The sequence below is a fragment of the Plecotus auritus genome (genome assembly GCF_963455305.1).
Source record: "Plecotus auritus genome assembly, chromosome: 3".
Taxonomy (NCBI): Eukaryota; Metazoa; Chordata; class Mammalia; order Chiroptera; family Vespertilionidae; genus Plecotus; species Plecotus auritus.
In genome coordinates, this window is record NC_137772.1 from 223,963,289 (window position 1) to 224,101,427 (window position 138,139).

General features: G+C 50.6%; 1 protein-coding gene and 3 pseudogenes across 9 annotated transcripts; 1 reads left to right on the forward strand and 3 right to left on the reverse strand.

The window, feature by feature from the left end:
- Positions 1-2,634: 2,634 nt before the first annotated feature.
- PACSIN2 (protein kinase C and casein kinase substrate in neurons 2) lies at positions 2,635-118,976 on the reverse strand. Of its 6 annotated transcripts, none has more exons than XM_080662033.1 (12): positions 118,783-118,960; positions 67,544-67,652; positions 26,236-26,355; positions 19,474-19,630; positions 17,439-17,674; positions 15,570-15,725; positions 12,853-13,028; positions 10,638-10,758; positions 8,162-8,283; positions 6,084-6,206; positions 5,434-5,630; positions 2,635-4,295 (listed from the first exon to the last, which is right to left on the reverse strand). In XM_080662033.1, the coding sequence occupies exons 3-12, from the start codon at positions 26,293-26,295 to the stop codon at positions 4,183-4,185; spliced, it is 1,461 nt and encodes a 486-aa protein (XP_080518159.1). In that variant the 5' UTR covers positions 26,296-26,355; positions 67,544-67,652; positions 118,783-118,960; the 3' UTR covers positions 2,635-4,182. The 6 variants fall into 6 exon arrangements, with proteins under 6 accessions (XP_080518159.1, XP_080518160.1, XP_080518162.1 ...); XM_080662034.1 differs by lacking the exon at positions 118,783-118,960 and adding an exon at positions 70,207-70,339; XM_080662036.1 differs by lacking the exon at positions 6,084-6,206 and having other exon boundaries at positions 118,783-118,976.
- Positions 45,432-50,749, forward strand: LOC308244342 (keratin, type I cytoskeletal 18-like; annotated as a pseudogene). Its single transcript has 2 exons — positions 45,432-45,491; positions 49,553-50,749. The product of its transcript is annotated as a keratin, type I cytoskeletal 18-like (transcript).
- LOC308244343 (40S ribosomal protein S3a-like) lies at positions 61,387-62,926 on the reverse strand (annotated as a pseudogene). Its single transcript has 3 exons — positions 62,841-62,926; positions 62,373-62,441; positions 61,387-61,933 (listed from the first exon to the last, which is right to left on the reverse strand). The product of its transcript is annotated as a 40S ribosomal protein S3a-like (transcript).
- LOC308244344 (palmitoyltransferase ZDHHC4-like) lies at positions 63,255-64,935 on the reverse strand (annotated as a pseudogene). Its single transcript has 3 exons — positions 64,716-64,935; positions 64,034-64,303; positions 63,255-63,768 (listed from the first exon to the last, which is right to left on the reverse strand). The product of its transcript is annotated as a palmitoyltransferase ZDHHC4-like (transcript).
- Positions 118,977-138,139: the final 19,163 nt, after the last annotated feature.

Here is a 138,139-nt window from a genome sequence, read left to right on the forward strand (position 1 = left end):
CTGCGGCTCGCGAGCCACACGCGGCTCTTTGGCCCCTTGAGTGTGGCTCTTCCACAAAATACCATGGCCTGGGCGAGTCTATTTTGAAGAAGTGGCGTTAGAAGAAGTTTAAGTTTAAAAAATTCGGCTCTCAAAAGAAATTTCAATCGTTGTACTGTTGATATTTGGCTCTGTTGACTAATGAGTTTGCCGACCACTGGTCTAGTTCATGGGACTGCTGTGAGGATTGAACAAGTTAATAAATGTTAGAGTTTAGAACAGGGCCTGCCACCAAGTGAAATACAAATGCTTACTACTATTATTCCCATTTTATAGATGAGCAAACCAAGGCTTAGAGAAATTAAGCTACTTAAGGTCACACAGCTACTTAAGGTCACACAGTTGGAGCCAAGTTCAAGTGAAGGAAATATGACCTCACAGCCCATGCTCTTAATTATTGACTTCATTTTTATGCCTTTGTAAGACAGCCATTAAGTTTCAGTGAAGAAACAAAATGTTTTGTCAGATTTTGGTGTGGAAAATCCAGCCTTCTTACATACAGTTTCATACATGGCTGCGTCTATGGCTTGGAAGCATTCATGCCCAGTTACTGGTTGGGGAAGAAGTGGCCTCTCCACCTGGGTCTGCACACTTTGGTTATTATCAGCGTGAGTTGGGATGGTGTTAAGGCGACCTTCATAACAAGCACTTTCATACCCTTGACCTCATGTGGTCATGAACAAGGGGAGACAGGAATCATTTTCCAGATGAGGAAACAAGGTCAGGGAGATGAAGGGACTTGCCTGAGTGCAGGCATCTCATCAGTGACACAAGGTGCCCCCCTGATCCTGGTGGGACACCTCTCTGTAGCTGCCACCTAACTCTCCCTGGTCCTCTGAACAAATCAAGGAGCACATAGATTGCTGGCACCTCTGACTTGCTATTTGGATCAGTGGTTCTCCAAGCGTGGTCCTAGGTCAACATCTCCTGGGGACTTGTTAGATTTGCAAACTCTGGGCCCCACTGCAACCTAGTGACTCAGAGACTCTGGGATTCGGCCTAGCAAGCGGGGTTGTAACAGGCCCTCCAGGTGTTTGAGAGCCAGTGGTTTAGACAACAGCACCTGAGGTTCGGAGCTGGGCACCAGAGTTCAAACCCCCACCGCCCGGTCTTGCGGGGAGGCCTGATGCAGGTCACTCAGTCCCTCTGGTTTGTTTCCTGCTAATGCCTGGAGGGCAAGCAAGGGTGGTGTAGACACAGCCATGATCCAGGGGGAGAGGGGCCAGCTTGGCCCAGGCTGTGGCTGTAGGGAGGGAAAGGACTGAGTGGGGAAGAGGACTTGGTGGCCCTGTATGGAGGGTGGCCCAGGGTGCCAGAGTCCTGGCGGGGAAGGGGAGAGTGGGGTGTCACTCACTCACAACCACACTAAGTTACCACCTCCCGAGTTCCTGTGGCCTTTCCTTCCTTACTCTAACCCTCCCATTGGGAAGGCAGGCCCCACTCTTTCCTGGGGAAACTGAGGCCCAGAGGGGGGAGTTCAGGGCCAGGACAGGAGTGGGGAGGTGGGCAGTGAGGGCCCTTCAGAATTCCTTGCACGGGCTCTGGAAATGACAGGAGGCTGAGAAAAGGCCTCGCTGAGCAGAGGTTGTTCCGTCCGACTTTTGAGGGTTCCTCCGCTCGCCCCCTTGCTCTATCAGTCAGTGGGGGGACCCGGGAAGGGCTGCCCTAAAGAATCCTGCAGATGCGGGTTTGAGTTAGTGCCGTCCGGGGACGGTGGGCAATTACTGAGCTCGAGTTCCCGGACCTTGTGTCCCCCCACCTCCCCACAGGCTGGCGTACAGTGCATGAGCTCACCAGGTGTCCTGCACCCTGGGCCCTCCCTGCACCCTGTCCTCCGTCTCTCCGTGGCAGCAGGCAGTTCCAGGGGCTCCCACTCCTCCTCAGAAGTGGAGAGCAGGAGCCCCATCACCCATCAGACCAGGCGGCTAGGTGACAAGATTCACCATGAGCCGGGCACTGACACTGCAGCGGCAGCTGCTACCCACTCCTGGCTCCCCGAGCGCCGGGGGCCCAGGTGGGTGCTTTTCCGGCAGCTTCCCCAGGTCTCCTGATTGTGGCTGCTGCAGCCGTCTCATCTTTCTCATCTCACTCAGGCCTTTCTCCTCCTTCACCCACGTGAGCGTGGAGGGTTCCGAGGGGATGACTCGGGGTACACTCTGCTGGGCCTCCTCAGGTGAGTCTGGCCCTTGGAGCCTGTTCCTTGCTGTGTCAAAGGGAAATGGGGAGACTCACCCGCTCCCAGGTGTTGGGAGACGGGCACGCTCTGAGAGATGGTGTCAGAGCAGACAGGGCCCAGCGTGCGGCAGGTGCTCAGGAAACGGGCCCAGGGAAGCCGCTCCAGGAGCGGACTCCGGTCTGGTCCACACTGGGGAAGCCCAGGCCACGCCGTGGCAGGTTTTAGGGAAAGAGAAACCCCAAGGGGATCGGGCCTCAAATCCCACCGCCTCTGACGTAGCAGGGGCAGTGGGACGGGGACGCGGCCCTTGGGCAGCGGCCTGCGTAGGCTCCCCCCCGGCCCCGAAGCTGTAAGTGCGACAGACACGCGCACGTGCTGCCGTGAGCATGAGGCACACGCACGCACAGAGACCATCACACTCACGAGATCAATGGTTTATTGATTCTTTTCCCTAAAATACTATACATTTAAAGAAACTTCTGAACTGAAAAGACGTGACAATTTTTGGTAATCTGTAGCAAAGGAATGAGGATTTCTGCTGGTAAGTCTTCAAGATAAACACGTACACACATCCACTTCCAAGCAAGACAGTCGCGCTCACTGGAACATGAGTAAATGCATAGCTTATATGGCGGCAGCCATTTCTCCAATGTCTGATACACAAAATAAAAGCTTTCCCCCCCTCCCCACCTGATTACAGTGTAGCGTCTTGCCGCGGCACGTCTGCTCCCTGATGACCGAGGACGCTCCGAAGAGACCCTGGTGCTATGGGTGAGGCCCCGCCTCCGTGGGCTCAGGAGGGACACGGTGACGGGAACCCGCAGCTGCTGCGAGGCCTGGAGCTTACAGTGCTCTGCTCCGGAGGGACGAAGGCGGACCTGCAGCTGGCCTGTGGCACGTACTTCCCTCCGGCAGTGCCCACCTCCAGGGCCCGAGGCCCCTGGCCCACGTCCCAGCCCACCAGCCAGGCCTGGGCCCGAAGGCCACGGTCTTCAGTTTACAAATTAAATCCACTGTCAAGAGCCTTTAAAATCTCATGGAAACAGTAGACAAGCTCTTTAGATTCTCTGACTATCAAATAATATATATAGATACACCAGGACAAGACAGTCCAACATAAAGTGTCTTGATCTACAGGTGCCTGTGCCTGAAAAGCTAGTCTTTTCAGGTTCGCCTTCCACAACACTGACAGAATTATTCATTTGCAAGAGTAAAGTTTTAAGCACGAAGAGAGTGGAAGTAGTTTTTAAATATGGAGACTCGCGGAGTTCTACAGGTTATTCCCGACACCCGTGTTCACAGGAGGAACGTGACCATACGTGCGCCCAGCTCTACTGTGACCTCCTGCCTCACACGCCCCATCTGAACGGGCCAGGCGGCCCCGGGCAGTGGTGGGCAAGGAACAGCACAACACGGTAGCAGAGGACGCACTGCTCATGCCTGGTATACGGCAATCTGTGCCATAACGTAAGCCTAAGGAATGGATGAACAGTACAACAAAGGACAACTGTACACAGCCTTAAATTAGAGGCCTCAGAAAACGGCATCTTGTTCATTTAAGTTGCAAGTGAGAAGCGCATCAGAGAAAGAAGTTGGTGGAACAAGAATCAGGTAACCCACCAGACGCGGAGGAGAGGCGGAAAGACAGGCTGGGAATATTCAGATCCATGATAAGCCACATGCACACTGAGCAGGGAGCGGGTGCGGCAAGGGCGGGGTGTCGTGTACTGCGTCTTCCGGTCTCAGATCCCTCCGTCTGCACTGTGGAAAGGCTGCCAAGTCCCAGGTGAAATGACCGGCTCGTCTGTCTTCAAGAGACACCATGAAGCCAAAGCAATGGAACCATCATCTTCTGCAGGAAAAGGAGTGGACGCCACGGCCGGCTGGAGCTGCCGGAGTGCTGCCCAGGCCGATGGCTAACGGAGTTCCTGGGACCGCACCCCTCCGCCAGCCAGCCCACTGGGCTGTCACTGGATCGCTTCCACATAATTTGCTGGGTACAGGCCAACCTGTCCATTGTCCAAGCGCCCCTTGCACCAGCCCTGCTCATCCTCGTCCTCTATCTTGGTCAGCTCATCCCCTGCAAGACAAAGACGGAGGCGTCTTGGTGAGCAGGCATGTGACACACTGACCACCGGGTCAGTCTCCCTCATACCTTAGCCCCCACTCTGGGCCCAACTCACATGCGGAATCTAATTAACAAAACAAACCAATGAAGGGAGTGGTCCAGAGACACGGGAGCAGGGGACAGCATGCAGAATCTCGGAGGGGAGGTGGGGCGGGGGGGTGTGGGTGGGAGGTAATCAACCAAAGCCCTCGTATGCATATATGCATAACCCATGGACCCAGACAGTGGGGTGGTGAGGGCTTGGGTGGGGGTGGTGGGGCTGGAGGGAGCCGATAAGGGGGGAAAGGGGACATATGTAATACTTTCAACAATAAAGATTTAAAAAAACAATGAAAATGAAAGAGAGAAGAAAAAAGACACAGGCTAGAAAATGCACGCAGGGCCCTGAGGTCAGGATGCAGGCTGTGCCGTAAAACCGAGGTTTCGGCTCCTCGCAACAGAGCTGTGTTGGTGATAAACTGAACACAGCATGGCTACAGGGCGAGTGTGAGAGGTGCCACCCCTAAGGCAAGCCTCTGCTGCCCAGGGCACACCAAATGCCACTCAGGTCCGGGCCAGGCGGCACCACCAGTGGGCCCGTGGAGAAAGGCTTTTCCTCAGGGACCTCCAGGCCGGTGCGCGAGATGTGTGGGGCCGGGTGGTCCTGGCGACCAGCATCTCCTGCTCCGGGGCCCTGTGGTGCTGGGCCTCGCCCAGCGAGAGGCACCATCTTAGGCAAAGGCACAGGCACCTCACTACCTGCTAAGCTCTGGCACTGGGCATCTGCTGCATTTAAAAATATATGTTTTTATTGATTTCAGAGAAAGAAAGGGAGAGGGAGAGAGAGAGAAACATCAGTGATGAGAGAGAACCACTGACCGGCTGCCTCCTGCACGGCCCTACTGGGGATCAAGCCCGCAACCCGAGCACCTGACCAGGAATCAAACTGTGACCTCCTGGGTTCACAGATCAGTGCTCAACCACTGAGCCACACCAGCCGGGCAAGATCTGCTACTCTGGCAACTAGCAGGGGTGTAGCAGCCCTGAAGTAAAACAAGCCTCCCCGGCAGGTTGGCAGCATTCTCCCAGAAGCCCACGGGGAGCCACCTACCAGCCTTGAAGCTCAGCTCGTCATGCTCCTGCCCCTCATAGTCGTAAAGGGCCCGGACCCGCACTTCCGTCCCCGAGGTGGCATCCTCGTCAAATGGATTGGAGTCCCCGTTGGCATCCGTGGAGGAGAACGGGTTGTTAGACTCGTCGTCGGACCAGTCAGTGGGGTAGCTCTGCGTCTTCTCGTAGCTGCTCACGCTGCAAGAAAGGGGGGAGCCGGGGCCCTGAGCATGGGGCTGCCAGAGGCAGGAGGCCCTGGCTGGGCTGGGGACTCCTTCCGCAGGAGCACGGCCCTCAGCTTCATGGCCCCTCAGCATCACAGCGCGGCAGGCTCCCTGCCGGACCCGCACCAGCTCCTGGCAGAGCAGGGCCGGCGGCTCCAGCAGCGCCACCCCGCGGCCTGTCTTCCTGTGCAGAGGCTTTGACTACGGTTAATGGAGGACAGAGGAAAGCAACCACAGGTTGTTAATTGGTGCCCCCCTCCCTGCGAAATTGAAAAGCCAGAGGCTGTCCACAGCGGGCTGCGGGCCGCCGCCTGCGCGCCTCATGCATTGCTTTCAGAGGCAGGGGGCCAGGCCCCGGACAGGGAGGAGGAGGAAGACAGAGCGAGCGAGCGAGGTGAAGACCAGAGGGAGACGTCTGTTCACCAACTTTTTGGCCTTAGTGTCCTCCTTCTCACTGACGGTGCTCCCCGTGTCGTCCTCATCCTCGAAGGGGTTGTAGCTGGACAGGGACTGCGCTGACCGTGTGGGGACGCTCGGGACACTAAGGTCGCTATGGGGAGAGAGAGAGCTTTCAGGGGACCCCAGCTTGGCAGCCCCTGAGGTCCTGGGCGCTCCCAGCTGCAGGGTCACAGGGCCCGGGGCTAAAGGCACACTCAGATGGGAGGAATATGTTGTATGAGCAGAAAGTTGTTTCAGCAAAATACTTGGCAATACTTTGGCTGTAAACACACAACGTGTCTAAGAGGACAGACTTGCATTTCCATCTGTGGATCGGAGCCCTGGGGGAGTCCATGGGGGTTCTGTCCAGTCCGCTCCATCCTGTGCGCTGGCCGGCCAGACAGCCATGGGCTCAGCCTGTGGGGCCCAGAGCCCGCTGAGGAGAGGAGGGAGCTCCCAGAGCTCTTTGGGCCGCACAGCACAGCGCACCCCCCTGGGGCTTCTGAAGGGTCTTCTGGGCCTGGGGCTTCCAAAGGCAGCACGGGAGCCACCCAACAGCCCTGTCTAGGAAGGAAGACCCCTTTTGTGCTGCGAGAGAGAAAGCCCATCGGTACAACTACGTCAACTGCCTACTGTGTGCCCGGCCTGGGAGGACCAGAGAGAAACTAGACCCAAGCCTGGCCTGAGGGCTGACAGCCAGGGCGACGGGGTGCAGGGACTGCAGGTGCTGAGCGCAGGACAGACGGTAGAGAGATAGGCCCCGAGAGCCCGACACCCCATGTAACTCTGCGCTGATGGGCCAGACACCGAGTCCCAGGGCAGGCTCCGGCGGCCAGCACCACCTCTCGCCAAGTCCAGGCTGCGTGGAGCAGACACTCAAAGTTCTGGGTGGACGGCTCAGAGACAGAGAGGGGAGGGAAGAAATGCTTCAAATGCCACCGGCGTGACCCATGACCTCACCGACTTCAGGCCTGGGGAAGAGCACTGGACCCCAGCCTGCCCGCTGCCTACACCTGGGCCACATGTCTGAGACCACCAGGCCCTCCTCCCTCCTCGGCACCTTTTTCTGACTTTCTGAAAGGGGACTGGTCCTGGGCAGCTGAATTTGTACAGCAGCCAAGGCAGTCTTGACCCAGGCACCCCCCGGGGTTATAGCCCATCCTCCCCACCCCACCCCCATCACACAGGTGCTGGCATGATCCTGGGATGGTGCTTACTGCTCTGCTCACTTAACCAAGCCCACCTGCCCAGATGGTGACAGAGCAGCTGAAAGATGACAGGCCATGGCTGCCTGGGGCGGGGGTGGGGGGGGCCCTTCGGACGGGCGCTTCAGTGTCTGGGGCTACAGAAAGGCCCTGGAACTTGTGCTGACCCTTCCTCGGAAGCCACGATCATGTAATGCATCATCACCACGCGACGCATCATCCCTCGGCGTGATGGAGGCCTCAGCCAGCCGGGCACGGCTCCCAGGGAGGGCCGCCTGCAGCCAGCTCTGCAGAGGGACAGTGCTTATCTGATGGGAACTCTGGGTGAGGACAGGTCTTGTCTAGCACGCACTATCCAAGAGGACCTAGTGACCTCAGGGCCACCTCTTCCATCCGAACAACGAGAAATAACCAAGGCTCTCAGCAAAGAGGTGATATCAGAAAGGGGACACCTGACAACGCTCCCCCCGCCCCCGCCCTGTACCCGCATACAGCCTGGGGGAAGTGCAAACCTGGCCAGGGTACCGGAATCAGCCCGAAGGAAACTGACAGTGACCTCCACCTGCCTGTGTGCACCACTGGGGACACATGTGACCAGCACCGGATCAGCTTCTCCCTTCACTTGGGGCCCAAAGCGTGTTGTGGCAAAGGCTCCCTCTCTGGATCTTTCTGCAGCTCCGGCACCGGTGGACAGATGATCCTCCCAGGGATGCCCTGAGGCCCCGCCCACAGAACTCACAGAACTCCGATGCCCATGGGAGCCCCTGTGAGGCCCCCCTGGGGACACGCCCCGGTGTCCAGGCTGCGGGTGGCGTCCCGGCCCATCGCAGAGGGCCCAGGGATGGAGGCTGCCCACACCCACCTGCTGGGCTTGTTCTGCAGAGCCTGGTCGCCCGTCTGGTTGATGCCGGTCAGGGTGACGCCGTCAGCGGGCTTCTTCTTCTCTCTCCGGCTGAGCGTTCGATTCATGTCTGCAGACCACTCCTGGTTCCCAGGCACCGAAGGAGAGAAGTCAGAAGTTCACTTGTGTGAGGCCACATCAGCCTAAAGCCTGGGCAGGGGCTTGGCCCTCAGAGCTGACTGTGCCCTAAACTGGCCCTGAGCAAGTCTGCAATGGGGAAACCAAACCCTGGGTGCAAACAACATCAGGGCTGGGGCCCCGCATCACCAAAGATCAGCTAACTGACCACTCAAGCCTCCGAGGAGTGGCACCCTGCCCTGGAGCGCTGTGCTATTCCCATTCCATGCATCCATCTCCCAAAGGTCCGCTCTTTCCCAGCAAGTGGCCAGTTTTACCAAGTCCCTGGAAAACACCGAGCAGGAGAGGAGGAAGGGGCTGTAGCAGGATTTTCCAGAAACGCACGTGCACATGGCTGATGGGGTTTCCCTCCCTCCCGACAGCGCCCAGCACTTGGTGCCACCGAGTCCCCGCTGTGCTCACGTGTAGTTACAGGATCTTAAGGTTCAATGCCATCTGAGCAATCCCAAGTCTAACAATCGCTCAGAGGAGGAAACCGAGACCCAGAAAGAAAAAGTTACTTCCACAGAGATAGCGGGAGCTCAGGTCAGCCACTTGCCTATTACTTCTCAAGGGAAATGACACGGCTGAGAACTCAGCTGGAACCTGAGTGCCCTCGGTGACCTTTGGAATGTAAACCTGTCCTGCCTGGTGACCTGCGGGCCCATGTGCTCAAGCGCAGCCTGACGGACAGGAAGGGCCAGCACCCGTTTCCAGAACCAGGCTGTGGACCCACCAGACCCAGGGGCTGCACACACTGCAGGAGGTTTGGGATTCAATAAGTTAGCCATAAATAGTAACTTACTTCATCCTTGTGGCATGGAAAACAAAACAAATCATTTCATTAGAGAAAGACAAGCACGATCCGCCCCATGTGGGCGCAGGTCCCGGATCCGCAGAGAGAGGGGCCACCCAGGGGCTCTCACCCAGACACCCACCCCAGGAGACAGCCTGTCAAGTCTTCCTTGCCAGGCCATTCTGCCGTTTGGGTACTGCCGACTGACAGGCCACCCCAAGGAGAGGGGGGAGGGTGTGGTGGGTGCTGTGTGCACAAGACACGTCTTCAACCCGCTTCTTCCCACTGAGTCATCGTGGGGTGGGAGGGAGGCTGGGCGCCTTCTCCAGGTCCACTTCCACTCAGAAGGGCCCCGGGCCTGTTCTGTCCCCGGGCCTGTGGCAGGGGCACAGCCTGCTCTGGGCTTCCTGTTGGGAAATGTCCTAACAATGGTGCGGGCGGGGTGCTCAGCTGCAGCGGCCCACACTGTCATCTGAAGCAGCTTTCTGGAGAAGCTCCAGAGAACACAGGCACACATGTGCGGACTTCGCAACTGCAGGCTAAGATGGGGCCAAGCGGCTTCTGTGTGGTCGGCCCGTGGCCAAAACGCAGGCTGGCCCAGGTCCCTGAACCCGACACCCGAGGAGACAGCTACTGTCCGCACATTTCAGACCTGGGGAAACTGAGTCACCAAGAGGGCAAATGACTTGCTCATCCCCCACAGCTGGTAAGTGGTGAGGCGGGACCTCACCGCGCCTGGGCTCTCGCTGCACTGAATCGGGGGCAGCCACTCGGCCTGAGTCCACGGCAGAGTCGCTTCCAACATCCTCCCGGGAGAGGCCTGCTCCACCGCGAGGAGGGAGAATCCCCGCCCTCGGAGAAAGGGAGCAGGACTGGTGCCCACGGCCTTTCTGCTACCATCCAGGTGGGGCAGGCGGGGCGGGGGCCTGGCGACCCAATCCTAGGGCCGGAAGAGCCGGAGATCCCCAGGCATTTTGCATGTAAAGACATTGGAAGGCTCAGACCCATGAAAATGGGACAAGAGGAGCGTTAACCCTGAACCCGAATTCACTGTCTGAAATACGGACAGTGTGAAGGGGAAGGAGAGCTACACTGAGGCCCGCTCCCCTTCAGGCTGGACCAGAGGCAGCTGGGCTGGTGCCGTGGCCCGCAGGCTGGTGTGCACTCTGGCCGCTCCCTCCCGGACACCCCAGGTGGGGCAGGGAACTGGGGATCGGGGGGCCTGCATGCCCTGCAGCTCCTGGGACTCGCCCTGAGGAAATGCCAATAGTTAACAGGTGACCAAAGTTCTTAACGAGAAAGGACATGATTGCACCCTCCCTAGAGATTCAGGCCCTTCAGTAATGCCGGAAGCCCCACAAAATTAGACATCCGCTTGTCTGCGAGCGTAGCTGGAGGTAACAGCTGCCTCATGAACAGGGCAAAGGCCAACGTGGAGTTGGAACGAGAAAGACAGTGCATGACTCGACCCGTGGGCCCAGCCCTGGCCGGGCCAAGGGGGTCCCGGGTGCAGCCTCCTCCTACCTCAAACTGCGGCCAGTTCATGGACATGCCCGGCCCGTGGTTGGCTCTGAACCACCTCAGGTCCTCCACCGCGTCGGCAGCTTTGAGGCTCTGCTCCAGTTCACGGTAAATGTTTTTGTAGCTAAATCAGAAAGAAGCGTGACGCTTGGAAGGCAGGGACGGCCACACTCACCCCAGCCCGGTGCCTGCACAACGGGCACCGAGGTCTGCAGCCGACCACAGCGGGCTTCACACGGGGACCAGGACTCCCGCCCTGGCTCGGCCGGTGGTCACCTGGCCTCAACGTGCACAGATGACCACCAACAATGGCGTGGAAGCCACAGCTCTGGCTTCTAACAAGCCAGCTTTCAATCACCAGGGGGCACCGTGGCTTTGTTCTGTACCAGGTCATACAGAAACCACCGGCATCCGGGCCACACAGGCCACCAATCCGGGGGGTCCCACTTAACCAGCTCCAGAGCCCAGTGTCGGGAAAGTCCTCCTCATCCCTTCAGCAGTGGGGACGCCTCCTGCTGGACAGCTCGCTTCCCTAAGAGGCTGACCACGTCGAACAGGAGTATGTGTCACTACGGGTCATTGTATTTTTCACTCCAACCTTGATGGCTGGAAGTCATTTACCCTCCCTAGGCCTCAGTCTCCTCCTCCGTGGAGTGGGCACAATACCATCTATTACGGGTTGAATCCAAAAGATGTTGAAGTCCGAACCCCCAGCACCTCAGAGTGTTACCTTCTTTGGACACAGGGTCTTTACAGAGGAAATCAAGTTAAAGTTAGGTCATTAGGGTGGGCCCTAATCTATGGACATCTTTTTATAAAACGGGGGGGATTTGGACATAGGCACGGAGAGAGAAGACGGTGTGAAGCCACCGAGAGAGAAGACGCCATGTGACTGAGGTGATGGTCTATAGCAGGGGTGGGCAAACTTTTTGACTCGAGGGCCACAATGGGTTCTTAAACTGGACCGGAGGGCCGGAACAAAAGCATGGATGGAGTGTTTGTGTGAACTAATATAAATTCAAAGTAAAGGAGCGGAGGGGAGAGCAAGAGAACCGGATAGAACAGCCGGATCCGGCCCGCGGGCCGTAGTTTGCCCAAGGCTGGTCTATAGCCTAGGAAGGCCGAGGGGTGACAGCAGACACCACAAGCTGGAATCGGCAGGAAGACCTCCGCTAGAACGGCTGAGGGAGCATGCCCTGCCGACACCTGGGCTGCAGACTTCAGCTCTGGGAGAGAGATCAGACTTGTGGTGAGGGAAGCACCCAGTTTGTGTATTTGGTTACAGCAGCCCTCAGACACTACTACACCATCTACTGGCCAGAGGGGCTTGGAGGGCTGAGCAAGGCCAGACTGCTGACCGAGGACAAGCACTCACAATGTGGGAGCTATTCCACACAGAGAGGAGCCCAGCCCTGCCCCAGCCAGCTGTGTGGCCTCAGGCAAGTCACCGAGCCTCACCCAGCCTCAGCCGCCTCATCAAAAGACAATGCCACCTACTTTATAGACAGTCATAAAGATGAATTAAATGGTGGCAGGGGAGCTGTGCAGAAATTGTTGCTTTTGTTATTTTCTACAGAAGGAGACATAGGGGATGTATTTCCTGGTACCAAGCCCTGCTCTGTGGATGGCAGAAGTCTATGTCCCGGGTTGCCCAGACCTCTGCCCTGAACAAAGGCATCATGGGACCAGAGACAGAGAAGGGCAGAAAAAGCTTCCCAGTCTCCCAGCACAATTCAGACCTGAGTCTCCGAGGGTCTGTGCTGCCCGGCCTGGGACTACTGAGAAGTCTAGGACCAAGCTGGCAGCCAGCTAGTCTGGACAGAGAGGACTCATAAGGGGCCGAAAGGTCAGACCGTCATGGGGCAGGGCATGCCAGCCCGGAAATGCTGTACTTGCACCGGGATGACTTCAAATCCACCAACTGTAGCCAGTCCGAGCCGCAGCCCTCCCCGTGCGTAGACCCAGTGCTGCACACAGAGCTGGTAGAGCAGGCCCTTAGCGTGCGGAACGGGGCCATGGGCTCAGGCCAGGGACCAGCTGCTGCGAGCAGCGGCGACAGGCTCAGAGAGGGGCTCGCCCTGGGCAGGGGAACTTCACCACCACGAGAAGACCTGACCAACACTGCCACCCCAAATGGAGACCAGTGACTGAGCCTCGCTCAAAAGCAACCTTCCGCTGCCTTCCCTGTGACGTGCTCTGTGGCTAGAAGGACACCTACCTGGACACATTGGACAGGTCTAGGTGCTTCTGAACCTCGAGCAGAACTTCCCGGAAGAAGCGCAGGCGCTTCTCCTCAAACTGCTGGCACTGCTCGAACACCTGCTCCATGTTCTCCATGTACTGGGGGGTGCTCTGGTCCAGCTCCTTCAGGGACTTCTCGTACTTCTCTTTGGTCTACAAGAAACGCAGACACCACAGAGGCAGGGTCACCACCAAGAGTAGGCGAGCCAGGCTCTGTGCCACGCGGGCCCTCATGGCCTGAATCCCTTTCCACCACTTCTGAATTCAGCAGCAGCTGGACTTACTGATCAAGTGGCAATATTACAGCAGCCGCTTTGGGTGACTTTTATAAGGAACTAGAGGCCCGGTGCATGAAATTTGTGCGGGGGTGGGGGGGTCCTCAGCCCAGCCTGCACCCTCTCCAATCTGGGACTCCTCGAGGGATGTCCGACTGCCCATTTAGGCCCAATCCTACCGGGATCTATTTCCTTTGCACCCCTACTGGGATCGGGCCTAAATGGGCTGTCGGACATCCCTCTCACAATCCAGGACTGCTGGCTCCCAACTGCTCGCCTGCCTGCCTTCCTGATTGCCCCTAACCGCTTCTGCCTGCCAGCCTGATCACTCCCTAACCACTCCCCTGCCAGCCTGATTGATGCCTAACTGCTCCCCTGCCAGCCTGTTTTCCCCTAACTGCCCTCCCCTGCAGGCCTGGTCACCCCTAAAAGCCACCCCCTGCAGGCCTGGTCACCCCTAACTGCCCTCCCCTGCAGGCCTGGTACCCCCCAACTGCTCCCCCCTGCAGGCCTGGGTTCCCCCCAACTGTCCTTCCCTGCAGGCCTGGGTTCCCCTCAACTGCCCTTCCCTGCAGGCCCAGTTGCCCCCAACTTCCCTCTCCTGCAGGCCTGGTCACCCCTAACTGCCCTCCCCTGCAGGCCTGGTCACCCCTAACTGCCCTCCCCTGCAGGCCTGGTCCCCCCCCCAACTGCTCTCCCCTGCAGGCCTGGGTCCCCCCAACTGCCCTTCCCTCCTCTGCTGGCCTGGTCACCCCTAACTGCCCTCCCCTGCAGGCTTGATCGCCCCCAACTGCCCTCCCTTGCAGGCCTGGTCCCTCCCAACTGCCCTCCCCTGCTGGCCTGATCGCCCACAACTGCCCTCCCTTGCAGACCTGGTCCTTCCCAACTGCCCTCCCCTGCTGGCCATCTTGTGGCGGCCATCTTGTGTCCACATGGGGTCAGTCATCTTTGACCACATGGGGGCAGCCATCTTGTGTGTGTTGGAGTGACGGTCAATTTGCCTATTATTCTTTTATTAGATAGGAGGATTAGATAGGATAGAGGCCTGGTGCACGGGTGGGGGCCGGCTGGTTTGCCCTGAAGGGTGTCCCGGATCAGGGTGGGGGCTCCCTTGGGGCTTGGGGCGGCCTGGGCGAGGGGCCTCTGGTGGTTTGCAGGCCGGCCACGCCCCCCGGCAACCCAAGCGGAGGCCCTGGTATCTGGGATTTATTTATCTTCTATAATTGAAACTTTGTAGCCTTAAGCAGAGGCCAAGGCAGGCCAGGGCAGGCGGAAAGCTTGGCTTCCTCCATTGCCAGGGAGACCCAAGCCTCCTGCTCTCTCCGTGGCCGTAGCCATCTTGGTTGGGTTGATTTGCATACCCACTCCTGACTGGCTGGTGGGCGTGGCTTGTGGGTATAGCAGAGGTATAGTCAATTTGCATATTACTCTTTTATTAGATAGGATGAGCACAGTGAGGAGCAGTGACCTGCATCTAAGAAGCACCCCGATCTATTTCCTTTGCACCCCTCAAGTCCCTTGGTAGTAGCAGCCTCTCTCTCTCTCCCCCAGAGCAAAGCAGATGGAGGGGCTGGAAGCTGGAGGCCAGGCACAGGCCCAGCCCACTTCCTGGGAACTATTCAATCACAAGTTGCTGGCTCGTGTTTAAGTCCTGTGATCCAGACCTCCCAGGCAGAAGGCCACCTGCATCTGAGGAGCCCTTCATAAACATCCTGTTTGATCTTCTCCCTAATCCACTGCAGGGGGAGGGGCGGGGGACCCCCCTTCACAGTGGAAGACACAGATGGCCCAGAAGCCACACTACCTGCTCACAGTCTCTTCTTGACTGAGAGCGCCTGTCCCACCACCCGAGCTCCTGCCGCTCTGCCCACACCCCTTTGGGGCCCTCATGGCTGAGGCTGCCAGAAAAACCCTCCTGCTCCAGGCCCTCGGGCGCCTTGCGGCCCAGTGCACCAGCCTCCACCCTCCATGGGACTCGCTTCCACATCAGAGCAATCGCTCTAGACCTCCTGGTCTGCCACACCTCTGCCCTCCCTTCTTGCAGTGGTTCCGTCAGCAGCATCTCAAGCGCCTTACTTTGCCTGACTCTCAAGGCCATTGGCAATTTGGTCCTCAAAACCCTCCGTATCAGCTCATACATCAGCTCCCCCTGGGACATTCACACCTCCGTGTCCTGCACAAGCATTCTTTCCCCCTCTCTGCCCACAGCCACCCCAGCTGCCCAGCACCTTACCCCCGGGCATGGGAATCTGGGGCGGGCACAGTGGGCTCTGGAGAGGCCCTGAGGGCAGGAATGCATGTGACTGTGTATCCCTCTCTCCACCCAGGCAGCCAAGCTGTGGCAGACGCTCCCATGTGCCAGATACACAAGCGGGAGAGGCAGGTGCACTCACCACGGGGATAGACGTGCGTGATTTACCTTAAGAACATCCTGCTTGCACTTTTCTACTTTGTCTTGCAATTTCTTAAGCTGTTCAGGGTTCAGGGATGGGTCCACTTTGCTATTGCTTTCTCGTGATATCGCCAACTTCTCCTCTTTGCACGCTGCGTGGTAGGCTTTCTTTGCTGCTTCTACCTGCAGGGAGAAGGAGTTCCTGAACCTCGGGATTTTAAAAGGTCAAAATCCTCACCCGACGCTACAGAGACCCTGGGAAGTGCTTGTGCTCTCAAGAGGCGATGAAAGCGCAGGAACAGAGCTGTGTGTTCAGTATAACTACACGCGGTTATGACAGAGGGCCCCATTCAACAGACATCGACGGGTGTCTGCTGTGAGCCAGGCGCTGTCCTAGGCACCAGAATGAGGTATGGCACCAACGAAGGACCTGGGCATTCATGGGGCTTACAGTCTAGCTGGGAAGGCAACTATAAGAAATAGTTCAAGTTCAGGGTAAATAAGAAGTGAAAGCCCTGACTGGTTTGGCTCAGTGGATAGAGCGTCGGCCTGCGGACTGAAGGGTCTCAGGTTCGATTCCGGTCAAGGGCATGTACCTTGGTTGTGGGCACATCCCCAGTAAGGGGTGTGCAGGAGGCAGCTGATGGATGTTTCTCTCTCATCGATGTTTCTAACTCTCTATCCCTCTCCCTTCCTCTCTGTAAAAAAATCAATAAAATATTAAAATATATTTAAAAAAAGTGATAAGTGTCAAGGAGGAGAAGAAAGCAAGGAAGAGAGATGGGAAGCCGGTGGTGGAGCTGGGCCTGGAGAAAGCCACCCAGATGACATGGAGCAAGAATTACAGGGAGGCGGGGGGACGGGGGGGGGGGGGGGGGGGGCGCCACCTGAGGGCAGAGCATGCCCAGCAGCGAAAACAGCAAACGCAGAGAAAGCTTCACAAGAGAAGCCTAACACAAGAGAAGTGATACCGGAAGGCGGGGTCACAGGCCACACTTTCCACTGGCCATTTAGCCACACACACGCATACAGGTACTGACGTACGTATAATTTACTTAACGGAAGCTTCCTTACTTGAGCCAGCCATGGATTTCATTTGAGAGCTGAGCTTGTAACCATGGCCACATGAGGGGGACAGTGTCATTACAAATGAGGCCAGGGACGAAGAGGAAGCGACAAAAGCCAAGCCAAGACGCAGAGGAAAGAAGGAAAGACGGCAGTTCCCACCAGAGGCCAGGTGTGGGGAGTGAATCTGAGGAGGCGGGTGCAGCTCCTAGAAGAGCCAGGGGAGCGGGAGGAGAGGAAATGGCACCTCTACCCCGGAGGAAGGGGTTGGCCAGGGTGCAGGTGGGGCCGCAAGTGCTGAGGGCGGGGAGGGGCGTGTGTCTGTCTGAAAGCCTCCAGCAAGCCAAGGCTGGACAAGACTCAGTGGCTTCGGTTGCTCCTTTCAGAAAAACAAATCTCAGTATCATTTGCAAATGAGAGAAAAACACATATAAGAGAAAAATAAGTTTTAAACTAACCCTTTCTCCTAGTCCTAAGGGACTTTTAAATCTCTCTAGCAGACAATTCCCAGGCTGGGGAAGTACTGCTGGTGGATAAGAGTTTGGGTTTGAGCTCTATCACCGGTATCTGACCCTCAGTGTCCTGACTGTAAAATGGGCTGATAAGGATTACATTACAATGGAGGAACTTGGCTAAATGTTAGCCATAAGGGCTTATGGCCTGAGGGGTGGCCCTCTATTTCTGATGCGAACAAATGCAGGAATTCCTGAGAGTGTGGGGGAGCACTGCTGGTAGGGAGGACTAGGGCCACAGGTCCCCAGCCAGGAGCACAGGTCTGCAGGGGGCGGGGAAGGGACCTGCAGGAGGGAAGGGACCTGTGGGAGGGTGCACCTCTTTCAGCTTCTTGGCCCAGGGCTTCTGTGCCTTCCGAAAGCCGTCCTCGGCTTCTTTGGTCTCCTTAAAGCCCCCCATCATCTGCTTGTGAAAGGCCTCCTTCTGCCAGTTCTTGATCTTCTCGAAGTCCTCGTTCATCAGGGAGGCCTTCACCTCCAGGTGCAGCTCGCTCACCTTCTCCGCCTCGGACATGACGGCCATCCAGGCCTTCTCCACCGTCCCGTACTGAGGCCCTGCACAGGAGAGAGAGAAGCTGGCTGTCACTTGTCCCTGTGGGGCGGACAGGCTCTCCAGGGGACTTCCTGTCAGTCTCTCCCCGCTGCCGGGGAGTTGGGGCCAGCAGCCTGGCTGTCTGGCCAGGAGGTTCCCTTGTGGTTGTTTCAGATACTTTCCTCTCAGCGGCTGTTCCTTTTTCAGTTCCTGGGATGATGAAAAGAATAAGGAACTGAAGCTGAATCAGCTCGGCCATTCTTTTGCTAGAACTTGAGAGATTAAATAAATTTCCTTTTTTGAAGTCACTGGGCTCTTTAAAAACTCAAATTTCTCCGTTTTAATTTGTGTAAGGCTGGCTGTTGGGGGGTGGGGGGGCCTTGGAAGAGCTGACTGCTCTCCCAGGACACTTCCCTCTGGGGGGGCTCCTCAGCACCGTGGCCCCCGTCTCCTGGGCCACACGCTCCCTCCCAGGGATGAGGCCAGGCCCTGTCATTCACTCCCAGGAAGAGCCCGGCCGAGCCCGGCTCGAGAGCTGCCTGTGGAAGGGAGGGCTGTGCCCTCAGCAGAGCAAAAGCTCTGTCTTGGGGGAGCAAAGAGTTGGAGGCAGGAACCTGCTCTGGGCCAGACGGAAATCTGTAGATAGTGGGGTGGGGTGCCCGAGTCACCTCACTCACTGTTCTCAGGAAGGAAACTCACAACCGGCCTGTCATTTTGAGGATGTGGGGTGGCATGAGGTGAGGGAGGGAGAAAGGCAGAGCTGGGGATGAGCATGGAAGCCCCAGGTCCTGTCTTCAAGGCACTCTCAGGGGACAATTACTGTTTGAGCTGGGTGATGACACAGAGGCACTGGGGGAGGGGAGCGGTGAGCCCCTCTGAACCTCTCATCCCGGGCGTCTATGAAACCTGCAGCTCCCTGTCCTGCCTAGATCCGCAACGCCGGGGCAGGATCCACAAGGTGAGGGGCAAGTGCTCTGTGACGCTCAAGCTCTGAATGGACAGAAGGGATTGTGTCAACAGCTGGATCCTGAGAGGCAAAAACAAACGACAACAGCTACCATTTACCGAGGGATTGGGCCCATCCCTGGCTACTCCCCATCCATGAACAGCCGCTCCGCTGGTCCGGACCCTGGGAGCCCTGCCCTCCAGAACCCCTGGCCCTCCAGGACCCTGACCAGGTCCCCTGGTTGGCACCTTCGAGGACAGCGGTCAGGTAGAAGAACCCGAGAAACACGCTGAGAAACTCCTACCAACCCGCTCTGTCCTAGGACACCCAGAACCCGTCAAGTGCCCCCTCCACTGCTGGGAAGTGCGTCGAGCACGATCCATGTCCACAGCAGCCTTCTGTCTCTAAGCTCCAGAATCTTCTATTGGGCTAGGGGGGGAGAGAGGCAAACCTGTTATTCCATTAAAATTCAAAGCGGAAGCCCTGCTGGATGTCACTATCCAGTCCCGCTGACTCGCTACATGGCCGAGCTCACACCTTAACGGCTCTCAGGGCCAGAACCTCGGTGCTGCGTGGCCAGGCCTCTGCTCGGATGGGAGCTTTCTCACGTGTGGGCCCTGGGCGCTGTTCTGCGTTAAACTGGCAGGCATAGCATCCGTGGGAGACTCAGATGCTATCCCCAGAGCAGTCCTGCCATGAGGAGAGGAAATCTCACGCAGCCTGTGCTGCTGGGTGACAGCACCCTGCTGCTCTCCCAAACGAATCACGGCCCCAGAACTGCAAGACGCACTCCTGCCCACTTCCTTATGAGAGAGGAAACTGGCACAGAGAGGTCACCGGTTTGCCCAGAGCTGTCCTGGGCAGGGGCCTCCCTACCCTTCTCCACGAGCTGCCTCCAGCGCCGGGCCCACTCGGTGAGCTGCTGTGCATACGCCTTCTCGATGCGTGCCCGCTCGTGCAGGCAGTTCATGAGGTCGCTGCACAGGCGGTGGCCATCGTCGATTCGCTTCACGGTCCGCTTGTAGTTCCCGACCTAGGAGACAGAAGCGTGCTGGGGCTGGGAGGCTTGGGGCTCTGGGCAGCAGCCCACCTGCCAGACCCCCGGGAGTAGGACAGCCTGACCCTCACTGCGTTCCAACAGCCTCCATGCCGACGAGGCTCCCGAAGGCTCATCCCTCTCCCATTTGAAAGGCATCCCACATCATTAGATGACAAGCTCCCGCTTTCACTTAGCCAGCAGGAACATACTAAACAGCCATTCGAAGCTTCTCAGTGTCCACCTGGCCAGTGTCCATGCTCTGGCCTGTGGGTCAGGGAGGGAGACAGACAAGCTCAGGGATGGCTACGGTGGAGGGAAGTGAGGAGCTTAGGGCACCCAGGGGGGCATCTCACACAGACTGAGGGGCCAGGGACAGCTTTCCAGAGGAGGTGATGCCTAACTAGAGAGATTTAAAATAAAAATAATAATAATAATAATAATAATGATGATGATGATGATGTTTCAGTAACTCATATTAAAACGATCTTACATTACAGACTTTTGGCTAAAGGCCTTTGATCATCATGGGTATAAACAGGTGTCTTCTGCCTTGAAGTCATCACTTGCCGGATTATTATTGCCTCCCAATCATAGCAATCAACACTATTTCCCACTTACTGAGCACCTACTGTGTGCTAAACACCACAATAGGTGTATTACACCTCCAAATAACTGCCACCACCGTAACAAGCAGGAGTAACTGTCCCCGCTTTAAGATGAAGAGGCCAAGGCTTAGAGAAGTCACGTAGTTTACAGTTGCAGACCCTTCTCTGCTTTGACAAGGACTAAGGTGAGTTTTGGCCACTTTTTCTCATATATGAAAGGAGGGACTAGCTCATCTAAATTGTGAATAATAAACGGATAATTGAGAAGATTCTAGCGGCTAATTTGGAGGGATAATCAAGTGTTCAATGTTTCATTCTTTGAGCTGCTGACCTGAAAGGACGCCGCGTAGCTCATCCTGGACACCAGAAATACCTGGTTCCCGGAGGAAATGGGGCAGGAAAGCCATCTATTGTATTCTCAACCCCTTTCTCCCTGTCTTCAAAAACCCGGCCAACCTTTTGCCAGTTCTACCGTTTCTAAGTCTCTGCCTGGCTGAGCATGCTTCACGCCTGCTGAGAGTGAAGCTGGAAGCTCCTGGAGAACAGGGTCCCACTCCTGCAGAAAAGGGCACGGTCCTCAGGCTGCGGCCAACGGCACTGCTGTTGACTTCTGATTTACGCACAGTGCAGCTAGCCGAGTCTCTCCTACCCTGAGCCTGGCTAACCGGGTGAAGGAGGGGTTCTAAGGAGTGGGGGGAGGAGCCGGGGAGGGCACCGAAGGCGGGCCTGCATGGAGATGGGTTATCGAGGGAGGGACTGAGATGTCGCGCTCCCATGGGGACATTGGAAGCCCTGGAAGTCAGGTGGCCTGGCAGCCTTCCCCAGAGGCCACTGGGATTTGCAGCAGCTTGCTGAAGTTCACGAACACCAGCACTTGTATTATTATTTATTATTGTATTATTTTCCCTCCACAGTCCCCCAGCCCAGGCCTGGCCTAGCTGTTAGCCCCCAGTCAGGGAAGCAGGTGAGCAGCTCACCAACACACACCGGCTGAACCCGAGCTTTCAGTCCTACCCTTCAGCAGTCCCTTTTTAGGAAGGCGAAAGCGAGCATGTCACAACCAGTTGGAAGTGACATCACATGCTCACTTCCCATTTAAAATAGGGCCTTGCTGTCGTTTTGAAATTTACAGCAAGATGAAAAAAATCACCAACAAAACCCAAGTCAGGCCCTATCTGGTTTGGCTCAGTGGATAGAGCGTCAGCCTGCGGACTGAGGGGTCCCAGGTTCGATTCTGGCCAGGGGCACATGCCTGGGTTGTGGGCTCGGTCCCCGGTAGAAAGCATGCAAGAGGCAGCCAATCAATGATTCTCTCTCATCATTGATGTTTCTATATCTCTCTCCCTCTCTCCCTCTCTAAAACCATTAAAACTTATTTAAAAACAAAAGAAAACAACAAAAAAAACCCAAGTCAGTGTCGCTGAGCTGGTGGCCAGGAGAGCTGAGATCACCACGGCCCATGCATACCTGACAGTCCCCAGACAGCCACCACGTGAGCTGGCTTTCATCCCAGTCACCAACAATATTCAAACTGGTAATCCACATCAAAACATGTTGGCTCATGTTGGTACAACCCATCAGCACATACAAGGTGAGCAAAAGTAGGTTTACAGTTGTGAGTATGTGAAATACAGCTTATTCTTGAATTATTATTTATTATTGTATTATTTTCCATTCAAACAACTGTAAACCTACTTTTGCCCCACTTACATTTAAATAACTACTCTTGAGATCTGAAAAGCAGCAAGGAGTACAGAAGGATGTTTCCAGAAGCACGTGTTGTACATTTAAGTGCCGGCACTGTGACCATGCTGGGCCACGGGGAGACAGGAGTGCTCAAGGTGACAGGCACCGCAAAGCCATCTACGTCCCTAACGTCATCTACATTCAGGCTCACCCCTCAGACGGCAAGACGCTAAAAACAAGTGCTCAACACGCGTGTGCCTGGGCACAGGACCACGACGCTCATCCTCTCCCTTCAGGTCTGCCTGGCTGAGGGAGGGGCGGGGTGGGGAGGTAGACTGAAGGCAACATCCGAGCTGAACTTTCCAGGACTTTCAAGGAGGCTGGCCACATTAGTGGAGAGGTGAGGGAAAGGATTCCAGGCAGAGAACAGTGCTGGCAAAGTGAAGAAGCTGTGACAGCATGGAGACCTGGGGGCACTGTGAGACGCCCACCAGGAATGGAACACAGAACACAGAACGCAGGGCAATGAGCAGAGACTTGGCCAGGGGTCAGGTGCAGCGGGTGGGGCGGGACGTGGGGTCAGACAGTGGGAAATCTCAAGGGCGGGCCTTCCCCCCGCAGGGTGCTGTGTGCAGGGCCTGGTGGGCCTTGGGAGGTGACGCTCCTGGGGGACGGTGTGCGAGTGCCTCCTGAGACTGGGGCCCCGCTGTGAGAGGAGACCGAACACAAGGATAACGTCAGAAAGGGGAGGGGACTGAGCGTCAAAGGCAGGGGGAGAAGAGGGGAGCAGACAGGTGTTGATGAAGTGTCCCATCCTACCTGCCCCAGTTTCTCCTCTCTAAGGCTCAGCTCGGCTTCCCCAGGGCAGCTTCCCTGCCACCTGCCGCCCGAGCCGGACCACCAGTGCGGAGCACCTGGATCGCCTGCACTTGAACACAGGCGAGACCAATTCCCCACCCAGGACTCCTGCTGGCTGGTCCACCCGGGGGCCACGAGGGCCCTTCCGAACACTGCCCCCATGCCCCGCAGTCGCAGCTGGTCCCGCACAGGCAACGATCGTGCATGTTAGCTCCCTGCCCGTGCTGGGCTGCAGGCCTCCTGGCAGCAGGTGCCACACGGTCTTCCCCGCAGCAGCATCATAATAGAGCATGTGTACACTGGGCCAGGTGGTGTGCTGACAGCTCCCCATGTGCCACATCATCGAGTCCGTCACAATCCCAGGCAGTGGGTGCTGCTATGTTTCCATTTTACAGAAAAGGAAACTGGGGTTTGAAGAAGCGAAGTCCCCCATGATCATGCAGCCAGGAGGCAGAGCCCACCTTACAGAGCGTTCCTCAGGCCACGAACAGAGAAGGCATAGAGCCAAGATTTAACGGGTTGGTATCAGGTGACGTGTGTGCTTCCGACGGATTCAGGGAAGGCCACAGAGGTCAGGACTGTCAGGTAGCATGCAGGCCCTGGGTCTGACCCCGCCATGTGCTGGCGAGGCTATCAGGAACCCCAAACCTGAAAACTACTAAAACCGCTTGCTCAAGATGACCTTTATTTTACCCTCAGAATACTCATGCCCTTTAACCTGCAACCCTGAGGCCTAAGCATACTGCTCCCTCCACACCTGGAGGCACGTTCAAGGGCAAGCCAGAGCGGAGTGGACAGAGCCTGCCTAGACAATAAACCCATTTGTCTTTGCTTTCTTCAGGCAAAAGCAGATGGTCTTGTCTACCGACAGTATGACAGCTAAGAATTTAGATGGGAGCCTAAGAGCTTAAATCAATGGCTTGTTAAAGCTACTTGGTTTAATATATGCTGATAACATATTCTGGCAACTATCACCTTTTTTTTTAACCAAGCAGCTGCAGACTTCTGTAAGAGCACTACATTTAGCTACCTCATTTTCCCAGGCGGCTTCTGTCATCAACTGGGTCATTACAGGGAGCTGCCAAACGCGGCCTGCAGGAACAAGTATTCCGTGTGTGCTGAGACCGCACCGCCACAGCAGAGGGCCAGGGCTCCCAGCCAGAACCTGTCCCGACACCTTACACCACTTTACATGTTCTCATTCCCTTAACCCTCACATATGCTAGGATGTGGGTATCAGCATCACTCCCACTCTACAGATTGGGAAATTGAGGCAAAGACAAATTAGCAACTTGCCAAAAGCCACACACATGTGAAGTGACAAGCCTGGGAGTCGAACCCTGGTCACCTGGCTCCATAGCACGCATCTGAACCTGCCCCACTGCTGTGTCGGTCTATCTCTTAAAGGCCTCTGTGTGCTCCATCCCCTCCGCATTGCCACCTAGCTCAGGGCAGGTACTGATTAATACCAGATGCAATGTCCCTGCATTAGGAAAAAAACTTTCCCCAAGACTCTAAAGGCTTCTGCCTACGGTTTGGCTCAGTGGTGAGAATCACGAGGACCTGCGTTTCTAAGGGCCAGCCCCCAGCAGCCCCCAGGAAGTCTGCACAGCCACCGCTGGCTCCTAAGTGTCCTTCAAAGCTGCACAGCCTTCCTGGGGCCAGCAAGCGGGGCCTGCCTGTGCGCACTGGGGGCAGGGGGACAGTCTGAATTCCAGCACCAGTTCTAACACAGCTCCATCCAGTTTCACCACCAACATTCCCCTACGCAGTGGGAGTGCACCTGACAATGCCAGGACGCCGCTGCTGCCCACAGACCGGGACATGCCCCTGACTCTCTCGCTGCCCCTGTCACTCTTGCTGCCTTCTAAGAAATGTTCCCTCAGACAGCGTGCCTCTCTGGCTACTGAAATTTGAGCTCCGGCCCAGATACCCACCAGGAAGGTGCTACCAGCCAAGGGGCAGGGGCAGAAGGCACTGGCACCCCCTGTGCTATTTCATTTACTCTGATCCCACGGAAGCCAGCTCCCCGCCTTGAGGGTAGGGACTCAGACTGCCACTTTCCTCGGTGGAGCCTCACAGGGCCTACCACACAGGAGGTGATCAGCAAACACATACTTTTACTAAAATGAAGTATTCAGCTGAAAGTTAATATTGGGCTTTTCCCCAATACATAGGACAGAAAAGTGTGGACAGAAGTTTCAGCTCCTGGCCCATCTTTTCTAAACTTGGCCACCTGTGATCACTTATCTATTAGTCTGTAATATCAGATGGTATTTGATGTCAGACAAAATTATACACTCAATTATTCTAAGTTAATCCAACTCCTTTGTGCTCATCCCCAGTGAGACCCAGGCCATCATCCTCACCTTCTGTACCACTAGAGCCTCCAGGGTCAGGAAAGCACCCGCGTGGGAGCCAATGTCTGTGTTCTCACTTCATCCTGGTTGCCTCCCTCAAAGGCCAGTATCACCCCCTCTTTACAGATGAAAAGCCTGCGGCTCTTCTCAGTCAAGCAACTTGCCCAAGGTCACACAGCTAGAAAGGGCACAGCTGGGATCAGAACCTAGATCTTTTTTTTTTAAATATATACTTTTTAAATATATTTTGATTGATTTCAGAAAGGAAGGGAGAGGGAGAGACAGAGAGAAACATCAATGATGAGAGAGAATCATTGATCGGCTGCCTCCTGCACATCCCCCTACTGGGGATTGAGCCCACAACCCAGGCATGTGCCCTTGACCGGGATCGAACCTGGGACCGTTCAGTCCGCAGGCAGACGCTCTATCCACTGAGCCACACCAGCCAGGGCAGAACCTAGATCTTTTCAACAGCAAAGCCAGTGCTCTTTCCATGAAACCCATGGCTACTGGGAAAGTTACAGGGGTTTTACCACGAGAATAAAATTTGATAAAAAGGACTTTCCTTTAACCAGCAGGCAGGAAACGTGGGGCTCAGGAAGAATGACTACCCAAACCACAAAGTAATCTAATCAGGAAGGGAGTTCCTCACAGGCTCAGACAGACAGGAAGATGCTCCAAGCAGCTCCAGGGCAGTGCGTTCAGCCCTCTGGCCATTTGCCTGCACTGGCCAGCATATCACATCACCGCCATCTGTTTTTCTACACAAAACTGCCTTTCAGGCTAAGCCCAGCGATTTGTATATTTCACTCTAAGTCATACAGGGTTGAACAGGAAAAGGAAGATCAGAGAATGGACATGGACAAACTGACAAGACCTCTAAAGCACCTCTAAACTGTTACGTACCTGACTTTTCTAGCAAGGCAGCTTCACTGACAGCTAAGCCATCCTGTTGCCATCCAGATCTGACCCACAAATGCCTGGCTGTTTTGGGGGTGTGTTCACCCCACCCCCACCCCCATCCCCACACAGTCCTGGCAGGCAGGCATCAGCCTGATCTCTGTATCATGGGGAAAAGCCTGGGCATTACCTCCCAGAAGCTGTCGCTGGACACTTCTACTCCAACGGAATCATCGTAAGTGACAGACATCTCTCCGAAGGATGGGGGAGCAGCAGGTCAGCTGCAGACACTCCAAATCCAAAGACAAACCTACAAGAAAACGTATCATTGTGATTTTGAGTTCCCAAGGTAAAAGCAAGCCATCCCCATTGACGATGTCCACTTCCATCATTGCCTGTGTACAAAACAGTCTAAAACGTTTTCTTTAGTTGGGAGAAGGTCAATGAACTCTAAACATGACACATACACGCATGTTATATGCATACACATGTGTATTTCACATTAACAAGTAAACCTCCTCACCATGCTGCCGAAGAGCTAGAAGAGCTTTCAGAACAGTCTGTGTTCTGAGATCAGCAGATCGATGCCTTCACTGAACACTCCTGCCCATCCCTTGGAGAACGAGACACAGACCACGTGAGGAGAGCGGCAAATGAAGGCAGAGCCCTCGCACCTCCGGGCTCACTCTGTCCCAGCCTGTCCTAGCCATCCAGCAGCGAGAGGATCGGGGGGGGGGGAGTGTGAGTGGGAATAATCCCACCTTTGACACGACTCTCCACTCTCCACAGGGTTCCAGCACATTCTGACTGTGCCGGGCACTGTCCTCCCCGACCCATGGCTGACTCATCTCAGCCACTGAAACCCCAAATTCAGACCAGTTTATTTGGACACCATTGGTGTGACGGTCAGCTACACAGCGTAAAGACGAACACGCGAAAGTGACTGTTTTTGAGTGCAGATGCAGTATTCACAATCCAGCAAAGGTCGAGGGGCAATTGCTCCCCCGCTGGAGGGAGGAAGTTGAAGCACATTCGGAAGCACAGATCACTGTGATGGAATGAGCTGTCCACAGGGATGAAGACTCCACCCTCCTTTCCATCAGCCTGGGTTCAGATCACACAGCCAGATCCAAACCTCTCCTAACTACAGTCAGGGTTCAAAGCCTCAGCTTAGTGCCAGCAGGGAGCAGCTGGGGTGGGCAGGCAGAACGACCTACTGCTATACCTGCAGGTGACAGGCGTGGTTTGTTCTAGGTCCTTTTCTCATGTTATCACATCTAATCCTCAGGATTCCCTGTAAGACTATCTAGAGCAGCCGTGGGCAAACTACGGCCCGCGGGCCGGATCCGGCTGTTCTATCCGGTTCTCTTGCTCTCCCCTCCGCTCCTTTACTTTGAATTTATATTAGTTCACACAAACACTCCATCCATGCTTTTGTTCCAGCCCTCCGGTCCAGTTTAAGAACCCATTGTGGCCCTCGAGTCAAAAAGTTTGCCCACCCCTGATCTAGAGCCATAGTAAGGAATACAGGCTCTAGAGCCAGGCTTCCCGGGCTCAATCCTAAATCCATTACTCACTGTCTGGGCAACAGAGGGCAAGTTACCTGACCTCTCTATGCCTCAATGGCTTTCTCTGTAAAAGACAGCAGTAAGTAAATCAGAATTGCTGAGGGTCAAATGAGGCAATACATACAGGGGCTTAGAACAATACATGGCCCACAGTAAGTGCTATGGACATAGTGAATAAGGTAATTATTATTAGACTAGAGGCCCAGTGCAAGAATTCGTGCACGGATGGGGTCCAGCCGGTGGGGAGGAGGGGACACGGGAGGTTGCCAGCCAGCCCCGCCCCTGATCGGGTGGGGGTGAGGGGGTGATCAGGGGCGGGGCAGGCCAGGGGGAGGGGCCGAGGGCGGTTGGCCAGCAGGCCCTGCCCCTTGGTCAAACTCCCGGTCAGGGGACAATTTGCATATTAGCCTTTTATCATACAGAATAGTAACTATTATTAGTATTACTAGCATTACTTTGGTCTATATAATTGAGAAAACTGATGCTTGGAGAAGTAACTTGCCCAAGGTTCGCCCAAGTAATGAATGGTAGAGACCAGCATTTGACACCAACTCTGCCTGTTTGCTAAGGTAACATCATGTCTCCAATTTAAATAAGATCCATAACCTCAGATCTACTTGCTGGTTAAGAGGTTTAATCTGGTGGAGCTTCCAAAGGTAAACACGGCGCTGTGTGCCCAATGCATTCAAAGTAAAGACAGACCTGGCACCCCAAAGCCCAGCTCTAACGCACCCCAAAGCCCAGCTCTAACGCACCCCAAAGCCCAGCTCTAACGCACGCAAGTATAACCAGGCAGTCGCATGGGTGCCACCCACACACTCGTCCTGACAGCACGCTGACTAACCCTCTGCTCCATTGTCACAGGGGCGTGTGTCCTTGACCACAGAGCTAGCACAAAGGCCTGACAGGCCATCGGCTGGGCCCTCGTACCGCCCTGTTTCACAGCAGCCCCTTTTCCACAGAACCCTGTGCTCCGAGTCAGGGCCTCCCAGAAGCACCCAGCCTGCCTCTGCAGCCACCAGTAGACCTGGTTCCTGCTCCAGGCTCCTCAGGGGATATCTGGGCGTTGGGCTCAGGCGAGTCTCAAAGTGGTCCAATCAAGTGGCTGGCTGGCTGCCGGGCCAGCTCCAGGGAGCAGTTACCGGGAGGAAGGGCACCTGCTCTGGATGGAGAAAAGCTCAGGCAGAGGAATTCCTTTCTGCCTGGGTTCAGCCATGGTTTAGACACTAATGGAAGGTCAGTTCCGCACAAGATTTATTAAGCATCCTTTGAAGCACAATGTTAGCTATATTCTACAATCTCATTTATTTTTCATTAACAGTCCCATGAGGTAGGTATTTTTATTTCCTTTCCACAGATGAGAAACTGGAGATCAAGTAACTTGCTTAAGATTATAAATGGTGAGATCAAGAATCAAAACCACATTCTGTGTTTCTAACATTCAAATTTTTCCTATTAGACTACATTGCAGATAATTAAATAAAATTTATAGGTATAATGAATAAAATGCTGTGAAAATATCAAGAGAGCAAGAGTGAATCCTTTCATGAACAGGGCGTGGGAAAAGCTGGAGTGAGACTTACAGGGCGATGTACTCTGTTTAAGTGCACAAGAGAGGGGTCTCCTATCTGTAAGGGGAGGAGGAGGTCAAGATGGGTCAAAGGGAGGCCAAGAAACCTCATCTGCCCCTGGAAATTCATGGTTGGTGATTTTACAAAAGTAAGAGAATCAGGTGTCAGCCCTCAGGGCTCAAACAAAAATGTTCTCCACGATGTCTAGTTAGATCTGTTCAGTTATGGCCAGGATTTGACTGACACCACTGACTCCCTATGGCACAATGATCAACCACTATTCCTGGGCCCATAAGACTTGAGTCACACCAGCCTGGGTTCAGAGACTGTCAGGAAGGGACTGGAAGGAAAGAACCCATGAAACATCATGTGACTCAGTGACACAATGGTCTTGTGTCAACAAAAATTGGGAAGAGAGGAAGACCTGCCATTATCAGCCGCACTTGGTGAGCCTCATTCATTAAAGATCTAAGTTTCCAGAACTGCCATAGTGCTGGGAATACACACAGACCATGGGCTAGGCCTCAGGTTCTTTTAAATAAAACTGAAAAACAAAGAAACTGGACTAGATTAGTGGGAATCAGGAAGTCCCAAATGTTAACTTTGTCAAGTACAAACAGAAAAAATATTCTCTGCCCTTTTAATACTGTGCATAAAATGAAATTGATGTGAAAATACTTGATGACAATCAAATTAAGACCTCAGAATGCCTGCTCTACATAAGGCAAGAAAAATGGCAATATCCAATGTTAAGGTCTTAATGTACCAAATTGGGCATTCTTTTTTTTTTTTTTAATGTATTTGTAACCTAGAAAATTGTAACCTAAAAAATCTATTTTCCATAGAGAACTCAAAGAGAGTTTGGCAGAGAAAGGAAGGACAGGAAGAAGGATGGATCATCCATGGTCCTATCACGGGAAGACAACACAATGTATGTTCCTCCCTCACAGCTGTTTTCAGACATCATCTATTCCCTCCTTAAAGCAGGGGGCAGGGCGAGGTGGACACGTGTGACTTGGGGGCCTAGAGCTGCAGGCAAATAACTCTCAGGTAAGAGGAGAGGGCACAGCACACAGCCTCCACAGAGAAAATGAACTCCTTCTACAAAGCCCCTGAAGGCCAAACACCGGCACTCTGTTCTCATGTATGGGCACTCACCTGAGTGTGGCCACCGAGGGGGAACCAGCTGCAGACCAGGCCACACCCAGGAGCCATGCTCAGTCCCACAGAGAAACCAAGAAGGTTCTCGGCCGAAGTTGTCCGTGTTTGTGTCAAATCAAGAATGCCTGCTTCACCCTAACCAGTTTGGCTCAGTGGATAGATAAGAGTGTCAAGCCTGCAGACTGAAGGGTCCCAGGTTCGATTCTGGTCAAGGGCATGTGGCAGCTGATCAATGTTTCTCTCTCATCAATGTTTCTAACTATCCCTCTCCCTTCCTCTTTGTAAAAAATTAATAAAATATGTTTTTTAAAAAGAAAAAAGAATGCCTGCTTCAACCACACATGGTTCTGCTGTTCCACCTGGGAACCCAGGGTGGGAATAAAGCCACATCAAAGCAGCCCCCATGTACCAAGCACCTCTTATCACCAATAGGTGGTCTAGGTGAGCTTTAAATATATTATTTTTGTTCCTTAAAACCCCTGTAAAAAATGTATTATTGTCCCCATTTTACAGGGAGGCAATCAAATCAAGAGCTCACAGCTCATCTATAATAATAAAAGCTTAATATGTTAATTAGCCTGGACGTCCTTCTGGACAAAGCAGGGGCTGTGAGGGAAGCCCGGGTCCCGGGTGCTAGAGGGAAGCCGGTGCTGGCAGTCGGAGAAGGAAGGGGTACTCTTGCACGAATTTTGTGCATCGAGCCTCTAGTAAATGCTAAGCTGGGATTCAACCCAGGCGGCTGGCTCCATGCTGCCGACTCCAGCAGGACACTGCATGGCCAGCCCCAAGTCATTCCCAGACCTGGGAACCCTGCTGGCCGGGAGGCTGCTCCCACAGGCAAGGGGCTGGGTTCTCGGGGCTGTCTTACTCACATCGCTGCCCAAACATCCCAAGGCCCTGGGCCTGACAGGGAATATTACTCAGAATTTTCCCATGCAGACATGTGAACTTGGCTTTAGTTCCCACTGATAAGGTTGGGGAAACCAAGGCTTCTGAGGGGAGCACGAGAGAACCTTCAGGTCCATTCCTTCAAAAGGAGATCTGGCCGGGTCAACTTCCTGGTCCTGCTTCCCTCGCTCCGCTAGCGTCTGAGCCAAACCCACCCCTCACCAAGGCTGTGCCCAGGCTGTGAAACTAGCTGGCTGTACTGCCAAATGGCACTGAGTGTTCCTGAGATGTGGTTATCAAAGCCAACCCCATAAATGTGCGTTTAATAATTAACGAGGTACTGCTCCACAGGAGGTGAAGTTCCTGGGAAGACAGTGTGGCATCTGGGCTCCACCCCTGTGCACTCAGCCATCCTGGGAGCCTGTCCTCGGTGAGGCAAGGTCATCAGCGGCACTCCCTCCCTCCTGAGCTATGAACGCCTCAGGGATGACAGGGGACAGGTGAGTCAGTACTGCTCTTCCGCGGACAGGACAGAGGGGCACTTCAGTGTATTTCAGACTGTCCACTACCTGGCAGTTGACTGGTTGCTTCTTCCTAGAGAAACTGAAACCCAATACTCACATAGAATGCTGAGTGAGTTCCATGAACTCTAATGCTACACATAAGTGAACGCTCCTGTCGGAGACTCCTGCGCATGCCAGTCCCCTTGGAGACCTTAAATTCAGTTGCTTGAGGGACAGGGACAAGGTGCTTCCGTCTGAACCTTGTCTGCCCATCAGCGGTGGCAGAAGCAGCAAGCTTGACAGCGAGACAATCCAAGTACAAGGATGTACAAATCACCACCTCTCGCCTCCCACTCCTGAAAACGCACCGGCGGTCCTCCACGTGATCCTGGCACATAGCAGGCCCTCCATCGATGTCTGCTGGATACACATTCTAAGAGGTAGGAGACACGGGTCCAGCTCTCTGGATGCCACTGACTTCTGCCACTGACGTATATAAACACTGGTGAGTCAGAGCCACTCCTAAAATGATTCACTGAGTCTCAGAGGTTAACGGAGGGTGCCGAGGGTGCCGAGGGTGCCCTTGGCCCAGGCTGGAGCGGCAGAACCTCCTTCCTCCCCTCTGGGCCTGATAACAGGTATCCGGTAAACAAAAGGTACAAATTACATAAGTACATCGAGCTCCCTCTGAATGCCCTTTATTTGTTCCAAAAAGAAAAACAACGGAACAGGCTGTTGGGCCAAAAGGCTATTACTATAAAGCAAGGACATTCTGAGCGAAGGCACCCGATGCTCGCGCCGCCCCCCCCGCCCCCCCCCCCCCCCCCCCCCCGGCCAGCCTCCGGAGAAAGCCCTCTCTGGTCCTGTCACCGCAGAGGCAGCGCGTCAGGAAGGTGTCCTCGAAGCTGCCCCACACACAACGCTGCCAGCTCCGTGCTGCCCTGCAGGACTCGGAGCAAGCACACACGCCACCTAAGGTTTGTTTCTTCAAACTCACTATCCAGGCTGGAAAATTCTTTTATTTAATTTTTAACAAGTTGAAGGGCTTTTTTCTTTCAATTACAGTTGACATTCAATTTCATATTAATTTCAGGTGTACAGCACAGTGGTTAGACATTTATGTAACTTACAAACTGATCCCCGATAAGTCTAGTACCCACCTGAAATCACATAGTTATTATAATATTATTGGCTATTAGGGTGGAAAATTCATCACTAATTGGGAAATGACTATAATTCCTTCTAAGTCACTGTTTGGCCCAGAGTTAGGGGAGGATCATTCCTTAAGTAAGGACAAATTTACCCATTCATTCTACAAACACATGTTTGAGTACCTACTATGTGCTGGGTACTTCTCTAAGTCACTAACAACACAGACAAGGTCCCTGCCCACCTGGGGCTGACATCCTCATAGGCAGACTGACACGAAATAGTGGGAGAACGGAAGGGGGGGCTTGTGGACCCCAGGTGGATGGCAAGTGGGCATAGGGGCAACAGCCAAGGTCCCAGAGGAGTGTTGGGCCTGTCCTGAGGTGGCCCTGAAGTCTCCAGGCTCAAAGGGTCTGGCACCATTGGTAAGCTGCATGGTAACTCAGATTCCTTTATCTGTGCCACCAGGTGAAAAATTCAAGCCTCAAGTGCTTATAAGATATGCTGTTGGCCCTGGCCAGGTGGCTCAGTTGGTTGGAGTGTCGTCCCATACATCAAAAAGCTGCCGGTCCATTCCTGGTCAGGACGCATACCTAGGTCACGGGTTTGATCCCTGGTCGGGCATATACAAGAGGCAACTGATCAATGTTTCTCTCTCACATCAATTCTCCTCTCTCTCTCTCTCTCTCTCTCTCTCTCTCTCTCTCTCTCTCTCGTCAATAAATATCCTTGGGTGAGGATTAACAAAATAAAAATGAGAACTGCCAGCCCACCTGTGGAGAGGAGCGCAGCAGCGGAGGAGGGGTGGGCAGGACTGGGCACAGACAAGAGAAGATGTTCCCACACTCCAGATGAAAACTGGGGTGGAGCAGCAGACACGGTCTGATCCCACCGGTATACAAAACAACTGGGCACCCACAGCGCCTGCCCATCAGAACAACTCGTAAGGGAAGTATGAAATGAGGGTGTGCACATGTGGCTGGTTTTCAACAGCATATCTTATATGCGCTTGAGGCTTGAATTTTTCATCCAGTAGCACAGTGGGTCTCGGACTTGCTCTGGGGAGTGCTATGGGGGTGGGCAGGGGACTTTAGCATTTTTTAAAAAATATTTTTATTGATTTTTTTACAGAGAGGAAGGGAGGGGAATAGAGAGTTAAAAACATCGATGAGAGAGAAACATCGATCAGCTGCCTCCTGCACACCTCCCACTGGGGATGTGCCCGCAACCAAGGTACATGCCCTTGACCGGAATCGAACCCGGGACCCTTCAGTCCGCAGGCCGACGCTCTATCCACTGAGCCAAACCGGTCAGGGCAGACTTTAGCATTTCACCTCATAACTTTCTCATCTATTTGAAAATTGTGACTATAGGCAGGCAAGTAATATTTTTAGAATACAAAAACTAGTTAACAAAAGACTCCACTTTGTTTCATTAATGGCCTGTACTGAAATGAAGGGAGGGTGCCTCTGCACCGCATGACCACAGCACAGCTTCGAGAAAGGACATCTGCCCACACACATTTCAAGGACTGACGGTCAGGAACCCCACCTGCTCTGCCTGCCAGAGGTGTCCGATCCACCCTCGCCTCTCCCCTGGGTGGCTGCAGTTGTCTCCTATCAGCTGTCCCAGCTTCCTCGTCCCTTCGGTCTATTCTCAACATAGTGACCCTCTGAAAACATGGCAGACCACGTCTCCCCGCTTAAGCAGAGCAAAAGCCCCCGAGTGCTGCGCAGAGTGCAGCCGCCTGCTCACCCCCACCGGTGACCTCTCAGCCTCATTCCCGTGCCACTCTCCCCACTGCCCCAGCTCCAGCCTAAGGCCTCTGCTGCTGGTGGCACTCCAGGCACAGCCACACTCGCTCTTCTGCTCCAGGTCCTCCTCCAGGGAGCCCACAGCAGGAGGCAGGCTGCCCGGCCCCTCAGGCCTGCATCAGCCCAGCGCAGGCAGGTCTTCTCCAACCCACCCCCCTCGGGGCACCCCAGGCCCCTTCCCTGCTTTTGCTTTCTCTCCGAAGCACACGCTTCCTTCCAACAAGCTACACTGTTTACTTAGCTGTGCTGCTCACTGACTGCCCCTCACTGAACACAAGCCCTGGGAGGGCAGGGTTTTGTCTGTTATGCTCACTGCTCTGGTCCCCATCCCGTGTCTGACATGTGGCAGTCACTTGAGAAAGACCTGGATGGATTCAGGATGAGAGAAGCTGAACTGAAGAGTCTGGGTCAGTTTTATTTATACAGACTGGTTCCACAGATGAAAAATAATTGGAGCATTTATGTGAAGATGTTTTAATGTGGTTAGAATTCTTTTATAAACGCTACTGCACACGTTAAACTAAACCACAAATGGGGTCAGCAACCACAGTGGGGATGTGTGGCCCAGGCCCCAGCTGTCTGTCACCAGCCACACAGGGAGTCTCTCTGCCGCTCAGCCTCAGCCGGGGCAGCCCATCAGCACCCAGGAGAAAGGGCGGGTCCCTGCTTCTCCCCAGCCTCCAGCCGCCTTCCCCATGCTGGGTGCTCAGGGAGTAAGGCCGGAGGTAATACACCGCTTTGCACCATTAGCAAAGCAGGAACACTTTTTCTACTGGCTCCAATATCGGGCACAGCCTATTCTGTTTCCAGCGATTTCATCTGGAAAAGTGAACATTCCTCAAAGGAAGAGATAGAGATCAGCAAATCAAGTGACTTGTATCTCTGGAAAATTACGTAGTGCTTTGACAACCGCAAACAGGTTGTTCACTGCAAAGTGCTTGATTGTTTGTTTTGTTTTGTTTTTCCTGATGAGTGATTCTTCTTTGTTTTACTTTCAATTAGTTTACAATAAATATTATTTAGTATTAGTTTCAGGTGCTCAGGGCTCAGTTGTTTTTAAAACCTTACCTGAGGATGTGCTCATTGATTTTAGAGAGAGAGGAAAGGAGGGAGGGAGAGGGGAAGGAAGAGAGAGAGAGAGAGAGAGAGAGAGGGAGGGAGGGAGGGGGAGGAGAGAGAGAGAGAGAGAGAGAGAGAGAGAGAGAGAGAGAGAGAACATTGATCAGTTGCCTCCCATACATGCCCCGATTGCGGATCAAACTGGCAACCTACTTTTTTTCATCTGTGGAATCAGTCTGTATGTGCCTTGACCAGGAATCGAACCCACAACCTTTCGGTGCACAGGATTCGGTGCTGGGTTTTAAAGGCTGTCTCCTCAGGGAAGCCCTCGGAGGCCTGGGGAAGGTCCTCGAGCAGCACCCATCAGGATGGGCAGTGGGCACACTCAAGTGCTTCCAGAGACAAAAACAGTCAGCATCTCTGGACAGAAAGAGCTTGGGGTTGCCGTGGAAACCATCTCCCGAAACTACCAGTTTCAGTAATTCCAAGCACTTGATGGCACAGAACTACCTGCTGCAAACTGAAGGAGGAGCTGGTGAGAGGAGACTTTAGGAACTCTATTAGGACACAACCATTTCAATGAGAACAAACATGGCTCGGGCTTTTGAACATGACAGAAAGAAAGAAAAGAGAAAGAGTGGGGGAAAGAATATCTGATTTTATTAGTCAACTAGAGGCCCAGTGCACAAATTCGTGCACAGGTGGGGGCTGGCTGGCCCGGCCCCAATTGAGGCCCAATCAGGGCTGGGCTGGCTGTGGGAGGGGCTGTGGGCAGTGGGCCAGCCGGTCCCGCCCCCAATTGGTATGGGGGGACAGATCGAGCACGGGGCCAGCCATGGGGAGGAGCTGTGGGTGGTGGGCCAGTCGGCCCTGCCCCCACTTGGTATGGGGGAAGGGGCAATTGGGGGCGGGCCCACCAGGGGGAGGGGCCACGGGAAGTTGCCTGCTGCCCCACCCCCCGATCGGCCAGTACGTTGGCTGCAGTGGGCGTCACAGCAACCAGTCGTTCTGTTTGTTACAGCTGGCTTTTTATACATATAGATAGCACAGAGCAACCCTCTTCCTCCTGCAGGAAAAACAATTGTGTTGGGGAAGGTTAAAGAAAAACAAATTCTTCTCAACAGACCAACCCAGAGAAGCCGCTCCACAGTATCACACCCGGCAACACCGGGGTTCAGCACAGCATCAGTTCTGAAGCAGGCGCGTTCCCGCTCACGGTGACACCTCGCTTCCTCAGCTTCACTCCTTCAACTCATGACAGTTCAAGTCCAAATGTCTACACTTTTGGGTCACAAGGGCTGTCAAAACCAACGAGGGTTCTGTCCCACCAACCTGCGTTCTCATTACCCACCCTTTCTTCTCCTGCCATGTCCAGTCTGTCCTTACAGCAAACAAGCCAGCTGGGGTCTGCTTTTTCCAATTGCATAAGCAGTTCCCCTTTGTCCCATCTTCCTGTCACTTCTAATGGCCGTAAAACATCAAGACTGGGCCAGGCCCTCAGGGGTCAGGGTCTTTCCCAGTCACAGTCATGCCACGGCTCACACAGCGTCCCAATTTCTGTCCTGCCACTTCGCTGGGGGCTCTAGGCACATGCATTCTAAAGACAGTTTGTGAATCTCTCAGACGGTTTAAAAAGCAAGATTTTGAACTGACATTCTCAATCGCACTTAAGGGGCAGGTTACACACCCATGAGAAAGGATGAATATACCCTATGAGGTGTGGGAGGAAAAAATGACCCCAAAAACACGTAGGCAGAAAAATGTTGCTGTCTTTGGGGGTCCTGTTTGTTTCACATGATGAGTCAGAACATTTCAGGAGGTGGAATAGCACGTGCCAGATTACACAGGAACAAGAAATGGGCAGAAAAGGGGAAAGCAAGGAATGAGGTCCCATGGAAAGGAGACCGGGGCTGTAGTGGAGACAGTGCGCCTCACCATAGCTTCCAATGTCTCCCTTGGAAGGTACAGAAATCAGGTGGGCTGCTTTGTTTGTTTGTTTTTAAGAAACTTCACGTGAATAAACACTTATAATTTTTTAAATATAAAATTCCTTTAATGTGCAAGTTTTCAGAGTATTCAGACTCAATCCATTCAACCCTACCTTGACACTAGTTATCCACACATGGCCATTCTGGTGGACGAATGTCCTTTAAACTTCCTGGGATGGTGTGGTTGTCTAAACACAATTAATTCCCCCCAAGAGGCAAGAATGGTGGTAGTTAACCAGTCTGGCTTAGGGAACCACTGGGTATTCCCTGCAGGGAATACAATTAAAAAACAAAACAAAACAAAACACAAAAAACAGACATTCACACACCACAAACAAACAAACAAAATCAGTAAAGCTACAGGGAACAAACTTTCATTTTTGATAATCCAGAAGTCAGTTTTCACTCTATAAGGGGCTCTCAGGGCCACAATTTGGAAGCTGGTCCCAAATTTGCCTTTAAAGAGCTATGGGACCTTGGCATCATTCCAGCACCCTGCTATCTTTACTTGAAAATAGTGTGGGATTAAACAAACTCTTAGATTTCTGAGTTTTAAATGTTTTAAAAGAGCCTCCTACTGGCAAGAGATTATGGGAGAACTGAGTGGGTTACAGCCACGTCATTATAAGCGTTGTGCACTGGCAGTGACCTTCAGGGCTGCAAAGTGCTTTCCTCCTCTATCCGTTCTGAGCCCCACAGCCACCCTGCGAGGACGTCCTGGCCAGGACCCCAAAGTCCAAGCGTGACCTCACTCCCAGAGGCCCACTGTGAAGCAAGCCCCTGCTTCTGAGCACATCCACACCCCAGAAATTATGTCCAATGCTGGTGACACAGGATGTCACCTGGGGTACAAGTCCTGCACATACAAATCCCAAGGCTTAAAGGGAAAGTCGACAGCAATTAACATGTACATTTTATAAAACGAGTAAAAAGGAACATGACTGTCGGTAACCACAGCCTCATGTGTTCTGACCCTGGGTCCCAGGGCTTCTCACTGAAGGACACTCCTCCCCCCACTCCTTTTTTTTATTTTTAAATATATTTTATTGATTTTTTACAGAGAGGAAGAGAGAGGGATAGAGAGTTAGGAACATCGATGAGAGAGAGACATTGATCAGCTGCCTCCTGCACACCCCCTACTGGGGATGTGCTCACAACCCAGGTACATGCCCTTGACCAGAATCGAACCTGGGACCCTTCAGTCCACAGGCCGACGCTCCATGCACTGAGCCAAACCGGTTAGGGCCCTCCTTTTTTTTTTTTGTTAATCCTCACCCGAGGATATTTTTTCCATTGATTTTTAGAGAGAGTGAAGGGAGGGCGAGAGACAGAAACATTGATGTGAGAGACACATCGATTGGTTGCCTCCCACACACGCCCCAACTGGCATGGGGAATTGAGCCTGCAACCAAGATATGTGCCCTTGACCAGAATCAAAGCCACAATCTTTCAGTAAAAGGGCCGACACTCTACCAACTCAACAAAACCAGCTAGGGCTGAGGACCCCCTCTTAATGGCTGCTGGGAGGTCAGGCATGGTGACAACACTGGGGTGCAGTGAGCTGTGACCTATCAGGTGAGAGCAGTGCACCTGCAAATGGCTGAGTCCTGCCTCCAAAGAGTGGGCTGATTATCTCTGAACCCCACAAATGATCCCTCCAAGTTCTTTCTCAGGGGTAGTTTGTCCACCAGGGTGCTGAGCAAGCCTGGAGGGACGCCCAGCACAGGCAGCTTCCCAGCCAGGACACCAGGCTGACTCCTGAGGAACCGATGGGGATCAGGCAGGTGTAGAAGGGTGCAGGGCATCCCAGAAAGAAGAACCTTTAGGGAAGAGTGGGTGAGGGGTGTGAACGTGGGGTCAGAGAGGGGCACAGGCCAGTGTCAGCGGGACCACGCAGGATTCAGAGGCCTACACAGCAGGGCTGGGTGCCACCCTAAAACAGGAACAGTGAGGAAGAAAGGAGGAACTGGTGCCCTATTTCTGCACAGAAACCCCCATGAGGTTTAAACTTGATGAATTTCTCATACTTGTCATCGTCAGCTGCTGGCTAGGCTGAGATCTACGGCGCACACTATGATTAGGTATATTTTAACTGACAGGGCCACGCAGAGATCTTTTGTTACTATTGTTATTAATAAGCAGTGTATTTATTTAAACATACAATACCTCTCTTCCAAAAGAGCCCAGGGAACTTCAGAGCATCCCAGGTCCCCAGGGGTGCAGGTGGTATTAATAACTCTAAAACTTCAAAGCTAAAAGGTCAAAAGTTCGCTTAAAAAAAAAAATCCCAATGTTAGGTAGAACAGAAAACGCACCCTCACTTCCGATTTCTGGTCTCCACAGGGCAACCTTTTTCAATACTTAAATTGTGTCACTTTCCTGCTCCAACCCCCGGCACTCAGAGTTAAGCCCTAACTCCTGCCCTTTGCTGCAAGTCCCACCATGACTGGCCCCCGGTTGCCCCCTTCCAATCTTCCTCACCGGCTGGCCCTGATCTGCTCCAGCCACAATGGTCCCCCCACTGTTTCTGGAACACACTAAACTCGTTTCTGCCTCAGGATTTTTGCGCATGCTGCTTCTTCTCCCTGGAAGGCTCTGCTCTGAGGTAAATGCATGGCCAGCTCCCTGCCGGCATCTGGCCCACCGCCAAGAGGTCTTCAGAGAAGCCTCTGACCATCCTCTTGCATCCAGCTCCTCCTCTCAACCTCCCCCTCTACCCTGCTACTTTCTATTCTCTTTGTCTATTTCTTTAAAACATACATGGCGCCGAAACCGGTTTGGCTCAGTGGATAGAGCGTCGGCCTGCGGACTGAAGGGTCCCGGGTTCGATTCCGGTCAAGGGCATGTACCTTGGTTGCGGGCACATCCCCAGTGGGAGGTGTGCAGGAGGCAGCTGATCGATGTTTCTCTCTCATCGATGTTTCTAGCTTTCTATCCCTCTCCTTTCCTCTCTGTAAAATACCAATAAAATATATTTAAAAAAAAAAAAAAAACATACATGGCTACCTGAATTTTTTTACCCAAGTAATTTGCTCCCCCCTCTAGAAAGTAAATTCCACTGGGGTATCTCACCCATAATAGGTCCTCTTTAACTTGTTGAAAGTGACAAATACATGTTGAGATCTTTATAAATGAAATGATGGCGAAGAAAAGCAATGACTTTACAGTAATGTTTTGTTAGCAACTGTACTTAGGAAGCCGCATACTGACATCTCCTGGATTACCCAGGAAAGAAAAAAGACGACTCAGATGAGAGCAAAAATAATTTTTCAGTGACTCTTAAAAAGTCAAGTCTCCTACAATGGTCAGCTTCTGCAGTCACTGTCGGAAGACATTCCCACCTGGGGCCTCCTGGGCAGCCTCCAGAGCACCCAGAACCACCTTTTATTTTGTTTTTGTTGAGGGGGTCCTGTTAGTAGAAGCAACTGTCAGTAGACAAAAGGTCCAGTCAGTTACACCATCCTTTAAATTCTAAAGCATCAGCAACTGCTCTATCACTGCTCACTCAGCGTTTATATTTATAGGGGAATTTGAAAATGTTTGGCCAACACGAGTCCCCTGTGGTAAGCCCCAAGCACACACCCAGACTCTAGTCTGATATTACATTTATGTGTCAGAGGAGAAGCCAGTTACCCCTGAAAAATGGAAGAGGTCAACATAAGACATTGGAAACAAACTATGTCTGTGAGTCCATATTGCTCTGGGACTTTCTTTAAGTCCTGAACAATCCTTTAAGACACACACATTTCTCAAAGCAACAAAAGGCAGAAAAATACCTCCTTGAAAGTCCGAATGCCAGGAGAGGGCAAGGCAGCTTCACCCGTGCCCGCCAGGACTGGGACTGCTTTGCTTTTCACTGCAGATTCTTGAAACAAGAGACCGCCCCAAAGTGGAAGTCTCAGTCAAGCCCAAAAATAAATGAATAAATAAATAAGAGCGAGAACAAAACCGTGGACACACGAGACAACCAAGAACCCAGGGTCTGTGGATGTCTGGACCAAAACGCCTAACGCCAGCACTTCCCAAGCAAATGTGGCAGCCCGCCCACCTGCGCCTTCAACTGTGGCATCTAAAGGGGAAGCGGCTCCACACAGGTGACACTAGTCTTCGTAAGACCTCCGAGGAGAGCCCCCGAATAGCCCCACCACCCCACTCACTGCATACGTCCTTCACAGAGCCAAACGCCCTCTTCTCAGCATCTACAGTGGGAAAAGCAACTAACTTCTGGAGAAAACGCATTTTGGAGAAAATGCTATTGCAGCTGGAAAAACATTCTTGGATATCATGAATAAGATATTCTGACTCGAAGGAATTGTAAAGTTGATGCTGGAGTGTGTGAAAGTATGAATAAGCAGATTTGAGGAAATATTATGGAGCCATGGTAACAGAAACTATGGAAGAAACTCCAGTTGCACAGAACTGTTTAAAAATAAACCGGATACTAAAATACCAGCAAAAAGCTACAATGACTCACACTGTTCTCCTCAAATACTTATGAGAACAGCAAGTTCTTTGACAGTCTTCCAGGCTTTTTCCCTATCGGAGAAACGTGAGACCAAGAAAGTAAAAGGAAGGAAAAGATGCTTTGAAAATTTTCTCTAATTTTACCAGCAACCTGATATGAATAAGACCTGGTATGCTTTAGAGTTTGATGGAAGTATGGAAACATACACTCATGCAACAAGAATTGTTTTGAGACTTTTCATAAAAACCTTTTAAGGCATTTTGTAGGTACGTGACCATCTTTTCCCTTCGTTCACTCGAGTACGCCCCACCACCCTCCCTGGAACCTTGTCTCCACTGCATGTCCTCTAACTACACTTACAGAAGACCCTTAACCCACAGGTTTCAGCCCTGGGGCCCCCCTCTGGCCTGCCCTACCTGCCTAGCCAGCCTCAGCCTCCTACCAGGCCCTAAACAACCACACATGCTGCGTGCTACTACCAGAGACTGCCCTTCCTTGTCAACTCCTACCCATCCTGCAAGGCCCATCCTGCAAGGCCCATCCTGCAAGGCCCAGTTTAAGTGTCACCTCCTCCGAGGAGCCTCCCTACCCCCCACCATGCTAGTGACCCTCTGCCCACCACTGTCTCCTTATAGTTCCTCTATGGTGCCGTATTTCCCCAACGAAGCTGTTAGCTCCTGGGAAACCCTGGTGCCTATCACAGCACCTGCAGCTGCTCCGTGACAGCTGCTGAAGGAAGAAATGGAGCCAGGGAATGAATTTCTCAGGAAACCTCCAAGTCCCGGGGCATCCTCATCAGAGTAGGACGTGCCTCCTCCCTGTTCCCCTTCCCCTGCCCTGCTCACTGTATCTCTTCTCTCCTCCTCCCTGTAATAATATCCTCCTGTGCAAATGGCCGCTCTTCCGCATGCCCAAGACTTGTTTTGGACATACTACATCCTCACCTACAGGTCTGTCTGGAGGCAGAGCATCAGGAAAACTTGTTTGCGAAAAAGCTTTGCTGGCAGTTGAACAGTTTCGACAAAGTGATGATACTTAAGCGGCCCCTTAAAATTTACTCTGTGAGGCCCAACTTTTTCATCTTTTGCAACATAAATTATTCAAATCCCATAATCACCGAGAACTCAATTTGGTTTGTTACCCAAAGCCCAGGAGAATCCCTCAAGTACACAGTGATGTTGGGCAGGGGAAAGTGTTGCCCACGCAGGCAAAGGTCAACCCCGAGAAGGGACTCACGGCAGAAAAATTCGAACATGGGGGGCCTGACCAGCAGCATCTTCCAAAAACACAGAGCCAGGCCGGCGTGGCTCAGCGGTTGGGCACTGACCTATGAACCAGGAGGTCACAGTTCGATTCCCTTCCCGGTCAGGGCACATGCCCGAGTTGTGGGCTCCACCCCCAGTGTGGGGCATGCAGGAGTCAATGATTCTCTCTCATCATTGATGTTTCTATCTCTCTCTTTCCCCCTTCCTTCCTCTTTGAAATCAATAAATAAATACTTTAAAACACAAGACCTGGAAGCCTGCCGCAGACACCCCTACCATGTGGAGGAGGAGATTCCCATGTAGCTGGGAGGGGCTGCACGGTGTTCCGGCAAGGAACGGAACCCAATGGGACTGACTGAGCACTTGGGTCTTACAAGCCCTGTGCCCAAGCAAACCCCATCACTGCTCCGAGCCTCTGGTTTCCCCTCATCAAACAGGAAGATGGTGCCCACCGGAAGACCGCTTAAGGAGGATGAGCTTAGCTGACGCATGGAGGCCTGCCCCACGTAGGGAACATTAAACGCTGGGTCCCTCCCCGGCTCTGGTGTGACTCTAATGAGAGGGAGCAGGAAGACCTGGGGCTGAGCACGCGACCCCTGGGCCTTAGGTGTGCTTGTTCATAAAAGGAAGTGATCCCTAAGCTCTACTTAGACTCCAACACGCTAATGAGACTGGGCGTGTGACTAAGGATGGACAGGGCTGGCTGTGCCCATCCCCAATTCCAAGTTCTCAGTAAACACGCACATTGTACGTTTTGTGTCAAAACAAAAAAGAAAGATGGTTTCATAAATAAATCAAGGCAACAATCAAAAGAGGGTTTTCTCTTTCATGAAACTGGCCTCTGTCCATTGGGAGGGCCGTGATCACCCACCCACTACTGCTTGTTTTCCATTCCTTCAGCACCTGAGTGCTGGGGACCACTGGGTCACACGATGTGCTCGTGCTGGAGAACCGAATGGCACAGAACAGACAACACCCTGCCTCACGGAGTCTGTGCTCAGCGCAGGTGACTGACAGAGCAACGCAATCACACAGCAGCTGCTCTGCAGAGAAATGAAGAAGGAAAGGGGTGAGGTGGAGGAAGAAAGGAGACTGCACGTGTAAACAGAGGGGCTGCAGAAGGCCACACAGAAGGGGATAGGTGACACCCGAAGGAGAGGGAAGGAGTGAGCCAGGAGGCCTCCAGGGAAAGGTACCCCACAAAAGGAGAGCAGGGATGACAGACTACAGTGCTTCCAGGGAGAGATGATGCTGAGACCAGGCAGAGAGGAGTAGAAATGAAGATGTGTGCGCTTTGAAAAAACGCTGAGGATAACACAAAATGACCTCATTCTCTCAACTTCTATCCCACCACATTGTCCATCCCCGACTCAGACTCGGTTTCCTGGCTCCACCATTTAACAAGCATGTGCTCAGAGTCCACCAGCGTCCTAAATGTAGATGTATGGTCCCTGTCCTCAAAGAAGAGTTCTGTACAGGCACGTAAACCAACACATCCAGTGCTGTTACTTCCCACCCCCGTCATCCTACTCTGAGAATGCACCCCCTCGCCTATATACAGGCCTGTATTTCCCCCTGAACTCAGCTCTCCCAGACCCAGACTTGCCCAAGGCCCCCTGTGGTTAAGGAGCAGGGATGGAGAGCATGACCCCTGTCCACTGAGCCCATGTAGCTCCAAGAAGCAGACACGCCCAGCACCCCAGGGGACCACGCTGCCTGGGGACCAGCTGCGCAGATATGGAGCCCGAAAGTCCTCCTCCTTCATCAAGTGGTCCGCGACCATCTCCAGAAGGCTCAGTCTTCCACTCAGTAGCTTCAGAGTGAGGCGATCAGGTGAGAGGCCTGCGTGCGGACTTTTCCCAGCTCACTCCTTACCACCCCTTGGCACACTTGCACAGGGTCAAACAGATCCGTTTTGCTAAATGCTGGGTTTGAGCTGACAACCCTAAGAGCTAATGCCGTTTAAAAAGAGCAGAACAGAAGATGGGTTTGAAACAAGCCAGCAGTCACTTCAGGTAAGTTTGGGGAGGGTCTTTTAAAAATTCTCTCTATCTGCACCAGCGGTTTCATTTCCAAATTAGAAAGTAACTGACTTAGTTCATACTTCATAATTGTGTGTGAATAGTGAATGCTCAGCAATGAATTCCTTTGGCCTGAGAAGGAAAATGAAATGGTTCTGAAGATCTAGAGAAAGGTGGGTCAATTTACTTCATTCTGAAAATTGGCCGGAAGAAGAAAGGAAAGCTGCAGATGCAGAAAACGCTTAAGGGCTCGCTGGGTACGCACTGGGCCAAGGACCACGATAGCAGAGGGCGCACGAACAGGCCCCCTGGCAATCCCTGTGTCCTTTAGGACAGCCTGGCGACTCAGCACTCCCGCCACGTGCCATCCATACAGGCTCACAGAGGGCCTCTCCTACTCCACCTGAACCCCATGGGCAAGGTCTCTGCCCTTTTAATCCACATGTAACCCAAAGCAGGTGCTCAAGAAATGAGACAGAACCACAAGGCAAAGGGGCGAGCAGGAGGGAGAGGGGGTGCTGTCTCAGCTGGATCCTGCAGGTTAGAGAAAGTGACGCTTTCCATGGGAGAAATTAGCATTTTAAAAAAAGCCAGGTCTGGAGTCGTGTAGTAACCCTGAAATGACTAGGTTTGCCCTAGTGTCTTCTACATCTGAAGAGCTCACAGGAAACAGGTCATGGCAGGCCCCCGTCATCTTCCGGTGGCTTCCCCCGTTCTGGGCAGTAATTGTCTCGGCAGCAGAGGAAGGACGAGACCCACAGTCACCGGGTCCCAGGCCAGCTTGTCAGCTCCTTACCCACAGGTTTCCTCCAGGAGCTGGAGCAAACAGCCTTCACTCATGTGCCCCACTCACATTTCTCACATAATAGAAACGTGTCAGCTGACAGCTCCGTGTCTTGGACTGATTTTCACAGCGATACTTTCTTAGACCTCTGGTTGGCAAGCACCCTGGGAACGTGGGGACTCGGGCTGAAGATTTCCCTGAGCTAAATATTGACTTGATGCTCCACAGGTTTAAAAATAGAGGAAGTTACTTTAAAAGGGACAACCACGACACACTTTCCAAACTGATGTTCATGTGAGAATGCAAACAACGATGCAAGAAAATGTATAGGAAGAGTTCCAAGATTGGAAAGAAAACTGAGAGTAGGCAGGCCTAACCAAGCCAGAAAACAAGTAGCCTAAAAACTCTAGTTATTCCCTGTCCCCAAAGCCCTTAAGAGGGGGCAACCCCACAGTGCGAACGGAACATGCTCCACAGGGCAGTCGTTTCACGAGAAATATGACCACATTTGTTTTCAAGGTTGCGGGGGGACGCTGGAGCCAGGAGACTTGGATTCTAGTGCTGCCTCTGCACAAGCCACTTCCTCACCTGCCTCGGCCTCCTCACCTCCTAAAAGAGAGACATTCCCCTAAATCGCTGTACAAACAGTATCACTGCATCTCGTGGTCGGTCCCTCTAGTCATTCACTTATTCACTAAGTCGCGCACCTGAACACCTACCACGGTGCAGGTGTGGAAGACCACAGTGAACAGATAAAGTGCCAACTTCTAGAACCTGCATTTTAGGGGTCTGCACATATCCGGCCTTCCATAAGCTGCTGAATGCGGGAACACTCTCCTTAGCACCCAACACAATGACCAGATTACTCAAATTGGATCTTTCCTGGCCCAGTCTGAAGACCAGCCTGGAGTACAGCCTGCTGCAGGGAAGGTGATGATGGTGACACTCAAGTAGGACGGTGCTGTGACCAGCCTAACAAATGTCACCTGTTATTATTATTACATAGTCAGCCATTAAAGAATGGAAATGGAAACAAAATGGAAAGAAATAGCACTGGCATAAAAACTCTATTTCCTTCTTTACTCAGTAATTAGGACAGCATTTTCTTCCAAAAATAGATCTGTCTATTCTATGCAATGAGAGGAAAGACATACGCTTCAGAGTAAGTTACTAGCCTGCGCACTGCTCAAGAGCAAGCTCACATCCTCTTCATATCAGAATCTCAGAGCTGCACACAGGCAGCTGCACACAGGAGCACCCGTTTGCTGACCGAGTGACATCGGCTACTGGTGGCTGCCACACCTACACCCAGGGGCCGGCCATGCACAGGAGCCTCCCACACTCCTCTTTAATATCCACTCCCCCTTGTACGCATGTGCGAGGGGAGGAGAAAAGAACCCAGTCACCGAGGTCAGCGAGTTAGGCAGTGGCGCCCCTGCACTGGGCACAGGGAGGCTAGCATGGCCTGGAGATGGGCACCTGCCAGTCCCTGGACTTCCCAATTCTCACTCAGTTCCTTCCCTTCAAGCTGGCAGCCCTCCACTGCCTACGCCTCCTCCAACTTCCCATTCTGTAGCTGTCTTTCTACTTTCTTGATATTATCCTTTGAAGTATTAATTTTTATAAAGTCCAACTTATCCATTGATTGATTGATTGATTGATTTTTGTTAATCCTCATCTGAGACATGCTGGGGGGAGAGGGGAAGAAAAACATTGATGTGAGAAACACTGATCAGTTGTTTTCCGTTCATGCCCTGACCAGGATCAAACCCGAAACCAAGGTATGTGCCCTGACCGGGAATCAACTGGCAATCTTTCAGCGCACAGGACATAGCCTCAAAGCAACTGAGCCACTCGGCCAAGTCTCTTCTTTTCTTTTGTTGTTTGTTTTGGTGTCATAGCTAAGAAACCATTGCCTAATCCAAGGTACTGAACATTTATGTCTGTTTTCCTCTAAAAATCTTATAGATTTAGCTCTTACACTTAGTCTCTGATTCATTTAGAGCTCAGTTTATATTCATTTAGAGCTCCATCCTAAAGGTCCATATTCATTCTTCTACATGTAGATATCAGGTAGTCCCAGCACTAATTGTTCAAAACACTATTCTTTATCCTTTAGCTTGACACTCTTGTCAAAAATCAATTGACCATAAATGTTAGGGATTCATTCTGTTCTCTTGGTTCTATCCTCATACCAATACCAGTCTTGAACACTTATAAACCTTTTTGAAATTGGAAAGTGTGAGTTCTGCTTTTTCCAAACTGTTTTGACTATTCTGGATGGACACTTTGCATTTCCATATGAATTTTAGAATCAGCTTGTTGACTTCTACAAAAGAAGTCGCTGGGCTTTTGGTAGGGGTGGCGCTGAATCTGTATATCAATTTAGGGAATACTGCCAACCTGACAATGTTAAGTCTTCCCATGCATGGATGTGGGATATCTTTCCATTTATTGAGGTTACCTGTAATTTCTTTCAACAATGTTTTGTAGTTTTCAGTGTACAAGTCTTGTATTTCAAATTTATTCCTATATATTTTATTATTTTTCATGCTATTATACGGAATTGTTTTCTAAATTTTATTTTTGGATTACCCATTGTTAGTCTACAGAAATACCATATTGTTTATATATTGATCTTGTATTCTGAAACTTGCCGAACTCGTATATTCGTTCTAATAGTTTTTTAGTGGATTCCTTAGGGTTGTTACATATAAGATCACATCATCTGTGAACTGAGACAGTTTCACGTCTTGCTTTCTGATCTGTATGCCTTTCACTTACCTTTCTTGCCTCACCGCCCTGGCTAGCGGCTGCAGTGCGCTGAGCAGCAGTGTGAGAGCGGACACCCTGTCCGCAGTCCTCTTCACCAGCTCTGAGTGTCATCAGGCCCTCTATCAGGCTGAGGACGTTCCTACCTTGAGGAGTGTTTGCATCACGCAGGGGTGTTGCACTGAAGGGATGTGCTCAGGTTTTTCACGTTGTTTTTCATGTTACAGAACAAACATATCACCAAAAACCTACGTTAACTTAGATTAAAACCCCTTGACATTACATTATATATTTGGATTAGTTTAAAGTGTCAGATGGAGCCACATAAAAGTCTATTTTAAGCAACTCAAAGAAAATAGTTTATTCCCTGGCTCTGGGAACAAGATAAATTGTGAGACTAAAGAAACCAAAGAGACTGCTGGAACCAGAATCTTGGCCTCTGGCCTTTCTCCCTGAACAACACGAGCTTCAGCACCCGCTCTGGCATCTTTCTCCACAGACTGCCGAACCCCGGGCTCCGCGGTCTCCCAGCCACGGAGCCCAACCTGCCAGTAGCACAGCCAGCGTTTACACAGATGCTGGGGGCTCAGGCTCCTGGATCTCCATATCCTGCTCCACCAGCGTCCAGGTGGCTGGGGCCCGGGGGCCTGACTGTGAGGATGGTTGGGGGTCTGGCACCCTATGGGGGCATCCGGAGTAAGAAGCAGATTAAGCCATGCCTGAATGACCACCTGGCCTCCTACTTGGAGAGGGTGAGGAGCCTGAAGGCTGATACTCGGGAGACTGGAGAGCATAATCCGTAAACACGTGGAGAAGGGACCCCAGGTCAGAGACTGGGGGCATTATTTCAAGACCATGGAAGACCAGAGGGCTCAGATCTTCTCAAGTTCTGTGGACAATGCCAGCATCATTCTGCAGATGGACAATGCATGTCCTGCTGCTGATGACTTCAGAGTCAAGTATGAGACAGGGTCGGCCATGCACCGACCTCAGAGTGACATCACTGGGCTCCGAAAGTGTCCCTTGGCTGCAGCTGGAGACGGAGATCAAAGCTCTCGAGGAGCAGCTGCTCTTCATGAAGAACCACAAGGAGGAAGCAGATGGCCTACAGAACCAGAGTGCCAACTCTGGGTTGGCTGTGGAGATGGATGCTCCCAACCCCAGGCCCTCAGCAAGGTTCTGGCAGACAGGGGCCTCGTATGACACGCTGGCGCCGAAGAACCGAGAAGAGTTAGACAAGTACTGGTCCCACCAGACTGAGGGAGCACCACGGTGGTCACCTCACAGACCGCTAAGATGGGAGCTTCTGAGATGACACTCCTGGAGCTAAGACAAATGGTTCGGTCCTTGGAGATCGACCTGGACTTGGTGAGACATCTGAAGACCAGCTTGGAGAACAGCCAGCAGGAGGCGGAGACACGCTATGCCAGGCAGATGGAACAGCAGGCGGGGTCCTGCTCTACCTGGAGGCAGAGCTGGCCCAGACCTGGGCAGAGGGGGAGTACAAGGCCCTGCTGAACATCAAGGTCAAGACAGAGGCTGAGATCACCACCTGCCGCTGCCTGCTGGAAGCAGGGGAGGACTTCGGTTTTGGTGACGCCCTGGACAACAGCAACTCCATCCTAAAGACCACCACTGCAGGATGTCTAGCAAGGTGGTGTCTGAGGTCAGTGACACCAAAGTTCTGAGGTGTTAAGAAGGCAGCAGTGCCAAAACCGGTTTGGCTCAGTGGATAGAGCGTCGGCCTGCGGACTGAAGGGTCCCGGGTTCGATTCCGGTCAAGGGCATGTACCTTGGTTGCGGGCACATCCCCAGTGGGAGGTGTGCAGGAGGCAGCTGATCGATGTTTCTCTCTCATCGATGTTTCTAGCTCTCTATCCCTCTCCCTTCCTCTCTCTGTAAAATACCAATAAAATATATTAAAAAAAAAAAAAAGAAGGCAGCAGAAGTGGAGTGCCCCTTGGGGGGCAGGAGGCCAATAAAAAGTCCAGAGATCATTGGGGGTAAAAAAAAAAATACCAGAGAAAAAGATGGATGTCTCCAAAACGTATGTAATTATTTAAACCTTTGCATAATAAGATGTCATGTGGAAAGCAAATAAAGAAAAATGGATTCAACACAACTGACAAAATCTTATTACCTAAACCAGGCATCCTCAAACTACAGCCCGCGGGCCACATGCGGCCCGCCAAGGACATTTATCCGGCCCACCGGCTCGTCCTGGGCCTGCAGTGCGCATAGGAATTTGTTCATAGTTTGTTTGTTTTTTTTAAACTATAGTCGGGCCCTCCAACGGTCTGAGGGACAGTGAACTGGCCCCCTGTTTAAAAAGTTTGAGGACCCCTGATAAACTATATTCAGGGCTGAGATGAAGACTGCCGCAGGTGAGCATACTGAAGAAAGGCAGCTGGGGCGCAGGCAGGAAGGCTCCCTGAAGTTCCACCTGCTAAGCCAGGCCACGTAACCAGAGAAGAGCTTCGCCCAGTCCTGGCCCTCTCCTCTCTGCCGGCACCCACCGAGAAGCATCCCACTGCCGCTGCAGGACAGAGGTCTCCTCAACCAGCCTGGCCCTGGAGCAGCTGTGGGGAACTACCCCAGTGACAGGCACAGTGAGTAAGAAAGATATTTTTGTGATCTTAAGCCTCTGAGATTTGGGGCTCGCTTATGACTGCAACATAACCTAGCCAAGACTAACAGAGCAAATTTCCGTGCGAGGAAAATAGCTTAACCCCCTTTAAAAATGGAAATAACTTGCCCTAGCCAATTTGGCTCAATGGATAGAGTGTCAGCCTACGGACCCAAGGGTCCCGGGTTTGATTCCTATCAAGGGCACATACCTGGTTGCAGGCTCCTCCCTGGCCCGGGCCCTGGTCGGGGCACATGCAGGAGGCAACCAATCGATGTGTTTCTCTCACATTGATGTTTCTCTCTGTCTTTCCCTCTCTCTTCCACTCTCCCTAAAAATCAATGGAAAAATATCCTAAGGTGAAGATTAACAACAACAAAAAAAAACAGTAACTTAAAAATAAGAAAAATTAAAATGACAATGCCAGTTTTAGTGGGGCTATCGGAAAATAGGAATGTATTCTAACACTGCTAATAGGCTTCATGGAAAAATCTGGAAATACAGAACAAGGCTGATAATAGTTACCGACCTCTGACCTGGCAGTCCCACTTTGGGAAATATGCCTCAAGCAAATAAAATAAACTCAAAGAAAAATAGCCTGAACAAAATGTTCATCTCAGTAATATTTATAACAGCAAAGACTGGAGACAAGTCAAATGTTCGTGAACTGAGAAAACATGGTGGGTTGACAGAATGGACGCCACCCGGCCATTACAAAGGACAAGCAGGTGAACCGTTTTATATGCGGAACTGGGTGTAAGCAAAGAAAAGCAGATTGTAACAGTACATAGACATTCATCTCACAAACTTTAAAGGCAAGGACTGTGTATTTTCATTTTTGTAGCCCAGTGAGGTAGATGCTCAAATATTTGCTAAGTGACTGAACGTCTGAACCAACAAATGACCAACTGTGTGTGTGAGTGGGGGAGGGAGGCATACAAGGGATGGAGAAGACCGTGGTGATGCAGGGAGTCTCCTTAGCCTCATTTCTGTAAAGTGGTGTCAGTGGTCCATTTTAAGATGCATATATATTTGCACGAGGGAAAGGGAAATCGTACTTTTTCTTCACATAACAAAGCTGGATTCACGTTCAAGGGAATGGGTCATGCATGACTTTACACAAAGGAAAACTCACTAAACTCGAAGCTCTCCAATACTAGGAAGGAGTCCTCAGCAGGTGGTGCCCCTGAAGTTCAAGGAGAGGCTGGCAGGCCACCTGTCAGTGTTAGGCAGAGACGGAAGTGGGATCAGGCCCCCACGAGGTCGTGCCAAAGTGCCAGAAGAGTGGTGGACACACAAAGAAGATTCATCATTCAGACACCTGGACACTTTCCCAATGGACTCCTATCTGTAACCACAGAACCTCCTTCCATAACTATAAACACCACGTGTCTTCCTTTGGACTAGTAGTTACATTAATGGGAAAACTTCACCAGAAATTGAAAGAGTAGTCATACTAAGTTGTCTTTCACCAGACACTACGCCACCTTTTTTTAAAATATATTTTTTTATTGATTTCAGAGAGGAAGGGAGAGAGAGATAGAAACCTCAATGATGAGAGAGAATCACCGATCGGCTGCCTCCCACACATCCCCCACTGGGGACTGAGCCCCAAACCCGGGCATGTGCCCTTGACCGGAATCGAATCCGGGACCCTTCAGTCCACAGGCCAATGCTCTATCCACTGAGCCAAACCAGCCAGGGCTAAGCCACCTTTGAGTAACTCACCCCAGGTTTCATCACATGAATGGGGAGGGGGCTGGAGTCATTCTTAGATCTGTTCCTACCCGCACCCTCCTGATACTCAGTTCCCCTTCTCCACAATGTGAGGAGTAGGCTAGATAAAGAGGGTCTTTGCAGTTCTGATTTCTACCACTCTAAGTATGGAAAAGGATATGACCTCTGGTCACTAAAATCTAAAGAGTATGTATGAGCCACAATTAAACACATTCAACAGATGTGGCTTCTTCTGCCCCACATACGCAAGCATTCTACGCTGACTGCCCAGGCACATTGAAAAAGTCACATTCAACAAAGACTCACTTTATGGCTCTAAAGAACAAATGTACATTGATTTGCCACCATGTCAACCCAGGAGGAGTCCCAACACGTAAAGCTGCCTGCCAAGGACAGAAGGGGTGTTATTCCAACATGATTTTAGAATCCCTTCATACAGGCAGCATTATACACATTCTCATTCTCTCTCTCTCTCTCTCTCTCTCTCTCTCTCTCTCTCTCTCTCTCTCTCGGAGTTGGTGGTCAGGGTTGGAGAGCACATGAGGACTGTCAGCTCATCACCACTACCTCCCCCGTTCCCTTCAGGGTGTCCTGCATCCTATCCACAGGGCCTAGCCAGTGAGCACCGATGGCCACAGACACGACAGAGTATATGATGAAGTTGCGGGGAACTGGGCTGTCGATTCGGCACCTTCATTTCATCTTTACTCCCGGAGCTCTTGGTGCAGCTCCACCATCGCCAGCTATTGAGCTACATCAAACACTTCCCGAGGACTCCTTCTCTCAGGCACAAGCACTTGCCCAGTGGGATCTTCTTCCTTGAGCTGCAAGTTTTCCAACTTAAGACACACACTTAAAGCCTAAAAAGGAGAAGTCACGTAGCCCCAGATGAGACAGAAAGATTCTCTGGCAAAAGCAGAAGGAAAACTGTAGAATGGATCGGGAGGCTGTCCTTTGTTCAGGCGAGAAAATGGGGGCATTCACCAGGACAGATGTGACAGGAGAAATGCCGACCCTGAGAGCTGGCGGTTGGAGGCCACTGCCGAGGTTTGCGAAGCAGGTTCCCAAGATTCACAAAGGGCATTATTAACAACAGCATGAGTCAGAGTGGCCTCAGGTCAACCACTTCGGCTGCTTCCAGCCCCTCCACTTTGAGGCAGTCCTTCCAGACGCAGGACTTCCTGTCACACAAAGGGCCTCTGTGGGCAGTTCCGCTGCCTCTTTTCCTGCAGAGCGAGGCACTCCCGAGGTTCTTCCCTCCTTCGGAGTCTTTCTGAGCGCACCTCCCTGCTGAATCCTTGAGAAAGGACTGCAGGCCTGCGAGTGCCCCACCTGAGAGCTAGAGGCAGCAAGAGAGAGTAATACCAAAGAACACGGCGCTCCTGGTAAGTCTAGGAGGTCTCTGAAACGTGCATCTGTGACTCTTTAACAAGACATGCTGGTGTGCCTGCTGAATGGCCCAGTCACCTCACGCAAACTACTTAAGAGGTCTGTGATTGATACTGCTTATCTGTAAAATGGAATCCAATCTGCCTCAGAGGTTCTGAGGATCCAATGGCATCTATCTGAGGCCTGGCACAGTGCCGTGTGGGGCCTTCAACAATCGGTCACAGTGCCAGGCTGATGGTGGTGACCACGGGCCAGACTCCGTCAAACAAGCCAGGCACACACACTGAGCATCCCCTTCCCATGGGGATGACAGACACGGACACAACCTTCTTTAAACAAGAGAGTGCAAGTACTCGAAGAGAATTCTGCACTAAATGCTAGAGGAACAGACAGGAGGGTCCAGAAAGGGTGCACGGGACTGACATTTCCGTGGGAACTCATGAGCTGGAGGGACAGGCACCTCAGGTAGAGGACCCTGCATGGCCAAGAGAAGGAGGTACACACCAGCTCAGTGCAGGGTCACACAGGTCCTTGAGGCAGGTCCTAGGAAGTGGCTCTGGCTTCTCAGCAAAGGGGAGAGAGCATTTACACAGGGCAGGGTGCCCATGGGCACATCGCTGGTTGCCAGCCTGAGTCGCTCATTACACTACAAGAAGAGAGACCTCTGCTCCGTCTACTACCAGCACGTCCGACCTGCCACCCACCACAAGAAGGCTAGGAAACCACTGATGAGAACTCACCCATCAGAGCTCTGTCAGGAAGTGAAGTGCTGTGAATATGTGCCTTTGAGTTAAAAAAAAGTCATACAAACCACAAAAGGATTTGGTTTCTAAGTAGGTCTCGGTGCACTCAACTATGATGCTACTTCCTCAAGAAACTATTCCATTTCATTCAAATGTACAAGCTGGAGCCAATGTCTTGTTTTAAAGAAGGACATAGGCCAGTTTGCACCTGGTGTGACAAACTGACAACTAGTTCTAACCTGACAGTGACTTTACTTTTTAAAAAGGTCATATAACATGAAGATCTATCCAATAATTTGAAAAAATAAACAGGGCATCTACTTATCGAGCAACGATCTAAAACTGATGAGCTAAAACCAAGCATGATATAGCAAAAGTTTCCCTGAAAGAAGAATAGAGAGAGCCCATGCTCTGAACTCGCTGTGACAGCTACAAGTTTTAACTTGTCAGCCTCATTCTTCTCATCTATAAAACGGGGATAACCATGGCTGACTTACTTCTCAGGGAAGTTATAAGTAATTTAAATGGCACATTATATGTAAATGCCTAAACACACGAGGCACTCAGCAAATGTCCCCATTACACTCCTCTCAGTCTCTCTGGCCATGACTCATCCCATAGGGCACATGTCACTTCAGCAAACAAGACTTACATGCTCATTTCTCAGTTGTGCCACTGAAAACTCCAGGAATACAAAACAAACGCCTGCAATGTAAACGCCTGCAATGTTAAGCCTCCTATATATTTTTTCATTATGCTACCTGCCTAATATACATTTCCAGTTACCAGGTGACAAAGGAGAAAAAGTTATGCTTTTTCTATTTATGATACAACTAGGGACCCAGTGCATGAATTTGTGCACCTTGAAAGGAACTGTGGGCTGCGAGGCTGTGGTGGGCACAGGGGCAGGTCTCGGCCATCCTCTGTGCCCCTGCCCAACCCCTCCTGCTGCGGCGCCCAGTCTCCTGTCTGCCAGCAGCCACACAATCCCCGCCACCACTCCCACTCGCTGACGGCGCTGACCCCACTTGCACCCGCTGACGGTAAAGGAATTCAAGAGTGGTGCGAGTAGCAGCTGCTGCCACGATCACCCCTCAGGAGCAGGGGGAGGTGGAGAAGCCCTCAGGGGCAGTCAGGGCTGGCGGCTGCTACTTGCACCCACTGACGGCACCAAGCAATCTGGACCGGCTGTGGGTGAGAGCAGGGCTGTCACCGGCAGCAAGTGAGAGAGGCAGCTGCCAGCCCCATTTGCCCCTCAGGAGCAGGGGGAGGTGGAGAAGTCCTGAGGGGTGATTGGGGCCGGCAGCTGCCGCTTGCACCCGCTGACAGCGCCAAGCAATAGGTGCCAGCAGCGGGTGCGAGTGGCGGCTCCAGTGCCAGCAGCGGGTGCAAATGCCAGGCGGGACCACAGTGCGTGAGAGCAAAGAATTTTCAGTAACCACCAGAGGCTCACCCCAATGACAATGACCGGCACCCCGCCTTGGTCTGGTGTCCCCACTCACCTCCTCCACCATCCTGCCGCGGCCGATGCCCACCATGGTCTGCACGCGTGCCCCCTGGTGGTCAGCGCACGTCATAGCAACTGGTTGTTCGGTTGTTCCGCCATTCAGTCTATTTGCATGTTAGGGTTTTATATATATAGATGCCCAACTGGCATAAATATTACCTGAGAAGCCCTGAAAATGGCTTGGTTACTATCTTAACTTCAATTATAATACCAAACACGGACATAAATGTACATATCACATACAAGTACATGTACAGACACCCCCATGCTTTCCACACCCTCTCTCTCTCTCTCTCTCCCTCCTTATACACATCCCCCTCTTTTTCTTGCTCTCTTTCACACACACACACACACACACACACACACACACACACACACAGCCTTTCCTTAATAAAACAGTTGTCAATTTGGCTGTCTTATTTAAGAAATAGCCTGTGTCCCAAATTTTTAAACATTTCCAATAAAATATATAATTTATTCTGAAAAACTGGGTAAAATGCTAAGTCAAAACAATGTTTTATCATTTTATGTATATTTTCCCCAATATTCTAAAAACATTTACTTTCTGAGCGCCAGAAACCTTTCTAAGAGCTGGGAGATGGGAGTGAAATAAATCCATAATAAGACAGAGCTCTGCAGTCCATGAGCGCACAGTATAGCAGCAGGAAAGATAAGTCAAGGTCACATGTGACTAGGCTGGGAGGGAGGGAGCAAGGGAGGGAGGGAGGAGAAGCCTGCTGCCTGCCGCCCAGTGAGCTGGGTTTGAGGTGCTCCTGCTGGAAAGACAGACTGAGTGCAGACACCCTGCAGTACCTAAACACCAAACACTTCAGCTTCATTAAAAATGCATGTTTAAGAGTGGTGCCGGCCCAGAAAAGAAGTCTGGAAGGCGCAGCCAAAACGTGTGAATTCTTTCACTCAACAAAATGTAATGGAGGCGTGTGATACGCCAGGCACAAGGGTACAGGGGTGAAGGAGTGGGAAAGGCCCTGCTGACAGTCAGGCCCAGGAGACCTGCAGACAGACCAGTACGGAATGCAGTGGCAGGTGGGGTGAGGGCTGGGGCACATAGTGGCAGGAAGGTTTTCCTGAGGAGGGGACATCTGAGCAAATACTTGAATAAATGTTAACATTTTCCCCTTCTCTGGATGGTGGAATATGTGAGTTTTGGGTTTTTCTTTGTGCATCCCTGTATTTCTTATTTTTCTACCCTAAGAATATATTAATGAAGTGTTTTTTTTAAATATATTTTTATTGATTTCAGAGAGGAAGGGAAAGGGAGAGAGAGAAAGAAACATCAATGATGAAAGAGAATCATTGATCGGCTGCCTCCTGCACACCCCACACTGGATATCGAGCCCGCAACCCAGGCATGTGCCCTGACTGGGAATCGAACTGTGACCTCCTGGTTCATAGGTCGACGTTCAACCATTGAGCCACGCCAGCCAGGCCTAGTTGAGTTACTTTTGAAAATCTAAAAGGAAAATACGGCACCACTAGGCACCTTCCACGATTTCCAAAGCATGAAATTCAAGCTTTTCCGGTAAAGGAATTCAAGTTCCTAACTTTAAGTCACAGATAACTGGCTTGGGTAGCACTTACATTCACTCAGTCCCAGTGCCCACATGCCTTTCAGTCTGTCCTGCAAAGTCCCCAGCAACACCTTCACGGCTGTGTGAGAACTAGTAGGGCCCAGGGCTCCGAGGTACGCACACCGGTTTCCTAGGCGATTCCCTTCTTCCCTGACTTTACTTCTCCGGTACAGACCTCTCCCTGGAGCTCGACTCCCACACAACCCAGCCACTGGCTCAGGACCCACTCCTGGGCATTTGAGAGACCTCCCAGAGCCACTGCCCAACATTCACCTTCTGTTCCCCCACCCATCCACTCATGGGCTCCTCCCCTAATCTTTGTCCTTCAGTAAACAGCTCCATCATCTGCACAGCTGCCCAGGACTCTGCCCTGGCATCACCCCTGACTCCTCTCCTTCCCTCATACCCCGCATGCCATCAGCTCCACCTTGAAACAGGGCCAGAGTGTGGCCACCTCACACTACCTCTGTTCAGCTACCTGGTTCAAGCCACCACATTCAAAACTTGCCAAGAGCTGTCTGTCATACTTACCTACCCTTCCCTCTCTAACCTACTAGATCCCATGCTATCTGGCCCCAGCTTCCAACTTCAGTCTCAGCTCCTTCCAATTCTGGCTCCTGACTCCTCCAGCTACTGTGACCTTCCTGTGGGTCACCAAATGCACCAGGCTTAGCCCCAACTTTGCATTGGCTACCCCTGTGCCAGGAACACCCTTCCCTGAACGTCTGCAGGCTGTGCTGCCTTACATCACCAGACATCTGCTTACACATCACCTTCTTCTGAAGAAAGCCTCCCCTAATCCATCCCCATTCCTCCGACACTCAGCCTAACTCTGCTTCATCTTCTTAATAACACTTAGCCCCACAGGCGAACTTACATACCCTTTCCACTCACCAGAATGCAAGCTCCTGAAAAACCAAGTCCTTGTTCAACTTGTATCCTTAGGATTGATGTATAACAGGCATACAATAAACATGTCTGGAATGAATGAGTCGAGAAATGTGCTAGGCTCTGGAGCAAACACCCAGTGTGACAGAACAGACTTCTGTTTTCAGCAGCAAGGAAAAGGAAGTATCTTAATGACTGTCCTGCTGCAAAATTTAAACAGCTGAACAAAATATATTTACATCACTGAGTTGGCATAAAATAAAGAGAGATAAAGACACTAAAAACACAAATCTAAAGAAGCAACCATAGAATAAAAGTAGATAAATCAGATTTCTTTCTAAAATAACAAGAAAGAAAATATAAAAGAAAAATTAATAGACTTGGAGAAAAAGTGAAATCCTAACTTACATCTAATGAAGTTACAGAAGAAGATAACATTAAGAATGGGGAAGAAGCAATATCTAAAGATAATTTTTCAGACTAAACCACAAATCAAGGAAGCCCAATGAATTCAAGCAAGATTTTAAAGAGAGAGATCAATACCACCACAATTAAAGCGAAACTGTAAAACCTCAAAGTTATAGAACAGATCACAAAAGCAGTCAGCAGAAAGATCACAAAGAATGGCAACTGAACTAAGAGCAAAAGTGAAAGCCAGGAGACAATGGAAAAATATATACCAGTGTTCGGCAAACTGCGGCTCGCAAGCCGCATTTTGCCGCTCTGTTGACTAATGAGTTTGCCGACCACTGATATATACTATATGCTGAGTAACAATGACTGCCAACTATGAATTCCATACCCAGCAAAACTAGTTTTTAAGAACAAAGAATTAGTCATTTTAAGACAGATAATATATATACCACACCAAAAAACCTTCACAGAAAAGGAAATTTTAAAGAATAGACTTTAGGAAAATGAAATAATCTGAGGTGGAAAGCTTGAAGCACAAGAAAGATGGTAAGTAAATATACTGGTGAATATATGGATAAATCTAAACAGCATTGACTGCATGAAACACAACATCGAATTTTCAGAATTAAACAATTCAGAAGAGAAATACTGGATTGGAAGGGGGTGTGGAGTTAAAAGGATTTAAATCCTTTCATTAGTGAAGGGAAAAGTAAAGACATTACATTTTGTTAAGTGCGTTAAAATATCAGGATAGCTACTAAAGGACTAGACAGAATTTAATTTCTAACCTTAGAAAAAACAAATGCAATGAAGGGGGTGAGGGGTAACAACAGGACTCAAAACAAAAGAAGGCAAAAAACACTTCTTATGTTACATAAATATCTAACCACTATGTTGTACACCTGAATCTAATATTATATTGTATGTCAACTGTAATGAAAAATAAGTAAGAATCTAAAAGAATTTTTGAACTCACCAGAAAAACTAGAGCAAATAGAAGGCACCAGAACAAGAAAAGGCTGCATCTATGCAATACCATTCCTGTTTATATTGTACTAGAGGTATTAGCCGATGCAATAAAGAAAATAGTAAAAGATGTAAGAATTAGAAAAGAAGAAAGAAAACATCATTATTTGTAGCTGATAGGGTTTTAGCAAACTTGACGGACACTGCTGGGATTTCAGAGCTACAGTGCTGGGGGCTCTGTGCAGTGGGTCTCATTTACCATGAGGGAAATACCATTGTAATCCGCATTTGACAGATAAAGAAACTGAGACTCAGGTGAAATATCTTGACCAGAGCCACCTGGCCAGTAAATGACTGCTTTTGAAATTAAATCTATCTGTCCCCAAAGCTTCACCACTATGCCTGCCACAGAGTGAGAGACAAATAATGAGGACACCACCTATACTCCCCCGGACGCAAGTGTGGCTGTGATTACAAGTGCAGTGGCGTACAAGGAGGAGATACTGACCTGAAGGGAGCCTGGGGCGAGATCTGAATCTTGCAGGGAATGGGTTTCTTCAGCATTTTGACTTCTCTAACAAAGACATCGTGGAGCAGATAAATAGGTTGGCAAAGCTTTCCCATGTCTTTCCCAATGCTAGCTGGAATCCATTTATTGACTACTTCTTTGAAATCATTTGTCTGCACCTCTCGGCTCATGATATCCATCATCTTCTTCTGGATTTGGTGGACCTGTTGATGCTGAGCAAAGAAGTCTTCCGAATCTGATGGTTGCTTTTTTCAGTATAACCAACACAGAGTAGATGAAGCAAATAACCACCAGCAGTCTTGACATCAATATGAGCTTCAGTCGTGGTCTGCCATTTTTTTACCATGGAGCACATTCTGTCATGAGTAAGATCCATGCCATGGAAATTAGGCAGTGTTTGCCCTGAACATCCTCAGTAATTGGCTTGAATTTTCTAAATGCAACTTCATAGTTCTGCAGATCAGCTAGACTCATTTCAAAAACACGACTCTTCTCCAGTTGGCGTGGCTCGGTGATTGAGCATTGAATCAGGAGGTCACAGTTCAATTCCAGGTGGAGGCATATGGCCGGGTTGCAACTCAATCCCCAGTTGGGGCTTGTAGGAGGCAGCCAATCAATGATTCTCTCTCATCATTGATATTTCTCTCCCCGCCCCCTTCCTCTCTGAAATCAATAAACATATATTTAAAAACACACACACAACATGACTCTTAAGCCTGGAAAGTGTAGCACAGTGGTTAGGCATGGACCCATGAACCAAGAGGTCACTGGTTCAATTCCTGGTCAGGGCCCATGCCCAGGTTGCGGGCTCGATCCCCAGTAGGGAGCGTACAGGAGGCAGCTGACTAATGTTTCTGTCTCTCTATCCTATCCCTCTCCCTTCCTCCCTCTAAAATCAATAAAACATTATTTTTAAAAAAACACAATCCTTGAGATCATCAGATGTGACTTTGGTTCCTTGAGTTCTGTGACTACTGTTTTTTCCACATTTCTTATACTGAACACGGAGGGTGTTTTCAGGTCATGTCACACCCATCTTCCTTAGAAAATGAATGCACTCCTTCCTTTTCGGCTCCCCTTTTGCTGCCTTCTGTAAGGCACTTGTTCTTTTTTGGGGGAGGAGGGGAAATACTCTTTTATCTTGGAAGCAAATCAAAAGGGGATTAGGAAATGAAGCACCTTAAGCAATGCTCTCTTGAGACTTCAAGACCCCAGAGTCTTCACAGGCATAACTTGGGCTGGAAAACATTTCCTTTCTCAGAGCCAGGAATGGCCAGCAAATAGTAGGGATTAGAGGATGGGAGGGTGGGGAGATTGGTGCTGAGGGTAAGGCACTGCCCGGCCGGTATGGCGCAAGCGGTTGAGCGTCGACCCAGGAACCAAGAGAAAAAGGCACTGGTTCCTGCCAACCGCCAGGCTGCTGCTCAGAGAGCCACAGGCCACAATGGGCCGTATTCTTTCTACCTCCTTGCCTCTGCACATATTGTTTCCTCCATCTCTCTTGTGTGACCGAAAACCTCCGTCTCCAAAACACACCGCCAGACTGGGATGTTTTCCCAGCCTCCCGCATTCTTCACGGCAGAAGGAGGTCCCTTATAACTCCAGATGACTCATCACCCCGCATCTACCCCACTGGACTGTGAGCTTCTCAGAGGCAAGAATTCAACAATCATGGATCTCAGGGCCGAGCACAGTGCCTGACGAGGACTGACAAAACCGAACTCTTTTTTTTTTTTTGTTTTAGAAAGTAAGTACCCATGTCTAAAAAAATGTTTACTGTACTTAAGAGGCAGTAAGACTCTTCCCATTCTCATTTCTTCTTTCTTTCATAATGTGCAGCAGCAGGTAGGAAGATCTCTCCAAGGCTGCTCCAAAGCCCACAGGAGCGAATGTTCTGGTAGACCTGGGGCTCTGCTGATGGGGGCCGGGCCACCTGGGAGCAGTGCTGGCACCAGGCCTGGTCACCTCTGTACCACTCATTCATGGTCTGGTTGGTGATGGCCAGGTAGAGAGCAAAGCACAGGAAGCCACCCAGGAGGAAGCGTGGTACAACAACAAACCCAGAATGAAGACCATCCTTGGGGAGGTCAGGAAAGGTACTGACAGAGACGGTGTCGATAACTTGGAAGCATCCAACATCATCAACAGCAAGTCTCCAGGTACCAGGCTGACAACACCACCACCTAGACTAGAAACAGCGCACACAGCGACCGCGGTGGCAGCTGAGGCATTCAACGTCAAGAGGTAGACGAGGAAGTACCTGGCATTCCAGGCCCCGCTGCAGCTGTTCACCCGAACACAGTGACGTAAGAACGGTGCCCCCCCTGCCAAAACCGGTTTGGCTCAGTGGATAGAGCGTCGGCCTGTGGACTGAAGGGTCCCGGGTTCGATTCCGGTCAAGGGCATGTACCTTGGTTGCGGGCACATCCCCAGTGGGAGGTGTGCAGGAGGCAGCTGATCGATGTTTCTCTCTCATCGATGTTTCTAGCTCTCTATCCCTCTCCCTTCCTCTCTGTAAAATATCAATAAAATATATTTAAAAAAAAAAAAAAAGAACGGTGCCCCCCCGCCCCCTTGGCCACACTGCACTGCAGGGCTTGGATTGCGCTGGTCTCCTCACATCACAAGTAGAGCACCTCCTGTTCTTTGAGAACAGCACTTCATGGAATTCGTAACCGTGAAGAAACCATCATTTGTTTGCTCTTGTTATGGGACCAGGGTCGGTTACACAACTTAGGGTGAAAAAAGCCAGGTTTACAAGCAGCAGCAGGTAGGGTAGAAGAAGGTAACACAAAGAGAAGTCCAGCCCTTGACAGTAGCCAAATGTTTCCCGTGTGTTCAGTATAAACCATTCCTTGCAAGATTGTGAGTGTCCCCGCCACGTCCTGCGTGGTTCAGGGTTCAGGTTCGGGGTTCGGGTTCTGGAGGAGGCCGCACACAAATGAAAGAGACTAGACAAGAAAATATAAATTTGGGAATTGGGGGCCAGGCGGGAGCCCAGCTCAAGAGGAAGGACTCCGCTTTGCTCTGGCCTTGCTATCCCTTTTATTCAGGTTTTGGGGTACACCCATAGCCCTTAGGCAGGCAACTCCAATAATAGCCAACCAGCAAGGATTTACATAAAACTTAAAGGTGGAAGTTGCTTCAGCTACCATTGTCTCCACTAAACAGTGGGTGCAGAGCTCTGACCTTTCAGAGCCAAGGTCTCCAGCCTTCCGGGTTCCTTGTCCACACCTCTCTGCTAGTGAGGACAATGGGCTGCTTCCAACACAAGATGAGGTGCAGGTTAATGAAGGCGTGGTTTCGTGTATGAAAGAGTAATGAAGCGATCTTAGCATGGCTCTCCGAAGGCATTCTGGAATTATCCAGGAAAATATCTGTGTCTTCCCTGATCGGGTCTTTCAGGTAATGGGTTTTCGAGCAGATGCAGATCATAACACCACCCTCAGCACCAAAGCCAGGTAGAACAAGAAGAGAACCAGATCCATCCTGGGGATTTTCTCCTGTTAAAATCATTTTCAGCAACAGCCCTGGCATTCCCCCTCCCTACAGTTATGGAGAATTCAAACAATGTCTCCTGTGCAGTGGCATGCGCCTGGCACCGCAGCTGACACCCAAAGCTGCAGCAATCCTGACGGCTCCAGGAGGCTGAATCTGGCTCCAGGAGCGACCAGCTGCGCCATGCTGGTGCCTCCACGGCATACCCTAGAACTCTTTATTTATTTTTTTTTAAATATATTTTATTGATATTTTACAGAGAGGAAGGGAGAGGGATAGAGAGCTAGAAACATCGATGAGAGAGAAACATCGATCAGCTGCCTCCTGCACACCTCCTACTGGGGATGTGCCCGCAACCAAGGTACGTGCCCTTGACCGGAATCGAACCTGGGACCTTTCAGTCCACAGGCCGACGCTCTATCCACTGAGCCAAACCGGTTTCGGCGAACTCTTTACTTTTAAGGAAAATCTCTCTCCAAAGCTCTTTTGCTTGAGGTAACTCATTATACACCTATGCCAAATGGTACTCACTTAGCTTAGAAATTAAACGAAAAGAATGAATGTGCCCATGCAGAAAGGAACAATGGATCCAGCCAGCCTGCATCCAGCCGGACTGCCCCTCCGGGCTGTGACCTAATGGAAATGAGCCCGGAGCTCGCTCAGGTGCCTGCATGTCCGTCCGTGAGAGCAGTCAGGTGGTGGGATGAGGACAGCTCATGTAAACCTCACACGATGACTTTTCAACAAGATGACAACTTCTACCATCCCAAATTCAAACTCTTCAACGTCAGCAGTTTACTGGATGCACCAAAGAATAAGTGAAATGCCTTACAGTTCAACATGAAATACGCTAAGATTTCTCCTCCCAAAGTGATCCTGCTGCTTGCCTGCATGGCCTCACGGTCTCATACGTAGCATTCTCAGAGGTGGTAAATCAACAAAGTCAGTAGGTATTTCGTCACTAGTTCACTGTGCCCTGTGCTATTTTTTTCTTTATGTGTCTTTTCTTCTTGGAAAAGAACCATAACGAGAGCAATTCATTGTTCCTAAATTGCCCTGTGCTTCATTTATTTTGCTAAACTAGCAGTAGCAATACGTGTCAGACTTGAGAATCAAAGAGAGAATTCCAAACTGGGAAGTGCAACATTTAGCCTGTCGACTACATCAACAACATCATGTCAAGTAAGCATTTTTCAGCAAAATCATTCTCCCCCGATCTCCCTCAAGGACCCTGCTGCAGAACAAATGCCTATGGGAAGCAAGACTGAATATGAAACGTAGTCTTCACGTTAACAAAAAGAAATTTTAAATCCTGTACTATTGTGGTGGCCTTTGGCAAACATTTCAAATTCAGAATACGTCCTGTTAGATTCTGTAAGTCAACCAGAAATAGAATATGCTTTGTGAGACCATATCAAGATTCATATCTTGTAATTCATCAATGACAGCGTCTAATGAGAAAAAAATTTAGGCCAGATTCCCAGGGCTAGAGGAAACGTTAAATAGACAGCTACTCTGTCATTTGGTATCAAGGCAGAACTGTGAGATGCAAATGCATTTAGACCAGCCTGGGGACACACGACTGCAGTGCCTTGAAAGGCAATCTCTACAGAAAGAGACCACTCAACTCACTCACTCATGCACTCATACCTCTTTACCCAGCTCTGGGGCCTAGGATCTACCTGGGGTACTGGGAGGCGTTTCTTCAACCTAGAGGAGGTTCTAAGGGCACCCCCACAGGCCTGGAGAGAAGGCCTGAGCAGAGTGGACGTGAGGAAGACCCGGATGACACCACCAGCACAAACTCCGGTCCAATAGCAACCCGTCCTGCAGCAAAGTCAGCACCACTTTCCCCCTCAGATCTTCAAATTTCACAGGCATACCAGAATATACACTAATGTGGGCCGAAGCGAGGGGCAAGGAGGAATATCAAATACTACTTACTGACCGGGACAATTCTATATTAATGACATATTTATATATACATATTTATGCATATATGTTAAGAAGGCCAATTATATATTAAGAAAAGGAAGTCAGTTAAAATATTCTATACTTAACATGTACTGAAAATATAGGGTGCCCCGCAAAAAAAGGTATACACACTTTAACAGCTATTAATTCATTTAATTTTCACTCCTGAAATCAGGTTTAACTGATTTGAAACAATGGGTGAAGCTAGACTAAAGCTGTGTACAAATAAAACTTATTCTGAAGTGCCACCAGACTTTTTTTTTAATGGGGATACATAAAAGGTAAAGTTTAAGGTACAAACCCAGCAACAATCAACGAACTGAGGGCACTCAAATGCCGAACGAAATGATTCTTGATGTTTGCGATTCCATTGTTTCATGGTACCAGCAGTGCCTGGACCAAAATGGTCGTAAGTTTGAAAACAGGCACTGACAGAAAACATCATTCATTTCTGTAGATTCTTTTAAGTTTTGAAAAAGAACTGTATGTGAATAACCACTGACTTTATAATCATTTAAAGTGTGTATATTTTTGGGGGACACCCTGTATATAAGAATGACTGGGGGACAAAGGTAACTAGATTATGGGAGCAGTGAACTTTCCCCATCCCTGAAGCGGGCTCCTCACCTTCCTCAGCCGATGGGTCCTCTGGTTCACCAAGTGAAAGTGGCTTCTCCCAGGATAATGGCAACACAGCCGACCAGAACACCGGGAGGAGGGCAGACACAGCTCCAACCTGCCGCATAAAAACAGTGCTCAGGTTTCCTCCTTCAGTCTCAGGTCTTATACACGAATAGGTGTAAAGTTATTGACCACAACTTCAAGTACAATTAAAATATTTAAGAAAATGCCTGTTTTCCTATAGTACATTTGTTTCAGAAATTCTTCAAGGCATGTATACTCTAGAAAATACAAATAAGTGCTTTTCCAGGAACCTCCCCGCCACCCCCCCCCCTCGCCACCCCAGGCATTTTAAGGTGACTGGACAGACAGAGGCAGCCACACTAAGGTCTAAGAACAGTCAACCCACTGTTCTCAGCACGCCTCTATTTGCATCTAATTCCCATACTTGAATTTCAGAAAGATTCAAATTTAATTTTTAGGAGAGACTATTTTTAACTGATTCTGGAAAGTGGTGGATAAATTCCGATTTTTATAAATTTAAATCATTTCCTCCTGTATTTCTATCATAATGCACTGTTTTATAGTCTGAAAACGTGGGTCGGTGTAGACTTAGGGTTAGCAAGACTTAGAGTTGTCAGTATTCCCTAACTGGGGCCGAAATGGTCCCAGAGTTCAGGGTTTTCCTTTCACATCCTGAGAAATCCTCTTTCAAAGAAGAATCGAATTCCTTTGTCTGTTTCTTTTATTAGTTGTGATTTTATTAAGTTTGGATTTCTCATCTAGCAGTTAATCATATAACGAGGTTCATTTATAACAATAACAGTTAAACCTAGTTTACTAGGGGAGAAGCAAGAAGAGGAAGAAATTTCAATGGTCTTTGTGGCTTGAGATAATTCAAGTACACCTATGCCACTTAAGAAAATTATTAAATAAAAGCTGAGTATCTGAAAATGAAACAAATAAAAATGGACTCATCAGAAGAAAAAGCCATTCTTAACCTAGTCCTATTAATCTTGAGATAATGTGAAGAAAGGCGATAAGGGAAAGGCCAATGACTCAGGTGTCAGGAAACTTGGGTTCTAGACTATCTCAGCTACCAAGCTGTGTGACCTTGGACAAGTCAACAAGGCATTTTGACTCTTGGTCTTAATTCTTTTGTTTGAAAAAAAAAAAAAAAAAAAAAAAAAAAAGGACTGAATATATCGACTCCGAGAGCCATCACAACTTTAAATATCATGTTCCCACCTCTTTAATTATGCCACCAAATAAATAATAGAAGTATGTAGCTGGGAAAACAGAACACTGCCAATGTATAAAACGGGGGGGGGGGGGGGGGGGAGGCTAATATTTACTACTGGCATAAATCTCAGACCTGCAAGACACGCTTTGGGTCGAAGTTATACTACTTCTTTGTTCTTTTCATCAATGCAGCGGTTAAAGTTCATCTAGAATTCCGTAAGATATTGAATTAAGTAAGAAAGGATTGAAGGAAATGCTCAGAATTACAAGAGTAAGGGCAAAACTGATGGGCATGATTAAGGTCTGAGAGAAATATTATATATGTGGGTGAGTTCTAGAAAACAGAAAATATGCCGTTCTAAGAGTACTAGATAGATACACATCGCTCTAGGGAATGACCTCGCAGGAAAATGTGCTTCTCTGCGTGGCACAGACTGTACCGCATGGCACTTTCTGGAGAACAGGAAGAGGAGACTGCCTTCCTAATGCTCACAGCACAGGTAACCCAGCAAACACATCCGTCAGCAAGGGGTCACCCACGTTATCAGGATTAGAGGAAACCCCTCCCACTGCAATGACAGTACCACATAAATACAGGGGAGGGGAAGGGAGCCATACTTTCTCAATTCTAGAATAAGACTTCCAAGATAAGAAACAAATACGTATGTAAGGCTGCTCAGTTACTGAAGCAATAAAATGTTTACACGTTGCTATCTAATAAAAACACAGTGTCTGGTGACAGCAGGGGGATGGGGACGAGGGCACGGGGTCCCGCTGAGAAAAGAAAGCGCTGGCCGAGGAGGAAGGCGGAGGGGACTGCAGCAACGCACGCTAATTCCGGCTGGGAGTCCAGTCGGGAGTAAACTGGCATAAAACAGCAATGACAGCCAACAGGAAAAGCATTTACCCATTTTCTCTCACAAGTTCCACTTACATGCCATCGATTAGATCAGGCTGTTAAGAGAGAAAATGGCAGCATGTAATGACCATAATGCTGAAAGCAAGGGGGTACCAGTTCCCTCAAGTAATTCATTTAGCTACCCAGTAAGAAAAAAACACAACTAGGAACAGGGAAGCTAGCCTAAAACATGCCAAAGTTTCCAATTTATCCCACCTATGTTGAAATGAAGCATGCACATATGTTCTAAAAGCAGAGTAAAAATTATAAAGCACAATCCTTCATTTGTTTAGGCCAAAATCTACACACCCAGAAAATCAAAGCATTCTGCATAAAACATTCCACACTGCGTAGTTAATATTGAACTGCCTAAACATTTCTTTAGAAGCTCTAAAACTAGGTGAGCTAAAAAGGCAAGATTTCTGTGAAAACAATCACTCAGGAAAAAAAACATAATGAAAGAACATTTACTTTCCAAAAGGTCTACTTTAAAGGAAATGTCCACCTTAAACTTAAACAGCACACTCACGTTTCTCTGTCAAATGCTGGCTTCCACTGACTAACTGCAGCTCAGCTTCGGTACCTGCCTCCTTGCAACCCTGCTGGTATGTCTGACCTCGCTCCCAGCGGAATCCCAGCCCATTTCATCATTTCCTGTTGGCTGCCGACTCCTTGCAGCTGAGATAAGGCCAGTCCCCTGCACTGCTGCATTCGTCCTACAGCACCAGCTTCTCACACTGCAGCCAGGGCCTTCTGGGACCATCACAAAAGAGCTTTCTTTTCAGAAAGTGACCAAATAGCAATACTGGTATTCCATGGACAGAGAGACACAAGGTCTGAGAACGAAAGTCATACTACCCCCCAAAATCAACTTGGAGCGTAAACATTAACTTATACCATAGGTCAGGGGTCCTCAAACGACGGCCCGCGGGCCACATGCGGCCCGCCGAGGACATTGATCCGGCCCGCCGGGGGCCGCTGCCTGTCCTGCTTAGCAGCCGACGCGTCCCGGGCCAGCAGTGCGCATAGGAATTTGTTCATAGTTGTTGTTTTTTTAAACTATAGTCCGGCCCTCCAACGGTCTGAGGGACAGTGAACTGGCCCCCTGTTTAAAAAGTTTGAGGACCCCTGCATAGGTGCTAGTCTCAGAATCTCTTCTTGTATTTGGGATTCTTCTACGGAGGAGAAAAAGACTTGCTCTGTATCCAAGGAGCCAGGTGGCACAGGAGTTAACGTGACAGGGACTTACTTGCATGAGATAATCTTACATTGTCCCTACTTCTCTCTGACTCCACACACCAAAGCAAAGCAGCTTGTTAGTGGGAAATGCAGGCTTACTGCTGCAGATAGGCAGGGGACCGACCCTGTCTCCCGGAGCATGACTGTCTCCCGAGAACAGGGGCACTCAAATACACAAACGTGATCACCTAGAAGTAAACACCAAACATAAAAACTCCTTACTTCCTAGAGTTTTACAAAGGATTGAAAGTAGAGGGGGAGCCCTAACCGGTTTGGCTCAGTGGATAGAGTGTTGGCCTGCGGACTCAAGGGTCCCAGGTTCGATTCCGGTCAAGGGCATGTACCTTGGTTGCGGGCACATACCCAGTAGGGGGTGTGCAGGAAGCAGCTGATTGATGTTTCTCCCTCATCGATGTTTCTAACTCTCTCTCCCTCTCCCTTCCTCTCTGTAAAAAAATCAATAAAATATTAAAAAAAAAAAAAAAGAAAGTAGAGGGGGAAAAAAATAAAATAATAATAATAATAATAATATAATTTTAGGCGAGGAAGAAGAGATCCTATATCTTCTCATTTTCAAATGTATGTGCCCAGAAGAATACTGTATACTGAGCGGTGCTTCCCTCTAGCTAAAGTAAAGAGGCGGCACAATCTATGCTGCTTGAAGCCAGGACAGGACAAAGTGGGAGGGCATAGGGTAGGAAGAGGTCAGAGGGGGCACTTTTAGAGCAGTGTCCTATCTCTTGAGCTATTACAGGTGTGCTGTGTTTGTAATAATGTATTGGTACTTATAATATGTGCACTTTTATGGATATACTAGAGGCCCGGTGCACGAAATTCATGCATGAAGGAGGTGTGTCCCTCAGCCCAAACTGCACCCTCTCCAATCTGGGATCGGGCCTAAACGGACAGTTGGACATCCCTCTCACAATCCAGGACTGCTGGCTCCCAACTGCTCACCTGCCTGCCTGCCTGGTTGCCCCTAACCACTTCTGCCTGCCAGCCTGCTCACCCCCTAACCACTCTCCTGCTGGCCTGGTCATCCCCAACTGCCCTCCTCTGCTGGCCAGGTCACCCCTAACTGCCCTCCCCTGCAGGCCTGGTTGCCCCTAACTGCCCTCCCCTGTTGGCCCGGTCACCCCTAACTGCCCTCCCCAGCCATCCTGGTCCCCCCCAACTGTCCTCCCCTGCAGGCCTGGTCCCTCCCCCCAACTGCCCTCCCTTGCAGGCCTGGTCCCTCCCCCCAACTGCCCTCCCCTGCAGGCCTGGTCCCCCCCCCCCCCCCTGCAGGCCTGGTCACCCCTAACTGCACTCCCCTGCAGGCCTGGTTGCCCCCAACTGCCCTCCCTTGCAGGCCTGGTCCCTCCCAACTGCCCTCCCCTGCTGGCCATCTTGTGGCAGCCATCTTATGTCCACATGGGGGCAGCCATCTTTGACCACATGGGGGCAGCCATCTTGTGTGTTGGAGTGACAGCCAACTTGCATATTACCTCTTTATTAGATAGGATATTATGCAACAATATAAAAATATATATAAACACTACTGAAGAGAGCAAATATTGAAACTAATCTGCAAAAACAGACAAGAAACAAATATTCCAAGGGCTCAATTTCTCCAAAGTGCCCTCCCAGAAGATATGTGTTCACCCCCACCCCATGGCAACCTGGGATGGTGGTGGCCAGAACAGGATCAGACCATTCCCTCCTTGCAGCGTGGGCCTAAGGAGAAGTCTGTGACCAAGAGAAAATATGTAATTGACAAAAGAATATATTACAAGAGGAAAGGGGAAATTATGCTAAGTGGATATACTTGCTACCCAAATTTACTCAAAAATTTAAAAAACAGCCATCTAGTCTGACCTTGTAACACTGAACAGAACAGTTACAAATCTTTCTATAATCTGTGTTTAGACAATTTTTAATGGAAAAACACCAATAAAGCAAAGACCATATCAATACAAGGCTTGAGCCCTGACCGGTTTGGCTCAGTGGATAGAGCGTTGGCCTGCGGACTGAGGGGTCCCGGGTTCGATTCTGGTCAGGGGCATGTACCTTGGTTGCGGGCACATCCCCAATGGGGCGTGTGCAGGAGGCAGCTGATCGATGTTTCTCTCTCATCGATGTTTCTAGCTCTCTACCCTCTCCCTTCCTCTCTGTAAAAAATAAATAAAATATATTTTTTTAAAAAAATACAAGGCTTGATTACTTGACATGTGAGACTATAGTAATTCACCTTCCCTCTCCCCACCAAAAAATAACAAAGAATTTGACCCGAGGCAGATTTCACTGTAGCTAAGTCAACGACTCCCTTACAGAGGGGCGCACAAAGGAGTACCAGGCCAGCCATACTCAGCCAGCAGCATCCTCTGGTCTGCAGAGGCCAGCACATCTTCCCAGGGGCTGCTGTGAACAGACGGGATCAGGAGCTGCGGGTCTAACTGCCCTAACAGTCATTTTGTCCAGTGACGGACACTAAGGCTGGAAAAGGCTGAGCTTCAGATCAAATAATGTTTCTAGAGACTACTTCAGTGTACTTGAGCACAGCACATGGGCAGTCTTTCTAAAACGAATGATCTAGTGGTTATATTTCAAAGTACTTAAACTAAATTTAAGCAGCACACAAAAAAATGATATTTTCTTCCACTAAGAAAAACAAGCACGTGAGTTCTGGCAACGCAAACTGGTTGTCTACCTTTCCTTTTATCAGCCAGCAAGGCAGAAAACGCTTCTTCGCCCCGAGTCTCACTTAGGGTGCTTGGTTATGGGGAGGGGACAATCACAGCCACCATGCAAGATAGATGTACTCATTCTGTTTGTCTAACACCCTCATTCTCACTTTTTTTTAATCCAACAAACACAGGCTGCTTATAAACATATACACAATGCTGCCTTTATTTAGGGTTAATCACGACCCATAAGCCTGAGGACTGCCACCGCCTCCATTTTCCAGGTGGGAAAACGGAAGCACGGGGAGGTTATGCTACTTGCCCAGTATCCCACAGCTAATGTGTCGAGGAACCAGCAGTCAGCCTCCAGAGTCCGGCTGCTAACCATCACAGCACCCTGTCTCTCCATCTTGGCTGCCGTGAAGGATCACAACTAGGTCTTAGTAAAATCTTCATTTGAACTACATTAAGAATGCAGGTAGCAGTGGGACTATGAAATGATGAGACCAGCTTTCCAGAGCGGCCGGGACCTGCCCACACCTCACAGTGGCAGAGGACATTACTGGCTCAGGCAGCTCTCCCTCCTGAGGTGGTGGTGCTGGGACAGAAAGACTGCTCTAGGGAAACCCATCTGCTAACCTCTAGGGTGCAGTGACTAAACTGGTATTTCCAGTTCCAATCTGGTTTCTGTCACCGGACTTGGAACCACTGGGCATTCATTCAACGAACATTAGTGCCAAGCACAGTGCTTAGGGCCTCAGGGTCCCTAGCCTGGGCTGCTCACAGTGCATGGGCAGGCACGGGAGTGAATAAGTAAAACTGGCATGAGCCGATCAACGCTAGGACCAAGTGCTGAGGGAACACTGAGAAGGAGTCAGGGAAGGCTTCACGAAGGAGGGGATACGGTTGGTTCTCTGAGAGCTTGTCACTGACCTACGCAAAGCATGTGGATTAAGGCAAAAATATTTCAGAAAGAGTCCAGCAAGTTAGCTGAAGACTGACTACCAATGCCATCCATTACCTCGGCCACGGCACACATCAGCGGGGGGTTCGAATTAAGTATTTCCCTGGCATAACTCACAAACATCAGGACAGCATCTAGCCAGGCAGCCTCTTGCTCTGATATCTCTGTTACACAACTGTCACACGCTGAAAATGGCTGCCTTTACTGAGCACTTTTTTTTATTTTTAGTAAGCTTTTACTAGAGGCCCGATGCACAAAATTCATGCAAGGGGTGGAGGCCGCCTCTGCCTCAGCTTCGTCCGGAAGGACATCCAGTCCAACTAGCATATAATGCTTTTATTATTATAGATTGATTTCAGAGAGAGGAAGGGAGAGGGAGAAAGAGATAGAAACATTAATGGTGAGAATCATCGATCGGCTGCCTCCTGCACGCCCCCCTCCCACCCTCCGCCCTACCAGGGATCAAGCCCACAACGCAGGCATGTGCCCTGACCTGGAATCAAACTGTGATCTCCTGGTTCATGGGTCGATGCTCAACCACTTAGCCACACTGGCCACGCTATTGAACTCTTTTAAAAACTCCGTAAAAGCCGAAACCGGTTTGGCTCAGTGGATAGAGCGTCGGCCTGCGGACTGAAAGGTCCCGGGTTCAATTCCGGTCAAGGGCAGGGCACATCCCCAGTGGGGGGTGTGCAGGAGGCAGCTGATCGATGTTTCTCTCTCATCGATGTTTCTGGCTCTCTATCCCTCTCCCTTCCTCTCTGTGAAATATCAATAAAATATGTTTAAAAAAAAAAAAAAAAAAAAAACTCCGTAAAATAAGTACCATCAGCCTCATTTTACAGAAGGGAAACCACCACAGAGGAGTTAAGAACCTGCCACAGCCACCCAGCATAGCAGAATGGGGTTCTAACTCAAGGTCCACCTGATGCTTTCAAAGCTCATCCTTTTTCTACTACACTCTTTGCCTCCCGTGGAACCACACCTGTGAGAACAAGTAGCCTATCAGGCAACAGGTGAAGTCACATGGGGAAAAAATAAAAATGTTATGACATGATTTTTTCCCCATTCCTCTACTGGTCTGTCCTTGCTTTATTGACATATAATTCACATACCATACAATTCAGCCATTTAATGTGTACAACGCAATGGTTTGTGGTATATTCACAGATATGTGCAACCATTCATTACCCCAGTCGATTTTAGGACGTTTTCACTACCTAGAAAGAAACCTGTACTCTTTAGCTATCACTGCTCTCTCCTCCCATCCCTTCGCCCTGACCTGAGAAACCACTGCCTCTAACAGGGTGATTCTTACAGAGGGTACGGGCACACCGTAATTGACCAGGATGTTAATAAAACAGTGCAAATTACAGCTGTGGGCTTCAGTCCTCCCTGCTGGGCTGAAGCTAACAGCTGAGCTGGGCCAAGGCGAGGGAAAAGCAGGCAATTCAGGGGCAGGTGCTGGGGTAAGAGGTGGGGGTACCTGGCAGCACCCCCATGCTAGATGGGCTCCATGGTTCAAATGTCCCTGATCTCCACAAGCCCTAAATACAGAGCCGGGTGGTTTACCATCGGAAGGCAGGGCAGAAGGCATGCAAACACCCAAGGTCCCAAAGCCTTCCACCATGTGGACTGTTCCACCTGCCCTGCCCATCACCAGAAAGGCCAAGACCAAGATGGTACGGGGTAATCAGAACGGAGTTGTTCTGAGAAGCCAAACTTTTCAAGGACCAGCAGGACCCGTGGCGTTGAGGAAAAAAAAGGTGACTCCTTCGTATCGGTTTGTTCATGTGCTCTCTCAGCCCTCAGATGCGGGGGAAGGGAGAACTGCAAACAGACCATGCGCATACTCCTGCAGAGCCCCGACTTCTCTGCCACACTTCTCCATACAGGACATCAAAAACCGCCTGCGCACGGCTTCCCACAGGTGGGAACTACTCAGCACTGATGGCAGCCACTGGGTAAATCACAGAAACAGCGTGATGAGCACAGTACACACTGCATACCTGTTCGACATTCTAAACCAGGCAGCACTCATCTCTGGTGACAGAGCTGTTTGCCGGGGCCAGGAACTGGGTGAGGTGGGGGACTGACCACACAGGGATACAAGGAACTTCTCAAGTGATGAAAATGGTCTGTACCTTGATTAGGGACAGGTCTACTCAGGCCTGCCCATGTGTCAATGTCCCCAAACGGGTGCATTCAGCTGTATGTGAATTATATCTCAATAAAGAGAAAAGGGAGAGTAAGGGGAAGGAGGAGACAGGGAGAGGAGGAAAGCAGACAGGAGAAAAGAAAGGAAGAAAGAAAGAGAGGAGGAAAGGGAGAAAAACCCTCTTTTAAAAGGGTCTTAGTCTATTTCCGAAGACTTAAAATAAGTTCTGGGTAATGTTAGCACTGAGTGCATTTCATTGGGCCTCAATTCTCGGAATAACTTATCCTCTGACATACACAAATGGTTCTGAGAAACCAGGATGTCTACATGCCAACCAGGTTAACTCAGTTCTCTCCACTATTAAGTAAAAAAGTGTGATAATACCAGTCAGCGACTTAGAAATGGCAGCTTTCAGTGATAAGTTTCAATGGCTGACAGTTTGTAAATATGTAAATCTAATATGATAATTATAAGTATTCGTTTTTCTTTGTCTTAAATAAATCTTAAATTCTAGAAACCTACTATATTCATAAACAGGTTATATAAAAACATTCTGATATGATAGGTCAAGCTTTTTTGAGTGGGGGGGGGGGGGGAGTGGCTATGTTTAAATCCTATTTGTTACCTTTCACATTTTTCATAAACCAAGACAAAAATAGAGCCATCTGCTTTGACTCTTCCCACATATATACATAAAAAGGAATAAACCAAGCCAAATTTCTAACATTCTCTATCAAAGAAGGTGTCAGGACAAGCTGAGCTAAGTACCAGTTCTATCTTTGGCAAAGTGAAAAAAAAATAAAACACTTTATATAAGCTTCTTTGCTTCTTTGGCACTTGTCCAAAGCTGAAAACAAAAAAAGAAGAAGAAGCCAGACTAATTAAAGCGGAAAGACCAATTGGGAGAAACTTCACAGCACCAATGTGATAGAAAACATGTTAATTTTTCCTTATGCGTTTTATAAAAGCCCATCATGAGAAGGAGCACCTGAACTTCTGACACAATGGCGTGGTGGTAAAGACGTCACAGCCCCCCAGTCCTGGGAACCCCTATCCTTCTTTGGGCAGCACACTGAAGCTGAAAAATGATTCCAGAAGGAAGGTCTGACTTCAAAAGGGAGTGCTAGCCCAGCGGGTGTGGCTCAGTGGCTGAGCATCAACCTATGAACAAGGAGATCATGGTTCAATTCCCAGTTGTGGCACGTGCCTGGGATGGGTTCAGTGTAGGAGGTGTGCGGGAGGCGGCCGATCAATGATTCTCTCTCATCACTGATGTTTCTATCTCTCTCTCCTTTCCTCTCTGATATCAATTTAAAAAAAAACTTTTTTTAAAAAAAGGAGTGTTCAACAAGGTTTGTGGTGAGGGTAGAGATATGTATGCTAACATTTTATTGGAGGTTACTCAGAGTAATTTTCCCCTCACTGATCTATATGTACCGTGCTAGGCTCTGGAAGTTACAAGCTAAATAATTCACCACACCTGTCCTTGCGTAGCTTAGAGTCTAGTAGGGTAGAGTCTACAGGACCACCCAGTGTGAAAAGTGCCACATAACAGAACTAAGCAGGGAGCGCTGAAGGGGGCGTAGAAGGGGGGGCTGAGCAGAGATGTGGGAAAACTCCCAGGAAAGCGAGGCTCTCAGCTCAATCAGGCAGAGAAGGTGGTGTCACTCCGTACCTCTGGCTGTGGCTTCCTCCTCCTGCGAGGAGGGCAAGCAGGGTACCTGAGCAAGCTCTCAACTTTCCTGGCCAGTGTCTTTATTAAGGGCAGGAGGAGCACCCAACACAAGGCCACCAACTTTATTTGCCTGCTAAGGACATTGAAACAAACAAAACAACTGCCACCTCCCAGCATTTCATTTCCAAGGCATTTTAACACCAGAAAACAAGTCATACAACCTGAGAATAAATGAAAAGCCTCAAACTAATATCTTTATAAAAGAGTAACTACTGTTGATAGTATGGCTGCATGACAGTAAAAATACCATCATGAACTGGGGTTTAGAAACCCTGCAAATAGATAATAAAATTAGACACTATTTTATGACACTTTATGCACATGTGCCAGGGCGTTTACATACAACAAAAACCCTGCAAGGTGAGAGTATGCCCATATTTTTCAGATGAAAAAAACTATAGCTCGGGGGAAGCAGCTGGCCCATGTCACACAGTGCTTCGCTCAGACAGCACCCACAGACACACTGTGATGCCATGGGAGGGCTCAGGTGATCTCTGAGGTCCTCATCAGAACTAAACATGCACTTTATTGTTGTTGCTTTGGGGATGACAAAGGAAAAATTCAGTTCTGCCACCATTGTCTTTTCTTTGTAGTCCCAAGCAACCAACTTAAATCCTCTGCGAAACCAGGAGAGGTATGACTTTGGAAATAAATGAAATGGCGATCCCAAGCATTCCAGAATGCCCCCATTATCTTCCCCTTGCTCCTCCATTTTGGGCCAGTGCCAGAAAAATAAGACGGGAAGATGAACAAGGATCAAGTACGCTTTATGTGTCAAGAAATAAAAAACATCTGAACCCTTATTCAGAAGTTTCAATATCATATTCAATGTGCCATGTAATAAGAATGCATTAGGTGTTTAATAAATGAATGAATCTAAATCCTATAACACTGCTGTGTGTTATATAAATTCAATTTAGAAGACATGGTCTCTAACCGCCAAAAGCTTCCATTCTAGGTCCAACATATGGAGTCGATTAAAAACAGGACACCAACTACAAACTTAACTACATATCTCATTTTACAAATGTTTTGCTTTTCTTCTACCTTTACCCTTTAAATGAAAGTCTACTGTACGTAAGCAATATTTTAATCCAATGATCCCAGCCGTCCTTCAGCATGGGATGAGATCCTGCTGTGTGGGGACATGGGCCAGGTAACGGCTACAGCCTGGTCCCTACCGGACCTTCCACAGACATCGGCCTGGAAAAGCAGAGCTGAGTGGGGCGGAGCAAGACAGCAGTGAGCAGATGCAGGCCCTTGGCAAATTTCTAAGCATCAGTTCCTCTACCTGTAACATGAAGACAGCCTCAGGAGCCGCCTCCGGAGCTGTGAAGATTAAGCGAAATAACATATACACACAGTGCGGTTTTAATGGTAGCCATTGTGACCATCTGATGACAGAAATGGAAGCTCCCAATAATGCTGATCACAACTCAAGCCACAGAAGGACCCAAGGGGCCTCTCTAAGGACAGGTGTGAAACACAGGAGGACACATACTTAGGTGGCAGCAGCGTAAGGTTAACCCCAGGAATCTCCGACAGCAGGCAATAATAAGCATTGGAAAATCAATGAGCCAATGCCATAGCAATCAAAATGCAAGTGACTGTCAGAACTCACAATGATCGCGTGTGAAGTATGGATAAGGACGGGCTGGTTCAGAGGCCTTGGGAAGGGAAACAGTGTGAGGGGACTTTGCCCAGAGGCCGACTGGGCCGAGCACCAGAGAGTGCCAAGTCCGGAACGACTCTCGGGCTCCTGCTTGGAAGGTCAGGGTGCTGCTGTGGACATGCTGTGAGCAACCTGGCAGGAGTCACAGGGAGACAGCAAGGCGCTCAGCCTGGTAGTGGTCACTATTTGTAACAGGACAGGTGACTCGGCTTAAGACGCTGTATAGACGAAGGGCATGTATCTCCCACATGTGACACCAGCTAAAGATGGACAGGGTATGAAACAGTTTAAATGGTATGATCCCATTTGTTTTTTAAAATCACGTTTGTGTGTGTGTCAATACAACACTGGAAAACTGCACATCAAGGTGTCCACAGTGATTTTCTCCTTTAGAATATTTGGATTTTACGAAGTGCATGAATTAATTTTATCATGAAGGAACAAACTGAATTCCTTAATGAGTCTTGAAACCTGGACGGACAACACCGAGGCAGTGTGGAAGGGCCGCCGAGAGCCCCGTTGCTGAACAGAGGGGGGCCCACAACACTCGCAAGTCCTCTGTAAACCACCAGACACAGGAGGTCACGGGCACAAAACCGCCTGCAGCGCTTTGGTACAAATCCCATTCGGGATAAACCCTAGAACAAGTGGCTATCAACCAAGATCTGCCTTTCCAATGCCTCCTCCTCCAGAGGAGCGTGTCACTCCTGCCGCTGGCTTTACCAATTACACAACATTCCGCGTGGGAAAGAGAAGGGACGTGACTCCTGGGTGCTCCACACAATTTAGTCCCTAACGGCTGAGGTTTTACGCACCGTTTCTGTGAAGACACAAATCCCAGGAAGAGCCAAGACCTCCAGCTCATCCCAAAGCAGCAGGTGCTGGCCCGGCCTTGGACCAGCAACCTCCTCCACCGGGAGCAGGTTCCTCAGGCCTCCACCCACATGAGTGAACCCGGCAGAGGCGCGTCTGAGGGAGACGTTCGGGTGAGTAAACGAGTCCTAGTTCTCTGGATGAGCGGAACCGAATGAGGGGCCCCAACCCCAGCGCCATCCACACCCAGGCAGGCAGGAGACTCCGCAGGCTCACAACCAGGCCGCTCCTAGTGACCCCCCTGAGCAAGGGGAGTCAGCAGCCAGACAGGCCCACCCCAGAGAGGAGACCAAGATCCCAGTGCCCCTGCCAGCCCACATGACCCACAAACCCGTAAGTTAACATGCACCCACAAAGCTGTCGCAAAGGCCTGCGACAGGGAAGAGGAGCCAGACCTGCACACATGGAGTGGGGCTGGGGACATTTATAAACCACTGCGAGTTCATCTGACCTCCAGGGACAAGATCCTCTTAAAATGTGACACCACCCAGTGCACTCATTCTATCTCATGACAGGGCACACATGTACAGCTCATAACGCCGTGACGGTGTGCCTGCAGGTTAATGGGGGAACACAAAGACAAGCGAGTTTACCCAGCCCCTGGGTCCCTCGGTGCTCATTCCCCCTATACACTCAATTACAGTCAATGTACACTCCCCACCTCTTAGAAGCTGTCTTGGGCTCAGGAGGGTAGACTAGGATCTTTACGTGATATCAGTATTTCTCTGCTACATTTGCTGAAAGACCAGAATCGCAGTTTGTAATGTCAAAATACAGATTAGAAATAGGCCATGTCACATTCATTAGATTCAGATGTTCTTTACAACAAATTAGGGTGACAATAAGTGGTAAAGATTTTCTTCCTATTCTATAAATGTATCTCAACTAATCTGTAACCTCACTTTAATTGAAATTCTTTACTGATGGCACATCAATGATTTTTTCCCTCAAAGATGTTAAGGGCCCTGGCCGGACAGCTCACTTGGTTGGAGTATCATCCCATACACCAAAAGGTTCGATTCCTGATCAGGGCACAGACCTACGTTGCAGGTTTGATCCCCAGTTGGAGAGCATACAGGAGACAACTGATCAATGTTTCTCTCACCTCAATGTTTCTCTCTTTCTCCCTCTCCCTTCCTCTCTCCAAAATCAATAAACATATCCTCAGGTGAGAATTTTTTTAAAAAAGGTATTAAGGAATATTGTTGTTCCACAGTTACTAGCAATACCACTTAACATTGGTTTAGATGTAAGTTTGCTTTCCCTAAGGAAGCCTTAAGGAGAGAAAAACAAATACGGCCTAAACAACCCTGGCAACAAGCAACGTCATAACACCTTCTCTAGCAAAACCATCGGGGACCCATTGTATCTGTATATTGGAAGCGTTTTTCTCTTTATTTTTTTACGGGGAATGTCAAACATATAAAAAGTAGAGACTAGAATAATAACCTCAAGTTTCAACAATTAGCAGCACATGGCCAATCTTGTTCCATCTGTGATTGTGAAAACTTAAATGCTCACAGAATCACGTGACCAAAATGTCTCTCCATGACCTGGTGGGTCCACCTTGACCCTGGCATCCACAGCACAAGTCCTCACGGTGGGAACAGGCACAACGCAGGCAGAACAGGGGTCATAAAAGAGACAAGCTCATTTATGGGGGACCAGAGCCCTTAAACATGTATAAAGCCAAGGAATGCAAACACTGCAAGGTTAAAGCAACCAGGATAAGCCATGCTGACGCCACTGTACTCCCTGATGGGATGTGATGTGATAAGGAGGGCACTTCAGCTCTGCAGCATTCTTCCCCAAAACTCGTAAGCCCAGTCTGATAATATGGGGGGGAGGAGGGAGGGGAGTTCAGGCAAACACAAATCGAGGGCCATTCTACAAATTATCCAACTAAGAAGCATGCTTCAAAACTGTCAAGGTCATGAAAAATAAGGACAGACAGAAACAATCACAGACTGAGACTAAGGAGACGTGAGACTAAACGCAATGTGATCTCCTGGACTGGATCCTGGAACAGTGAACAAGTGACATCTGAGTCAAGTCTGTAGTTTAGTTAATAACAATGTACCAACGTTAATTTCTTAATTCTGACAAATGGGCTGTGGTTATGCAAGGTGTTAACGTTAGAGGAAACTGGGTGAAAGGCATATGGGAACTCTTTGCAACTTTTCTATATATCTGCATATCTAAAATTTATCCAAAATAAAACTTTATTACAGAAATCTATACTAATAAAAGGGTAATATGCTAATTAGACTGGATATCCTTCCTGACAAAGCCAGGGGCGTGGCCAACCTGCAAACCACCCACCCCCCAACGGGGACCCCCACCCCAATGGGGGTGTGGCCAGCCTGCAAACTGCCCGAGGCCCCTAGCCCAGGCTGGCCCTGCCCCCCCCACAGGGACACCCCCCAATCCGGGGCCCCTTTCAGGGCAGGCCAGCCAGTCTCCCCCGCCCCGCCCCCCCTCCCTGTACACCAGGCCTCTATCCTATATAATAAAAGGGTAATATGCAAATTGACCCTAACAGCAGAACGACCACTAGACCAGTCACTATTAAGCGCACTGACCACCTCTTGGTCCCTTCCCCCCAGCCGGCAGGCTCCGATAGCCTGATGGCCACCCATGGCAGGGGCACGGCTGGCAAGCAGGCGGGAACAGCCAATCTCTCGGTCCCTTCCCCAGGCCCTCAGGCACCGATCACCCAATGGCGAATGGGGAACCAGGGGTGGGTGGAGGCGGGGGGCGGGGAAGATGGCCCTGATCACAGGCCAGGCCTAGGGACCATACCCGCACATGAATTCCATGCACCGGGCCTCTAGTAATAATATAAAAATTTTAACTGGCTATTGAGCATTCATTACATTCTTTACAAGAAGGAGTTAGTGACAATGTGGTTTTCATTTAAAAATTAAGCCAGGAAAGATAAAGACTAAGGAAATAATTTGTTTTTTAAAATCTCAAAGAAAGTAAGCACCTTGAAATGAAGGTGGGCCTGTCTGTAAGGTAAAGGACACCCACACAGGCACTGGACAGCAGTCTACCACTGGACACAGAGCACTTGACTGTGGGAATGAACTGTGCTGACAGCGAGAAACGACTTCCAAACCACGAAGCCGCCCCGTACGTGCCCTTGCCTGGTCTCCACACGCATCACAGCGCTGCAGGCGCCAGCTGCTCTCCCGCTGCCCACCCTCCCCGCGGCCCCTCTCCTCCCAGGCCACCCCTGCAGCCATTCAGCAGGGAGGGAGGGGTTGGAAGCAGCAGAAACAGAATTCTACCTTCAGTCTTTCTGATCTGGGGGCCATGCTCGGAGCTGCAGAGCCCACCGCCTCCCAGTGACTAAGAAGTCACTCATGCTTTTAAATGGCGTTGTAGCTGCTTCTTTATAACTGTACCCTCCTGCACTTTAAAGAGAACAGTTCTAGAAATAAAGCACACACCTGGACTTTCCAATTACGAACAGCATGTGGACTGAATTCATTCTGAACCGGCTTCAAGAAGTCCTCTGTGGCTGAGGTTAAAGCGTAAGTAAGCAGCTCCATGGAGCAGCCACACATCTGCCTACGCTGCAGCAAACACGTCTTACACTTAAATGTCAGTCATAGGGGACTTTATGTAAAATATTCCCCAAAATGCCCTGCAGCAAATTACTGAAACACAAACAGAAACACAGCAGTGATGTTTTTAAAAATAATCTTTTCTAAAAGACAGGAGACATTCTTTTTTTTTTTTTTTTTATCCTTACCCGAGGATATTTTTCCATTGATTTTTAGAGAGAGTGGGAGAGAAAGGGAAAGACACAGAGAAACATCGATGTGAGAGAAACACATCGACTGGTTGCCTCCCGCATGAGCCCTGACCAGGGCCTGGGCCGGAGAGGAGCCTGCAACCAAGGTGCGTGCCCTTGACCAGAATCAAACCCGGGCACCTTTGGTCCGCAGGCCGACACTCTATCCACTGAGGGACACTGGCTAGGGCCAGAAGACATTCTGAAAAAGATCACATCTGTTCTCCAGAGTAACAATTTGAAAATGACAGAATCTGCCATGCTTGCTTCTCATCGAAGAGGCAATCCCTCCTGAGCCGCTTCTTCATTCCCACTTAGCCAGTCATTGGAAGTGTCCGCAAAATGCAGGTCCAAACTTCCCCGGCATTCTCCATCCCTCCACTAGGAATCCGTAGGGTGGTGTCACTGCCCAGCAGCCCTCCACTGAGGCTTCATCCTTTAACTTCACATCGAGAAAAAGGCTACGTCTGCTTTTTCCATTCTTTTTTTAAATGTTTTATTACACTAGTCACGTTCCTTGGACTTGACACATCTGACAGTTGCGAAGTTCCTGGGCAAGCTCTCGGGCCACGTGCCTGTGCTCCAGCAGGTTTGGTGAGCCCACAACGGTGCCAGGCACAGCCCCCTTCCCCAGACACCCAGCGGAGTGGGCTGCTCCCCGCTCTGAGCTGCCACAGAAGCAGGCCTGTGCCGGACCCCAGTCCCTGCCCCATCATGCCTCACTGCACTTGCGTCCTTGGGAAGCACCAGGACAGGGCTTAGCACCTGGGGCACCACAAATGCTGAAAAAAGAAAGGAAAAACCCATGAGAGAAATGGCAGCCTCACCCCTGGACTCACAAGGCTCGGTGTCAATGCCAAGTCCCAGGAATAAAAGTGTAGCTTCAACTCGCAACCTACCAGCCGTGGAATCACAATCTGGTTTCCCTGCAGCCTCAGTTTCCCGGACTGTATAAAGAAGACCAGCACCGCCCAGCTCTTCCCCTTCTTTCTCTGCCCCAAACCAGTGCCCGGCAGCCACCAAGAGCAATAATATGTGCTCTGCAGACTCAGCCGAGGCTGTGCCAGAGCCTAATGGTGCAGGTCCCCTTGGCCAGCGGCCTGTATGAGCACACTGCGGCCACCGCGCCTGCTATTTAGGCGGTGTTTCGGTCACACTCTGACTCTCCGATCACTCACCCACAGGTCTGAACCTGAGTTTACCTTGTTCCCTCTCTCAAACCCAATGCCAACGCTCCATTATTAGCATTTATGAAGCTCCCACCATATACTCACCACAAAGTGGAGTGCCTTGAAGAGACACAGAGATCCATTCAGACAGTCCTCATTCTCGTGGTTTACTCGGAAGGAAGATGAAACTAAAATACTGCTTAGAAAAGGGAGAACGGAGGGAGGGAGGGTTGCCTCTGCGGGTGGTATGTTGACCATGTGCGACCCAGAAACAGACCCTCAGGGCTGGAAGGAAGAGGAACAGGGAGCTGTTGCTTGCTGGTACAGAGATGCAGTCGGGAAGATGAAAAAGTTCTGGAGATGGATGGTGGTGTGGCTGCACAACAATGTCAATGTATTTAATGCCACGGAATTACATACTTAAAAATGGCTAAAATGATACATTTTATGGCATATTTTACTGCAATAAAAAATAAGTTTTGATTTAGGAAAAAAGAAACAGACCACACCAATCTCTAAACTCCTGTGACAGAGACAGTGTCCCAAAGCACAGAAGGCCACTCAATAGGGATGCTGACTCAATTAATCGTCCACTTGGAAGAAAATAAACCTGGACTCCTTTCACACCAAACACAAAAATCCATTACAAGAGTCAACTCCAGATACACTAAGGCTTAACTTGAAAAGCCAAACTTTAGAACTGTTACAACAGCCCTGGCCGGTGTGGCTCAGTTGGTTGGCATTGTCCTGTGCACTGAAAGATGGGCAGATGGATTCCTGGTCAGGACTCGTGCCAGGTTGTGGGCTTAATCCCCCAGTGGGGGGACGTGCAGGAAGCAGCCAATTGACGTTCCACTCTCACACATAGATGTTTCTTTCTCTCTTCCCTGCTCCCTTCCTCTCTCTCTAAAAATCAATAAAAACATATTTTTAAAAAATAAAGTAAAATAAAATTATTTTTTTTTAATATATTTTATTGATTTTTTATGGAGAGGAAGGGAGAGGGATAGAGAGTTAGAAACATCGATGAGAGAGAAACATCGATCAGCTGCCTTCTGCACACCCCCTACTGGGGATGTGCCTGCAACCAAGGTACATGCCCTTGACCGGAATCGAACCTGGGACCTTTCAGTCCACAGGCCGATGCTCTATCCACTGAACCAAACCTGTTGGGCTAAAATAAAATTCTTAAAACAAGCAATAGAAGAGTATATCTTCACTAGAGGCCCAGTGCATGAAATTCATGCATAGGTAGGGTCCCTAGCAGCTGCTGGCTGCTAGCCGGGGTCTCCCTTCCCCTGGCCGCTTGCCGCCACCACCACCAGCTGGCCAGGGGACAATATGCATATTAGGCTTTTATTATATAGGATGACCTAAGGTGAGGGAGGATTTCCTTTACAAAGCATTAAAAATACTTATCATAAGAGAAAAGATTAATATAGTCAACTATACTACATTGAAATTTAAAGTGTTTAGCAAAAGATAACATAATAAAAATGGAAAGACATGCACAAACTTAGAGACAGTATCTGTACCTCATATAACCAAGAAATTGACTGGTATACAGAATATATTAAAAAAAAAAAAAACAATAATACAAACCAGTAAGAAAAATACAGACAACCCAAGAGAAAAATGTGGAAAGACCTGATCAGGCCCGTCACCAAAGGGAGCCCATGAATTGCTAATACCCGTGTGAAACAATGCTCATCTCCTCTGTAACCAGGACGGATAAATTAAGGCCAGAATGAGACATCTGACCTCCAGTACATGGGTACAATTAAGACAACAGCCAGTGTGGGAGGGGATGGAGGAACCTGCATACATGGCAGAGGGAGTGAACTGGCACGGTCACTTGGGCACGGCATTTGTGCATGTTGCCCACACAAGACCCCAGGAGCCAGCAAGTCTGCCCTAGTGTAAACCTTAGAGGAGTGAGTACACCAGGAGACGGGTATGAAGAAGGCTAAGAGTTGCAGAACCCCCAATGGTCAACACACAGAAGCAAACCAGTGCCTGCCCACAGGAGAATGATAAACCTTGGCCTATGCAGGTGATGGTTACTTTTATGTGTCAACTTGACTGGGCCCCAGATGCCCAGATATTAAGTCAAACATTGTTCTGGGTGTTTCTGTGAGGGTGTTTTCAGATAAGATTAACTTTTTAATTAGTTAAGTAGATTGCCCTCCATAATGTGGGTGGACCTGATCTAATCAGTGAGGCCCTGAACAGAACAGCAATGAAAAAAATCCCAACAAGCCTTCGGATATGCACCATCAACTCTCCTACGTCCCTCAGCTGCCAGCCTTGGCTCTCCCGGGCTGCAGATTAGGGCTTACTGGTCTCCATAGTCAGGTGAGCCAATTCCTTAAAATAAATTGCTTTCTATATACACACGTCCATCCTAGTGGAGAACCCTGACTAATACAATACACATAGAGGACTATTATTCAGCAGTGAAAATGGAGGAAAACCCCAATTTGCAGATTTCCTGATTCTCTTTTTATAAAGCTCATAAACAAGAGCTGAATGAATTAGTTATAGATACACATAACTAAGTATTCTTTAAAAAACAAGGGAATAGGGAACAATAAAATTTCCTGGAACCCCTTACCCCTGGCATAAGTGCCCACCAGGAGTTCCCCTGTGATACACGATGGTGTCAAGCTGGAGGCTGGCTTTGAGGTTTTTATACTTATGCTTCAAAACTTACATTCCCAGCACCCATTGTTCACATGAGTTTTAAGGTATCATAAAACATTTCTAAGCTAGAGGTAGGCAAGAACAGTGCCATAAGAAAGACACAAGGAGAGAAATGTGTGTTCACCAAATGCCAGGCCAAAAGCAGGCCAATGCTAAGGTTCCCCCATCCCCCAAGAAAGGCTTTCCAGGCCAGTCCGGAAGGTCTACACTGACCTGAAGCCCTCCGGGTTTTGGAGTATCCCAGCCTTCCCTCCCTCTCTCATTTTGAGAGCACTGGTACATTTATTCTACATGTGGAAGAGGAGAGGGAGTTAGAAATTATGACTGCGCTAATTCTTCCCAGAGAATGTTCAGAGCCCCGGGCACCTGCCAGGCTAACCCACCTGTTGCCGGCCCTCAGCACTCGATGTCACACTTGGTTCCCAGGACTCCTCCTACCCATGAAACTGCTCCCCTGGCCAGTCTGAGGTGGCTTGTCACTTTCACAATCCTCTTCCCCACCCAACCCCAGGAATTCATTCCTGGTTTCTGCAGGGTGAGACCAGGAGGCCTTTCACCCACGTAGTGAAAGGCCAATGGGAAGTGCAGGCCTCAGGAACAAAGTGGTCACATGCTCCAGGCAGCGAGAGAGAAACTCAGAGCCAGCTCGGGCTGGACAGACACTGTCACAGCTACTTCTCTGACTCCTTTCCCACGAGCCTGTCCATTGGACCATCTGGGGATTCACGGATGTGTGGGGACAGTGCTCCACGCAGGCCTCCTTGTCATGCCTGGAGCCTAATGAAATGGCCATTTCATATGCTTGTTGCTGGGTTCTAGGCAACACGTCTGTATTTATGTAGATTACTACTGTGGTCATTTTACTTAGATTTTTATTAGAATTAGCTGTAGAGTTCTATTATATGCCTTTCAAACATCTATTAATATATATATCAGCATAGGTTTTCTTTGAATGCTATGTAGTGAACTGTTTAGCATGACACGAATTGAACACTTACTAAGAGCCAAGTCCTGCTCTAACCACTAGTCCTGACATGGATCCTATAAAATGATGCTATTCTTGTCCTGCTCGTTTTACAGATGAGGAGATTAAAGCTCAGGGACATTAAATAATTTGGACGAAGTCAGAGTTAGCAGATGGCAGGACTGCGACACATCGTGCTTGAGCTCTGAGCCAGAACTTCCTCCAGCCAACCCAACTCCTTACCTTAGGTAATCCTTGTACTTCTGGAATAAACCTCACCTGGTCATGGAGAATTAATCTTTTAACACACTACTCCATTCAAATTATTACTTATTTAGAAATGTTGCAAATATACACACACCTACAGGGTGGGGCAAAAGCAGGCTTATAGTTGTTCATATGGAAAATAATACAATACAATGATTAATAAATAATAACACAAGAAAAAACTGTTTCATGTACTCATATTATAAACCTACTTTTGCCGCACCCTGTGTGTATTTATATAAACATATATCTGTATATACACATGTACATAGGAAATTGGTGTATAGTCTTCTCTAGATCATGGATGGAACGGAAACCTAAACACTATAAAGAAATGATAGACATCTTTGACTACATAAAAATCTTTAAACTTAATAGAAAAAGACACCTAAACAAAGCAAAAAACAAAGTATAGAAACAAAACTGGGGGTAGGGGCATATTTGCAATAGCCCAATATACAAAAAGATTCTAAAACTGAAAAGAAAAACAATCCAATAGGACAAAAAAAGGGGGGGGGGACAATGAATCTATACTAATAAAAGGGTAATATGCTAATTAGACCTGGTCGAACAGACATCTTCCTGATGTCCGACTTCCACGGTGGCAGGGGCCGAGGCAGAGGCGGTTAGGGGCGATCAAGCCAGCAGGGGAGCAAGCAGTTAGGGGCGATCAGGCCCGGGGCGGGGGAGAGGGACAAGCAGTTAGGGGTGAGATCAGGCTGGCATGGGGGAGGGCAGTTAGGGGGCGAGCAGGCCAGCGGGGAAGGGCAGTTGGGGGCGATCAGGCCAGTGGGGAAGGGCAGTTGGGGGCGAGCAGGCAGGCAGGGGAGCAGTTAGGGGGCAATCAGGCAGACAGGCAGAGGTGGTTAGGAGCAATCAGGCAGGCAGGCAGGCGAGTGGTTAGGAGCCAGTGGTCCCGGATTGTGAGAGGGATGTCCAAGGGGTTCCAGACTCAAGAGGGTGCAGGCCAGGCTAAGGGACACCCCCATCCCTCGTGCACAAATTTCGTGCACTGGGCCTCTAGTATGGATATAGAATTCAAAGAAAAGGAAATACAAATGGCCAATAAACATGTGAAATGATGCTCAACCTCACAGGTACTCAGGAAAATACAAATTAAAATAACAATGAAATAGTATTTCACCCATCACATTAGCAAAAAACAACATCTGGTGTTGGTGGAAATGCCCAGAAAAGGGAGTACTCATACACTGCTGATCAAAGCATGACCCGCAACAGGGCTGAAGCAATTCGATCTGGGGCAACTAACCAAAACTACTAACCTGGAGAGCTATCTGGAATACAGCATTCATTCATTTTGTCATTCTTTTATTCATTCATTCAACAGTAAACACCTACAACAGGCAGAGCACTCTGTTCAATCTTTATTCTCAGAGTGCTTCAAATCAGGAGATTGTAAGCCAAAGGGAAGTGAAAACAGCAAGTTGCTGAGCGATGCCTTCAGGATGTTCTTCCTTCTGTTAAAACGTGCGCTGGTGTTTGCGAGAGCCTGGAGAAAGTTGTGGGAGGCTCGCCTACACCAGCTCAGAGCGTTGGATGGGAGGTTTGTTATCACTTTGCTGTGTATACAGCTTTTTGTTTCACTTGGTATGAGCATATAGAAACAAATGCAATAGCCTGTCACTTTGAGAATCTAATAGAGAATATTGCAAACAGCTTTCGTTTACACACAACAAAAGAACACAAGGTCCACATCAAATTGGTGGCAGAGCCAAGAGTCTACCCTCTATCCGGCTGAATGACTGCAAAACGGGGCTCTTCGCTCTCAGATACCATTTCCCCACACGTGAGTTCACACACCCACACAGGGCAGAACACAGGAAGGCTTCTATGCTCATACGGACAGTAAGTTTCAGGAGGCAGTTTGGCAACATTGCTTGAATTCCTAGGAACCCGAGTACTTCCTGATTTCCTCTGGATGATGTGCCATGCTTTTAGCTTCTAAAGTTCAGGTGGACTCATTGGAGAGACAAAGTCGATTTGCTCCTGGATGCATCCTGGCTCCTGGTTAATGCATCACTCCATTTCATGGGGAGCGCTACGAAGCATATCGGAAAGGACTGCTCCTTGCCCAGTACCCGTCTCTCCTCCCCCTCTTCCTCCTCCTCCTTGTAACAGCATTCCAACTGGCTTTGGGGAATCCTCCCCACCCCACCCCTTTGCAACATTCGTCCCTCCCCTGGCTCCTATTCAGGTTCCCTCTGAGTCTGTGAAGCCACCCCACTCACTATCCCAAGGAAGTGCTTTCATGCCCAGGTTAGCTTCGGACAACAGAACCGTGACTGCTCCACGGTTTCCTGACTGAAGGAACACCGTCCCTTTTGACCAAGCCCTGCAGCAGAGCACAAACAGGGATATTCAAAGCTTTGTCAGGAGAAACAGCATGTGCCTCTACGAAAGGCTGACAGAGGCTTCAGACACACGCCAGATGTTCGTACCACTGCCCAAGGCTCTCAATGATATTTACATCTGCTTACACCTCTACTTACAGAGACATATCCGCCTAAACACAGAAAGAAATGAATAGCCTGCTCCCCCATGACTCTCTGACCCCTTCCTGCTGGGAGTCCATGCTCTCTCTGACGGCATCTGCCACTTTTTAACTTGTGCTCTAGTTACTGAAATACAATGTCTTTGCCCCCACTAGGCTGGAAGCTTCCTGAGAGCAGAATCACTATGTGATTTACTAAAGGACCGACCCCCTTGGCATAGTAAGCACATGTGGCAAGCAGACCTACACATTCCCAGTGTGCTAAACAAGTATTTGTCCCTAAACCTGCTTATATGTCAATTGTACATATAAACATATATGTATTTATAAATTATATATGGACATGTATGTAGATATATACATACACACATACACATACTTAACTATAAAAACCTGTGGAATAAATGCACAGTTGTTTCTATAAAAACTACAACTTGCTAAAATTTTTTTTTAAATCCTAACTAAATTATAGCTGTGGGTAACACAAGTGTAAAGGACAAGGTGAAAATGTGTAAAAATCTAGGATTTAGCAACTCAGATTGCTTCATGCATCTACGTTCTCAATGCTCTTCAAGCAAAAACCAAATGTCGAACACAATAAATGAATGATAGGTGTGGTTTATGCAAGAAAACAACTGACAATTCTGATAAGCAGATTTAAAGTTTAAAAAAAAAGGTCAACAAAAGACTGGCATATGAGATACACTGATTTTTCTAAGTTAAAAATAAAATGCCTACACTATGTGTCATTTTTTAATTATCCGTGCTCTATCCAACTTCTTTAGTTAACGGACTGCTGGCCAGTCCCAATCCCATGAGACAAATGCTGATGACACTGGTCAGGTGTCATGTCAAGTCCTGGGGACAACACAGCCTCATGGAAAATAAACTAGAGTAAAACGCAGCTGAGTGAGCTATGAACAGCTATGGGACTCAGCACTTAGAGGGGCATTAAAAATTCTTCCCTGCCATCAGTGAAAACAGAACAGCTGTATAATTTGCATAAAGACCAGGACAAATTAAGAAAAGGACCGTCCTGACCAGTTTGGCTCAGTGGATAGAGCGTCCGCCTGCAGAATGAAGGGTCCCGGGTTTGATTGTAGTCAAGGGCACATTGCAGGGTCCTCCCCAGCCCGGGCCCTGGTCAGGGATCATGCAGGAGGCAACCAATTGATGCGTTTCTCTCACATCGATATTTCTGTCTTTCCCTCTCTCTTCCACTCTCTCTAAAAATCAATGGAAAAATATCCTCGGGTGAGGATTAAAAAAAAAAAATAGAATAGTATCTATACCCGGCTGGTGTGGCTCAGCAGTTGAGTGTGGACCCAGGAACCAAGAGATCACTGGGCCCTAGCTGGTTTTGCTCAGTGGTTAGAGTGTCAGCCTGCGGACTGAAGGGTCCCAGGTTCGATTTTGATCAAGGGCACATGCCTGGATTGAGGGCTTGATCCCATTGTGGGGCGTGCAGGAGGCAGCCGATCAATGATTCTCTCTCATCATTGATGTTTCTCTCTTTCTTTCCCTCTCCCTTCCTCTCTGAAATCAATAAAAATATTTTTTAAATCAATGAAAACATCCCATCTAATAGAAGAGTAATATGCAAATTGACCATAACTCTGCTATACCCACAAGCCACACCCACCAGCCAATCAGGAGCAAGTATGCAAATTAACCCAACCAAGATGGCTGCGGCCACAGAGCGAGCAGGAGGCTTGGGTTTCCCCGGCAATGGAGGAAGCCAAGCTCCTGCAGCCCTGGCCACCACTCAAGGCTACAAAGTTTCAATTATAGAAGATAAATCCCAGATACCAGGGCCTCCGCTTGGGTCGCCAGGGGGGGTGTGGTCGGCCTGCAAACCACCACAGACCCCTCGCCCAGGCCACCCCATGCCCCAAGGGAACCCCCACCCTGATCCAGGACACCCTTCAGGGCAAACCAGCTGGCCCCCACCCATGCACCAGGCCTCTATCCTATCTAATAAAAGAGTAATATGCAAAATGACCATCACTCCAACACACAAGATAACTGTGCCCATGTGGACACAAGATGGCCTCCACAAGATGGCCAGCAGGGGAGAGAAGTCGGGAGGGACCAGGCCTGCAAGGGAGGGCAGTTGTGGGCAATCAGGCCAGCAGGGGAGGGCAGTTGGGAGGGACCAGGCCTGCAAGGGAGGGCAGTTGAGGGCGATCAAGCCTGCAGGGTAGGGCAGTTAGGGGTGACCAGGCCGGCAGAGGAGGGAAGTTGGGGGCAACCGAGCCTGCAAGGAAGGGCAGTTGGGAGAGACCCAGGCCTGCAGGGGAGGACAGTTAGGGGTGACCAGGACTGCAGGGGAGGGCAGTTAGGGGCAATCAGGCTGGCAGGGGAGTGGTTAGGGGGTGATCAGGCTGGCAGGCAGAAGCGGTTAGGGGCAATCAGGAAGGCAGTCAGGCGAGCAAGTTGGGAGCCAGCAGTCCTGGATTGTGAGAGGGATGTCCGACTGCCCGTTTAGGCCCGATCCTACCAGAAGGATCGGGCCTAAACGGGCAGTCGGACATCCCTCTAGGGGTCCCAGATTTGAGAGGGTGCAGGCTGGGCTGAGGGACACACACCCCTGTGCACAAATTTCATGCACCAGGCCTCTAGTTTATATATATAAAAGGCTAATATGCAAAGTGTCCCCTCGGGAGTTCGACCAAGAGACCAGGAGTTCGATCGCTTGCTATGACATGCGCTGACCACCAGGGGGCGGCACGGAACAAAAGAAGGCCCTGGCCAGCAGCCGGCAGCTGGAGAAGGAAGGCCCGGCCGGCAGCCAGAAGGCCCTGATCGGCCCTGATCACTGGCCAGGCCTAGGGACCCTACCCATGCGTGAATTTCATGCACCAGGACGCTAATATTTAAAGGGAAAAAAAGAAAAATGCCCAATTCAGAATTCTTATTTTCTAATCTAAAAGCCCCAGGCATCCCTGAAAGTACGCTGATGTTGATATGTGAACCTAACACAACTCTGCTTCCTCCTCCCCTCTCTCCAAACTGAATCTGAAGCTAAAGTGAAAACTAACCAGCTAGGGAAAAAAGCATGGTGACTGTGACCATCGGTACCTGGCCTAGGACAGCTGGTTAGCTCCACCTGATGCAAAGATGGCTCCGAGTGGAAAAACCACTCCCTTTACCTGGTGCTTCAGTGCATCTGGGAAGGAGCAAAGTAAACCAGAGGAAATGGAAATTAAATTCCTCTGTGCCAACAGGTTACAAAGCCTATTTGACTGTCACAAGACTAACTTAACCCAGGGCCGGGCTGAGCACCGCCCCATTACAGACACAGGCCTCTTCCCCTTGGCACAGCAACAATGCCATAAATTTAATAACGAACAGATTGTCAAGCCAAGCAGTGGCGACTACTTCAAAAGAGGCAACCGCTTGCCCAAAAAGAGCCAGGGAGGGAGGTGGCTGAAAAACAAAAGTGGGGCTGAGGCTTCATTATTATTCTCAATTAAACCTAGAGGTGAATATGTTGGTTTGTTTGTTCTGTGTGGTGACCAAAGGTCAGCTGGCCCTCCCCTGTCAGCTGGACAGGGTGCTCACGCCCAGGCGCTGGCTAGCTGCCTGGCTGCTCCTGATGGGCTCCACACTCCCCGCTCTAGGACCGGCAGATGGGAGCACTAGGAGGCTCCATGGTGGTCCCAGCCCCCGGGTACCCCTGGCTTCACTGACCTCCACGTCCACACGCAGTTCTAGGGCTCAGCAGGGTTACCTTTTACTATCCAGCACCCCCAGCCCTCCACACCATCTACCAGCCATCAGCCAAGCCCTCAGAAGGGCCTGCCTGGTAAAGAGAAAACCTTGTCATCCAGCTTCAGCTAGCTTTAACCTGTGCCTGCTTCTCTGCTTCTGCATCATATTCTAGAGCAGGGGTGGGCAAACTTTTTGACTCGAGGGCCACAATGGGTTCTTAAACTGGACCGGAGGGCCGGAACAAAAGCATGGATGGAGTGTTCGTGTGAACTAATATAAATTCAAAGTAAAGGAGCGGAGGGGAGAGCAAGAGAACCGGATAGAACAGCCAGATCAGGCCCGTGGGCCGTAGTTTGCCCACGGCTGTTCTAGAGGAAGAGGTCAAGTTTTAAAAGACCCTGAAATGTGATAAGGGCCCCCTCATCCAGAAATCACTTAGCAAACCCACATCCTCACCCCAAACTCCACAGCCCTCTTGCCACTTGAGGCGATTCCACCCACCCCCATCCTCACAGTGCTCTCCCTTCACTGACTACAGGACTGACATCCATATGGGTTCATAGACAGATCCTAGCCACCTGTCTTCACCCCTCACATTATCAGTGCAAAGGACACATCAAGGTCACCTTGTCTGACCTCGCGGTCTGGCCCAAAGCAAATGTCCAGAGTAAGGCAGCTCGAGCTTTAATTCCCACGTTGACGCTCCCCTGCTCTGTAGTCTTGGTTAAGCAATTCCAAGTTGATTTCCCTTTTTCCAGAATTAATACAGAAAAAGCAAGCATTAGACAAGGGAGAGACATGGAAAGGAATACCAGGAGCTATGCTGGGAGACTTGAAAAGGAAATGATAGCTAGCAAAAGAGCATTTTCCCATCAGAGAAGCAAAGGAGACCCAAACTAAGCAAAATCATGCCGCCTTCGGAAGCCACGGCCCCGCCAAAATGAATGGTCAGCAAGTCTGGCAAGCACCCCGCTGTTTAGGAAAGAGCAGTGGCCACCCATCGGAAACATCACAAGCATCAATCAAGGGCAGCATTCATCTGATTGCATGAAATTAAAAAGAATGGCCCTGGCATTCTTCTCCCCTTCCCAGCTGTGCTACCGCCAGACCAGCCCGATCCCTTGGCATCTGGGATCTTGAACCTCAGCTGTGCTTTCACACCACAGGGGCATCGGGGCCTTGCAGGACCCAACACTGTTCTGAGAGGACAGCAGACAGACAGGCCCCTACTTACGTCATGGTGACAGTCTAACTGAGGGATGGAGGTAACACACTGAGATCCGTGTGGAAGCTCGACGCCTTCAGACATTCAATGGACACCAAGGGGCAGGGAGCAACATCAGACTGAGTGCTAGGGTTGGTGACCCGAACGATAAGTAGCCAGCCAGGCACAGAACAGTGCAGGAAGTGGGAACCATATATGCAAAGACCCTAAGAAGGGCATTTGCTATTGCATCAAACATTTGTCTCTCTACAAACTAACCTCCATCCTTTCCTACCCATGCCAGAAAACCTACCTGAAACTCAGATCTGATCTCACCTTACTCTTCTGCTTAAAAACTTTGTTAATTCCCACTGCCTATCTAATAAAGTCCCTGAGTACCAAACTTCTTAAGTGAATTTTATTATATGTAAATTCTATACACCCAGAGATACACATATCTCCACTTCCTCCATGAAGCCTTCCCAGACTACCACCCCCCACCCCCACCCCCCGCTGTACCCACAGCCCTGTCCCCTCACACCACTCTGACAGCTGTGGAGTCCACTTCCCCTCAACACTTGGTTAATGAGAGAGGACATTTCTTGCAACATCTCCACCCCACACACAGACCAAGGGAGCTGTGCACATCACAGCGTTCAGATGAACCTCAGTGTAAAACCTGAAACTGGACCATGCAAAGATTTTAGCTATGACGCCAACCAAAAAAGCACAAACCACAGAAGAACACATTGATCAGCAAGTTTTTTAAATTTCAAAGAGCAGTGTTAACAGAATGAAAAGACAAGCTACATCCTGGGAGAAAATATTTGCAAATCACATATTTGATAAAGGACTTACATCCAGAATATAGAAATCTTGAAACTAAGTACAGACAGTCCCCAACATACAATTTCTCGACTTTACGATGGTGTGCAGGTGACAGACATTCAGTAGAAATCGTACTTTGAATTTTGCATTTTGCTCTTTTCTGGGGCTCGTGATGCTCTCCAGTGAAGCGGGGCAGTGGCGCACCTTCCAGCAGCCACGAGATTGCAAGAGTAAGGATCGACACTTTGCTGTGTTAAAGGGTCTGCCCACCGGAGGCTCAGGTGAGTGTCCTGAGCATGGTTAGGGTGGACTGAGCATGGTTAGGGTGGGCTGAGCATGGTTAAGGTGGGCTGAGCATGGTTAAGGTGGGCTGAGCATGGTTAGGGTGGGCTGAGCATGGTTAGGGTGGGCCGAGCATGGTTAAGGTGGGCCAAGCATGGTTAAGCTGGGCCGAGCATGGTTAGGGTGGGCCGAGCATGGTTAGGGTGGGCCGAGCATGGTTAGGGTGGGCTGAGCATGGTTAAGGTGGGCTGAGCTAAGCTGTGATGTTCAGTGGGTTAGGTGTATTAAGTGCATTTTTGACTTGGGATATTTTCAATTTATAATGGGTTTATTGGGACATAACCCCATCATAAGTCAGGGATCATCTATAATAAAATAAACTGCAATTTTTTTTAAATATATATATTTTTTTTTTTATATTTTTTTATTGATATTTTACAGAGAGGAAGGGAGAGGGATAGAGAGCTAGAAACATCGATGAGAGAGAAACATCGATCAGCTGCCTCCTGCACACCCCCTACTGGGGATGTGCCCGCAACCAAGGTACGTGCCCTTGACCGGAATCGAACCCGGGACCCTTCAGTCCGCAGGCCGACGCTCTATCCACTGAGCCAAACCGGTTTCGGCTGCAATTTTTTTAAATGGGCAAATGACTTGAATAGATAGTTCATCAAGGACGATATACAGACAACAACACTCAACATCATTAGTCATTAGGGAAATGTAAATTAAAACCATAATGAGACACCACTACAGACCTACCAGAATGGCAAAGAAGAAAAAGCCTGACTATACCCAACACTGGTGAGGATCTGGAGGAACTGAACTCTCACACACGGCTGGTGCGGATGCAATAGGGTACAGCACTTCAGTTCAACAAACAAAACCATATCCTCCAGCCCTGCCACTCTTGTTATCTACCCATGAGAAACGAAGGCATGTCTGTACAAAAACCTGTACACAAATGTTCATAGCAGCTTCCTTTGTAATAGCCCCAAACTACAAACAGCCCACTGTCCATCAAAGGCAACTGGGTGAACAAACTGTGTGTGCATGTGAGTGTGGCATATCCATATACTGGATTGAAAAGAATGATAGGTTGGTATATGCCACAACATGGATGAATCTAAAAATAATATTGCTGAATGAAAAAGCCAGACTAAAAATAGCATATACTGTATGATTCAATTTATGTAAAACTCTAGAAAAGATAAACTAATCTACAAAAAGCAGAGCAGTTGCCTGGAGTGGGGAGGAACAGGCAGAAGGAACTATTCCAGTCAATCGGTGAAACTTTGGGGCATAATGGGTATGTTCATTATCTTGATTGTGGTGATGGTTTAACAGGCGTATTCATATGACTACGCTTATCAAATTGTACACTTTAAATATGTGCAACTGTCTGCTAATTATACTCAGGAAAGTTTAACATTTGGTGGAAAAGTATCACCACTAACTTCTTATTTTGTCAAGAAAGAAATACTCTAAAAACTACCAGCTCTTGCCCTGGCCGGGTGGCTCCATTGATTGGAGCATGGTCCTAGGCACTTGGGAACTGGGGGAGGGGGCGGGTTCAATCCCCAGTCAGGGCATGGGGGGTTGAGGGGGAGGGGGCAATGAATGTGACTCTCCCCCCCCCCTCTCTCTCTGAAAGTCGAAAGGGTATGTACCCTTGGGTGAGGATTAGGAGGGGGAAACTATCAGACCAGCTCTTACCACCAACGCTAAAAAATAAGGGCACTTTGCCAAAACCGGTTTGGCTCAGTGGATAGAGTGTCAGCCTGTGGACTGAGGGGTCCCGGGTTCGATTCCGGTCAAGGGCATGTAACTTGGTTGCGGGCACATCCCCAGTGGGAGGTGTGCAGGAGGCAGCTGATCGATGTTTCTCTCTCATCGATGTTTCTGACTATCTGTTCCTCTTCCTTCCTCTCTGTAAAGGATCAATGGGGTATATTTAAAAAAAAAAAATTAAGATAACTATAAAAATAAAAAAAAATAAAAAATAAGGGCACTTTAAAACTTAAAGATACAGAGCTCGGTTTTACACTGAAAGACAACTCTTCCCAAGAAAAGGCAGTTTCTAACCTTAACACATAAACGATTACACTGTCCTTATTTTTCTCACATTGGTGACAATACCACTGCAGACCAGCTTTTGTGACCCTCTGGGCCGGGGACACCGCCGAAGGCTCCGCGTCCTCAGTTGCCCTGCGGTCTCCATCTCCGACCTGGCAGTTCCTCCTGAGGGGTGGCACCCCAGCCCCAGCAGCACCCGGAAGCTCATGTGTACTGTGGGACACTGTGACTGTGGCAGTGACCAAAGACACACGCCCTCCCCCCTGAAGGACAAGCAGTCACAAGAATGTGCCTGGAGCACCGCTTTGCTGTTGAAGAAGTGACCTGACCAGTTTCTAGAAGAGCTGTTCACCTCAGAGCCAGGGTACCTGTGCTTCGCTGCAAGGAAAAGGTTCAGGTGTCAACGTTAAAACGGCTTCCTGGGAACCTTCCAGGCTAAAGTCCGTGGAATAAAGCGGAAATAAAATATGAGCTCTAAAAAGTCCACGATGTAGACTGGAATTCTTCTGATATGGTGCCAGATGCTAACAAAATCCAAGACCTCAAGCAGCCAAGCCCTAGAGGAGACTCCAGGGAAAAGGCTCAATGCTCTATGGTCCTCCGCCCGAGCGGCTGGGTTGGTGGTGAGAACAGCTGAGCAGGGACAGGCCTGCTCTGGAACCTAGCTCCCCAGCTGTCAGACAGGGAGGGACATCGGGCGCAATCAGGGTGCCATGAGCAGCAGGGAGGGCATGGGACAAACACAATAACTAAGCCCAGACTTTGCTATTTCAAGAAAGCAAATATACAATGACTCCAGAGCTGTACCCTGCACCCCACGTGCACTCATGGGGACACCCCGCCTGCACACCCAAGCTCCAGCTACACACATAGCCTGCACACAGCCACCATTTGGCCACCTCTCAGTCTGAGGCGTGTGTACGGATGGCACAGTCCAACCCCAGGTGGACCAGAGGGAAGAGGCTCACACAGGGCTTGTAAGTGGCCCAGGGGTTACTGGGACAGGGAATGCCAGGGTCTCTGTCCCTGTGCAGGGTCTAGAGGTGGAGGCACGGGTTTCAGGTAGGCACAACTCTCGGCCTCTCAGATTCCTCACCCCACGGGGAGAGTCGCATTAGAAGAGGGCCCAGGGCAGGAGCCCCATGCGGCACATCCAGCCTTAGCACAGCCCCGCCAGGGAAAGAAGCCACCAGAGCTCCCCACTCATACACACACTCAGAAAACCAACAGTTCTCTCCTGTCAGCTACCCCCTCTTCCCATTCCCAATCTCCATCTTATTGGACTTCAAACGTGGACTTCCCCAAGCCTGCCTTACCCCTTCAGACAGGAAACTGCATTTAGAATTCCTCCCTCGCCCTGTCTCAGGACCTGACTTCCAACAACCACCCCTTGGTCACCTAATAAAAGAACTTCCCCCTCCCAGCCTTGGGGCTTCTCCGGACCCAAGGTCCCAGGAAGAATGACTGGCACTGCAACGTTTTTATTAACCCTGAGCTAAACACAGTCCAACCGCACGTCCATGAAGCAAGCTGGCGTTTAGTCATGTTTCAAAGTGACTCCAAAAGTGCAGTTTGTGCTTCACACGAACCTGTGGCAAGCCTTAGAATTCTGGAAGCAGAGGTATTAAGTTATTAAATGTAAATAAATATTGAAGGAACAAGCAGTGGATGCCAGGAGAGTGGCAGCTTGCAAACTTCCAGTCAGAATAACGATTCTGTTGTCAGGGACTGAGTCAAGATCACAAATGCTATTTCATTCCACCTTCTACAGAGGATACAAAGGTTTTTAAAGCAACTTTTCAGGAAGTTCCTATGTTCGCTGGGCCATGCCTGAAAAATTAAAACATGAAAACAACTGTCTGGTGTGGAAAAACCAGTGTGCACATACATCTCCTCAGCCAAGTACTAAATAATGTGCATTTCAAATGTCATTCACAAGGCAATTAGTTGGGACTGAGCATGGGATTATGCAATTCTGCTAACAGTAAATACATATGGTATCTATAATGGCTGCCACATCCAGGCCTGAAAGCATGTTCCACTCAGGCTCCCATCCTTGACAAGGCAATCTGGTGTGACTGTCACGTAAAGATTAAATCTCCGGCTGCTAAAGGAACCAGTCTGAGGACGGAGATGGTCCAGGACAAAGTGGTCAACTTAATTTTTGTTGGCATTTCCGATGACGTCTTCGGGCCTGGCTTGCTGAATTCAACACCAGGCGGCATTCTGACCCAAAGCGCCCTTCCTAGCTCTGAGGCCTGTCACTGAACCTCTCTACGCCCAGATTCCACCTGCAAAATGAAGTTGTCATACATGTAATAATGCAAGGAAAAGCAGGGCAGCTGCACAAAATAAGCCTCAGTAAATATTCAAATTTTTAAATCATTATGATAATGATGTAGTCACAAACCAGTTCAAGAAGGTAAAAGCTGGAAGGGAACTGGGAAGTTGGCAATGAGCCCAGCCCCAAGCAGGCGGATGAGGGCGGGCCACTCCAGCCGGCTGAGGCTGGCCTTCTCTGCACGCTGGGACAGGGGTTGGCTACCATGCTCTGTCCACAGCCTCCCTCTCCCACTAGCACTTGGTCCACTGTGTTCCTGCTACAATCCCACTACCCAGAACCATGCTTGGCATGTAACATTCAAATGTTTGTCCAATAAATGATTGGGGATTTATAAACCTGTCAGAATTGCATGAAAAAAATATTGTGTCCAGTATGGAAGGAAGAGAACCTATTTTCATGAAATTCTGAAGGAGATCCGAGACCCAAATACAGGTCAAGAAGCATGGCTGAAGCCCTAGCCAGTTTGGCTCAGTGGATAGAGCGTCGGCCTGTGGACTGAAGGGTCCCGGGTTCGATTCCGGCCGGGGGCACATGCCTGGGTTTCGGGCTCAATCCCCAGTGGGGGGCGTGCAGGAGGCAGCTGATCAATGATTCTTTCTCATCACTGATGTTTCTATCTCTCTCTATCCCTCTCCCTTCCTCTCTACAATCAATAAAAATAATTTTAAAAAAAAAAAGCAGTATGGCTGGGTTCCACCCATGTGTCTCAGAGCACCAATGACCAAGGTTAGGAGAATTAGCAGAAAAATTACGGAACCAAATCTAACAAAGAGGAGAGCTTTCCTAGAAAAGGGGCTTCTTGGGCTGGCCTCCATGGAATCACCAACTTCTCCATGGGCAGGCCCAGCCTTTAGGTCTGTGGTTTGGATTCAGGAATATACTCTGCAATTAGAGCCCCAGGTAAAGGAGGGAGCTGGATTTGGTGAATTAAAACAAAACAAAATCATGCTGCACCATGAAGGGAAGACAGGTGAGCCAGAATGAGTGCTTCCAGAGAACCAAGCACCCAGCAGAACTCCTTCCAGGCCCCTCGGATGTAAGCACCGTCTTTGCTCCCACAGGCACTTCCGACACTCCTGATTCTTGAACCTGGCATGGACTCCGCACTCCCAACCTGCTTCCAGTTCACAACTCAGCCCAGCCACACTGGGGACTCCATCCCCCCAACATGCCCTGATCCATGAGGCATGCAGATGTTGGACAGCAGAAGGACATACACTAACATACCAGACAGGGTTAAAAGGGCAGCAATAAACCTCCACTGAACTCTCCCCACAAAAGAGGACTCTTAAGATCAACTCCCTCCTTAGCTCCCTAGAGGATGGTACTTTCGGCATTCAGTGACGAAGGAAATCATGATGACAAAAAGCTAGCTATCAATTCAAGTATTTTTTTAATGAATTGGTATTTTATTAATCATAATCACAGTATCATCTGTGTACTATAACACATGAATAAGTGGTGTGCATGTGTGTATGCACAGGGGCAGTAAAAATACCTATCTACGAACGACGCCTGATGGCACAGCCCTGAGTGAGGAGTCCCGTGCAATCACAGCCTAGCGTCCTGGAGAGCCAGGGTCCCCACAGCAGACCACCAATGCTCTGAAGGGGGAGCGTGAAGGCAGCTCTGGGTCTGAGGCGCTGTTAAGCTTCTGCGAGCCTGTTCCCTCAACTGTAAAATGGGAATCAAAGAGGCATGTGGCAGGATGCTGGGGGCTCAGAGGCACACCTATGGCAGCACTAAATAAGGCTCTCTGGGTGCAATCCCCAAGTGTGGGGTACACAGGCACTCAACCAGTCCTCACAACAATCCTACCTTTATCCCCATTTTAATCCTCACCCAAGGATATGTTTCCATTAATTTTTAGAGAGATGGGAAGACAGAGAGAAATATCGATGTGAGAGAAACACATCGATTGGTAGCCTCCTATATGTGCCCCACCAGAGCCCGGGCCGGGAGGAGCCTTCAAACAAGGTATGTGCCCTTGACTAGGAATCAAATCCAGGACCCTTCGGTCCGCAGGCCAATGCTCTATCCACTGAGCCAACCCAGCTACTTATCGTCATTTTAGAGGCACAGAAACTCAGGCGCAGAGAGCTGCAATAACTTGCCCAGAGCTGGGTGGGATTCAAGCCCAGACAATCTGCCTGCAAGCTCCTTATATAACAACTAGTGGCCCGGTGCACAAAATTCGTGCACGGAGGGGGTATTCTCTCAGCCCAGCCTGCACTCTCTCCAATCAGGGCCCCTTGGGGGATGTCCAACTGCCTGTTTAGGCCCCATCCCTGTGGCTAAACCAGCAGGCAGACATCCCTCTCGCAATCTGGAACTGCTGGCTCCTAACTGCTCACCTGCCTGCCTGCCTGATAACCCCTAACTGCCTCTGCCTGCCTGCCTGATTGCCCATAACCCCTCTGCCTGCCTGCCTCACCACCCCTAACCTCTCTGCCTGCCTGCCTGATCACCCCTAACTGTCCTCCCCTGCCGGCCTGATCTCGCCCCCAACTGCTCTCCCCTACTGGCCCGATCTTGCCCCATTGGCCCTCCCCTGCCAGCCTGATCTCGCCCCCAACTGCCCTCCCCTGCAGGCCTGATCTTGCCCCCAACTGCCCTCCCCTGCTGGCCCGTGTGGTTCTGATTGGTCGGTTTCTATCCCAGTCAGCATCAAAAGCTCTGCCTCCTAGGCAGCCATTGGCTCCTCACAGTTCACCCAGATTTGGTTCTGATTGGTTTGTTTCTATGCCAGTCACTGTCTCCAGGCCTATCTCTGGGCCTGATCAGAGAGGTGGGGCTGATCAACAGCCCCCACGGAGACCCAGAGAGAAACAGAGGCGCAGCTGCTAACAAAGCCTGGAGAGAAAGAGAGAGGCAACAGCTGATCAACAGCTGGCAGTCAGTGCTGGGTTGCTGTGGCGACCCAGCACTGACTTCTGGTGTTCGGTTGAGCCTTCAGTCGGTCGTCACAGACCCTGGGTTTTTATATATTTTAGGATGGCTGGCTGCATACATCTGCAGCACGGGGTACAGGAATGCAGCAGAGGCTTGTCCTTGTTCCACTGCTCCAAAAAGGGCCCTCCTAAGGTGAAAGCAACCTGGGCCCCAGCTCATGGCCTCAAAAGGCAGTCCCCTGGACAAACCAAGGGACTAGGGAGTGGGCTTCACAGCCCTTGTGGATACAGGCAATTTGCCACCTCCTCCCAGGGAGGGAAAAGCCCCTCCTCCTGCCTGCCACGAGTCTAAGTGGGCAGACAGTCTTCCAAGAATGAGGCCACCTCTCCAGTCATTCTGCTAACATTAAATTTTTATAAGGCATGAATTTGAAGGGTTTTTTTTTTCCTGTCTCTTTACTTATTAGCAAGAGAGCATGCTATTTTCAACTATTTCTAAATTTCATGAGCCTGCAAGTTTCTGGTAGAATTTGTAGACCAAAAAGCACAGGTCCAAAATAGCAATTCTGAAGATGATCACCAACTTCAGACCCACACCTGCGAGAGCAAAAAGGAAAGAAATCAAAACAAAAATAAAAGCAGCATTAAAGATAAGGTAACAAAAGATAGGCTGGAATTTTCTCTATCAACTATTTCACTCAGTTTTCATGAAAGGAGACATAGTGTAGCACCCCAATGATCCAATCAGTTTCTCCCATGACTCAGGAGTGGAAAGGGCAAAGGGAAGCTCAGAGCCTGTGCCTCTGGGGTTGGTGGTTACCCCCAGCCTGGTTGAGAAGCCGATGGATGACTTGGGCCCTCTGTCCAACCCCTGTCCAAGCTTCACCACACACACAACCAACAGCTCTACCAGTTGCCTAGGCAACAGCCAACCTAGACATGTTTAGGCATCTGTGGAAACCAGGGCAAAGTACACTTTCCATACTTGTGATAAAAACAGACTGCCAAGCACAGAGCACAGCATTACTCTAAAATTTGGATTCATTGACATAATAAATACAGCTAGAGAGGAAAAGCAGGAAGCGAGGCAACACCCAGCCGAGCCAATGCAGTTAGGTTAGCCCTACGGCGCTGGCACCAAAAACCGACTTGTGCCTGGGAAACAAAACTCTTACTATGCTTCTGTGTTGTTCGTGATTATTTCCTCTTATTTCTACCTTCTATGTAATAATGTCTTTTGTTTTGTTGTGAAGTCAGCCCTTCTTAGCTCGTCAGTATAAGAGGAACCAAAAAAAGAGAGTTTTTGTTATGGTGAGGCCAGAGAACTAAAAGGGAAGTAGCCCCCAAGGGAAGCAAGGGATGGGGGCTTGATAGAGAAACAGAATCCAAGGGTGAGAGCTGAGGCCCGGGCACTGCTCCTGACCTGGAGCCCTTCCTTTCCCTGCTAAGCTCGTTTTCCTTTGCAGATCCTGGAAAATGACCACCAGGAAAACAGGACGCCACTCACTGAAGGGGAATACCTAAGTGACAGTAGAAGGTGAGTAAGCAAGCCAGCCAACAGTGAAAGAACAAGGTGAGCCCTAACCGGTTTGGCTCAGTGGATAGAGCGTCGGCCTGCGGACTGAAGGGTCCCGGGTTCGATTCCGGTCAAGGGCATGTACCTTGGTTGCAAGCACATCCCCAGTGGGAGGTGTGCAGGAGGCAGCTGATCGATGTTTCTCTCTCATCGATGTTTCTAGCTCTCTATCCCTCTCCCTTCCTCTCTGTGGAATGTCAATAAAATATATTTTAAAAATAAATAAATAAAGTAGGGCCCAGGTGGGTGTGGCTCAGTGGATGCATATCATCCTATGAACCAAGAGGTCACAGTTCGATTTCCTGTCAAGGTACATGCCCAGGTTGCGGGCTCGATCCCTAGGAGGGGAGTGCAGGAAGCAGCCCATCAATGATTCGCTATCATTGATGTTTCTCTCTCTCTCCCTCTCCCTTCACCTCTGAAATCAATAAAAACATATATAATAAATAAATTAATAAATAAATAAATAAAGTAGGAAGACTTTTCCAAAAACTTTCTTACTTAAAAAGTAAAGCATCCAATTCAAGTAAAATGATATGCAGAAACTTAGGAAGAAAATGTGACTCATGTAAGAAACTCTCACAAAAGTTTCTTATCTCACAGATACTTGGAAGTTCTAAAGTCCAAGGTATTTTAAAGAGAAAGAATTCCTCAACCAGAAAAAATAAACTCACAAACAACAGAGGAGGTTTTTAAAACCCTCTAAGATGTGCAGATCCTTTAAACCAGCACTTCTGTTTCTGGGAATTTATCCCCAAAATTCCCAGGAACTTATTACACAGATGAAACATGAAATTATAAACTGCAAATTCATCTATTATAGCAAAAAAAGTAGAAATAACCTAAAATGTCCAGCATTAGGGGAATATATTAACCTCATAACATCAACAGGATTATGCAACCATTAAGTCTTTTCTTTACTCATCTTTATTGTTGAAAGTATTACAGATGTCTCCCCGCCCCCCTTTTTTTTTCCCATTGACCCCCTCCACCCAGCATCAGCCCCTCCCAGGCCTTCACCACACTACGGTCTGTGTCCATGGGTTATGCATATATGCCTTTAAGTTCCCCCATTAATCTCTCCCCACCCACCCACCCATCCACCCATCCACCCCCACACCTCCACACCATATAATGTTAAAAACATGAAAAATAGCCCGACTGGCATGGCTCAGTGGTTCAGTATCGACCCATGAACCAGGAGGTCACAGCTGGATTCCTAGTCAGGGCACATGCCCGGGGTTGCAGGCTCAATCCCCCAGTGTGGGGAGTACAGGAGGCAGTCAATCCATGATTCTCTCTTATCATTGATGTTTCTAGTTCTCTGTCTTCCTTCCTCTCTGAAATCAATAAAAATGATTTTTTATAATATGAAAAATATTTAAGCAAATCTGAATAACACATTTGTAACAATACTGATCAGTGAAAAAGAGACGAGCACATGTGGTCAGACTGGGCTTCAAAGCCTCTCTCCTGTTTCCAACCTGGATGACCTTGGACTAAGCATAGATTTCACGACCTGCAGCACCCTCCTGTTCAAACCAGTAACCCCGGAGGTCGACAGAGGCACTGCACTTGTCTTGCCTCTTCTGAAGCCTGGAACCAAGTAGACAATATGTGGCAGCTATTGGTTCCCTGTGTGGAAGATAAAATACAAAGAGAGTTCTTTATTCAAAAACTCCATTTTCTATGTTGTATCTTCAACATTTAAAAGACCTAAAAGACAAGAAAGGAAGGGGCCCTAACCGGTTTGGCTCAGTGGATAGAGCGTCGGCCAGCGGACTGAAGGGTCCCAGGTTCGATTCTGGTCAAGGGCATGTACCTGGGTTGCGGGCACATCCCCAGTAGGGGGCGTGCAGGAGGCAGCTGATCAATGTCTCTCATCGATGTTTCTAACTCTCTATCCCTCTCTCTTCCTCTCTGTAAAAAATCAATAAAATATATTTAAAAAAAAAAAAAAGAAAGGAAGGGAATTCCTGTGACACAAAAATGAAGACTATCACAAGCACAAAAACAAACATCTGCTCTAATATACCTGCACAAATGATCTTCATTTGGTATCACAATGTTAGCAAAATGTGAAGATCTTACACAATTTTACAAAGTGCAATGCAAACTCAATGCTCTACAGAAATGTAATTTCTACTCTCTTGATTCATTTTAGTCGCATATGACACCTTTCCAAAGGCAGCTAGTGGAAGGTGAGACGACAGCCCTCCTGAGGCAGCTCTGAATCCCGGGCACGCTGCTCCCACTCACGTCGGGAGGCGGACGGCACAGCGGCTGGACACGTAAACAGGCGGACAAGCAGAGGCGACCTGGACTCACGCCCAGCAGCGAGGCTGTTTAGAAGCCTCTCCCTTTCTTCCCTTTATCTCCCAACTGTGTAAATTACTGCAAACTTTCAGATTATCTTAAGCAAGTTAGTTGCAGGCATAGATACCATCTTAAACAAGACAAAAGACACATAACTTGTCTTGTTTCTGTTTTGAGGGGTGGGGAAAAAGATTAACTTTTAAAGATTACTTTCATATTTGCAGGTGAGTAAGTCAGAATTCACTTATTCAAGGCAGCAAGATAAGTGATAGTGATCCTGTGAAGGTCATGCCATCTCTCAGAGCTTCCGTTTACGCATAAGGACAGTGGATTAATACTACCCTGTGCAAGAATTAAATGACCAGAATGTAAAGCTTCTTGTATGGTCCCTCAGAAACCTCTGAATCCGGAGGTCTGTCTCAGATGGTGACCCTCACCCGTGATCTGCCCCTCCCCTCGCCCAACCCCCTCCTTGGCACCTGCCCAGACTCCTTAGCCAATAAAAAATCCTTTGCTGGTGCAGAGGTCACAATGGCTTCCTTAACTAAAACATTGTCATATCCATGCTAAAGGGCACCCAGGCAGCTCCCAAACCCACTAATAGCAGGCTTGGAAGTCAGGAGGGGAGCAGAGCCTGCTCTGTGGTTTCTCTGAAGACCACAACTCACAGACTTGGCACACTCGGCTGGCGACAATGTAATTGGGTACAATGGAACACAAATGTAGTTTAAAACATGAAAATGTTCACAAACAATGGTCTGGGCATCACTTGATAATAATAAAGTTTCATTCAGTGGAACAGGAAACTTCAAACACTAGCCACAGTTTATTCTATATGTTGAAGGCCACCTGCAGGCCCCAGCAGCGCCCCATAACCAGGCTCCCTGGGAGCTCTGGACTTGGGGCGAGGCCTGTGTGGGGTCTTGGCCCACTGACCTCAGGCAAAACCACCAATCCTCCAGTCCTCCCTCTTTTTCTCCTCTGAACAATGAAGAGGGAGCAAAGCAACAGGGCTGCTCCGAAAACAAAATGAGGGCTATGGAAAGTTCTTAGTAAACGGCAATACCTACACAACCAAGCTGTGTATATATTTTTTTCATTACGAAGCCAAGTTGTTACTTAAATAGTCACTCTAAAAGTCAAAGGGCAATGGAAAATAAGAAACTTTCTAGACTTCTACAACCTTAACCTCATTGCTGTATATTATTATTTTACACATCTGATCAGTGTGCCTGTAGCTTTACAATTTGCTTTTTCAACTCTCTATTTTTCATCACCTAAGTATGCGTTATCATCACCATCACACATACGCCCTTCCAATTCTGAGAGTCACACGGCAGCAGCCCGTCATCACAGGTCAGGCTTCCTGTAACCTGTAACATTCAACCCAGGCACATTACCACCCTAGAGGGAGCAAGGCCTTTATGTGGCAAGGCTGCCCTCAAAACCCCAAGAGAATATGACCACCCTCGGGCCCTCATCCCAGCCAAGAGGAAAGAAGCTTAGAGGTGGTAAGGAGAGAGGAAGCAGGCCTTGTACGTGCTAGGATGGGAGGATACTCCATGCAGGGCCACAGGCCTCGCCCACATCAACAACCCTGACTGCATCCCTGGGACCCTGAGTCATCAAGAAAAGGTCCAAATATACTGAACATGCCTTGGCGGGAGAAGAGAGTAATAACACATTGTAGAAGAATTTCCAGTAGAATTGGATAACGTAACATCACTGTGGGGCTTTAAAGACAGTATATTGCCCCGACAGAGTGGTTCAACTGATGAGCATCAACCTATGAAACCAGGAGATCACGGTTTGATTCCTGGTCAGGGCATCTTGCCCCGGTCGTGGGCTCGATCCCCAGTGGGAGCTGGCAGGAGGGAGCCAGTCAATGATTCTCTCCCATCATTGATGTTTCTCTCTCTCTCTCTCCCTCTCCCTCCCTCTCTGAAATCAATAAAAAATATATTTTAAAAATAAATTTAAAAAACACACAAAAGAAAGCACCTGTGGACTGTAAAACCACTCCCCGGTCCCCTCCCTCAAAGTCAGCTCTCTGCAGTGTCCTAAGGGCAGTCAGAACTGCCTTCTTCAACGTCCTCCACTTCGTACATACGCCTATTTGCTCCTGTCCCAATGAAATGTGAGTGCTTCTAGGCCCGCTTGCTGACTGAGCTGCCTCTGCAGAGTGCAAAAGTCACCTCAGTCTCAGAATCCCAACCAATGCCAGGGGCACTGAACACTCAGTGACCAGGATAGTCCCTTCGACCTGACCCGCCTACTTGCCTTCACCCACATACTCTCCCTCCAAACACTCCCAGCTCAGGGAGTGAAATGAAAACAAAAAGCACTTACTTCAACAAAGCGCCTCACTAAAGGCGTTCGGAGCTCGCTACGAACAGCCCTGCCACTCTATCAGTATTTAAATCACAGACCAGAGGCCACGGGCAGAGAAGAGTGACCTACAGGATGCATGTTTCCTGGTAAGAGTAAATGCTCATAAACACTAGCAGAGCTAACGAAGGAGGCGCTACAGCAGGTTAACGGGGCACGATCCGGGCACAGTGGCAGCAGCCTGGAGCTTACGCTTCATCATGGGCCTTGCTCACTGACAGCCTCATTTCCTGACCAGGCTTCTACTTTTGGTGATTTTCTACTGCTTGATGTTCAGGATTCACTGACTGCCTTACACCTCCACCTCCCTCTCTCTAGTGAGCAAGTCCCTTAGGGAAGCTGACACATGACACCAAGCTGTATATGCAGTGTCAGGGAGGCTGTGTGTGTCTGCCTCATCCTCTCCGGCAGCCTAAGGAAATGCACCCGAAATGAACAAAGACCTTTTTCCATGCCTGGACAGTGAATGATGTCAGCCCATCTCCTTCCAGGTGTCAGACATAACTGACAAGACAGGAGGACGGGGACGGACGGACACACACACACACACACACACACACACACACACACGTGAGTGACACCTACTGTATACCATCCTATCACCTCCAGGTCTGAGTATTCCAAACCTCTTTATGATGGATAATTCTTTTCATCAATAATAAACCATCTAACATCTGTGAGGCTTTAGTGTTCTTTTGCATACATGAGCTCTTTATGTAGCTGAGACTCTATACCAGGGGTGGGCAAACTTTTTGACTCGAGGGCCACAATGGGTTCTTAAACTGGACCGGAGGGCCGGAACAAAAGCATGGATGGAGTGTTTGGGTGAACTAATATAAACTCAAAGTAAAGGAGCGGAGGGGAGAGCAAGAGAACCGGATAGAACAGCCGGATCCGGCCCGCGGGCCGTAGTTTGCCCAAGGCTGCTCTATACTGTCCATAAACTTTTTAAAAAATCAGTCCTTAAAATATTCAGAATCAGCCAGAGGCCACAAGAAACCACTATTGGACAATCATGGTCACTGGCACAACCCACACCCAGCTCTCAGCCCACCCAGCAGCTCTCAGCCCAGGGAGGGGTCTCCAGGCTACAAGGAACATCTCTCTTCTGTGAGAACATACTTGGATGAAACGAGTCAAATATTTGGAATTTTCACTTAACATTTATTTCACAAGTTTCTCAAGTGCTAAGCAATACTGAGAGGTAATCATTTTGATGTACTCTTTAATCCATAAACATTAAACAAGTCTGCTCAAAACACCCAAGTCCTACAAATGTGCCCCTATGGAAAACATGGCAAGAAAAAATAACAAAAACAAAATAAGTAACCTTTTGAATGTCAGGCCGAAAGGTGTTTAGTGATCCAAAGTCAGACAAGAAAACAGGTCTTTCAGCAGATGAACAAATAGTTTCCTCTGCAAGTGACACATTCTGGAATACTTGCCCTGCCAAACATAACTCGTAAAGACAACCACCTAGGAACTAAACTAATGGAAAAAACCCAAGCTGGCCACCAGAAGCCCGGTTCTGATCCCAAGACAGTCCTATGGCTGTGTGACCCTCCCAAAGTGGTGGCCAGGTTTGGCACCCTTTCTTCGTCAGGAAAAGGAATATCCCTCACTACCCACACCACTCAGAAATGTTTTAAGGACAAAAAAATGAGAGGTGAAAAGGCTTTGGAATGTATCCTCCATAAACACAAGTCATCATTATTATTAGCTCCAAGATGACCAGGACAACGGGATTACAGAATAGCAGAGGTGAGTGGGAGCTTAGAGGTGAGATGATCCAGTTCTTACTCTGGGTCCAGGCCTCTGAAGCTGTCCCCGGGTGTGTTTTCTGGAGGAAAGTCCATAGTTGTTATCAGTTTCTCAAAAAGTTAAGAAGCTCTAAGCCCCTGATTTTACCAATGAAAACTGAGACCCAAGAGAATGTTGACTTTCCTGGGCCTCAGGGTTAGTCGGGGAAAGGCTGGGCCAGCCCGGGGCTTCCAGTCTCCATCCATGCCCCTCCCACGCTACCACTCCACAGGTCTAGGAAGGAAAATGGTCACATAAACCTCATATAGCCATAGAGTATGTTACACAAACCACTGAACAGGTGCTTTCTAAAGTTACTGCAAAGTTTCTTTTGTTGAAATTCTACTAGATTTATTAAGAGAGTATACTACTCTTCCTTTCATTAAAAAATAATGATCTTATAACACAAAATTTAAGAGAATACAGAAGTACCCAAGCCCATGTAGATTAACAAAATAATTACACTAATTTTATTCATCTTTCCACTTGTTTTCTTTCTAAGCATTATTTTTTAAATATATTTTTATTGATTTCAGAGAGGGAGAGGAAGAGAGAGATAGAAACATCAATCATGCCCTAGCTGGTTTGGCTGAGTGGATAGAGTGTCGGCCTGCGGACTGAAGGGTCCCAGGTTCGATTCCAGTCAAGGGCACATGCTCAGGTTGTGGGCTCAATCAGCAGTAGGGGTTGTGCAGGAGGCAGCCAATCAATGATTCTCTCTCTCATCATTGATGTATCTATCTCTCTCTCCCTCTCCCTTCCTATCTGAAATCAATAAAAATATTAAATAAAAAAAAAAGAAACATCAATCATGAGAGAAAATCATCCATCGGCTGCCTCCTGCATGCCCCCTACTGGGGATCAAGCCACAACCCGGGCATGTGCCCTGACAGGAAATCAAACCCTGACCTCCTCGTTCATAGGCCAAAGCTCAACCACTGAAGGACACCAGCCTGGCTCTTTCTAAGCATCATAACAATAATATATATTATTATATAATGTTGAAACATGCTTTCTACCTAAAAATATAATAAAGTTCATTTTATTTTTCAATCACAGTTGACATTCAATATTATTTTATATTACCCTGGCCGGGTAGTTTAGTTGACTAGAGTATCAACCCGATACACCGGTCCCCGGTCAAGGCACATGCAAGAGTAAGTGGCACTACAAATTTATATTTCTCTCCCCACCCCGATTCCCTTCCTTTCCTCTCTAAAATAAATAAATAGAATTTTAAATTTAGTATTTTATATTAGTTTCAAGTTATAACAAAGTTTCTATCATTTTCCTTCTTAAGGCTTCTTTCTGAGGCTTTTGCTAGTTGAGTCTGTACTTAATTCATTTCTATATTCTCATTCAGTCTAGTTCAGTGCCTGGAGACAGGAAATACTCAGATGAATTTTTAATACTGAAAATTTTAACACATTAAGTTTATACAATGTTACATGTCAAATACTTTTCAATTTTTATATTTTTTTGTTAATCCTCACCCAAGGATATTTTTCCCATTGATTTTTAGAGAGAGTAGGAGGGAGGAAGAGAGAGAGAAACATCGATGTGAGAGAGACACATCGATATGAGAGAGATACATCAACTGGTTGCTTCCTGCGAGTGCCCCAATCAGGGCCAGCGATCCAGCCCTCAAATGAGATACGTGCCCCTTAGACCAGAATCAAACCCGAGACCCTTCAGTCCTCAGGCCAATGCTCTACCCACTGAGCCAAACCAAGTAGGGCTCAATTTCTTTCTTTTTTTAAATATATTTTATTGATTTTTTGCAGAGAGGAAGGGAGAGGGATAGAGAGCCAGAAACATCGATGAGAGAGACATCGATCAGCTGCCTCCTGCACAGCCCCCACCGGGAATGTGCCAGCAACCAAGGTACATGCCCTTGACTGGAATCGAACCTGGGACCCTTCAGTCCATAGGCCGACATTCTATCCACTGAGCCAAATGAGTCAGGGCTCAATTTCTTAAAAAATATGTTTTTTTATTTATTTTAGAGAGGAAGGGAAAGGGAGAGAAAGATAGCAACATTGATGAAACATGAACATTGATCAGTTACCTCCTGCTGGGGATCGCGACCACAACCCGGGCATGAGCCCTGACCAGGAAAAGAACTGGGGCCTCCTGATGTGCAACCACTGAACCACACTGGCTGGGCTACTTTTCAATTTTTAAAAATAAAGATTTTATTCTGGGAAACAAAATAAAAAGACTACATGGTGCTCTCTGTTTTATTAAGCAAACATAAATGTGCAGTTATGGGAATAAATGCAAGTCATTACATAATTAAAGGAGATTTTTTGTTCTTAAGTATTTTTTATCAAAATACCAAAAAACTTATGCTCCTAAATGGCAACTGTTCTTCAAATAGTTACCTTTAGAGTTACACATATGCCAAGAATGCTGCACTGCACAGAATACTCAGAGACTACTTCTTTTTAGATTGTCTCCAATCACCAGACAGAGCCTCATTATCTGCAGGAATTCCTTAGTCCTAGTAATAAATACTAAAGAAATTCCTACAAAGCCATCCCAGGGGCCACCACTGGACCAATCCGGAGACAGGTTTCGGGCACTGATGGTGCTTCCAGGTATGTGAAGGATCACTGTCAGGGCCAGAAAGAAAGGTAGCTACCTGTGGAATGTAAACTGACGTCATAAGTAAGGCATTACTGCCTTCAGGTATGCAGCTGCAGTTCCAAACAATCTAATTGGAAAAAAACTGAACCAGCACTATCACTCATGTGAAGGTGGTCATTACCCCCATAATCTACAGGGCAGCCTCCACAATTCACCCTTACAACCTGATGGCAGATAAGGCAGGCCCAAGTGAGCTGGGGCGTTCATGTGAGGATGGCCAGAGAGCATTTGGTCAATGCCAGCAGGATCTCCAAACACAAGGGGCCATTATTATTATCATTAAAAATCTATGCAATCTTTTTGATATTCCATAACATCCTGCAACAACAGATGACCCCATCAGAAGCAGGAAGCCTGAACATCTTGCTTCTTAGCTCTGTCTGTACGGAATTTTAAGTGAATAGAGAAGAAACAAAAAGATTAAGGACAAAGGAACCTCAGGTCCCACCCAAAAATTGGCTGGGCCATCAGAGATCTGGACTTGACATCCAGGACGAGGGAAAGCCAACTTTATTTCCCAGAAGGAGAATGTGTTCAAAACCCACATATTGTCGTTCACAAATGCATACTTTTAGATTATTTCAATATTATGACCTCTTATACATTTGAGACCAAAGGTAATGAAGTTCCGGTTCCCAAACAGCATGAGCTAAGAATGCCATTTCCATTCAAATGAGTGTTAATTCTTCTCGAAAAAGTGAGTAGAGTGCAGATCTAATCATCGCAGCTCCTCCTCTGTGTTGTTACTTTCCCAAGTAATACATATCACCAGCCTACGGGCCAGTTTCTTAAAAGATTCCAGACAACTGTCCACAGAAAAACACACCACGGGACAGTGTGTTTCTGCTGCTGTGGCCTCCTCTATCAGCCGGCACAACCTCACCAAGGAGACGGCCAAACGCTACCATTAAATGGAAACGCACACGGATGAGAGTTTCCCCTGTGAGTCAAGAGAAACCCAAGTTGCCATGCCCGCCGCCACCCCTTTCGGTGCCTCCGCAGGGAGGCTGCAGGCAGGCGTGTGCTCAAGTGGAATATGAACGTTTGGGGCAAGCACGGGAGGGCTGCCGCTCCAGGGCACCCACCTAGCCCTGGGCTCCAGCCCCTCGGGCCCAGGAGGATTCCAACGGAACGTCAGCATATTGGCCCGGCTGCAGAGGAGGAACCAGAGAGAGGAGGAGGAAGGGGTGAGCTGGCCCCTCGATGCTCACCAGGACTGCCAGGGAGTGTTTGGTAAACAGTGTAACGAGTAGCCCTGGAGATTCGAAGCAGCCTCCCCTCCTGAAGCACAAAAACGCAGGACAGTTCGGGGAAAGGAACAAGACAAGATCCAGGAATGGCGCGCGCACACCTGAAGGCCCCCTTCCCTCCGCCCGGCCCGCCGAGCGGCATCCTCCCAGGCTGCAGCCGTGTGGGCCCCAAGGAGACGGCACCGCGGGCCGCCCGGACCCACGGCGTCTTCAAAGAAAATCGGTGGCGCGGAAACCCAATGAACCGCTCAAATGAAGCAGCAGAAACCCCCAATTCTCCCATCCCCGACCTCTCCCGAGGCCAGGCAGGCTCCGGAACCCCCGCGGAGGAGGAGGGCGCTCGCGTGTCGGCGAAGCAGCGGCGGTCGGGGCAGACGGCAACCCGCTCCAGGCTCTCCGGCCGCCCCGAAGCCCTCGGACCTGGAACGAGGAAGGGCTTGGCCCCCGCCCCATGGAGAGCCGGGAGAGGGGCAGGGAGGGTGGGGTGGAGGGAAGGAAATGAGGACGGTCCTCCCAGCGCCCAAATAAGCGCATCCGCATATGTGTCCCGCCGGCCCCTCCGCCCCTCCCTCCAGGCCACTCTCGGACCGAGCCGAGCCCCTACCAGGCGTCTCCCGGCCACGCCTCTCCTGCGGCGTCTCCCCCGGACGCCGGCGCCTCCAACTGGGAACCGATGGACCCGGCTTCCCTCCAACCGTGGCCCCCTCCTCCCTCAGTCTCCCCTCCGCGGCAGCCCTCGGACCCCGCGGGCTCTACTCCCGCACTCCTCTCGCCCGTCAGCCCCAGCCCGCGCCCCGCCGGCTGCCCACTCCCTCAGGCCCACCCACCTCCTCGGGGCCCCCAGACAGACGTCTTCTCTGAGCCCCCTCCGCTTCGGTCCTGAACACACCCCTCCCACCGCGACAGGAAGTTCCCGCGCGGGCAGCGCGGGCCCGGGAGGCTGCGGGCAGCGACCCCGAAGGCTGCCCTTGGCGCGCGGCGCGGGGCCTGACAGGGCGAGGGCCCGGCCGCCGACCAGCGCCCGCGTCCGCCCGCGCCTCCCCAACCGCCGGCGCGCGCCCCTCACCTCGGCCGCCGCTCGCCTCTCGACCGGCCGCGCACCCCGCTCCGGCAGCGACGGTGACTCCGGCTCCAGCTCCGGCTGCGGCCAGGATCCCGCCCTCGCTCCCGCTGCGATGCCCGGCCCAGCCCTGACCCGCCGCCGCCACTTCTGCCGCCAGCGCCGAGCGCACCTCCTTCTCCGCGTCCGCTGTGCTCGTCCCATTGGCTGCTGGGCTCCGGGCCCCACCCCACAGCCCCTTAGGCGCATCTGATTGGTCCAGGGGCAAGCCGAGGAGGCACGCCCTCTCGCGCGCAAAAGGGACCTCCCCTGGGCGCCTTTGGCGGCTTCCTCTGTCAATCAAAGGAGCAGGGCTACTTAGGCGGCTGAGAAGGTTGCTGGGGTCATTCTAGCCCAGTGACTGCAAGGATGCCCTCCGCAGAGCTCGCTAGTGGAGCCCGAGTTTTACGGGTTTGGGGAGGCCACCAGGGTTGGGGCGGGGGGCAACCACGGATGGGGGGCGAGGCAGGGCAACACCGCATCTGACTGGGAGTTCAGGGAAGTCTTTCTGAAAGTTTCCTTTCTGAAAGTGTCATCAGGGCTCCCTCAGACTCACACTGCTAGAGTATATTCCACTTGGACCGGCTTAGTAGAGGGGGCGGGGGCAGAGGGGGCTGGAGGGGAGAAGATGGTATACAAAGCCCAAGGGAGGGGGGTTTCGGATACTGACAGCAGGTAACTTTGGGGGGAGTGGCCCCAACTAAAGAGAGTAAATGACAGAGCCAGGATTAGAACCCCAGGTCAGCTTGACACCAGGCCGGCACTGGTTCCACATAACCACCTTGACAATAATCATGAGAACAGTGTAGCAAACTATGGGGAAATGCTAAACAAAAACGTTAAAAGAAAAAGCCGGGTACAAAATGCAGAATGGTGGGAACTCTAAAACTTACTCCTGGGCCTCTGGACAGGGACTGGACGAGAGGCCACAAGAAACAGTGGTTGTTCCCTCTCTAAGCTGCTCTGTTGCACTGTGCTTACGATAATATGTGAGAAAGGAAGTGGGGGGGAGGGTACCCCCAGGTTGTGCCGGGGCAAACCAATGCCAAGAAGTCCCTGCCATTCTCCAGGACTCAGCCCAAAGGGGCCAACTGCCACCGCCCCGGAACACCTCCCGGGCATGAGTGCTGAACCCAGTCATCAGTCTCCCAGCGCCCGGGGATCTGGGGAAGCCCGGTGCGCACAGCTAGCCCCCCGCCTTGTGAAGAGCCAGTCCTTCCTGAGGTCTCTGAGCAGTGTCTCCATGCTCCTGCTCTTCCCCGCACACTCACGGGTCCTCGGCATGGTCACCTTCTCCATGTGCCACACCTCACGCAAATCCCCCCCCCCCCACGCCTGGAACTGCCAGGCTCCCAGCAGTCCCTGCAGACCGGATGCAGTAGGGAGGCATCCAGCCTGGCACTGCCCAGCAACACAAGGCACCTCCGGAGCCCGTTGGACCTCCTGGCCAAGAGGTCACTACCAAGTCAATGCACCTCTGCGTCCATCGGTGACACAGGGATAGCCCTCCTCGCAGGGCTGGGGTGAGGAGCCAGTGGGGCAAGCAGGTGAAGGCGGGGAGGGCCCCTCTGGGGTCACAGGCCCAGCAGGCGCGGGCTCATTATCTGGGCGGTTAACCTGAGGCCACACTTTGTCAACTGCCTTTCTGCTCCTCTTTCCCACAAAATGTGTCCATTTCCTGGGTCTGGAAGCAAGGCTGCCTGCGTTAGTCTTTCATTAGCCATTTCCCACTAACCAGCCAGGAGCAGCCCGGGGTAGAACATACTTTCACAGAGAACAAAACATTCTCAAAAAAATAAAAGCACCCAGACATAGTTGTCGTGCTGGTAATATCCTTGTCCAGTGGTACACATGCTTCTTTCAAGAAAGCAAAGGTCATGCATATAAGCATAACCAATAGATAAAAGACACTGGGGGGGGGGCAGGTAAAGGCATGTACTGGGGGGAAGGGGAGGCTGGGGAGAGGTCAATGGGGAAAAAAAAAAGAGACATATGTACTACTATTTGTAATACTCCAAACAATTAAAAAAATAAATTAATTATAAAAAAAAGAAAGAAAGAAAGCAAAGGTCTGCCCTCGCTGGCCTGGCTCAGTGGATAGAGCGTCGGCCTGCGGACTGAAGGGTCCTGGGTTCGATTCCAGTCAAGGGCACATGCCCAGGTTGCAGGCTCAATCCCCAGTATAGGGCGTGCAGGAGGCAGCCAATCAATGATTCTCTCTCATCATTGATGTTTCTATATCTCTCTCCCTTTTCCTTCCTCTCTGAAATCAATAGAAATATATTTTAAGGAGAAAGAGAGAGAGAGAAAACAAAGATCTAAGTTGGTTCCAGACATCCACTCGATAAATTCCAATGTGCAAGGCAGCGGGTGGGGGCGAGGGTTCAGGGAGGGATGAACCCGGGTCCTGCTTGTGCTCCTGGGAAGACCCTGCAGGGCACAGAGTCTAGAAGAGACACAGGAGGGACCTCAGGGCGGTGACCCCAGAGGAGGAGAAACCCTCCAGCAGGAGGGCAACAATAGTGAAGGCAGTGAAATCTAACCTCGCCAAGGTGGTGGGGGTCACGAGAGCGAAGGCCCAGAGGCAAGAAATCCGGCTGTCCGAGGAGACGGAGGGCTCTGCTTGGCCAGAGGATTGCAGACTGAGGGGAAGCTGGGGCAACACGGTGGGGAAGGCAGTGAGCAGCAAGTAGCTGTGCCAGGCTGGCAAGTTGCTTCACCCTCAGGCCTCAATTCTTTCAACTGTAAAATGGGAAGAATCACAGAATCTAGTGCTTAGGGAAAGTATGCGGATTTTTTTTTTAATATATTTTATTGATTTTTTACAGAGAGGAAGGGAGAGGGATAGAGAGTCAGAAACATCTATGAGAGAGAAACATCGATGAGAGAGAAACATTCATCAACTGCCTCCTGCACACCTCCCACTGGGGATGTGCCCGCAACCAAGGTACATGCCCCCGACTGGAATCGAACCTGGGACCTCTCAGTCCGCAGGCTGACTCTCTATCCACTGAGCCAAACCAGCTAGGGCAGTATGCGGATTCTTGAGGTCACAGGCCCAGTCTGTGGTTGTTGAGGGTGTCTGAGGGCTCATACACATTTTGTAAAAGTGCTCTTTAAAAAAGATTGTGGCCAAAACCGGTTTGGCTCAGTGGATAGAGCGTCGGCCTGTGGACTGAAGGGTCTCGGGTTCGATTCTGGTCAAGGGCATGTACCTTGGTTGCGGGCACATCCCTAGTGGGAGGTGTGCAGGAGGCAGCTGATAGATGTTTCTAGCTCTCTATCCCTCTCCCTTCCTCTCTGTAAAATATCAATAAAATATATATATATTTTTTTAAAAGATTGTGGTTAAAAAAAAAAAAAGAAGAAAGACCGAAGAACAGGTGCTGCGCACCACTGATGTTTCACAGACAGCGAAGTGTTAACCGTTGAGGCCGAAGACACACATCTCTAGATACAGCCGGGATGAGCCTTTCGCCTGCCCACGCTGCGTAAAGATCTGAGTTCCGGGTAAACGTGTCATTGATTAGGAGGCAGTTACCCTGGCCTTTCTTGCTTTGATCCGTTTGGTTCCATTCTGGCTGCGCAGGTCTGCCCCCATAAAACCAGCAAGTACGTGGCCCCACACTCGTGCCACACCATGCCACGTCCCACCCAATGCCACTGAGCAGGCCACATGTGCCTGGAGCCTGCTCCCACCCAAAGTCAGGGCCACAGGGGCACGTCACCTGGATGACATTTCCCCAACTGGGCATCCCCAAGACACCGACATGGGGATCACCCCGTCTTCCGCCAGTTGGGTTCCCGAGTCTCAGGCATTCTGAGAGAGCTTGTTTGGAGGTTCTCGCAGGGGAGCGCAGCTACTCATACACCCTTGACCGAAGACCGGTCCTCTCCTCTGGGGGGAAGGACGTCCTCTTTGACCGAGCGCGCAGCTTCGGGAGGGATGCACATGGATCGGTGAGGGAGGAGGGGGACACCCGCCTAGCCAGCCAGATCAGCCGAATCAACCCTGGCGATTAATGGGGTGACAGATGTCACAGCCAGATCGCCCTCACATCCCTCAGGCATTCTGAAAGCACCATTCCTCACAGATAATTCTGGCTCCCTTTGCCTGAGTGGGAAAGCTCGCTTAGTGTTACAATGTTGCCCTTGGTCCCAAAGTGGAACGCGTGTGGACAACGAAAGTGATACATTGAAGTGAGAGTTTGAAACTTGGAATGAAGACTACCAATGCCAGCCTGTATGTGATACATTGTAAAGTATTTTCTCCAGGTGGAGATAGAAACTTCCTTGGGAACTTTCTCCTTGTGCCCTGGAGAGTCAGGAGGACCTGAAGCCACCACCCGGGTTCCATTCTGATGCTAAGTCTCATCTCACCCTTTGTCGGCTCCCGGCTCGGATACATTGAAGGTCATCCTGTGATGATCGTAAAACCAGATATTTGTAATCATAGGCGACTAGTCCTGGGAATCCAGATTTCCTTGATACAAAATAATATTAGATGCTGAAACTAATTTAAAAAACAACACACCTGTAACAGTCTCAAAATGTACATTCATCAAAAAAGTGACATTGCTCTTCCTGGTTCAGTTTATAACAAAGGAATGTTAATGAGCTTGAACTTGTAAAAGAAGTTGTGCACCAATACTTACGCTGTGAAATAAACATACACCCATAAAGCGATGCTGTTGGTTGCATGTAAGATGTCATGGAAAGTGTCCGCAGCTAAAAAGATAAAGAAGCCCTAACCAGTTTGGCTCAGTGGATAGAGCGTCGGCCTGCAGACTGAAGGGTCCCAGGTTCGATTCCGGTCAAGGGCACGTACCTTGGTTGCGGGCACATCCCCAGTGGGGGGGTGTGCAGGAGGCAGCTGGTCGATGTTTCACTCTCATCGATGTTTCTAACTCTCTATCCCTCTCCCTTCCTCTCTGTAAAAAAAAAAAATCAATAAAATATATATTTAAAAAAGTAAAAAGATAAAGAGGTTTTGAAACCACGCTGGAAGGCGGCAGGAAGCCATCAAGGGCTGCTCCTGGACCCCAGACCAGCTGTTTCCCAAGGCCCTGCTGACCAGGAGGGACCTTGTCCGTGTGTGTCTGTGACTGACGTGTAGAATCACCGTCTGTGAAACAGTGGACAAAGGCTGCCTGGGGTGGGGAGGGGCGTCCGTGCCTCGCCGGGGGCCGGGGGATTCCAGGTGAGCCGGTCTTGGGCCCTCTCCCCTGAGAGCCCGGGGTTTTATGTCGCCCGTGTCCCCATCATAGCAGCCGTGGAAGCAGCCGCGGTGGAGGTCCCGCCTCCACAGACACCCCGCTCTGTGGTTCAGTATTTCATTGGGCCCCGGTCACGTCCTGGTGTCAGAAGAAAGGAGGGGGAGAGGCTGAGCAACACGGACGCAGTGTTCCTTCTGTTGAAAAGGGCGCTGTTTCCAACAATTGGGAAATTTAGGCCCAGAGGTTTCTGTGCTTTGTAATTTTTTGCTTTGTTTTTGGTTTTGTTTTAATAGACTTTATGGAGTTGGGCAGGTCACCTCGTTTCTTGGCCTCGGTGTCCTTGTCTGGACAGGGGAACGATGGCTCACCCCACGAGGGGGCGGGGGGATTAGATGCGGTCATGGACTAAAGCATTCTGCACGGTGCCGGCACACAGTAGGTGCTCACTCCGCTGATGCTGGTGCTGCCTTTGGCATCGAGCACGTGTCCACCTGAGCCGCCTCCTGGCCTGTGGAGGGGAGAGGGGCCGGTGACAGGCTTGGCAGGCCCCAGTGGCTATGCTAGCTCCCTCACCACCCAGTCCCACGCCCTCCACCTCCTCGCATTGGCTCCCGCCATCCCGTCACTGCTGGTGAGCCCCCCCAGACACGCGCTGCCCTCACCCCGGAGACCCTCCTCGGTGACTCCCCTCTGACACGCACGATGCCCGCACCTAGTCCTAAATGGAAAGCGGACAGTCCCCACCTCTGAGCAATTCACTGTGGGTGGGCCCAGGGCTCAAGGGGGGCCAAGCAGCGCCCTGGGGGGTTCTGGGGGGCCCTAGGGGGCTCCTAAGAAAAGCACATCCTCAAAGATAAGCAGCACAGCCCAGCCAGTGTGGCTCAGTGGTTGAGCATCAACCTATGAACCAGGAGGTCAGGGTTCGATTCCCGGTCAGGGCGCAGGCCCGGGTTGTGGCTCCATCCCCAGTGAGGGGCGTGCAGCAGGCAGCCGATGCATGGTTCTCTCTCATCACTGATGTCTCTCTCTCTCTCTCTCCCCCTCTCCCTGCACTCCCCGCCCCGAGAGGGCAGCGCGAAGGGTGCTGCTCCCAGGATGAGTTTCAGGGGCGCTGGACCTCAGCTCACTGGCATCATCACCCACGGAGGAATGTGGGCACCATCTCTCCACCTCACAGGCCGCCCCGCCCTGCTGCCTGCGTTCCCACTCCCACGGCCTCTGCTCCTCCCAGGCCATCCCGTGCTGTGCCCGCCTCACTCCCCGCCCCCTCCCTCTGCAGGAACCTCCAACCAAGTGTGAGGCCCATCAGTCCCGCCCTCCCATCAAACAGCCCACAGCAACTTCAAGCAGCTCCTGCCCTGGCTGGTGTGGCTCAGTGGATAGGGCGTCAGCCTGTGGACTGAAAGGTCCCAGGTTCGATTCTGGTCAAGGGCACAGACCTCAGGTGTAGGCTCAATCCCTGGCTCTGGTCGGGAAGCGTGCAAGAGGCAGCCAATGGATGTTCCTCTCTCTCTCTTTCTCACCCCCTCCCTTCCACTATCTCTAAAAAAAATCGATGGGAAAATATCCTTGTGTGAGATTAACACAAACCAAACAAAAAAAAGTTCAAACAACTCCTCTGCCCGTGGACTGCCCGTGGCCACCCACTTTCTCTCCCCTCTGGGTCCGGTCAGCAGACAGATCCAGCCAGAGATGCCGGTCGGCCGGTTAACACGCACCGGGCACATGCTTGGGCTGTGGGCTCAATCCCCAGTGAGGGGCGTGCAGGAGGCAGCCGATCAGTGATTCTCTCTCACCATGGATGTCCCTATCGTTCTCTCCCTCTCCCTTCCTCTCTGAAATCAATAAAAATATATTTTAAAAAAGAAGAAGATAAGCAGGAGTCGGAAGGTCACATTTGAGGGGCAGGTGCTGGGGACCTGAGGTGGAGCACAGGCAGATCCCCAAAGGCCGTGTGCAAACAACCCTCCTTACCGGTAAGCCCAAGGTCAGGGCAGCAGCCAGGGCCGAAGCCAGCAGCCCAGTTCCTGCTCCCGGTACCCAGCCCCTAGGCCTCCAGGTCCCGGCAGCTCCGGGGGGCCTGGTGCTGGGAGCAGGGCCCGGCCTCCCACTGTCCCGCCGGAACCCGCCCTTCCTGTGGGACAGCTCCGCTCTCTGTGCAACTGGTTCCAGCCGTGGCCGGGTTTCAGGTTGCGGCACGTGCATCACCGAGGCTGACGGGAGTATCATGTGGGCCCAGGAGCCCGCCTGCCCACCTGCCCGCCCACCTGGCTGGGTTGATTGCAGGTCACGGCAGCCCAGACAGCCGGCACCCAGAGCGAGGCCTCCGGGGACGAGGCCTGGGCCCAGCCACCTCGTGCTCGTTCATGCTGTCGCTAGGACAGCCTTCCCGGAGCACCTGCGGGGGCAGATCGCAGGCTGGGCTCCGGTGGGGGTGGGGGGGAGCCCCCACAGGGTCGAACTGGCCCGGGCTTCTCCAGCCCCCAGGAATAAGCATGGCTGTCACCCCATGACCTCCGTCCATGGCGACAGGCCCTGTGCCAATGCTGAGACATAGCAGCTCCTGCTTCCTCACAACCCCACTTTGCACTTGGGGAAACTGAGGCTCAGAGAGATGAAGTGACTTCTCCAAGGTCATGCAGCCTTTGGCTCCAAAGCCATGCCCTTGGCACTACCCACGCCCACTAAGTCCCAGTGGGCGGGCCGGAGAGCAAAGGACGTGCCCTGGCCAGTGTGTCCAGCCTGCGCCTCGCCGAGCAGGGCCTTGGAACCGGCCTGGGTGTTGGAGGCTGTTGCCAGGCACCTGCTCTGTGATGCCCTCGCCCACCTAGCCCCGTGCTCTCTCCCGCCTCCTGGCATTGGCTCCCGCATCCTCCCTCACCTGCTAGCTCCCCCCCGCCCCCGCCCGCCAGACATGAGCCCATCCTCTTCCTCTGAGACCCTCCTCGGTGCCTCTTTCAGGAAGGCCTCTCAGACCCGCCTCCCTCAGGAAATGCAGGCCTGGCCCGGCCTCCCGGCGCCCCCACGGCCTCCCACCCCACAGCTTGAAACTGAATCCTCCACAGGAAGCTCCTCGGCCAGCTCATTCTAGCACCCGGCACCCAGCACCCGGCACCCGGCACCCGGCACCCGGCACCCAGCACCCGGCACCCGGCACCCAGCACCCGGCACGGTGGGAAATGCCTCAGCAGAGGCCTCTTCAGCTCCTCCTGGGCTCAGGCCTCGGGGAAGAAAGGTCGCGCTGAGAGAGGACAGAGGCACAGTCTCCAAAGAACTCAGTGCTGACCAGAAAAAAGAGGTGAATTTTTTTAGAGCAGTTTTAGGTTTACAAAAAAATTGACCAGAAAATACAGAAAGTCCCCACCTGCCTACATGTCTCTCCTCCCCTCCATATAGCCCCTGGCATTTACACCCATGTTACATCCATTTGTTACAACTGATGAGCCTCTATTAGCACAGCATTATTATTACTATTATCCTATCTAATAAAGACAGAATATGCAAATTGACCGTAACTCCACGACAACGATGGTGGCGCCCACAGCCAATAAGGCGGGAATATGCAAATTGATGTGACAAGGTGAGAGGTGGAAAGGCAGCTCTGGCTGGAGCAAAGGTAGTGCCATCAGCCACGGGAAGGAAGGCCTATTCTTGCAGGAATCTTCACGCATCAGGCCTCTAGTCTATATATAAAAGGCTAATAGGCTAAGTGTCCGACCGTCCGACCAGTCGCTATGACGTACAGTGACCACCAGGGGGCAGATGCTCAACATAGGAGCTGCTGGGATGCCCACTCGCCATTTACAGAGAAACAGCACCTCAGACTTGGTGCCCCTAAAGCAACACTCGGCTTCCCCCAGGTGGGACACAGGCCTTGCCACCACCCCGGAGCAACACCCCACCAAATCGCAGCCTACGCTGCCGAGACTCTATGGTGCAAAATGCAGCCCACAGCCCAGCCCAGCCCGGACATGGTCGCTGTGAGTGCCAGGTAATGACGTCACGCAGCAACGCCCCGCTTCCTCTCCCTAGCGACTAGCCTCCTCGCAGTTTCTTCAGCCCAGGAACACAACTTGCTTTACAGCCAGGTGGAAACATTTTTAACCAAATGTCTGTGAAGCGTTTTCCCGTGCCTCATCTCATTTGATCCTCGCAGAAGTCCTGGAGTAGGTAGATGGGAGACTCGGTGGAATCCTATTTTCTTTTCATTAGCCAGAAAATGGAGATTTAGAAACTTGACCCGACTGAAAAGAAGAAATGGTGGACCTTGAAAATGACTTCAGGTTTTCTCACTGTGCAGAATATAGTCAGACACTGCTGCAGTTACATACTTTACCCTTTGTTCTCCCTGCGTGATCTACAATAATAATCTGCTTCGTGTTGATATTTACGGCTGTGTTGCTGACAATTACCTGGAAGAGAAGTTGGGGTGCTTCACTGGGCTGGAAAAAGTTTAGCTACATCAGAAAGCAGGTCTAATTAAGCAAGTTTATTCTATATCTGTAAAAGGCTAAGTTGACTCGCACATGCGTGATGCATATAAAGCTCTCGCTGACGCCAATTACAGGAGTGTGTTTCGATCTGTCATTGTCAATCGTGAATTTGGTTGACGCTTCTATTATAGAGAAAGGGCGAATAGTGATATTAAAATATTTCTTCTAATTAATTCCTTTGTATGTGCACAGATCTGTGCACTGGGCCACTAGTTTTAATATATTTTTATTGATTTCAGAGAGGAAGGGAGAGGGAGAGGGAGAGATAGAAACATCAATGATGAGAATCATTGATCGGCTGGCCTCCTGCACATCCCACACTGGGAATCAAGCCTGCAACCCAGGCATGTGCCCTGATCGGGAATTGAACCGTGACCTCCTGGTTCATAGGTCAACACCCAACCACTGAGCCACGCCGGCCGGGCTTATTATTAATTGGAGTTTATGGTTTGCACTGGGCTCCATTCTCTGCGTTGTACATCCTCTGGATTTTGACCAGTGCATTATGGCACGTGTCCATCTTACTGTGTCATTCCGATGGTTTCACTGCCCTAAAAATCCTCCCTGCTCCACCTACTCGCCCTTCGCCCCACCCTCAACCCTTGGCCGGCACCGACCTCTTTCCTGCTTCCATACCTTTGCCTTTTCCAGAATATCACATGGTTGGAATCATACGGAATGCAGCCTTCTCAGAATGGCTCTTTCACTTAGAGATACGCATTTAAGGTGGCTCCGTGTCTTTCTGTAACTGGATAGCTCATTTCTTTTGATCTCTGATAACATGCCGTGGCCTGGACGTGCCCCAGTTTAGTTATCTGTTCAGCCATCAGAGAACATCGTGGTGGCTTCCCAGTGCTGGCAATTATAAATAAACTCTATAAACATTCATGGCAGGTTGCTGTGTGCACGTAGGTTCTCAGCTCGCCAGGGCAAATGCCCAGGAGCGATGCCAGCTCTGTCAACGAGCGGTTGTTTGTAGGTACAGCCCCTCTTGTCCTCAGGGTGAGCACAGCAGCAGCACCGGTGAGAAATGGGGTACAAATGTGTGGAGCTGGAGGGAAATGCTTGGGGGCCCCCAGGTATCTTCGAGCCGGGGGTTCAGTGAGAGGACAGAGAGGGGAGAGGAAGGTTAGTGCAGAGCACGGACTGACCTGCTGGGGGCTCCTGGCAAGGCCTGCAATGTCAGGGGCAGGCAGAGGACAGTGGCAGGCTGTGTCAAGGGATGGTTGAGCCCGGCCGGTGTGGCTCAGGGGTTGAGCGTCGACCTGTGAACCCGGAGGTCACGATTCGATTCCCGGTCAGGGCACATGCCCGGGTTGCGGGCTCGATCCCCAGGGTGGGGCGCGCAGGAGAAAGTCGATCAATGATTCTCTCTCATCATGGATGTTTCTACCTCTCTCTCCCTCTCCCTTCCTCTCTGAAATAAAAGAAAAAAATACATATTTTAAAGATGGTTTAAAAAAACCATGGTGTTTTCTTTGCATTTATTTATTTATTTGTTTTGTTTTTTAAATCCTCACCCAGGGTATTTTTCCACTGATTTTGAGAGAGAGTGGAAGAGAGACGGAAAGACAGAAACATTGATGTGAGAGAGACACATCAATTGGTTGCCTCCTGCCTATGCCCCAACCAGGGCCCCAACTGGAGAGAAGCCAGCAACCAGGTACGTGCCCTTGACCGGAATCAAACCCAGGGCCCTTGGGTCCAGAGGCCGACGCTCTATCCACTGAGCCACACCAGCCAGGGCCAAACCATGGTGTTTTAACTGTGGGCCTTAGGAACCGGCAGGCTTTCAGCAGGTGGCCATGGGCAGGGAGGAGCAAGCCAGGATGGCAGAACAGCACGAGCTGTGATCGGGGTTTTTTGTTTTGTTTTGTTTTTTTAATATATTTTATTAATTTTTTACAGAGAGGAAGGGAGAGGGATAGAGAGTTAGAAACATTGATCAGCTGCCTCCTGCACACTCCCCACTGGGGATGTGCCCGCAACCAAGGTACATGCTCTTGACCAGAATCAAACCTGGGACCCTTCAGTCCACAGGCTGATGCTCTATCCACTGAGCCAAACCAGTCAGGGCTATGATCGTGTTTTTTTTAATTCTCACCCAAGGATATGTTTATTGATTTTAGAGAGAGAGGAAGGGAGGGAGAGAGAGAGAGAGAGAGAGAGAGAGAAACATCCATGTGAATGTGAAAGAGCAACATTGATTGGTTGCCTCCCATACGCGTCCTGAGCAGGAATCGGGACTCGAACACGCAACCTTTTGGTGTGCGGGACGACACTCCTACCACCCGCGCGCCCGGCCAGGCTGAGCTGTGGCCTTGTGGGGGGCTGGGAGGGGGACGGGGTGTGGATGCTGTGAGCAGGGAGGCCCGCCACCGGGCAGCGGCTCCGGGCCAAGTGGCAGGTGGGCCAGGTGCAGGCGGGGGCTTTGCGCCAGGTGCTTCCGGCTGAAGGGACCCCTGGGCGGCGATGGGATGAACTTTTCCACTCGCTCCCTTTCTTTCTCAAAGCCTTTCTGTTTGCCTTGAGGCGTGACAGCACCCTGCCCACCGGAAGTGAGTGTCATGTCACCGTGACACCCACCCCCACCCTGGACGCTGTGATGGACGTGACTCAGCCTCACCCGCCCAGGCTCTGCCCGCCCCGAGCTCGCCCACCTTTGGCCCCGCCAACTGGTCTGCCCTTCCCTGTGGGCCGGCAGGCTGCTGCCCGGGGAATGGAGGAGGTGGGGCCCAGCAGCACAGAGAGGCGGGCATTGCTGCTGAGAAGAGGGGAGCAGCCGGGGCCGGGGGCGGGGGGGCCATGTGTGCAAGCTCGGCCTCTGCTTCCCTGCCCTGGCTGGGAGGGTGGCCGTCACCTCAGGTCACCGTGCACCCTTAGGAGACAAGGGAACACCTCCGAGAGGTGGAGGAGCCAACCGGGGCCACAGCCAGCAAGTGCTTCCGGCTAAAGCAGTGGTCGGCAAACTCATTAGTCAACAGAGCCAAATATCAACAGGACAACGATTGAAATTTCTTTTGAGAGCTAAATTTTTTAAACTTAAACTTCTTCCAAATAGACTCACCCAGGCCGTGGTATTTTGTGGAAGAGCCACACTCAAGGGGCCAAAGAGCCGCATGTGGCTCGCGAGCCGCAGTTTGCCGACCATGGGGCTAAAGGGATCGGATCCCGGCGCTGGGCTTCGAAGCCACGGGTTTATTGAGCACCTACTATACCCTGGACCCGGTTCTGAGCACTGGGAACGCCGTGGTGGACGGGACAAGTCCCTGCCGTCGGGGGGCGCACCTCCTAAGGGAGAGAGGGCTACTCAAGGTCTCGCAGGACCGCGGAGCGGGGCCCAGCCTCTCCCTGCAGCTGGTGCCCCCCTCCCGCCCGCTGCCCTGAAATGGCTCTTCTCGTCTCCACGTGAAAATTCTAGGTCACCCCGGGAAGCTGGGATTCCGAGAAGCTCACCTGCAGAAAGGCCCCCAAGCCACTGGTTCCGCCCTTCCTCCTCATGACGTCCCCTCTGCCACCCCTGGGAGTGGCCCTCTCCCCGGGACAGGGGCTCACTACCTCACAGGACGACCCATTCTGCAAGTGGAGGATGCCACGAAGTCCTCCCAAACCGCCACGCGCCTCCGTCTCCTCTGCCGCTGCTCCTGGCCCTGCCCCTGGAACGCCCCGTTACACGGCCCTATCCTCCAATGGCCCCGGTCCCCCGCAGCCTCCTCTTCTGGGGAATGAATGTCTTGTTTCCCCATCTGGCCTTGCCCTGCCCGTCAGTGCCCTCCAGTGTCTGCCGCTCTAACGCTGCCAGAAACGCTGCGCCAAGTGACCGACCCTGGGGAGCGGGACAGAACCGCCTGACCTTCCGTTCTTCCAGTCTCAGCCCGGGGTGGCGGGCAAAGACCCAGGGGCAGCAGGACCACAGCGGGAGGGCGGGACTGGCACAAGCCAGCAGGTTCCTTCCCTCAGTCATTCACTCAGCGGTCCTCCAGCTAGGGCCGCTCAAGCCGGGCCAGTGTCAGGCGGCGCCGTGGTGGCTTTGTGGGGAAGAAAGTAAAAAAAGCAAGGGAGCCCTGACCGGTTTGGCTCAGTGGATAGAGTGTCGGCCTGCGGACTGAAGGGTCCCGGGTTCGATTCCGGTCAAGGGCATGTACCTTGGTTGCGGGCACATCGCCAGTGGGAGGTGTGCAGGAGGCAGCTGATCGATGTTTCTCTCTCATCGATGTTTCTAGCTCTCTATCCCTCTCCCTTCCTCTCTGTAAAATATCAATACAATATATTTAAAAAAAAAAAAAGCAAGGGAATACCTAACAAAGATCATTCCAGGCAGCGGCGATGCTTTGAAGAAAACGGAAGAAAACAACAACGACCCAGCCCCACAAAGATCACGGGGAAGAGAATTCCAGGCGGAGGGCACCGCCAGTGCGAAGGCCCTGAGGCCGGGAGGCCCCCCGCACTCAGAGGCTGTGGCTCCAGCAGAAGAGGCCAGGGCTTGGGGGGGGGGGTTGGGGGGGGAGCTGGAGAGGCGGGAGCTTGAGCTTATTCCGCGCTCCAGGGCGAGTTCCCCTGGAGGGTCAGACCTCAGCCTCAGCTTCCGCATGGGAGAGCACGGAGGGGCCAGTGTGGACAGGCGCTGCCGGGAAAGGCTTCCGGGAGCCAAGGGAACCTTCTCCCCCAGGATTAGAAAAGAGTCACAATCTAGGAGCAGTGGAACATTTACCCCCTTAAAAATTATTTTAAAGCCCTAACCGGTTTGGCTCAGTGGATAGAGCGTCGGCCTGCGGACTGAAGGGTCCCAGGTTCGATTCTGGTCAAGGGCATGTACCTTGGTTGCGGGCACATCCCCAGTAGGGAGTGTGCAGGAGGCAGCTGATCGATGTCTCTCTCATCGATGTTTCTACCTCTCTGTCCCTCTTCCTTCCTCTCTGTAAAAAAATCAATAAAATATATTTAAAAAATATTTTAAAATATATTTTTATTGATTTCGGAGAGGAAGAGAGAGGGAGAGATAGTATTAACGTAAAAAAACATTGAAACCTGTCAAGAATTGTTGTGAGTTTATTTGAGCCAAACTGTGGACATATGCCGGGAAGCAGAACCTCAATGAATTGAGCTAATGTTCCGGGGAATAGCGGGTTACAGCTGTATTTATACATTGCCATCAAAGGAGGGACGGAGGTGGGTTACAGGAAATCCATTGGTGATAGACTAGAGAGGCGGGAGAAAGCAAAGCGGGGAAACCCCTGGGATTGGATAAAAAGTAAAATGATGGACACACACTTAGGTGGGTGCAGGAACAATTAACATGATAATGAAGGAATTTGTGGTAACTGCCCCAGGCCCAGCACATTAGGTTGTGCCCCAGGGGCTCCAGAAAAAGGGAAGTTACAAGTTACCCAGACAGACATTTCAAGGGTGTGTTATCATAGATGCAAAAAGACAGATAGGCTCAGTGAAGGTAAAGGTTGACCTTGTCAGTGAAGATACTGGCCTAGGAGGTAACTACCCACCATCCCTGCTTTTAAAGTTTCATTTCAGACCCTCCTTTGTGGTGACTTTAGGTCTCTGAGTTTGCAGGACCGCCATGCAGGCCTCCCCTGAGCGGTCAGGTCAGCATGTGGCCCCTTTCGTCCACAATTGAAACATCAATGGTGAGAGAGAATCATGGATCGGCTGCCTCCTGCACGCCCCACACTGGGAATCAAGCCCGCAACCTGGGCACATGCCCTGACTGGGAATGGAACCGTGACCTCCCGGTTCATGGGTCGACGCCCAACCACGATACCACCCCTGCCGGCCGGGCAGATGCACCCCTTTCGAATGGCTTCTCCAGGAAGAAGCAATAAGGCCTGCTCACGCCCACCAGCGTGGCCGGAGTGAAAGGCGGGTCAGCAGGACGCGGAGGGAGGCCCGCGCTGGGGAAAATGCGCGGCGGCAGGCGCAGCTGCTTTGGAAAATAGCTTGGCGGTTTCTGTAAACGTTGAGCACCTGTTTATCTACCCGTGACCTGGCGATTCCACCCCGGACGTCACCAAGAGGAATGAAAACCTTTCCCACATGAAGCCCTGTACACGGCGCCAGCGCCGCGCTCCTCGCTGCTCGGACGCTCTGCCCAGGCCTCTCCCGCTTGGACGTGTTTTCTGAAATGGACATTGTTATACGCTTTCCCACGGCTGGGGCAGACGGCCAGCGCCTGCAGAAGCAAGATAAGAATCTTCCTGTGCACGCCCCCACCCCGGCCTCTGCTTGACCGACGGGTGCACCCACATCCTGACCCTACGTGGCACAGTCCTGCCCTCTATAGAGAACCTGCTCCCCCCCCTCCCCCCGCCACCTCCCCCCCGGACACCCACACGCTGGTCTCCGCCCGCTGAGAGAGAAGGGAACACCGTTTCCTAAACTCTCACCACGTCTTGGCCTGGCTCCTGACCGCACGGAGCCGACACTCACAGTGGCCAGTAAGTGAAAACCACTCACGTCATCAACGTGGCGATGGGTGATCGCACGCGGTGTGTCTGCCGAGATGCTGACACACGCCGCGCCGTGCGTGGGCCTCACCACCGCAATGCTGCGTGAAAGAGGCTACATGCAAATAAGTCCCACACGTGTGGTAGGGTTCCACCTAGGTGAAAAGGTCGACAGCCAGGCCCACAGAAACAGAAGGGAGACTGGTGGCTGCCAGGGGCTGAGAGGAGGGCGGGAAGTCATTGCAAATGGGCCCGGGGAGCTTCCGGCGGGGGGACGCGGTCTGAAAGCAGCGGGTGATGGTTGTGCAACTCTGTACATTTGCTAAAAAGTCCCTGAAGCACACACTTGAATTGTGCCCCCAGCACAGCATGTTGCTTCCTTAATCTGAGCATCAGTCTAGACACAACCCCGGGGGCGGCCACCCAGCTGGGCCAGCTCCCCCCCCACCCCCACCGGTCTTTCCGGCCCCCTCTACGGGCCACCTGCGGTGGGGCGGGGCTGTTTCCAGGTCCCAGCGATTCCTACCTCCCAGGGCTGTTCCTTCTCTCTCCTCCAGCCTGGATCCCGGGCTGTTCTTCCTTCTCTCTCCTCTCTAGCCTGGATCCCGGGCTGCTCCTTCCTTCTCTCTCCTCTCTAGTCTGGATCCCGGGCTGTTCCTTCCTTCTCTCTCCTCTCCAGCCTGGATCCCGGGCTGTTCCTTCCTTCTCTCTCCTCTCCAGCCTGGATCCCGGGCTGTTCCTTCCTTCTCTCTCCTCTCCAGCCTGGATCCCGGGCTGTTCCTTCCTTGTCTCTCCTCTCCAGCCTGGATCCCGGGCTGTCCTTCCTTCTCTCTCCTCTCCAGCCTGGATCCCGGGGCTGTTCCTTCCTTCTCTCTCCTCTCCAGCCTGGATCCCGGGCTGTTCCTTCCTTGTCTCTCCTCTCCAGCCTGGATCCCGGGCTGTTCCTCCTTCTCACTCCTTTCCAGCCTGGATCCCGGGCTGTTCCTTCCTTCTCTCTCCTCTCCAGCCTGGATCCCGGGCTGTTCCTTCCTTCTCTCTCCTCTCCAGCCTGGATCCCGGGCTGTCCTTCCTTCTCTCTCCTCTCCAGCCTGGATCCCGGGCTGTCCTTCCTTCTCTCTCCTCTCCAGCCTGGATCCCGGGCTGTCCTTCCTTCTCTCTCCTCTCCAGCCTGGATCCCGGGCTGTCCTTCCTTCTCTCTCCTCTCCAGCCTGGATCCCGGGCTGTCCTTCCTTCTCTCTCCTCTCCAGCCTGGATCCCGGGCTGTCCTTCCTTCTCTCTCCTCTCTAGCCTGGATCCCGGGCTGTTCCTTCCTTCTCTCTCCTCTCCAGCCTGGATCCCGGGCTGCTCCTTCCTTCTCTCCCCTCTCTAGCCTGGATCCCGAGGGGCTGTTCCTTCTCTCTCCTCTCTATCCTGGATCCCGGGCTGTTCCTCCTTCTCTCTCCTCTCTATCCTGGATCCCGGGGCTGTTCCTTCCTTCTCTCTCCTCTCCAGCCTGGATCCCGGAGCCAGGACGTGCCTGCCTTGCTCCTCGCTGTGCCAGCTGCTCCAGCAGCAGGTGCTCCTTCCGTTCGGGGAGATTCCATGGAAAGCAGGGGATCGTCCTGCTGGGCAGAGGGTCCTGCCCGGGGCACACCTGCAGGAAGAGGAGTTGGCCTGTAAGTCAGCTTTTCCACAGATTTCCTTTCAATCTTATTGGGAAATTCTCATTTCGTTTTAACGAGGACAAGCTTCCGGAACGGAAGTAAACCAGTGGCTCTCTCACTGTTTGGTCATTCCATCGGAGCAGCACGATTTCATAACCTGTACTAACAGGCTGGCCGAACAGCTCCGGGAAGTACTTCAGTTAAGGCACCTCGGCCACGTATACTCCACTCTGCTTACAAGGCTTGAACGCTTTTACAACCCGCCCCCTGCTGGGCGACTGAGAATTGCTCTGGGCTCTGAGCATCTCCCTCTTCAGGTGCACGAAGCCACACCCCACCCCACCCCACATATCCTCTGCCCCCCCTTAGTTCACACCCTCACCTCTTCACTGCTATGCTTCCCTCCAGCCTCCGACGGCCTCGTTCAGCCTCTGAACTACGCCCCCATCACATCTCTAAGAACACCCCTCTTAGCACTCTGCTCCCCAAAAGCACTCCATGGCTCCCTAGGGCCTATGGAATTGGCCCAAATTCTTCAGCCTGGCATCTGAGATCCTTCACCATCTGTCCCCGAACCATCTTTCTGAAATGACCCCCACCATTCCCTGCCTCCCATGCAGTTTCCACTCGTTCTTGAAGACACAACTCGAGGAAGCACCCCAGATCACCCCGCCAGCCCCATGACGGGTGAGCCCTGTGCTGTCCACGCCGCCCCCCAGCACTGAGCTCATGCTGCCTCTTTCATTGCTGCTTGTGTCCGGTCCTTACAAGGAACCGTTTCTAATCTCTTTGAGGACAGGCACCAGGTCTAAAAACAAAAGTTATTGTGCCCGGCCGGCGTGGCTCAGTGGTTGAGTGTCGACCTAGGAACCAGGAGGTCAGGGCACATGCCCGGCTTGTGGGCTCGATCCCCACTGTGGAGGCTGCAGGAGGCAGCTGATAGATGATTCTCTCTCATCATTGATGTTTCTCTCTCTCTCTCCCTCCCATCCTCTCTGAAATTAAAAAATATATATTAAAATAAAAAAAATTATTGTAATACTGGTTTGGCACTTTTGCAATTATTATCTTTCCCTCCTCATAATGGCGTGTGGAGCAGGTAGCCACAGGGTTATAAGCCCCACCTGGCAGAGATGAAGCCGAACGCAGAGAGGCCTGGTAAGAGCTTGCAGTCACAGCAAGCAGCAGCGCGGGAGAGGGCCGGCTGCTGCCGCCTGAGTCTGTCCTTGTCCCGTTGGCCCCTGCAGTCACCCTGTGCGCTTCCCATTTCCCGAGCCTCAGCTATGGCTAGTGACTGCCAATATTTGTCAATTGTACAATCTCTCATTTAAATCTCTGGACAAAGCCCGGTTGCCATAGTGACCTGGTGTTTCCCTGCAGATACAGCCTCCCTCTCTGCCTGCTCCATAGGCGGCCACACCCTGCACCGGACAGACCGGGTGGGAAGTCCCACGCACCAGGTCACCAGATCCCAATGCAGCTACTGCCCTTTAATCCCTGTGTGACCTCGAGGA

Bases quoted from the DNA above. Each gene is read 5' to 3' on its own strand.
- PACSIN2 (XM_080662033.1), bottom strand. From the start codon at position 26,295: ATGTCTGTCACTTACGATGATTCCGTTGGAGTAGAAGTGTCCAGCGAC. The intron at 19,631-26,235 runs GTAATGCCCAGG...TCTGTCTCCTAG, and splicing joins CCAGCGACAGCTTCTGGGAG to GTCGGGAACTACAAGCGGAC. The intron at 5,631-6,083 runs GTTGGTGAACAG...CCTTTCTTGCAG, and splicing joins GAGGACACTAAGGCCAAAAA to CGTGAGCAGCTACGAGAAGA.